At 40.4% G+C, this 144,179-nt stretch overlaps 1 protein-coding gene across 1 annotated transcript; it reads right to left on the reverse strand.

Moving 5' to 3' along the window:
* Nucleotides 1–3,005: 3,005 nt before the first annotated feature.
* On the reverse strand, nt 3,006–98,223 carry LOC148032295 (sorting nexin 2B-like). The gene is made up of 6 exons (XM_087682939.1): nt 97,990–98,223; nt 96,320–97,808; nt 95,969–96,178; nt 5,933–6,193; nt 5,419–5,505; nt 3,006–3,406 (listed from the first exon to the last, which is right to left on the reverse strand). The coding sequence occupies exons 2-6, from the start codon at nt 97,592–97,594 to the stop codon at nt 3,320–3,322; spliced, it is 1,920 nt and encodes a 639-aa protein (XP_087539065.1). The 5' UTR covers nt 97,595–97,808; nt 97,990–98,223; the 3' UTR covers nt 3,006–3,319.
* Between the last annotated feature and the right edge of the window lie 45,956 nt (nt 98,224–144,179).

Here is a 144,179-nt window from a genome sequence, read left to right on the forward strand (position 1 = left end):
AAGCCATCTATAACAATGCATAAGGTTATAGTTTGCTTTCAAGAACACAAGTCTAGCTACTACTGAGAGAGGTTAGCATACTAATGTCTAAGATAACTTTCTTCTAGGATTACATGGTTTTTTGGAGGAGCAATGCTTATATGGCATGATTTGCAACTAGAAACTCCACATAACACTCATCATGATTGATGGGTAGTGATCCAATCTATGTTGTTAAGGGTTTGGGTACCCCTCAACTATAAGGATCAATGGAAGTCTTGATATTCAATTAATACTCACTCATTTTGCATCTAAAATCTTGACATTCAATTAATACTAACTCATTTTCATCTTAAATTCATGAATTTGCAACTTTGTATGCTTCTCCATGCTTTTGCTTGTCATGCACCGTTGGACCCCTTGGAGAATAAGGAAGAAAAGATTAATACATTCCTTATAAGCCCAATCTTTTGATCATGTCTCTAGCCTCTCATTGTCACTATCATTAGCATTTTGCTTGTACAAATATTTCTTTCCTCAATTATATAATACCCATGCATACTTATACATTTCCCCTATAGTGTGGGCTTTTTTGTCCCTCCCTTGCCCAATCAATCCTAATCACCCATCCTCACTATTACATTGATCATACTATAGTATCTTTCTTACAGTTACAAAATTTAAAAATACCAAAAAAAATACTCAATAAATTGAAGGCTAAAAAAAATACCCATAAAGCCTCTTAAAGTCTTAACTCTTTGTATTTTACCCACAATAAGATAGAAAGTATACTCATATAGCCGACTCAAAAAAATATATATATCAACACATGTATGCCACATAAACCTAAACTCTAAATTTTACTAAAAATAAGACCATTTTGAGGTCTAATAGTCCACTAAATTCAAGACCAAAGTGAAAATTATCACATATTGATGCCACATAAAACTTAAGTCTATTATTCGATGGAAAAATAAACCATTTTGAGGTCCCTTTCAAGGGTTTTTGGTTTAGCAAGATATTATGGGCGTATGCATGCATGCATACATATATATGTATATATGTATGCATGTATACATGTGTGTGCACGCACGCGTGCACACACGCGTGCACACACACACAAGCACAACAAACCCAATAGCTAGAAGCAATTTGGGCTGTGGGCTTAGTGGCACAATAGGCCACAATAGGAGGCTAGATACAAGCAAATGGTAGTGAACACAAGCTAGCAACAATTGGCAATGATGGGCAACGGGGCAACAACCAACACAAACAAGTGATGGTAACACCTGGCAATAGTAGGGATGTGCAATAGTTGCCACAACTGAGCAATTCATAGTGGTGATAGTGGTCGAGGCTATACCACCAAGTGGAGAGAGAGAGAAAGAAAGAAAGAAAGAAAGAAAGTGACAATAATGTGCTTTGAGACGTCTCAAAAGCACATTGTACAAAACAATACACTCAAGATTCATACAAAATACACTTCAAGGGGCCATTGGCACGAGTGAAAATAAACTATTAAGGCTAGCATGAACTTACACTTGGCAAGGTGCTTCGTGTTACGAGTATGTTGTCACATTTGAGTACACATAGCCCCTTCCCGCCCAAGAGGATATAGTATCCCCTTGTTTTGCATTCTATGCTTGTGCATATATCTTGATGAAAAAATGACACTAGGTGAAGAAAAAGGTATGTGATACTTAAAATGAATCATGGAGATACGAAGAAGTTATAAAAATTTTAGAATATTGTAGTTAAAAATGTGATGTAAATTCCATTACTTTCAATATACCAAGAATGTTGGCCCTATTTAAATACACATACTTCATGGGGTATTTTTTACATGGCCATTAAAAGTGATAAGAGATCATTATCCTTTAGAACTATGAAGAAACAATAGGATCTTCAAAAAATTTGGCAATGCCATTAAAAGTCATGGAACCTCATTTTCCTTTAGAACTATGAAGAAACATTAACATCATAAATTTTCACTCTTTCAAGAAGGGCTACTTTTGAAAATTGAAAAATCTAGATCAATATGATTTTCAAGTTGTCTTAAGCCATTCAAGTGTCCAAGTATAGAGCTTGTATCGAACGATTTGAATGGTCCAATGAACTCCTTATATCACTTAAACTATACTAGCATTTATTGTGTGCTATCACACATATTCATGTGCATATGTATGCATGTACACACATGTATATATATTTTTATCTTGTGTGTGTGTGTGTGTGTGTGTGTAGCGAGAGAGAGAGAGAGAGAGAGAGAGAGGAGGAGGAGAAGAGAAGAGAAGAGAGACAATAGTAAATAAGAAAGGAGAGAGAATGTGGGAAGAAAAACAATGAGCTTTGAGACCAAACAAATGGACACACATAGATACATACATACATGGCTAGCTTCTTTGTGACTCGAACCATCATTGAACCTTCTTGCCACATGAAACGTGCATTTGTACATGAAGTCCCCAAATTGTTATTAACATCGGTTCTTTGAACCTCCACCAAAAGAACACTGGCATGAAGTGCCTAGTATATATGAAGAGAATGAATGCATACCTTATTGTAGCAACAAGACTTAACATAAATATAGGTACATATAATGTTTACTATGTTTTGCCACAAAGTCTTGTCCGCTAGACTCAATGGGTTATACAATAACTTTAATACTGCATCTACATGTGCATTACACTTTTATTTGTTAGCTTCATCACTATCATTTTGTACTTTCATAGATATTTAAATCCCAATGTTTAGACACCATAATATTAAGCCTATTGAAATTGTGAATATATCATTAATGTCTTTTCGTTTATATCAAGCTTTTGAGAACATTTTCACCTCATATACCCCAGCATTGAGTACAATCCCTTAAACATTGAAGAGACCTTTGTGTATCACCTCATGCAGCAATCAACTATATGGTTGTGGATACCTACCCAATGACATATTGATGATGATTGAAAGAAAGATCAAACTTAGTGACATCCAATTAAGCACATAACCTTCAGTCACTTACTTTCGTTGGCGAATAAATCTAGACCTTGCATAAAAGATTTTATAGTTTGATTGAACCACGGGATGTACTTGAAAAACTCAACCAATTCAAAGAATAATCAACCGACATAAAAGCAATGATCCTACAGCTCTCTTTAGCAGAGAACCAACATAGTGTACACATTTTTTCACGGAATTTTTGAATCACTTTTACAGCTCCACAAATGACCATGTGGAAAATCTGGTGGGTTGAGCTGTACAGAGCATTCCAATGTGCTAAATATGCACAAAACAGAATTATGGTAAGTAATTGTATGGTACAAAGCCTGCAGTGCTATTCTGAAGCTCAGCTAAAAGGGCCTGAATAGTGGGGACTCTGTTGCTTCTCCAGCAGAGAGGACCAAACATTTGCAACTCTTTCTGCATAACCAACCTGTCCAAACCAAGCAAATCAATCTCTCTCTCTCTCTCTCTCTCTCTCTCTCTCTCTCTCAAACGTATACAAGTCTACTCTCTTGTTTATATCTTTAAGCCATGTCCTCCTGTAAACAGAGTCAACTCTCTTCTTGTTTGTTTGTTTTATCCATGACGAGACATACCATGGATAAGTTCTAATCACCACTTCGGTCTGATGGTCATTCGGGCCTTCAATAGAGATTAATATGACCTTTTCTTTCAGCTTCTTCTCTCTTGAATTAAGCATGCAATTTAGCAACTAAAATACCCAAAAGTGTCCGTGTGGGCATAGGCGTGTGTGGGCCTGAATGCCTAAGGACCCAAATGACAAAGATTCGCCACACGATAGAAAAAGAAATCACAGTTGATCGTCACTATTGAAAAACCAACCGTTGCAGGCAATCCCTCACCACACAGCCTCTTGGTCAGCCATACGTGCAGCTGTACTCTACCTATACTGAAGGAGCAATGATCGTTTGCTTCTTGCTGCTCCCAATGATCGTTTGCTTCTTGCTGCTCCTTGAAATAGCCCGTATCCAAGAGCAAACCAAAAACATATGCATCAGCAAGTGTCAACATCACTTGCCCGGTCAAGATCTGTCCATCCTGTCATAGTGATCCCTCTCCATATGCAACCCTATAGGTCAGGTGCCTTACAAATAGCTGCATACCACATGACATGGAGACGTCAGTGGATGAATGTAACATGTATGGCCTCTGGCCAAGGCACATCTGGACATGAATTAGTTAGATGGGGGACCCCACAAATTATCCATAGAACTAACTGTGAGTCTGCGGAGACTCCGGATCCATCATGAACAGATCGGTAGGGTTTCTGATACAAACAGCTGTTGAGATATAGAAATTCCCTGAGGCAACTGAAAGATCTCTCAAAGAAGGAAGATGTGGAATCCCAAATCTGTCATCTGAACTCTTGATGCAGCAGCAACTTGTTCATGTTAGCAATATGCTCAGTATGGCTCCAAACAATAATCAAGTAATCACCAGAGACAATAATGAATGTGACTAACCCAGGCTGAGGTCACAAAATACATAACTTCTAGAAACCATGGTGAAGAAAGAAAATCTCAAACCTCCTGTGACAAGCCTGCTTCAGCCCTTTATATTTTCCACAAGAAAAGATCCTTTGAGCCCTGCACAATGACACCTATGCAAATCTAGATAGATGTGCACAAGTCTGGAGTAGACATCACTCCATGAGCCAATCCACATCAACGGATTAACTTTCCTGACAGACAAGCAGTGCCATAAAGCATGGGATTCCTTCCAACCATGCTTCTTGTTAGATGGTGATTTTTATTCACCCCTTCAACCAACCACTAAGCATTTCAATTGATTGGTAGATTGGAGCATACTTCAAGACTTCAGGCATAAGCTACATGCATTTCATGAGACTATTTTCCAGCCATGTTCATTAGATCAACTGTTTGCGAGCTCCCAGGGATAAACACGCTCACAAAAAGACATTTCCTGGCCATGTTTTACAAGGATATCAGTGTTCTTGTGGGGTGAAATGGTATACCATCCAAGTAGATTCAATCAAGGGCCAAGAGCTAAGAAGTGTGCAAGGAGGACAGCTTGAAATGGTATCTGTGACCTTCAAGGCACTGGTGGACTCATTCATCATCTTGTTCTCTCACTACAACCAGCATTTCAAGTTCCAAAAAGGCCACTATTACACAGTCAAAATAGAAAGAAGCCTGGCTTGAACATTGTCTAACATGAACCAATATCTACATATGTAACATGTCTTTTCCATAAGTGTTGTCCACTCTTCCACACCAGTAAATGCCAACAGAAGAGCTAACACCTACAAGCTGCCATTTCATATATGATAAGCAGTTTTTAAAATGCAAGGATTTTTTAACCAAGATCCCAAAAGGCATGTCCCCATACTTATCTCACTAAGCGGAAAAAAGACAATATACGAAAGGAATTGCAGGAAAGAAGAATGTTCGATTGGGTTACTTGATTATGGACAAATCCTTTCAGCATCTCCAAAAAGTCTCTTTGTCTTTCACGGTCAATGCGTTCTAATTCGATTCCATTGATTCCCTGTGAACAATCACGTGTGTAATCAACACTGAATTCAACATTGCCTACTCAGAGATTCCACAACAACAGCACATGGATCACAAGATCATTTAACATTCTGCTCTAAGGGAGCTTCGAAAGTTTGTTAATATAATTGCTTGAAAGTAACAGTTAATTTAAAAAATCATTGGAACCCATTGACATAAGTATGCCACATCTGTATGTCTTATCCATTCCAGTGGACTTTGAGATCAGGGTTACAATCATACTTGTGATAAATCATAAAGATGCCCAATTTGAAATGATAATATTCCAGGATCAGCTCATTGTTTAGATTTCTAACCTACAAGGTTGTTTCATGATAAGATAAATGCATATGGGCAGCAATTATTCTTTGTATCAGAGCATCAAAGGCCTATCTTGAAAGAAACACAGGGAAAGTGACTACCTTGATGCGTTCATATTCTCTCATGGCACAATCCCGTGCTTCCTCCATAGTTTTCAATACTTCTTTCAGCTCTTCAATTTTGCGGTTTCGTGTTTTGTCACCCCCAAAAATCTTAGAAGACGCAATACTCAACTTCTCAATTCGCGTACTGACGGAAGAGAGTTCTGACATTATTGTTTGCACCGTCAGCAAGGCATTGGATCGGTCACTGAAGGCTGCGTGGGCTGACTGCATGAGGCTAAGATACTCGTGCAACTGGTCCTGTCACATCACCAAAAACATCATTGTGTAAAATCAAAATCATTTTTAGATAGCCTAGTATCTACAAAAGCAAGGTATGCTTCTCCCCCAAGAAAGAAACACTCTATTAGAACATCTTTTCAGAAGAGTTTGGTTAGAATAAACAAAATCAAGCCTTACTAAACAGGAAATCATATTTAAAAAATATCAGAGAAGACATCCCAAGGCTGACCATACTCAAGGGAGAATCTGTCTAACAAACATTTTCGGTGTGTGTATGTGTGCGTGCATGCACGTGAGCACGTTGTCTTATGGTTCAGAAGATGGGACATGAAACTCTTAAGAGCAAGCCTATATGTGCCTGTGCGTGCACATGAGGACGTTGTCTTATGGTTAAGAAGATGGGACATGAAACTCTAAGAGCAAGCATATTTGGAAGATACATAAGGCTCGAATGAAATGGACATTGCTTAATGTACATTGCACTTGACTTTCATGCAAGACTTGAATATGCTTCACACTCATATGCCTTTTAGATGTGTGAATGCATTGGATGCTCAAAGACAATGTTTGAAGCATGGTGCATGAAGGATAGGAAGGAGTTTATTTTGGAGTAAACAAGCAAGACTTTTCGGGACTCATCAAAGTGTGGGTAGAGGAGGAAAAGCATGATTTTGGAGCTGATTAGCGTGGGTTTGGGGCTGTTTTGAAGGCGCAAACAGGGCTGCTCTAGGCAGGGAAAAGCGTGGGCTGAGTAAGCCACAAAAGGCTGGAGATAACAGGGTAAAAGTGTGTACACCAAGCATACATAATAGAGGGCCGATTTATAAGAGGAAGAACAGGCCCGAACTGTCTTCAGACAGAGCTGAACTATCATGAATAAGAGCAGGCCTAAATTGTTCTAACAAACATGTACACTGTTGTCCTGAATCAAGGAAGTAGTGCAGGGCTGATTTGATGCATCATAACAGGGCTGCTTCGAATCTCCATGTTAGGGCTGATTTATGCTGGATACAAAGGGCTGAACTGACATAAAACAAGGCTTAATTGATACAAACGAGAACAAGGTTATTCTCATGTCACAAGGACATGAAATTTTTCAGCTGCTTTAATCTTGCTAGTAACACTTGATTAATTTAATAATCGAATGTGCAAGGTTGTAAGGCACATGTGATACACATGGGAGTTATTTCATGGTTACAGGCCAAGGACCTCAAGGAGTCACTGGATGTCAAAGGCAAAAGTTGTGACAAGTTATGCCAGCTAGGCTTTGGTTGTCAATTGGTATCAGTTTTGACCCTAGGATAGCTATTTGACCAGTAAGTATCAATGATAACACTAGGGACTAGCACTAATTAATTAATTAGTCCCAAGCTAAGGGTAAATTGAGGTTGGGGACCACTCCAAGTTGCAAATGGCCTAGCCAATTTAATTATGGAGGGACACATTTAATTCTAGGCAAGGTCAAAAAGGCTGAAATTAATTTGATGACTAGTGGAAAGCCATTTAGTGTTGGCAGGCCGAGAGAGGGAGAGAAAGGAGACTACTGATCCATTTCTCTGCACAGAAATCAGCATTTGCTACAAATGAAAGCCATTAGAGGGCTCTACGAGGCAAGCAACAGCAGAGGGACTCTCTCCAAGGGCTGGTGACGGTATTGTTGATTAGACGACAGCGAATCTCAGATTTCTCTCTCATCTCAACATTCTCTCACCTTCTCCAGCCTATTCTCTGAAGATCTCAACACCTCTCAACCATTTGGAGTAGATCTCTATTGAATTTGGTGGACAATAGGGAAAATTCTGCTGTAAATCCTAAATTTCTGCAGAAATTAGGGTTTAGCAACCACCTTGGGACCCGTGCCATCCGTCACGGGCATTGTAAATTAAAATCAACACCTAAAATTCAAGAAATTGTCAAGGCTTTCAAATGCTAGCTCATCCATTGTGAATTGGGGCAACATTTGGCTAGTTGGTGGTTCCATTAGAGCAAGCCCTAGTGAAAATCAAGGGGCAATTGGCCCGAATTGCTTGTTGATTGTTTGTACAGCAAGGGGCTCTTGGATCAACAAAGGAGATTGTGAAATCTCCCATTTGGAGCAAATCTCAATCGAATTTGGTAGACAGCGGGGAGAATTCTACAGTAAACCCTAAATTTTTGCAGGATTTAGGGTTTAGCGGCCACCTTGGGACTCATGCCATCCATCATGGGCATTGTAAACTAAAATCAACACCTGAAATTCAAGGAAAGGTCAGGGCTTTCAGATGCAAGCTCATCCATTGTGAACTGGGACAACATTTGGCTAGTTGGTGGTTCCATTAGAGCAAGACCTGGGTGAAAATCAAGGAGCAATTGGCCTAAATTGCTTGCTAATTATTTGTACAAAAAGGGGCTTTTGGATCAACAAAGGAGATTGTGGCATGTCAAGAACATAGATGCAATTCTAAACAAGAGAGCATGTGCGTTGGGTGCATAACAGATCTCCAAAAGCAATAGAGATCCACCAATCTAGAACTAACTCACTATATATGAATAGTGAAGCTCAAGTACGTAACCAAAAATGCATCAAAGCTAACAAACCTCTTTAACAAGAGAAAGTACTAGGTGTACAAACCAAAGCTAAATCAGCCCACAGGCATAAATGTCTATAACAAGGACAATGTATGAATGAATCAATAAGTATATAAGAGTCTCTCACTAACTCAAGAGTCCAAGCTTTGCAAATGAAAATATCAAAGTGCTTCCATGGAAGCAAATCTAGAATGTCCAAGAGCAAAGCAAAGCTCAACACATATCTCATTACATTTAGGTACCCAAAGATGAAGCAATACATCCGGAAGTATATACCAACAATAAGTAGCCAAGCCCCTAAATGGGAACCATGAAACTTATAGCCACTATGAATATGTATCCAACGGAGCTCAAATCCAAAGCTTAGAGCTCAACATACACATATCCGTGCATAATAATCAATACCAAGCATCAATGTATCCATATCACATTCCCAAAGCATCAATAGGCATTCAATACATAAGCTTTCACAGTGAATGCTTGCTACCCACAATGTATAACATCAAAGGACCCTTCAAATGCCAATCTAAACAAGTTCTAATCAGTCCACAAGTCTTTCCCGAGCATCAATACATCATTTGACCATAACCAACAAGCCCCATAAGCAACAATAGAGCATTAAACAAGCAAATACTTGCTATCCAAACAATGAACTATGGGTCAATGGTTGACCTCACACATGCCAAGAATGCTCAAGATCGAAGCCACAAGTTCCGTGGAGGATGCCAAGTAACCAGGACAGCTGGCGCAAATCACACCAGAGATAACTTAGAGAAGACAACCAAGACAGCTGGTGCAAATCACGGGGTACTACTGCTGCCACTAGCCTAAATGCTCACTCGTTGGAGCTCAAACCAATGGTTGGAAGGTCCTAATCAATGTTGGGAAGGGTGGAATCAACCGGGGAAGCAATGGGACTAGTGCATACCTCATTGAGTAGTTGCCATGGAAGCTGCGAATAAAGCTCTTTTCCCGGGCTGAAGTTAATGTCAGTGAAGCAACAAGAGTGAGAGCACAAGAGAAAGCAAGAGAAAGCAAGAGCTATGGAGGTTCAAGCAAGAGAGAGCAAGAGGGTATGTGGGAACTCCAACAATCAAAATGTGCAACATGTCTTCCCTTATTCTAATGTCATAGAAAGAATAAAGAATAAAAGTGATAGCGATGGGTGGCCATCACCTGTAATGTCCAAGTGTGCGAGCACAATGTACAAAGTAAATGTAGGCAACTAGGCACAGTCGGCTTTTAACCCCCAACAGACAAAACTCAAATCCACTCAATCCTAAATAGTGTGAACACAACTGGATACAAACTGACAAGGCTCGAAAATGAAATGCGAGTACTAAAAGGAGTAAGCCTAGAGTGGAAGCACGCGAGCGGAAGCAATAGCTATGGTGGAAGGAGCAAGAGCAAGAGAGAGAGACACACACACAAGATGTGGGAACTCCAACAATCACAATGTGTGACCGGCCTTGCCTTATTCAAATGTCATTGAAAGAATAAAATACGAAGTGACATTAATAAGCGCTTTTATAGCATCCCAATGCCATCTGCCAGGTGTGGCCATATAACATGCCATAACTTCCGTTGCAAATGCTATGTCAGGAGGAGTGGCTATCATGATTCATAGCATACATCAAACTGCCCACTACGGATACATAAGGAATCTTGGTCATCTCGGCCTTCTACTCATCAAAATGCGGACAATTCGCTTGACTAAATCACATGAGAAGAAAGAGGACAGCCAATAGGCTTACCATCCTGCATATAAAACCGCTAAGGACTTTCTGGATATACTTCTTCTGTGATGACAGATAAAAAATTCCCATAGAGGGATTGCACGTGATGCGCATCCCAAGAATATGTAAGGCCTATCCCATGTCGTTCATCTCAAAGCTCATCTTGAGCTGAGTTTTCAAGGCATCCAACTCATCATGAGCGCTTCCAACAATAAGCATATCATCCACATAGAGTACCAAAATGATAAGACTACCATCACGATCCTTCTTCCTATATAAACACGGATCCATACCACTACGACTATATCCCTATGAATGCATAAAAGGATCAAACTTGTGGTACCATTCCCTAGATGCCCTTCTGTGATGACAGATAAAGGAGCCTTGTAGGGCAATCACACATGATGCGCATCCCAAGAATATATGAGACATGTCCCATGTCGTTCATCTCAAAGCTCATCTTGAGCTGAGTTTTCAAGGCATCCAGCTCATCATGAGCGCTTCCAACAATAAGCATATCATCCACATAGAGTATCAAAAATGATAAGGCTGCCATCACAAGCCTTCTTCGTGTATAAACACGGATCCATAGCACTACGGCTATATTCCTGTGAATGCATAAAAGCATCAAACTTGTGGTACCATTCTCTAGGTACCTGCTTAAGGCCATAAAGGCTCTTTCACGACTTGTATACTAGGTGTTTCCTACCTTTTTTCTAAAAGCCTTAGGCTGCTGCATATAAATCTCATCATACAAGCCCCCATGTAGAAAAGTTGTCTTTACATCCATCTAATAAAGGTCCAAATCTAGCTAAGCAACCAATGCTAATACCAAGCGTGGGGTCATCATTTTGACCACGGGAGAAAAGACTTCATCGAATTCAACACTATGTTTCTACTTAAAACCCTTAGCTACCAATTTGACCTTAAAAGCAGACTTGGGGTGTCCAGGGATACTTTTCAACTTGTATACGCACTTGCATGGCAAAGCCTTCTTGCCACTAGGCGAAGGAACCAAATGCCATGTATGGTTTGTCTATAAGGAGTCAAACTCTGACTGCATAGCTCTGTCCCATAAGGGACTATCATCTTTGTGCATGGTCCCATCATAAGAGAGAGGCTCACTTACACCTATCACCACAACATAATCCATGAAGGACGTAAGGCACTTAAGCTAATGTCTAGCTCTGGTAGAGCATCTCAAAACAAATTGATCTTGCACAATAGATAGATCCTCAGCCATTGGAGTACCAATTGTTGCAGACTGTCTAGCTAGTTGTACGGGAGCAAGAGGCTCCTCCTGAAAGATAACCCTACGTACTTCAACTACTTACTTAGGCTACTTATGCATCTTTTCCTCATGGAAAATGACATAATGGTTGCACATAACCCTGCGAGCCTATGGATCCCATAGGCGATAGCCGATTTCACATGCATCCCCATAACCAAGAAAGATCCATTTCACGAACTTAGGATCCAGCTTATTGTGCTTGTCCTTGGAAACATGGCAAAATGCCTCACAACCAAAGACACGTAAATGAGTATAGGATAGAGGTTTCCTAGTCCATACCTACTCTGCAACCTAGTAATCAATAGCAATACAAGGGGACCTATTAATCAAGTATACGACAATAGTAATTGTCTCAGTCTAAAAGTGTTGTGGTAAGCCTACCTGGCTAAGCATACTACCGACTAGAATTGTCATATTCATACATTCGGCAATACCATTCTAGGGAAGGGTCAACTAATGCTTAATATCTCGCTCATCTCAAAACTACTCAAAAGCTTTTGAGACATACTTACCTCCATTATCGCACCTTAGATAATTCAGCCTATATCCAAACTGGTTTTCAACAAGAGCAAGCCAACGTTGAAAGATAGACAAGACATCCAATTTCTTAAAAGGGTAAACCCAGACCTTATGTGAGTAATCATTAATGAAGCTGACAAAGTACTTTGCACCACCTAGCAACTAACGAAGCATGGAATCACATACATCTGAATGAAGAAGAGTCAAAGTCTCACCCATGCGCTTCATACCAGACTTTTTATGCGCACTACGTGTCTACCTACCATATACACAATTATCACAAGACTCAAAACTTTACAGTCTTGGTAAGCATTTTCATCCCCTTCAAAGACATGTGTGAATATAGTCAACTAACCCAACTACAAGCAAGGGTTAGAGGGTGCTAGACTTAGTACCACGTGAAATATCAAGATTCCCACAGATAATGTTTCATGAGGAATCACCAAAAGAGACAATATAACCTACATCATCCAAGGTGGCAACAAAGATAAGGTTCTTCGTAAGAGTTAGTACATGACGTACATCAAAAGTGAACATGTTGTCTAAACCAAACTGCAGTAGGACATCACTAATACCAACTATCTCCAATGCCATGTCATTACCCAAATGCACAGATCTAATCATACAGCGATAGAAGTGAAACCTCTCTATGAGAGGTCACATAAAAGGAAGCCCTTGAATCTATCAACCAACACTGAGTATAGCCTGATACAGCATCAATCAACTATGAAGCATCCAAGGAAGAGGCTACCAATATAATATCATCAAATATATCACGCTACACCACATTAATCTCCTCAATCTTGACGCTAGACTTACTAGGCACAATGATGTGACTATCATTCTTATCCTGCACTTTATCCTTTTCCTTTTCCTTGTGCTCATCTTCGCGCATTTTATAACACTTTTGAATATGACCCACTTTACCACAATGATGGTAAGTAAGACTGGACTTACGGCCATGGGACCTACTGTGTGATTATCCACATGTCCTAGACTTAGACCTGTTAGAGTCTCTACCATGGCCATTTCCATCCTACTAGCCTCTCACGGTCAATGCATGTGACTCATGGGAAGCATCTACATTCTTTCTATTCACCTCTTCTATCAAGAGGGCACTCTCAACATCCTGCAATTTCAGCCCATCCTGAGCACATAGAACCGTATGGAAAGTGTTCCACAATTCAAGTAGAGTACCAAGTAAAAACAAAGGATGCGAAGTATCCTTGAACTTAATCTCTTATGAAGCTGAATGGCTGATGGAGTTAAACTCATTCAAGTGTGCACACATAGAAGTTGCTTCCTTAATGGGAAGGTCCATCAATTGTTTCAACCAATACATTTAAGATGCAGAACTTTGCTTGTCATAAAGATTCTTAATTTGTGTCCATGCAATCTGATTTTCAGTTACAACATTATAGTAAGCCTACTTAGAGAGTGATAAAATGATTATGGACTTGCATAGCTCATCCAATTCATCCCAATCCTCGGCCGCAATGTTTTTGGGTTTGGCAGCCCCATTTTTTAGTGGTCTAACTCGCAATTTCTATACTAAAACTGCCATTTCTGAGTCTTTCAATAGTTGTAGTTGGTCCCATCTAGTTTCTCAATATTAAAGATAGCAATCTCATGAGAACCACCAGCCATAAGGAGACCAAGCAAGTGCACGGAAAGGCAAAACAGGCTGCTGTACTTTCCTACAAATCAACCCCAAAACCACTGCTAAATCACGCCGGAAACAAGAGACACTACCAAAGTAATGAGCAATCCACAAATTGTAAGCAAAAGATTGTCAAGACAAGGTAACTATTCTCATAAACAGTGCAAAGAACTACAATTGCAGCATGCTGTCACGCCGGAAACAAGAGACACTACCAAAGTAATGAGCAATCCACAAATTGTAAGCAAAAGATTGTCAAGACAAGGTAACTATTCTCATAAACAGTGCAAAGAACTACAATTGCAGCATGCTGAAAATAGAGTACAGCAATAAGAAATCAAAGCCAAGTATGAGCTATCACTGCTAAACTGCAAACTGTAACTATCAAGGATATCTTGCACAATGCGGATATGTACAAACAACTAGCAGTCAGTAAATATGTGACCAGTACTCAACGCTATCAACCTCAAAGTGTCAAAGTGAAATACATCTAATGGCATAACAATCATGCATGTAGTAGGTCTCACAGGAAACAGAAGAGACATGCCAAAGGCACAATTGACTGAGCAAGAGTAATAAAAGCTCAATACATAGCCATGTCAGGTGTATGCATCACTGACAACGATCTAATAGAGGTAGGTGCAGGCCCAAAGAAAAATGTCAGAGCAGCCAACTAGGCATCCACTGCGTACATATAGCATGAAGAGAGGATAGACATGAAGGGAACATCCCACTGTCTCATTCTAAAGAGTTCAAGCTCAACTGCAATCCAATATGCTATAGAACATCCAATGTCAAGTAAACAACTCAATACATAAACCCAACTAGCTCCCACTAAAGAAAAAGTCGAAAGCCAACTAAGCAACAAGCTCAATTCATCAAGTGAATAGCATCCAAACATCCAAGATACAAGTAGCAACATCAGGCCTAGTAAAGATCTTCAAGCCCGTAAATGTAGCATCCAAGAAATGAAGACTGTCAATGTTGAAGCATCCAAGCTTCAATCTCAGCTTAAGAGCATGTTAGGAGCATAACCAAGTATGTGGGATCAATGGCATACATCAATGTATCCAATAGATATCCCGAATAGGTAGCAATAGGCATAAGCTTTTCCCAAATAAATGGCATTCAGCCCTGTTATCACAACAGGGAAATCTCTATGAAAACTAAGCCAAAAGTGTACTCAAATTGGCTCAATAGCATCTTATAACATTGGCATAGCATCCCCAAGTAATCCGGCATCAAATAGACATCCTGAGAAGCATAAGTGACCTCCAAAAAATAAGGTAACTGCTGTCTTGAATTGTATTACAATAGGCTGCCCTGTTTGCACAGTCAATAGCTGAAGCTCGATGACTCAAAACCAAATGCTCAATGTCAAATATTAGTGCTAAGGGTGCCAAAGATGATTGCCCGATACGGAAGCTAGAGGAGATACCAAATGGGGCAGGAAGAGAAGCAGGGATAGCAAGTGCAAACTTGCTGCCTGCTGCCCCTCTTACTGTTGCTTATGCTGCCCACAACAGGGCCACAATGATTACTATGGCCAAGGGAAGACTTGGACCAAGCCTCAACAAGCCTTTGATCACTGGGAAGGAGAAGAGCACCAACTCATACCTCTCCAAGTTGAGCCATGGCTACCATGAAACCTTTGAAATGTAGATATTTGAATGCAAGCTGATGGGTCAAGCTCGAGCTCTCAAGGAAGAAGGCTCTAATACCAATTAAAGGGAGTAAGCTCGGTGTGGAAGCACACAAGCAAAAGCAAGAGCTATGGTGGAAGGAGAGAGAGAGAGAGAGAGAGAGAGAGAGAGAGAGAGAGAGAAAAAATATAGGAACTCCAATAGTCACAATGTGTGACCAACCTTCCCTTATTCAAATGACTCTGAAAGAATAAAGAATGCAGTGACAGTGATAGGCACCCACCACTTATAATGTACAAGTGTGTGGGTATTGTCAGTGTAACTAATACACAAGCGGCTAGGTAGAAGCACCTTTACCCCCCAACAAGTACATAACTCACTATAAAAGCTCCTTTAACTCCATCAAATTCGAAGCTCACATCCAAGACATGAACAATATGAAATACATAAAAGACATGAAATATTAACATCTCCTCTCACATCTTGGGAGTAGCTAAAGGCCTAAAATACACATGTAACTAACAAATGCATAAAACCTTTTAAAAGCATCCAATGCCTCGCTTTTCAACTTAAGCAAGTAAACCCATAGCTTTCTAGAATGGTCATCAATAAAAGATAAAATAACGAAAACCACTGTGAGGTTTTATTAGCATGGTACATACATCAGAATGGACTAAATCCAAGATACATGCCTTCCTAGAGGCTCCATGAGAATATGAACTCTTTACATGTTTTCCCAAAACACGATCATCATAAAAGTCAAGCTTTGAGTTTTTCACATCAACTCTTTCAAATGAAAAAAGTGCATGTAAACCCTTTTGGCTCATGTGTCCAAGACACTTGTGCCATAACTCCATGTGTGACTGCACTTCTACACTGCAACAAACTTTCTAAGAAATGCCTTGCAATGGAGATAACATAGGGTTCCCTATTTACCGCCTCTAGTGACTAGCATAGACCCTTTCTGTATCTTTCACGTTCCACCACCAAAGGTAGTGAAGTAACCCCTACAGTCTAGCTGCCCAACAGAAAGCAAGCTCTTCTTAATGCTAGATATATACCTAACATCATGAATGACCAATTCCTGACCATTTTCAAAAGCCAGGTGTATGGTGCCCATTCCTTCAACATCACATGCATGGTTATTGCCTAGGTAGAATTTCCCAAGGTTACCTGCTGCATAAGAAGAAAAACGCTCCAAAGATGGAGTTACATGAAATGAAGCACCACTGTCAACAATCCACAATTGTGACAAATCATCATGAGCAGACAAGGCATCTATCACATCCCTTTTAGTGATATACATCTATTCCACTATCATAGTATGTGAATCTGAAGATCCAACCAACAAATCAACATCTTTATCTTTTTCTATCTCCTCAATAACAACATTAGATACCACATTTGCCTTTTCTGTTTCTTTAGGGGTAGAGCTGCCATCCTTCTCATTCTTTTTGCCTTTTGCATTGGCCTAGTTCTTGTATTCTTGCTCCTTTTTACAGTACTCGCAATCGGGATTTTTATACCAATTGCATCCACACTAATAGTAAGTGACATCTTGCTATTTTTCCTTGCTTCTACTGCGATTTTGGTTCTTATTTGCAGCATTTGTCATCTTTTCAATTTGTCCTCTTTTCAATTCGTCCTCTTACATTATAGGTTGATCCATCCTTTCCCCACTTGCCTTGCGTCTAATCCCCTCATTGAGAATAGAACCATGCACACCATCAAATGTCACAAGTTGGAGTTGTTGCTCAATGATACAACCAATGCTTCCCATGAATCTCACAAAGTCATGAGCAAGAAAATAGTCCTCAGCTTAGGATCAAAAGCTGGCAAGCCTGCATCATGTAACTAACTCAAAATACTAGTGAAAGTATATAAATGCTTTGAGGCAAGCTTAGACTCATCAAGCTTCAAGTTGACTAACTTTCGCATGAGATGTACCTGATTGACAGGAGTTGTATTCTCATACATAGCCTTGAGTTTCTCCCAAACTGCATAAACAATGGTAAGTCCCTTGATATCAACCAAGATATCATCTATGACAACCATTTTAATATAAATAACGGCTTTCTTATTCATTTTAGCCCAATCCTCATCTGACAAAGCAACAGGCTTATGTTCTACCAAAGCATTATCACAATCCTTCAAAAAAAGTATACCCTATATACAATCTTTCCAAAGATCAAAGCCATTGCCATCAAATTTACGAATCTCAAAAAGATTCAGTGTGTCAAATATAGATGCACTGTCAGCCAACTTCAGTAATAAAAGACTGCAATAAAATACCGAATACTTTCAGCCAAGAGCAAGGTTGCTGAATATAACAGCAAGTACACACACTTGCACTTCTGAAGGTGTCCAAGAAGCAAATGTTTTGCTGCAATTTCAGTCCCAAGTGCTGATTACAACATGTACATGAATCAAATTTAATACATTTACATAAAAATGACAGCTCTTGCTTCAATATTACATCACCATAATGCCCAAATGCAATAACCCAAGTGTTGTATGTACCACTATTTCACCGCATAATGAGCATCCAGCGATACATGTACCAAGAGAAGCTGACCTTTTATAACATTTGATACATCCCAAGTCCAAATTTCTCCCATTCAGTAGTGAATCTGCTGTAATTTCACTGTCAAGGCACAAATTGGCTCAAAATGCATCACCAATGCGAAAAGCCCCAAAATTTTTGCAGTAAATCTGCCCCGATTGCATTAATTCATCATCCTGAGTATCAAATAAGGGCAAATGTTGCAGAAATTTCACAAATTCTGCAAACCCCAAATGTCATATTCAATTGTGCACAAACTACAGTGAAATTGGCTCAGCTAAGCAAAAATTCACTTGTGTATGAAAAGGCCCAAATTTTTTGAGGCAAATGCACACAATGTCTGCAATTTCTGGGTCAAATGTCACTATTCTGCATGACCAGCATCAAATCCGAGAAAAGCCCAAAATCTTCAGTCGTAAATCTACACAGATTTGAGTCCTGTGCTTGCACGCACCAATCCCTGTTAATGATAAGGGGGTCTACTTGCTATTAGTATTTTTTAAAAATGTCAAAAAAGACTGAAAATGTGTCGAGGAGCCAAGCCATTGACCTATGACGTGTCGCCTCATGCCTGTTGGCTGCTAGGACTGCGTGTGTCCGTCTGATGTGCCGCCCGCTACTGTTCAACCTGCCTGCAATCGACCCCACCAGCCGGTCTTCTATCCCATCAGCTGCAGTTCACACCTGTCGGCTGCTCCTGACAGCTGACGCCTGCAGAAACCTACCGTACCTGCCTGTCACTTCACACCTGCTATCACGACTGCCACGCCTGCTGTCACCTCACACCTGCTAGTCAAAACTGACCACTTATTGACTATGGCTGCCTGTCACTATCCTTGGGTAACGCACACTCTTGTCAATGCGCTAATACCAGTTTGAAGAGCACGAGAGAAAGCACTCAGGTAGTGTGTGGTCACTCCAGGTGTGTTCAGCTGTGTAGTGCAGTGAGAGAGTGAAGAGTCGAGAGATGGGTGAGTACCAATGTGGTACACACAAAGAATAAAAGAATGTATTTATATTTAGGGTACGGTACACTGATACCCACAAGAGTGTGTTCACATGTGTAAATAAATATATACATGCAAGTAGCATAAGAGTAGCGTAAGGGCCTTTACACCCAACAAAGGGCCTTCCGCAAGCGATACACATGACCCTCCTTATCATACACTTTGAAACCTAGAGGCTGATTAGCATAAATCTCCTCCTGAAGGCCATCATTCCAGAATGCAGACTTCACATCCATCTAATACACAAGCCAATGGTGATGGGCTGCAAGAGCTAGAACAACCCAAACGGTAGACATATAGGGGGTCAGAACAAAGGTCTTTGAGTCGTTTAAACCTAGATTATATCAAAATCCTTGGCAACAAACCTTGCCTTATGCCAAGTATGTTAAACAAAAAAATTGGTACTTCACATTAAACCTTATTTACCTAATTTAAACAACCCAAAACTCAAACTTTAATGCTATAGAGTGTTTTTGTATCCCAAAAGTAAACTCCTACAATTGAGTTCGTTCTGGTTCCTCATCTATGAATATAGGTTGTGTACTTGTTACTTGGCATCCCATTCCATGCTAGCCATTACCCCTCATCAAAACGTGGCTGTCCAGCCTCACTGACGATTGCTGCCACCTTCTTTAGCATCTGGCACCCTGATTTCACCTGCCACCTAGCCTCCTGCAGTCACTCTACTGCTGCATTTACTACCTGGCAGCTGATATCAGCAATCTGCCTTCATCCAGGACATGTCCTACCTGTGTTTTGCAGCTGTGCAGACTGCCCAGCATCGGATCTCGCTCTTCCATCTCTCACCCAGCTCCAAACTACTGCATGTGACCAGCTGCATCATTTTTCCAGGCAATACACTGCTGCATTTACCAGGGTCCAGTTCCGTCCTCAAAGACTGCTGCATTTTTGTTTCCAGCCTGCTACCCTGTCATCTACAGGCTCTTCTCAGGCCCTTGTACTGCTGATTACAACATGTGGGATAGATCTATGGTGGACATCACACTTCAACTACTCCCACAGTCCGCTCCCACGAGAGTCATCATCTGTTGGACAGCTCTGCCTTTGAGCACTTTGTACACACATTCATTCATTTTTAGCATTCCTTCATTCACTTAAAGAGCTATCTTTCTTCTCTATTTGCGTTTTTTCATTTTTGTCTAAGTTATTGTGTTTCAGTTGTGTTTGTACATTCTGCATTTCCTTAGTGCAAACCCTAGCATACCTTCACATGGTATCAAAGCCGGTGCTCTTCTAGACATTATCATGTGGCTATCGTCACCATGGTGGCTTGGTTTGTGGACGATACACGAACAACATGCAGCGGGGATGCTACAATGCCTTTTCAAGCTTCACCATCACTGGAGGTCTTGAGGAGACATTATGACCTCAATGAGGACAACACATCATTTTCTTCACATTCTTTACTAGATATAAGGCAAATGACAGACAAGAAGCTCAGAGAATTCATGCATATCAAATATCGCAGCTACACTCATATTTCCCTAGACCACAAGCATCACAAAAAATTTGATGGTGAGGATGGCCACCTCTCCTTTCATGAAGGACATACCACATTCAAAGCAACTAGCGATCCATCTTCTTTATCACAGCTGAGCCTGATGTCGGGTTTGTATAACCCCTTTGAGTTATATGGAAGAAAACCCTTTTCTATTCCCCTTTTTGGTGTGCAAGATCCAGATTATGACTAGTTTGAATATGTTAATTACACTACTAGAGGAGACTCTAGAAGCAAACATACATTCACATGTATAGCTGACATTGTACCTTCTATTTCATATGAGCATGTTATCGCTGTTAATCATTTGTAATTCCCTTCTATCCTTCCCTTTCCTACTCCTTACTTAGATTCTCTTTCCTTTTCTTCCAAAAGCTTAGGTTTAAATTTAACCTTTCCATCCAGCACAATAGAATTAAGATCTTAAGCTTCCGCTCCTAGCACATTTTCTTTTCCACATGTGAATGCCACTCTATACCCTAGTATATTATTATCCAGATTACCACTCCTAAACATTGTACTTTACACACACAAGTGAGCACATCTATCTATCTTGGGAAGGCTGCATTGGGTATCCCCTTCACTCACCCTAGACATGCACCTCCAGCTCCTCTAACACAAAGATTGTCGTTCTCTACTTATGGGGTGCCACCACACATTCCATCCGCCACTTAAACACAATGATATCCACCCTCTACTTATGGCACGCCATCACACACTCTGTGGCCTGCTCCGAGACACAAATTTCCATCCTCTGCTAGTGTACCTATCCATCTCCGTGGGCTACTCATGCAGCTACCATGTATAAAAAATAATAGGTATAATTTGATACAATGTCAAAATAAGTGTCAATCCAAAGAGATGGTGGGGTTTGCGGGGAGTAACACAGAGTGTATACAACAAACACTGAGAGGGAAGAGAAACGCAGAAACACGAGAAAAGCATGGTGATGATACACTAAATCCTGCTATGAGAAGAAAAACCGATACAACAAAGCCGAAGCTTAGAAGATAAGTGCATTGTCTTGTCTGAATCAGGCAACAGCACCTATGGAAATCTGCACATGAAGGAAGCGAAATGCAGTTCTACAGGCAATGGGCTATCGAAGTAATCACTAGAAGGTGAAAGTGTTGAGAAACCCTTCACCCGCAGTTTGCATTTTTGTGTTTTTGCGTTTTGCGTTTAGGGTTTGCAGCCCCAAAAAGGGGTGCCATCTTAGACTAACTGTGGCTATTTATAGGCCACTCTCTCATTCATTCCTTACGGCTAATTCAATAAGTCCGTCACCTCTTCTCTCCAACCTCTCCACTACCCTCACACCCCTTCAAGAGGACATTGCGGTTCGTGGTTTGTGATTGTCTTCATCATCTTCCTTGTGCTACAGCACCTTTGGTCCCTTGTATCACATTCACTCCATGATTCAGAACTTTATCATTCCATTCATCAGAGTTTCTTCTCTCTTCTCTTCTCTTCTCCATGTTTGCCGAGTTCACTCAGTGTTCCTCTCCCAAACCCTACTGTCTCGCTGGTACATCATCTTTTGACATGGTATCAGAGTTGGATACTGCTCAAATAGTAGCAAAGATCCTCCACTCCAATGAAGGCAAAGACCGGTGGCGGGTTCGGAATCCGCTTCTCTTCTTCTTCCACTGCATCAAAATCTCATTTTTTTAGGTTTCAGGTGTTTTCAGCTTGCTGCCCACACCCCTTTCGCAGAGGACATCGCAGTCTTAGCTGTCCCTTGCTGTCATCTACATTCTGGCGCCTGTTTCTAGCCTTCCACCTGCAGTTTGCAGCTATTTACAGCAAAGCGACTGTTGCTGATCACTCTCCATTTAGAAAACAATCTCGTTTTTGCAAATTTCAAGTATTTCAGCTTGCTACCCACACCCCAAACGTAGAGGACATCGCGGTCCAAGTTGGCCATTGCTGTCTACAACAGTTTGGCGCCTGTTTCTAGCCTATCACACACTGTTCGGAGCTAATTTTAGCATATTGACTGCTGCTGCTGTTTTTTCCTACGTCTTTAGTATTTCTCTCTCCTGCAGTCTATTCTCCCTGCGTTTTTAGTCTTTCTCTCTCCTGCAACCTACGTTTTTAGTCTTTCTCTCACCTACTACCTACGTTTTTAGTCTTTCTCTCTCCTCACCTGCGTTTTTCTACTAGTTGCAACCTCTTACTACTGGTCACATCCTCCTCCCACTAGCAGCTCACTTCCAGCCCTTCCACTATCCTCCCACCCCTTGAGGTGGACATTGCGGTTTGTGCTTCACACTGCCCTCACACCCCTTAAGGCAGACATTGTGGTTCGTGGTTCATGGTGACTGACCTCTTCCTTCTTCAGCAAGGCACACTGTTATCCATGGCTTCTTTACCAATAGATGACCAGGCTACTAGATGCTCCTACTGTGACATCACTGGCCACATCACCGATGCTTGCCAACTTCGACCTTTGCTCCCCACCCCTCCGGAGTATATGCATCTTCCACCAGGCACTCCTTGTGCCACCTCTACTTTCTGGGCCACAGAGATCGTTTTGCATCGGCTATCAGAGTACTATACTCAGGGCAATAAGACGCATCCGATACGCACTAAGTCCTTTCGAGCACATGGAGGATCGATTGGCGCTACGACCTCCTAGAGATTGTCGCAATGCCAGCAACAGTCTTCTCCCACTTATTTTCAGGTATAGGGCTTCACGACCTACGGATCTGCAGTCCACTCCATCGAGAGACAGTGATTGTTTGATACCGTCTCCTTGTCAGTCCGCTCCTTTGAGAGACAGTGGCTGCTCAACTCCTTCCTCTTCTTCGGCTACCCAGTCCACTCCACTGAGAAACAACAATTATTGCCCACCTCTTGCTCATTCTGAGCCCCACCCTTCCCCACCCTTAACTCCTCAGGTTCGAGAGGCTACCTCTGGGAGCTCTTCCACACCCAAGATACCTTCGGCACGATTGCCGGCACTTTCTTCGTCATCAAACATTTCGGAGTCCATGATCCATGAGTTTTTGGATTCCCTATCTATTTCAGAGGGGGATTCAAAGGAGAATGTTATTTCTTTGCCCTCAGAGAGGGTATCTACTTCTACTTTGACTTCAGCGGGGGCCCCTCCACCTCCCACCTCAGAGGGGAAACCTACTCCACATGAAGCTCTTCATCCATTCTCTACTTTCTTGGGGTGGCTGTCTTCGACCAGTCATCTCTTCTACTGCTACCCAAGATCTTTAGGTACCACATAGATCAGGACCTCGAAGATTTAGTCGCGACTTAGTAACGAGGCCTTCGTATTCCTTTCAGCATGGATGCACGGAGCTAGTGGCTTCTCTCCCGAGGTTGAGTTTCGGGTTCTCCAACTCACTCTGTCTACTGTTCTTTACTGCAGATTCCCTTTCTAGTGGAAATCTTGGATCTTAGGGATCCTCTACATCTTCTTCCTCCTCTTCTCTTCTTGCCTTCGTCCCTTAGTCAGCATGGAGACACCTCCCGAGATCGAGTACGAGCATATCCTTATGGTTCTCGGCACCACACAAAGTCTGACATTCCTCCTATGCATTGCATGTTTTCATCATCTTTGTACTAGGACGCTTGGGCAAGTGAACAATTTTCCCACGAGGGACATTGTCCAAGTAGCACCTGCTGCATGAGCATTCTTCAGCATGTAGCATTGCATCTCCACTTCACTCTTCTCTTGTTCCCCTTTTTGGGCCTGAGAGGGGGTGTTGAGAAACCCTTCACCCGCAGTTTGCATTTTTGCGTTTGTGTGTTTTGCGTTTAGGGTTTGCAGCTCCAAAAAGAGGCGCCATCTTAGACTGACCGAGGCTATTTATAGGCCACTCTCTCATTCATTCCTTACGGCTGATTCATTCAATCCGTCACCTCTTCTCTCCAGTCTCTCCACTACCCTCACACTCCTTCAGGAGAACATTGCGGTTCGTGGTTTGTGGTTATCTTCATCATCTTCCTTGTGCTACGACACCCTTGGTCCCTTGTATCGCATTCACTCCATGATTCAGAACTTTATCATCATTCCATTGATCAGAGTCTCTTCTCTCTTCTCTTCTCTTCTCCATGTTTACCGAGTTCACTCCATGTTCCTCCCCGCAAACCCTACTATCGCACTGGTACATCAACTTTTGACAGAAAGACAATTGTCGAGGAAGTGGACCATGATCCTCTAGCGCAATCAAAGATGTGGAAGATGATCATCAGTTGTTGAGGGAGTGAATCACAGTCCTCTGATGCCGAGGAGTAACCTATCTAGCAAAATGCAAATCTCAAAGTGTTGGAGCTATTAAACGCAGGGAGAGCAGCCCAGATGTTGACACCAGGTGGATAATGATGACGCCATATGATGGAAGATGAGCCGGCTAGCAAAACACAAGTCCCAGCAGCCTCTATGACAAACGAGTGACACCAGCTGATGGAGGAGGAGCCAAGCAGAAAAACGTAGGTCCTAGCGCCCCCTAAGCTAGACGAGTGACACTAGGTGATGGAAGAGAAGCCAAGCTAACTTTATCATCATTCCATTAATCAGAGTCTCTTCTCTCTTCTCTTCTCTTCTCCATGTTTACCGAGTTCACTCCGTGTTCCTCCCCGCAAACCCTACTATCGCACTGGTACATCAACTTTTGACAGAAAGACAATTGTTGAAGAAGTGGACCATGATCCTCTAGCGCAATCAAAGATGTGGAAGATGATCATCAGTTGTTGAGGGAGTGAATCACAGTCCTCTGATGCCGAGGAGTAACCTATCTAGCAAAATGCAAATCCCAAAGTGTTGGAGCTATTAAACGCAGGGAGAGCAGCCCAGATGTTGACACCAGGTGGATAATGATGACGCCATATGATGGAAGATGAGCCGGCTAGCAAAACACAAGTCCCAGCAGCCTCTATGACAAACGAGTGACACCAGCTGATGGAGGAGGAGCCAAGCACAAAAACGTAGGTCCTAGCGCCCCCTAAGCTAGACGAGTGACACTAGGTGATGGAAGAGAAGCCAGGCTACAAAAATGTAGATCCCAGAAGCCCCTATGATAGAGGAGTGGTGAAATCACTAACGCTCGGTGATGGAGATTGTCGCTAGAGGCTAGGATATTGATACTAACCTGGAGAAGATGTCGCCAGGCAAGGAGAAGGCCTCCAAACTCAAAAAGGCAAGTGAAGATGGAGCCTGAAGGAAAAGGGTGTTGGCGCCAAGGAGATGATGGTGATACTAGGTAGAGGATGCTCCAAGCGTAAGGCTTTATGATGAAATAGGGCGCCTGAAGCAGAAAAGGAAGGGTAAAGACAGCCACAAACCATGAACTACAATGTCCCCCTGAAGAGGTGTGAGGGCAGTGTCAGTGGGGCTAGTGAGAGAAGGGAAGGGTGTCTGATGACGGAGCAATAGAGGTGAAGAATGATTGAAGAGTGGTGGAGCGATGAAGAATGAATGAAGTGACTACCTATTTATAGACATAAGTTGTCTAGGGTGGCGCACCATTGTATGGGCGCCCATTGAAAAAGTGACCAAAATATAGACACTAGCCCTTTTTTGGCTTGTTAGTGCAAAACCCTAAAATGAAGTATGTAAACTAAAGAAATGGTTTCTCAACCCCATGCCCACGCCCAATGAATCCACGTCCACTTATGGATCCACTACGCACACATCCCATTTGCATGGTGGGGTGGGCACTCTCCAATTAATCCCCCTACTGTACTCTACTCTCCCACCCTAGCCACCCTACTCACTCCACACTAACACTCCAATTACTATTGCTGAGAATGTCTTTATGGATAAGATTCGTTTTAACGGGTCGAATTTCTAATCTAACTATTAGAATTTGCCGATTCTATGGGCATCGCCCAATGTAATTTGTGTGGTCTAGACATTTATTAAAGTATCAATGTAAGGTGTGTACACCTAGTGTCTTAGAAACTTAAAGTAGTGACACTAGGCTCTAGAGTAAAATAAACCTAACTCTAGTTAGTTGGTGGAAAGCTGGTTAGGTCAATCCTTAACCTAAACATAAGTTGTACTTTCACTCTATCTTTCATTCTAGCAAGTATACTCTACTCTTTTTGCTTCAGCTCACTCTCTTGCTATCATTGTCTCTCCTCTCTCTCTCCATAGCTAGCTACCATTTTCCAACATTTGGTATCAGAGTAGCTTGTACGCGCGGATTCCGTTCAGCCACCATCAACCGGTGCCATCGCGCCCAAGGTCCTACTGTTGCCAGCTTGGTTTTCAACTCGAGGAAGAGTTTTCAGCTGCTATGAGGTGCTGCTGAAGTGGAGGAGTTGTAGCTAAGCCATCTCATCTACTCCAAATCTGTCCATCTGCTCTAGATTTGTCTAGTTCAGCCATCAGCTCCAAATCTGTCCAATTGCTCCAGATCTTTCTAGCTCAGTCATCTGCTCCAGATCTGCTGTTTTCAGCCTGCATGCAATCCAACGCGCAGCCTTGCACATAGCCTGAGGAGCTGCTGTTTTGCAAGAGATGCTGCTGTTTTCAGCTCTGCCAATCATTTTCTCAGCTTTGCCCGCCATTTTCTTGGTCTTACCCACCGATTTCTCCAAACCCTAAAAAGTGCAGAAACCCTAATTTTCAGATTTGGAGTTTTCTCAAAATTCCTAGAATTTCCAGTCTATTTCAACCATCTCTTCTCGAATCTCAGCTTGTACTGCCCAAAAATTTGGGGCTTTTGCCCGATTGGAGGCCCTTTGCACAAATTGTTACCAAACTCATAGACACTATGCAATTTCTTCCACATTGGCTTAAGAAAATTTGGGGCTTTTCAGTTTTTTGGATCCAACACGCATCACGAGGCATATTTCAGCTGCTGTTCACTACTTGTGCACATCCCGAGGCGACATTTCTGCAGAAATTCCAGTTGTAAGGTACAAATTTCTTCAATTTCTTTGAAATTTTAGAAAGAAATTTGGTGCTTTTGCCCAACATGCACTCCAAGGCAAGCAACAAGCAATTACAACAACATTTAATTACTGTTACAGTCAGATAGCGTAGAGAATTCTGGGAAAATTCAGTAAATTTTGGTAAGAATCAACACTAAGTTGTTGTATTTTGTACTTTTGTGGGCACACATTTCGAGGCGGGTGTGGTACACAGTACAGCAGTATAGTGCTGTAATTTACTAGCTGAGTGCTGATTTGGGTGGCATTGTGCACACTTTGACATTTGTGTGACAATTTGGTACTTGTTTCTTAATCCCGTGGGGGATTTTGGTACTCTGAGGAGTATACTCTATACTTCAGCATTGAAGTATTTGGCTGCAGATTTTTGTCTATCATTGACAACATGGCACGTCAGGGGAATAATGATTAGAGCAACATCCTTGGTGTCCTCACTTAGGAGGACAAACTTGATGGCTCAAACTACCCATTGTGGAGTTTTATGGTCCGTAACCTTCTTGTGGCGAAGGACTTGTGGGACTATGTTACAAGTGATTTGCAGCGACCAAGAGGTCTTGCACCTCAGACACCTCAACGTAATGCTCGAGGACAGGTTGTTGGTAGTGATATTGGTGCTACTACTGCTACTGATCCTCCTCTCCCTCCTACTGAGGATCAGAGGAAATGGGACTCAAAAGATGCACAGGCACTTGCTTTGATTGCCTTGTCAGTGAAAAGGGCAATTATTCCGCACATTCGGTCTTGTAAGACCTCGAAATCAGCATGGGATGTACTTGAGCGTATGTTTGCAGCACGTAATGAGGTCGGGATATCCTATCTCTGTAGAGAGTTGGCCAATGTGACCATGGATGAAGGTGATAGCATGACAGAGCACCTTACTCACATACAAGATTTACGTGAGCAGCTACTCAATGTTGATGAGGTCATTCAGGATGCTGAATTCACAAACATTACACTAAACTCTCTTCTTAAGTCATATCTTGGTTTCCACACCTCTTTGATGTTGTCTTTGAGGGAGGGGACAGCAACCCCTTGCATTTGTGGAGTTGGAAGGCCTCTTGCTGCAAGAGAAGTAGACTCGGAAGAATATAGCATTGCGTTCAAGGGATGTAGCTATGCTTTCCAAGTTCAAAGGCAAAGGAAAAGTCAAGCAAAATGTAAAAAATCAGCAAAAGGGTGATACTGGGCAACCATCAAATAAGGTTGTCCAAGACACAAAAAAGACTAAAAAGAAGGGGAAATGCCATTATTGCAAGAAGCCCGGTCACTATATCGATAAATGTAGAAAGAGATTGGCCAAAGACAAGAAAAAGAACTCCAATTTGACTGTCCAAGAAACATCAGCCAGCAAATCTACTAATGATGATACTTCAACCAACTTTGTAGAGGAGGACTATGCATTTGTCACATGCAGTTATGATTCTTCAATGGCTGATTCAACATTTAATGCTGTTGAAATGCAGCAAACATGGTATTTTGACAATGGGGCGTCAAAGCACATCACTTCCAGGAAGTATTTATTTACCTCTTTGCATTCAACCCCTGCTGGGAAGCGTGTTACATGTGCGAACAGTAGCAGTTATGATGTATGTAGCATTGGGACAGTCACTATTACTACTGCAGATAGTTGTGATTTTATGCTTCTAGATGTCTTGTTTGTACCTGGCATTACAAAGAACTTATTATCTATCTCTGCTTTTAATAAGCATGGCTTTCAGGTCATCTTTGAGGATGACAAATGCATTGTTAGAGACAAAGAGATGAATTATGCACTTAGGCTATCCGGCACCCTGCATAAGGGTCTATTTTTGTTGAATACATATGACAGACAGTCTCATGATGCTTTAGCAGTCACTACTCTTTCGCCCGCTATGCAAAATGCGGAGCTATGGCATGCCCGCTATGGACACATGAGCTTTGGGAGTTTGATGACCCTTCAGAGGTGTCATATGGTAGATGCATTGCCTCCAGTGGAGACTCCACCTCCTCATGCATGCAAGGGATGTATTTTGGGCAAGATGCATAGGTTTGCCTTCAAAAAGGATGGTGCAATGCATACTGTCCGAAAAATGTAGTTTATTCACTCTGATGTTTGTGGTCCCATGAGGACACGTGCACTTGCAGGTCATTAGTACTTTGTTACATTTATTGATGACTACTCTCAGTATACATGGGTGTATGGGCTGAAGGCAAAATCCGATATGTTCATGCATTTCAAACATCTTGTTGCAAAGCTTGAAGCTGAAACTAACTTAAAAGTGCATACACTTCGCACAGATAGAGGGGTGCTAAAAAGCAAGGGGCTACCTCATAAATTTTGGCTAGAAGGCCTTTAGTATTCAAATCATGTGTTGAATTGTGCACCCACTAAGGCACTGAAGACGATCACACCGTTCGAAGCTTGGCATGGCAAGAAACCCAAAGTAGACTACTTTCAGATGTTTGGTTGCATAGCCTATGCACATGTTCTGAAAGAGCTTCGTGGGAAGCTTGATGACAAGGTTGTTAAATGCATATTTATTGGCTACAATTCAAAGAGCAAGGGCTATTGCTTATATGACCCACGCACGAAGAAAGTATTTGTCAATAGGGATGTCCTATTTGCTGAAAATGCTGCATTTTCACATGATCAGTTTCAAATGCCAGCAGCCCATAACATTGGTGATGTCTTTGAGGGTCTTTTGCCACTTACTTTGGAGTCTGCGCCTGCTGTAAATGGTAGGACAGACTTAATACAGCAAGCTGTTGCTGCACCATATGCTCCCAAACAACAGGGCATCGATAATGGTTTGCCACATGCAGTGGAAAAAGCAGTACAGCATGAAAGGGCTGCTGTAAATGCAGCCAAAACAGTCCCAAGATGGCTGTTACAAACTCTCCAGGAGAGTAAAATGGATGCTCCTATACCTCAATGCACTAGAAGGGCTGCCAGAAATGCAGCAAATGATGCAGGGGGGGGCACATTTGATTGATTTTACGGAAGTAGATGGTTGTGATGAGCATGTGTTTATGAGCTCACTATTGGATGATGATGAGCCTACTTCCTTGGATGAAGCTCAGCAAGATTTACATTGGATGCAAGCCATGCAGGATGAGTTAGACTCTATTGCCACTAACTCTACATGGGATCTTGTGGATTTACCACCTAGCAAAAAGGCCATTGGCACAAAATGGGTTTTTAAACTCAAACGCAAGGCTGATGGTACAATTGACAGGTACAAAGCACGGTTGGTAGCAAAAGGCTATGCACAGAAGAAGGGCATAGATTATGAAGAAACTTTTAATCCTGCATCCCGTATGAGTGCGGTGAGATGTGTAATTGCTATGGCTGCAAATTATAGCTGGAAAGTACATTAGTTGGACATTAAGATAGCATTCTTGAATGGGGATTTGCATGAGGATGTTTATGTGTCACAATCTCCAAGATTTGTGGTTAAAGGGGAAGAGCACATGGTATGTAAGCTGCATAAAGCTCATTATGGTCTCAAACAGGCTCCTCGTGCATGGTACTCCAAAATTGATGCTTATTCGGCTAGCAAAGGGTTCAAAAATAGTCCAACTGCTCCCACTCTATACATTAAGAATGAGGGGGGGGCTTGTTGATTATCATTCTTTATGTAGATAACATGCTACTCACTAGACCTACAGAAGAAAAAATTGGAGATTTTAAGGCTGAATTAAAACATGCATTTGCTATGTCAGATATGGGCTTCCTACACTATTATTTGGGAATTCAATTCACCCAAAATCAGCATGGTATCATCATGTCACAGTCACAATATGTGGATAAGCTGTTACATAGGTTTAGTATACAAGATTACAAACCTATATGCAATCCTATGGAGCCAGGCTTAACACTGTCTATGCATGATGGTGAAGAGATGTCTAATGTTGCAATTTACAGCCAGGTTGTTGGCTGTCTTATTTATCTTTGCAACACACGCCCTGACATTCAGTATGCAGTATCTCAAGTGAGCAGGTATTGCATAGCCCACGGACCATACATTGGCAAGCTGTTAAGCGAATCTTCAAATATTTGCAAGGTACTCAATCACATGCATTATTATTTCTTGGGGGGGAGACTTGCAAATGTCGAGTTAATGCAAGGATTACTTTATGAGTTTCGCTCACAGTTACAACACTTTTTCCTTGAAGTCATCTCATTGACTACTATACAACAAGAGATTACACTGCAAGAGTTTTCAATTAAAAAGGGGATTATTTGAAAGTCAAATTTGCCAAGTACAGGTAGTTACTCACTAATTTCGCCACCATAGCTCTCCAAAGTCAAATGACAATTAGATTAGACTTTCTAAATAAGCTACCACCAAATACTTTCACTTTATGCAACAATCATTTCATTACCCTAACTACCAACCTTCTAAGTTCAAATGTCAATTAAACTCAATCTCAGAAAGATAATGCTCCCATTCAAATTTGCTACAAAAGACATATGCATACAACATATCCTTCGTGGTTTAATTGGTCCTTTAGGTCTATCCATCAATTTTAGGATGTTCTAAGAAAGACATGGACAATCAAGTTTCTAGTTTTTACAAAACTATTTGCTTAAAATGGTCAGTAAACTTAGGATCCTGGTCATTGACTATTTCATCAGGCAAACCATAAAGTCTATAAAGACATTCGACAAAGAGACTAGCCAACTCATGCCTTTTCACAGTCATCTTTATAGGAATGAATCGAGCCATTCTCGTCAATCAATGGACCACAATCCAAATTGCATCATGACCTCCATTCATACAAGACAATCCTACTGCAAAATCCATAGAAATATTCCTCCACTTTCTATCATGAATTTGTAAAGAATGCAACATCTCCACTTGTCTATTCCATTCAGCTCTATTAAGCTAACACTATGGGAACTCACGCACATAAGACTCAACCATAGTCTTAATATGTGGCCAACAAAAGTAGCAGGTAACCAAGGTTGAAGTCCAATATATGTCGGTATATGTATGCCAGTATATGTATGCCGAGATACCCAGCGCTCAACATATCATGACACTCGTATAAATTTTTCTTATGGATATTCAAATCATCAGGCACACACACTTTGCCTTGTTTAAAAAGTAATCCACTACCAATGGAATACTTTTCTACCATCTTTCTCTCAATAGCCAACTTTTCAAAATCTTACCAAAAAGAAGATCATTTTGGCAACACTCCTTGAGACAAAAATAGAAATCAATCAAGATTTCGAATAAGGATAATGCATTAACTTCAAGAATTCAACTAAAAGCATGGTAACTATATTAGTCGTGTCCTTTCTATAGTGAATTTTGAAGTCAAACTCTTGCATAAACTCATCCTATCTCACCTTGCGGCCATAAAGATTAGGCTAATCACAAAGGTATTTAATGAACGGTGATCCATTCAAATACTAAATTGGGTGTCGTACAAATAATGACATCATACATTAAACACATAGATAACCACCAATAATTCCTTCTCTTGGGTGGTATAATGTGGTTGAGCATCGGTGAGCTTATGGCTCTCAAATGCGATAGATCATCCATCCTTATAACAAACAGTACCTAAAGCATAATCACTTGTATCTGTATGCACCTCAAAAGGTTTTATTCCAATCGATAATTTGCAACATCGATACAATGGTAGCTAGCTATTTCAATGTTTCAAAACATAGATTGAGCTCACTAGTCCAAACAACCAATGGACTAACATGCCTCTTTTTGCTTCAGATACCCTTAAGCAAACATATCAAGGGTTCAGCAATATGAGCAGTCTTTATGAGATGAAGGAATCAATTAGGCATGGAGATCGAGACAGACAGTCATAACGCCTAGTGAGAGAGACAAGGAGAGTGCGAGAGAGTAAAGTATAGAGTGAACACGTTTTTCAGTACAATGACGAGTGTACCACTTTAGGTTTTAGATAGATATATGTATGAAAGTACAATGTGCTAAGGGTGTGTTCACACCCATACACATATAAAAGGCACGATGGCCCTTTATTCCCAACAACCTCCCACCTAAAGGCAATGTGCCTTAAGAGAAGAAAAAAATCAGCTAAGTCTAAGTATGTACAAAGCTGAAATAAATATATCTATCCAACTCCCATCATCTGTCGGCAATGAGTAAACCGCTCTTTGGAAGACCCTTCGTGAGAAGGTCTGCAGGATTATCATCTGTATGCACTTTGACAAGCTCCATGCTCTTGCTGTCAAGTACATCTCTAATGAAGTGATACTTCACTTGTATGTGCTTTGTCTTTGTATGAAAGACAGGATTCCATGCTAGCATGATAGCACTCGGACTATCACAATGGAGAACAGGTAACTCTGTGATGCCAAGCTCTCCCACCAGACGTGAAAGCCATAAAGCCTCCTTGCATGCCTCAGTAGCAGCTACATACTCTGCCTCTGTAGTAGACAGTGCAACACACTTTTGTAGCCTGGAGCCACTCCTCCTCTAAAAGTAAACACATACCCAGAAGTGGACTTCCTGCAGTCCGCATGACCAGCATAGTCTGCATCCGTAAAGCCAACAACAGATGCTTTCTGCTTTCTAAAGCAGATGCACAACTCCTTTGTGCCTTTGAGGTATCTCATAATACCTTTCACTGCATCCCAATGCTTCTTGTCAGGGGTTGCCATGTATCTGCTAACCACTCCCACTACAAAAGCAATGTCAGCAGGACATGTAGCAACAATAGAATACATCAATCTGCCAACAGCTGAAGCATATGGTATCTTGACCATTTCAGCCTTCTCATCATCAGATGTAGGGTTGTCCTCTACACTGAGTTTCACATATGGAGGCAATGAAAACCCAATTGTTTTCCCCCCCTCCATATTGAAACGCTGCAAAACTTTGGAGATATACTCCTACTGAGATAGATAGAGTAAACCTTTAGATCTATCTCTGAGTATTCGCACGCCAAGAATGTGATTTGCATCACCCAAATCCTTCATGTCAAAGCTGCCATGAAGACTTTGCTTCAATGAATCCAAGGCATGAGTATCCCTGGCAACAATCAGAATGTCATCAACATACAAAACCAAGATAATCAGGCTGCCATCTGCTGCCTTCTTGGTATACAAGCAGTGATCCACTTGACTTCAATGAAAGCCTTGGGACTGCATGAATGTATCAAACTTATGATACCATTCTCTTGGTGCTTGTTTCAGCCCATACAAACTCCTTTTGTAAGTACTTTAAAGAAAAGGTTTCCCAATTTACAGTTAGACCTTTCAAGTATCGTTTTCGAGGACGAAACCGATTCTTAAGGGAAAGGAAATGTGACACCAATACACTTGAGCATCACAAACTAATACAAATTAAAATACGCCGTCCATTTGGTTAGCTATGAATCAATATTTGTATCATCACATTTCTTTATCTCCCCTTTAAAGGAATTGGGTTAAAACTAAAGAGACTATCCTCATGGTTGCACACACAAATAGAAAATGGGGAGTACGCAACGACCAACTGCCATTGCACTTCCTTGACTTAAGCTTGGAGAATCGCCACAAGTGATGAATCCCCATCAAACTTGAAAGATGAAGCTTCGGGATATTGCCCATGCATGTATTTTGGTTTCAAGAGAAGCCAAACAGGCATTCTCCATGTGTTGAGATTCAATGGAAATGAGTATATCAAAAAGAGATACCCCATGAGAAGTTATGATATCAGTAAGAGAAGGAAGGAATGAGATATATATATGAGCTTAAGGAGTACGAGAGAGGAGAGTAAAACAAAGAAAAATTTATCTTTACATTTAATACAAACATGAACTTTTTTTTTTAAATAAAAGGCAGGAGGCAACTTTAACGGCTTGCTTTAGGAACCTTAGTCCAAATGAGTCAAAAAAATGTTGATACAAAGATAATAAAAGGATCGGAGAGGAAATAGAAAGCACGAGAACATATCACACGATGTCGTGTCGCTATGCAGACATAGTGTGAAAAAACACGGAATGCATCATCATCCAGCTTTCTTATTGATCTAGAGAGTCAATTTCATCTTAGTCATTAGTACTAGTGTTCGTGGTATGGATGGTTCAAAAATACTAGATTTTTGAACAAGTTTAGTCTCTTTTTTATATTTTAGATATTATTTCTTGTAAATATGCTAAAATCTAGAGAGTCAATGTCATCTTAGTCATTAGTGCTAGTGTCCGTGGTATGGATGGTTCAAAAATACAAGATTTTTTTACAAGTTTAGCCTCTTTTTGATCTTTTGAATATTATTTCTTGTAAATATCCTAAAAAGCTATGGAAACTTCTAGAATAGGGTGGCATGCAAAAAGCAAGTTGCTTTTTCAACTAGTTTTGAAGATTTCATGCAAAAAAGGACTTACGAAATCGCACGCACGCGTGATCGCAATTTACAAACAGAAAACAACATTCCAAACTAGGAGAAGAATAAGTGATTTGAAAGAATTCTATCGGAGTGTCCTGGGGTTTTACCCCCCTTTTGGAGCCAACGGAATCATCAGATTCACGGTCTGAGCAACTGAGAATAAGCTAGTGTTTGATGCACGTTTTTTGTCTACAAGGGAACTCCAAGAGATCTAATGCTTAGAGATTGCTTCTGAGTAGTGCCAGACAACAAGGAATTTGTTTATATTCTCAGATTCTATCAATACATAGTGCTTTGATTCATTGTGCTTTGTTTTTATCTTGTGTACCTCTTGTCTATTCTTTTTCTTCTCTTCTATCTCCTATTCTCTACTTCATTCTCTCTCTGATCCCCGGTGGATACGACCTTTCAACTAAAACCCCTCTGACAACGCTGCACTAGTCTTAAAAAGGGCACATATTATCATAACAAAACTTATTGATGCTTATACGAGCTACAAGAGTTCGACCCCTACCATAGCCCTAGAGTGATAGCTCCCTAAACTCCAATTACCACCAAAATTCTTGTGCATAAGCATCATCCCAACACAAAACCTAAGCACAAATATCCATCTTGCCAATGTTTGCACCACTTGTAATACGTGTCCCCTCAAGTAATACCCCTCTGCTAGCAGTGTCCCATACCACCCTTAACAAGATAAAGGCATACTTGTCAAGTGTGAACCACCACAGTTTCATGAGCAAAAGTGATTTTATGCACATCATTGGTTTTCACATCCAACTGACACTGTGATACCAATGAGACGTTCCCCTAGGATCCCCAACTTGCACACGAGACACGACACAAGTTATATCCACAATAAAAGGCATTGGACATCAAACTCACCCCCTAGCCGTAGAGCCAAACACGCTCACCCTTGAGCCTAGGAGCTAGCAACACTTCAGGTTACAACCACATCCCAAGGGTTGGTATCACATATGACCATCCCACACCATCTCAATGTACAGATATGTCAACCAATGAGCCAATAGTCCAAGAGTGGTCACTTTATGACCACTATGACCAATGCTACTAGCATTATCTAGAGATTGTCCATGGACGTAATAGCAAGGCTACATGATCAAGTCCACAAAAATATATCTTCACATCCCCTCCTCCACCTTCAATACCACCTCTCCCTTCCATGATACCTATCAACACCCGTTCTTTCATGACACCCCCACGTCCCCATCCCTTACCTCCCCCTCCCTTATAAGCTACTTCTTATTCCCCTCATTCTTCTTTAAGGGACATTGAGCCAACACACCTTCTTCCATGGCACCCCCACCTCCCTATCCCTTACCTCCCCCCCCCTCCACCAATGTCACATGGACATGAAAGATACCTTGCTCTTACTAGTAACATTTGATTAACTTAATAATCAAATGTGCAAGGTTATAAGATACATGTGATACACATGGCAATTATTTCATTGTAACAAGCCAAGGACCCCCAGGAGGTAGTAGGTGTCAAAGACAAAAGCTGTCACAAGTTATATCGACTAGATTTTCGATGTCAGTTGGTGTCATTTTTTGCCCTAAGAGAGTTAATTGGCCAATAAGTGTCAATGGTGACACTAGGAACTAAGCATTAATTAATTAATTAATGTCAGTCTAAGGGTTAATTAAGGCTAGGAACCACTTGGGATTGCAAATGGCCTAGCCAATTAAATTGTGGACGGGTATATTTAATTTTAGGTAGGATCAAAAGGGTTAAAATTAATTTTCAAAATCAATTAATTAGATGAAAATTGCTGAAAATTGGGATTAAAAGGCTACCGTTTAGCCAAAATTCCTATGCAATGCGGGAGAAGGCTATTTGGGGATTGAGAGAGGCTGATTCAGCGTGTATATTGGCTGGGGGAGAGTAGGAGGTGCTGCTGACCAAGTTCAGAGGCTATAGACACCTACTGGAGGCAGCCAACTGTTGTAGGAGAGCTAGGAGCCACATGCGACAGCATTTATATACCAAGGTCTTCTAACGACAACATTTAATGCAACTAACAGCAAGTTTGAAGACTCCAGGCAGTAAGCGACAACATTAAATGCTGATTAAACAAGGCAATAGGTAGTTCTGAAGACTTTCTCGCAAAAAAAAAAATCTTATTTCTCTCTCATCTTAGCACTCTCTCACCTTCTCCAGCCGATTCTTTGAGAATCTCAACAAATTAAAGGTGTTCTCGATCAAATTTGGTGGATGGCAATGAGAATTCTACGGTAAACTCTAATTTCTGTAGAAGTTAGGGTTTAGCAGCCGCATTGGAAACCATGTCATCAATTAAAGGCATGATATATTAATTAAGAGCCCTTCTTACCCCCTACTTCATCATACCCTCACCCTCTTCTACCCTTGCCCTCATCCTCTCTCATTCTCTATCCCTCCATTATCCCCTTCCTCCCTATTCCACTACTCTTAACTCCCTCCACATAATTATCCTCTCCACTCGCTTCTTTCTTTTCTCTTCCTACATCGTCGCCATCATTATCCCTCCAGTTATGCGTATCTATCTTTCCCGGCTATTTTGGATTAGGATGCATTAGTTATAACTCTGAATATTAACGTCTCCAATTATTTGCTTCATATTGCACCACACATTGTCCTCTCTTTCTCTTTTATATCATCTCTCTACTTATGTGTATAAAAAGTGTCCTAATCTACTTCCAATTCGCTAGGTGATACCCCTTTCACATCCCTTAATATACAAAGATTGATCCCATTTTTATAGTGGCCACAAGTGCTCATTCTCAACCCCATTAATTGGTACCTCCAACTTCAACATACCCTTACATTCTCTTACACTTGCCCTCATCCTTTGTCATTCTATATCCCTCCATTACCCTCTTCTTCCCTGTTCCACTACTCCCAACCCCGCCATCCTCTCCACCCCCTCCTCCTCTTTCCCTTCCTACATCACCGCCATCATTATCCCTTTACTTTTATATGTCTGTCCCCCCCCCACCCTTTTAGATTGGGATGCGTTAGTTATAACTCTGAATATTAGTGTCTTCAAATATTTGCTTCATATTATACATCTTCTCTCTTTCTTTTTTACATCATAACCTCTCTACTCGTGTGTATAAAAAGTGCCCTAATCCACTTCAAATTTCACTAGGTAGTGCCCCTTTCGTATCCCTTAATGTGCGGAGATTCATCTCATTTTTGTAGAGCCCACAGGTACTCATTAATTGGTGACCCTGCTGAGGACATTCTACAAAAAACCTGAAGTTTCTCTTTGAGAAGTGAAAGTTTATATTTACTTTCTAAGTCATTTATCAAAGATAGAAAATTGTGGTACAAGGAATCAACCATTTAGAGAAGAACATGCCATTTGTACCTTCTCGTTTTTAATCAATTCACATTATCTTTAGTACAAAAATCCATTTCCAACAACATATAGCTCTTATGTTTAACTCACAAAGACTAGCTATGATTAATGCTTCAGTGAAGCCATTTATTATTCTCATTGATCCGGGTTTTTTACAAACCGGATTTCTACCACAAAATTTGGCCAAAACCCCTATCAAGGGCCTTACTTATAACTTAAACCCTACATCTTATCACTTTGGGTTTACTCTTCCAACACTAGGTATACTACATTGCTTCTTGGTTATGATAACTCTAGCAAGTGGGAAGACAAGTTCTTCGGAGGGATCTCAATGTAAAGGGTAAAAGGAATGGGTTATCTTAGTGAAGATGGAAATGGATTACACCTAGGGATTGAGGGAGTACATAGATTTTTTTCAAAGAGCTAACCTTCAACTACACTTGGGTTCCAGCTGCATCACCAAGATTTGGGATCTATCACCATCATTCGAGGACACGTCACCCTTGTACACAAGTCAATGTTCACATCATAGTGTCATTTAGATCTTACACAAAAGCTTACAAACATGAATCCCCTATGTCACATACTTATATATTTATAAAGAATTAAATTCAAAAAAGCTTTTGGAAGCCGTTTCTAATAATTCTAATAAATTCCAAGGGAAATCGAATTTCAAGAAATTTCCTCCGTAGCCTTACCGCTTTCGACCTGATCTACAAAGTTGCAGTAGAAACTTTTTCAAATTCTTCACAGATTTAAAGTTACAAATACGCAGACTGCTCGCTGCAAGCAATTTTCTTCTCTCTTTCACCCTTATCACATCAACTTTCCATTTTATCCTTCTTGTAAATATATTATAATAATGTGCTTCGGATACCCACCTCTTGTAATCTAGCTCTGTTTCTCTAGCTTGTCTACCACCACCATTGGCTTCTTACATGATGACCAAGGTGGGGACTTATTCCATCCACTATTCTCCATATTATCAAAGATGCCATACATAATCTAGGATTATGTTAATCAAGAACATTAGCTTAATCTAATCCCTCATGGAGGCTATATAAGGTACCCATATGGATGTAAAGATACACACAATCACAAGAACATGAGAGCACTCTAAATCACGAAACCCAATGGAGAGCCACTAAGAGCACATTATGCAACACCCTTATACTAGTCCATCTCTTTGAGGTAAGCTACAAGCGAGTCTCTTTTTTTATATAGCATTTCATGAATACATAATGGCAAGCTTCCTCTACCTCTTCTCCTCTTGTCTCCCTCTCTTCTCATCTCTCTCCCTCTCTCTCATATTCTAATATGATGTCTAGATCATATGGTGTCCAAATCATATGTACCCTCTTCTAATTCTCCCTCTACATTTATAGTTAAACTTATTAAGTAAAACTTGTCATATGCTCTATTTGTGGGGAATCCTTATTTCCTCATGTTATATATATGTTCATGGGAGAAATTAGGAGCCATCACCTCTCTTAACATTTCATCATCTTCATTTTCCTTATAATGGGCTACAAATTCTCTCTTGTGAAGTTATGTTTTGGTTCTTTCCATTCACTTAGAAAAGGGATGTCCTAGCCCATCCTTCCTTTGGCTAGGTGATGCCTTTTTTTAGCTCTCTTAGTGAGAATTGGAGACTGGGTGGGTAAGAGGCAACCCACTCATCTTTTCAGCTCTCATTTTGGTACCCGTGCTGAGGAACTTCTCAAGCTACGCTCTACAATTTCTATGAATGAAGAAACATCTAAGAAGTTGTCATCTTCTTCAACGAGTGTTTGTCAAGGGACCATTAACAAGGAATCTTTATCAAACCCTATTCAAGGGATTCCTTGCTCAAGAGTACCATTATGGTTTTTTAAAAAAGCTCAAGAGAATAAGAATCTTTATCGGCAAACAGCACGTATGCGGGTAAAGCAAGTTAATTACACATACTCTTCTTTACTTCAAGAGAAATCTTGCTTTCATCAAGTCTCTAGGTCAAAGCATTGTGTTGAGTACTTTGTGTCTAGTGTAAAGATACTCCCTAAGGAGCCTCGTTTTCAAGTGGTGAAGGCGCTTTCAAATTCGGAGATTAACAAGTTTTTGGAATGAGAGTTTCACATCAATGATGTATGGTATTGGCGAGAGGCTACATATGGTGATGCGCTTCAACTACTACTAGTAAGAAGGCTCAAAGTAATTGAGAATGTAGCTATTAAAGCCTATGAACTTTACAAGGCTGATGATGGTCACACCAAAGCTAGGCTAATCACTAGTGAGCAAATCCTTCGCATCTCTCGAGTGATGGGTTCTAAGAGGCCAGAGCTTCAACAACACGTTTCATGAAAGTTTGTAGTGAAATTTTGTAGTTAATGCAAAAATGAATAATCCTATTTTCTATAACTTTCAATCAGTTCAAAACATTAGGATAGATGTTTGCATCAGTAGAAAGATACATTTTTAGTAAAGATTGATCCTCTAGTTTGAAGTTGAGAGGTTGAGAGAGATCTCGTTGTGCCCTGAGTCGATAATATTCTGTATTTTGGATTATAACATCTCCTTTAATGTGCACATATTCATTCTACTGTAATTGCATACCATAAACCATAGGGATTTGTACGGACCTATCCTTCCTCTTGCTAGGTAAACCGTACATATAATAATTCGCACAAAGCTCTGGTTCCAAAATATCATAAGGGACTTATTGCGCTCTCGTCGTCCTCTCGTCGTCTTACTAAATTAATGCATTTGTGAATCCATTTATTCTACCCTTAATAAGATATGACTTGGGCTTAGACGTGTTCATCTTTGTTTTTTATTGAGCTAGATCAACATCTTTCTATCATGGCTTTTCCAAGCTTTTTTTGACACAAAGGAGAGAAAGCTCCAAACTTTCAAGATAACTTAGAAATGGTCTTCCTAGTCACAGGCCGAGATAATAAAGCAATCAAAGTACGAGCCTTCTTTTTAGTTCTAAAGGGTGATGCTCGAGTGTGATATCAAGCTCTCCCGGAGGCTACAAGGGGTAATTGGGAGGATCTCAAGACCGCATTGTTGCATGAGTACCAAGATATAAAACCTCCTAAAGATCTTTGGAGACAACTCTTAGATCTTCGCCAAACCTTATCAGGAGAGTATAAAGCATATGAATGCATGTTTATAAAATTGTGGGACAAATGAACAATCTGCTTAGCTGAGGGAGAGAGAGTATCTGATTGCCTTAAGAAAGATTGTTTTCTGGCCGGACTCTACCCTCTACTAAGAGAGAATATGAAAGGCAAGTTTCCCACATCCTACGAAGATTCAGTCGCTTATGCTAGGAAGAAATATACAAAATTAAAGTATCAAGATCAGTTGAAGGGGGGAGTTGAGCCCATACAGGTTTTACTAACCATGCCAAGGCCTAGAGAAATAGCAAACTTCCCATCCGAACTAGAAATGCCACAGCAAGGGCTCATACAACGCATTACTAATCAACTTGAAAGCCTTTCGTTGAATTTAGTGCAAGGAGTACGGCCCCCTTCCCTCGCAAATGAAGACAAACGAGGTCCAAGGAAAACAAAAAAGAGAGTATGTTTGCTATAATTGTGGAAAAACTGGCCATGATATGTATTTTTGCCCTCATCCAAGGCGTCTGCAATGAAATGGGTTCCAACCAAGGAGAAGGAAACAAGTTACACCACCTAAGGAGAGGCTTATTCTACCAAATCCAGGGCCTCCACCGCAGGTTCAGGTTCTCCAACATCCTCGACCACTTGTAGATGTGCTGCCCTTGCCTGTCCAGCCGCCAGAGAATCGTAACGTCAGGATGATCAGTTTGGATGAGAGTAATGTCAAAGGGAAGGCCAAAGTAGCAGAGGTTGAAGCAATGCTAGTTAAGAAAGCCCGTAGAATTGAGATAATGGAGCCTATACCACCATAGGAGGTTGAAAATATGAAAGAAGAGACAAAGTTTGCTAAGGCTTCAAAGACACGAGGCAATAAAAAGAGGAGGGCTCGCTCACGCCAACGCATTGAGCTAGATGATTTTTCCCTGGGTAAAGGTACTAGAGCTTATGATTTGATTGCTAATGTGTAGGATCAAGGGCCAAAAATTTCATGGCCACAATTACTGCATCTATCTCCTATAGTGTGGCAACAATGGTCAAAAAGATGGTAAGCATTAGACCCATGAATAATAGACACGTGAATGCAATCAAGTCTAGAATGACGAAAGATATTGTGCCTCTAGTGGAAGCCGAAACCAATGGACAGAGAGTATCAAAGACATATGCGGATGGAGATGCATCAACTTTTCCATCATGACACAAATTTTTGCACCTCCATCCACATATGTCTTTGATACTCTCTGCCCATTGATTTCGGCTTCCACTAGATGAACAATATCTTTGGTCTTTCTAACCTTGATTACACTCACGTGTCTATTTTTCGTGGGTCTAATACTTACCATCTTTGACAATTGTCGCCGCACTATTGGAGATAGATGCAGTAATTATAGCCACAAATTTTTTGGCCTTTCATCCCTCACATCAGCAAGCAAATCATAAGCTCTAGTACCTTTACCCAGGAAAAAATCATCTAGCTCAATGCGTCGGCGTGAGCGAGTCCTCTTTTTACTGCCGCGTCTCTTTGAAGATTCTTCTTCCATATTTTCAACCTCCTATGGTGGTATAGACTCCATCCTCTCAATTCTATGGGCTTTCTTAACCGGCATTGCTTCAACCTCTGCTACTTTGACCTTCCCTTTGACATCACTCTCATCCAAACTGATTTCCTGACATCACGATTCTCTGGCAGCTGGACAGGCAAAGGTAGCATATCTACAAGTGATCGAAAGTGCTGGAGAACCTAAACCGGCGGTGGAGGCCCTGGATTCAATGGAACAAGCCTCTCCCTAGGTGGTGTCACTTGTTTCTTTCTCCTTGGTTGAAACCCATTTCATTGCAGACGCCTTGGATGAGGGCAAAAATACATACCATGGCCAGTCTCCCCACAATTATAGCAAACTTACTCTCTTTCTTGTCTCCTTGGGCCCCGATTGCCTTCATTTGCGAGGGAAGGGGGCCGTACTCCTTGCACTAAATTCAACAAAAGGTTTTCAAGTTGATTAGTAATGCGTTGTACGAGCCCTTGCTATGGCATTTCTAGTTCGAATGGAAAGTCTGCTATTTCTCTAGGCCTTGACATGGTTAGTAAAACCTGTATGGGCTCAACTCCCCCCTTTAACTAGTCTTGATACTTCAATTTCGTATCTTTCTTCCTAGCATACGCAACTGATTCTTCATAGGATGTGAGAAACTTGCCTTTCACCTTCTTTCTTAGTAGAGGATAGAGTCCGGCCAAAAAACAATCTTTCTTAAGGCAATCAACTACTCTCTCTCCCTCAGCTAAGCAGACTGTCCATTTATCCCACAATTTTATAAGCATACCTTCATATGCTTTGCACTCTCCTGGTAAGGTTTGGCGAAGATCTAGGAGTTGTCTCCAAAGACCTTCAAGAGGCTTTGTATCTTGGTACTCATGCAACAATGCAGTCTTGAGATCCTCCCAGTTACCCCTTGTAGCCTTTAGAACTAAAGAGAATTCCCATACTTTGGTTACTTCATCATCTCGGCCTGTGACTAGGAAGAGCATTTTTAAGTCATCTAGAAAGTTTAGAGCTTTCTCCTCTTTGTGCCCCAAAAAGCTTCGAAAAGCCATGATAGAAAGATATTCAACTAGCTCAATAAAAAACAAAGACGAACACGTCTAGGCCCAAGTCATATCTTACTAAGGGTAGAATAAATATATTCACAGATGCATTAATCTCAGCAAGACGACGAGAGCGCAATAAGTCCCTTATAATATTTTGGAACCTTAGCTTTGTGCTAACTATTATGTGCACGTTTTGCCTAGCAAGAGGACGAATAGGTCCGAACAAATCCCTATGGTTCATGGGATGCAATTAGAATAGAATGAATATGTGTGCATTAAAGGAGATGTTATAATCCAAAATACAGAATAGTATGGAGTGAGGGGACAACGAGATCTCTCTCAACCTCTCAGCTTCAAAATAGACAATCAACCTTTGCTGAAAATATACCTTTCAATGCAAACGTCCACCCTAATATTTTGAACCAATTGAAAATTGTAAAAAATATGATTTTTCATTTTTGCATTAACTACAAATTTTCATTACAAACTTTCATGAAGCGTATTGCTGAAGCTCTGGTCTCTTAGAACCCACCACTCGAGAAGCGCAAAGGATTTACTCACCAGTGATTAGTCTAGCTTTGGTGTGACCATCATCAACCTTGTAAAGTTCATAGGGTTTGATAGCTACATTCTCAATTACTTTGATCATTTTTGCTAGTAGTAGTTGAAGTGCATTACCATATGTAACCTCTCGCCAACACCGCACACCATTGATGTGTAACTCTCATTCCAAAAACTTGTTAATCTCTGAATTTAAAAGCGCCTTCACCACTTGAAGACGAGGCTCCTTATTAGGGAATGTCTTTACACTAGACACAAAGCACTCAACACAATGCCTTGACCTAGAGACTTTATGAAAGCAAGATTTCTCTTGAAGTAAAGAAGAGTGTATATAATTAACTTGCTTTACCCGCATACGTGCTGTTTACTGATAAAGATTTTTTTTCTCTTGAGTTTTTTTTTAATACCATAATGGTACTCTTGAGCAGAATCCCTTAAATAGGGTTTGATGAAGATTTCTCCTTAGTGATCAATTGATAAATACTCATTGAAAAATAAGACAACTCCTTAGATGTTTCTTCCTTTATAAAAATTGTAGAGCGTAGCATTAGAAGTCCTCAGCGGGGGGCACCAAAATGAGAGCTGAAAAGATGAGTGGGTTGTCTCTTACCGACCGAGTCTCTAATCCTTACTAAGAGAACTAAAGAAGTGTACCATCTAGCAAAAGGGAAGATGCGCTAGAGCATCGCTTTCCTAAGTAAATGAAAAGAACCAAAACACAACTTCATAAGACAGAATTTGTAGCCCATCTTAAAGAAAACGAAGATGATGAAAGGTTAAGAGAAATGATAGCTCCTAATTTCTCCCATGAACATAAATATAACATGTGAAAATAAAGATTTCTCACCAATAGAGCATATGGCAAGTCTTACTTAATAAGTTTAACTATGAATGTGGAGAAAGAATTAGAAATGAGTACATATGATCTAAACACCATATAATCTAGATGTCATATTAAAATATGAGAGAGACAGAGAGATGAGAAGAGAGGGAGATAAGAGGAGAAGAGGTAGAGGAAGCTTGTCATTATGTATTCATGGAATGCTATATAAAAAAAGAGACTCGCTCATAGCTTACCTCAAAGACATGGACTAGCATAACGGTGTTGTATAATGTGCTCTTAGTGGCTCTCCACTGGGCTTGGTGATCTAGAGTGCTTTCATGTACTTGTGATTGTGTGTATCTTTACATCTCCATGGGCACCTTATATAGCCTCCATGAGGTATTAGATTAAGCTAATATTCTTGATTAACATAATCTTAGATTATGTATGGCATCTTTAATAATATGGAGAATAGTAGATAGAACAAGTCTCCACCTTGGTCATCATGCAATAAGCCAAAGGTGGTGGTAGACAAGCTAGAGAAAGGGAGCTAGATTCCAAGATGTGGATATCCGAAGCACATTATTATAATATATTTACAAGAATGATAAAATGGAAAGTTGATATAATAAAGGTGAAAGAGAGAAGAAATTTAACTGCAGCCAACAGTCGACGCCTTTGTAACTTCAAATCGATGAAGAATCTGAAAAAAGTTTCCAATGCAACTTTATAGACCAAGGCGAAGCCAGTCAGATAACACATGAATTTTCTTGAAATTCGATTTATCCTCGGATTTATTAAAATTATTAAAGACGGTTTTTAAAAGCTACTTTTACTTTAATTCCTTATATATATATATATAAATACATATAAGTATATGACAGAGGGGATCCATACTTGTAAGCTTTTGTGTAAGATCTAAATGACACTATGATGTGGACATTGACTTGTGTATAAGGGTGACGTGTCCTCTAATGATAGTGATAGATCCCAAATCTTGGTGAAACAAGTGGAACCCAAGTGTAGTTGAAGGTTAGCTCTTTGAAAAAATCTATACACTCACTCAACCCCTAGGTGTAATCCATTTCCATCTTCTATAAATAACCCATCCCTTTTACCCTTTACATTGGCATCCCTCCTAAGAACTTGCTTCTCCACTTGCTAGAGTTATCATAACCAAGAAGCAATGTAGCATACCTAGTGCTTCAAGAGTAAACCCAAAGTAATAAGATGTAGGATTTAAGCTATGGATAAGGCTCTTAATAGGGATTTTGGCTAGATTTTGTGGTAGAAATCCGGTTTGTAAAAAACCCAGATCATTAGCCCTCCCCTTAGGCTAGAAACATTCATGCCTCTAGCTTGCTAATGATGGTCCAATAGAGCAGGGCGGACTGTACCTCCTCATTGGTGGCTCTTTGTCAAATGATTGCTCTAAAGTGTCCCTAATTCTTTGAAAATAAGGCTTGAGTCGCCATCCATTTATGCTTACCTTGTGAACCCTCCCATCCATGTCACCTAGCTTATAGCTGTCGTTTGGATATCTCCTTATAACCATAAATGGCCCTTCCCACTTGAGCACAAGTTTAGCATCCTTTCTGTTATCAATGCGGTTATCATAGCGTAGCACAAGTGATCCTTCCCTTATGTACTTGCTAGCCAGCTTCTTATTAAATGTCTTCCTCCTCTCTTCAGTCTGTATAGAATAGTGTTGGACTACTGCTTCTCTGTCTAACTCCAACCTCTCTAGATCCAAGATCCTTTCCTCTAACTTCTTATCTTGATTCTTCTCTCGACTAGCTACTAAAACACGTAAGCTGACCAGTTCTATCTCTATAGGAAGCAAAGCCTCTTGGCCAGAAACGAGATGAAATGGAGGGTATAGCCAAGTGAGGTTCTGAATAAAGTCCTGTAGGCCCAAAGAGCTACACTCAATTTTTTATCACAGTGCTTGGGACGCATGTGTACTTGCTTGGTAATTATCTTACAAATCAGCCCATTCACCTTTTCGACCAAACCATTACACTGGATAGTAGAAAGTAGAATGTCTGCGCTTGATTTTTAGCCTTTCCATTAGCTCCCCCACTAGATTAGCCCTAAAACCAGGACCCCGATCAATGATAATTTCTAAAGGTGTGTCAAATCTGCAACAAATGTTTTCAAACACAAATTTCCCCACTTCTTAGGCTATGATCCTACTAGTTATTGAAGCCTCAACCCATCTCGTCATGTAGTCCATACCCATTATGATGTATTCCTTGCCAGACTGAGTTCGTGGGAGTGGTTCTATTGCATCAATCTCCCATTTCTCAAATGGGCCATATGTAGTTATGGGATTTTATTCCTCGTGTACTAGCTTCCTTGGTCCGACCTTTTGGCAATTATCACAAGTGCGGTACCAATGTCGCATATCTCGATACAGACTAGGCCACACAAAATCGGCTTGGAGAATCTTTCTACTGGTTATTTCTTGAGCAAAATGTCCGCCACAAACCCCCTCATGGCAGCTCTTAATCACATCCATAATCTCCTTTGTTGTTGGCACCCTTATAAGCACTACATCCTTTCCTTTGCAATACAACACATCATTTATCAAGTGGTATTTAGTGGCCTTAGTAGCCAACCACCTTTTCTCACTCTTATTCATATGTGTAGATGCCTCACCATGCTTAAGAAAATAAAGCACATCTTGTAGTTGAAACTTACCCTGAAACAAGGGGAGCTTTACTGCAATGATGCCAACCATTACCTCTTTCAATTTTTCAGCTGCTAGAGCATCTGCATCACCGTTTGTGCGCCTTGGCACAAAATAGATTTGGGCTTTCTGTAGCTTCCTCATGAGAGTTTTAGCTTCTCTCATTTTCACAGCTAAGTTATCATTTTTACAAGCCCACATTTGCTTAATAATTAGCATAGAATCCCCAAAAACATTAAGTCAAGTGACACCATGTGAGAGACACCACCTCAAACCTAAAAGCAAGGTTTGATATTCTGCCACATTGTTAGAATGGACTTCCTCTAGGCTTATACCTTCTCTATAAAGTTTGTCACCTTCAGGACTGAACACCACTATTCTTGCTGTTAATACGCTTGTAGGTCCCATCGAAGTAGAGGGCATGGGCATTCTCCACCCGTGGCAGGTCCTCAAGAGGAGATGTCTCCTCTTTTACCTTTCCCTTCTCTTTTTCTTTCTTTTGATGGCATCTATGAGTCAACAAATCAGCTAGGTAGGCCTGAGTAGAGTCCTCCACCTTGAAGGTGTAGTCAAACTCTTGGAATTGTATCACCCACTTAGCAATTCTGGTTGAAACATCCATGTGCTGTAAGGCATAGCGAAAATGCTCTTTTGTCGTGATCACTGTGAACGACCTAGGGAGAAGATAAGGACGAAACTTACTTACAGCAAACATTAGAGACAAAACCATCACCTCCACTATTTTGTACCCTCGTTCTGATGCTATCATTACTCTGCTAGAAAAGTAAACCGGCCTCATTAGGCCACTTTTAGCATCCTTTTCTATTAGTGCTTCTCCTACAGCATCTTTTCCAAAACTCGAGTTGACAAAAAACTCTTCACCTCGTGAAAACACCTTTCGCTTTTGTCACTCCATAGGAGCTCCTCAGAGTGGGTCAACTGTTGCAGTGGAAATACTAATTGGGAGAGGAGATGAATGCACCGCCCCATATATCGCACCTTCTGAATGAAAGAGATTAGTTGCTTCACAGAAGATGGTGACGGCACCGCCAATAGGGCCTTGATTTTGTTTGGATCCGCTTCAATGCCCCTCTCACTTACGACATGCCCTAACAAAGTTACACTACTTTCGCCAATACAACACTTCTCATGGTTAAGTTGCCCCCCCATTTGTGCGAGGCGGTTGAAACCTTCATCTACCTTCCCTAGATGTAGAGTCTTAGAACTATAAATACAAAAATCATCAATAAAAACCCTAATGACTTACCAAAATATGGCTGGAAGACATAATTCGTAAATCGTTGAAAGTTAGCTGGGGCATTTGTTAATCTAAATGGCATTACTTTGTAAGTAAAACATCCCCAAGGCGTGATAAAGGTAGTCTTTTGTTCATTCTCCTCAGCTATTCGGATCTAGAAATAATCTAAATACCCATCACAAACAGAGTGTCTCTCATGCCCGGCCACCTCGTTGAGTATTTCATCCTGAAAGGGAAGAGAAAAGTAATTTCTCTTTGTTGCAGCATTTAGCAGCTTGTAGTCCACACAAATCCGCTATTTGCCGTTCTTGGATGTCACCACTACAGGTGAAATTTACTCTGAGTCCCCTACTGGATAGATGAAGTCTGCCTTCAAAAGTCGCTGCACCTCAATGAGTAGAGCGTTTTGTTGAACTACTCCCAACCGTCGTAGCCGCTGCACCACTGGCCTTGCTCCATCTTTTAGATTAATGTGATGTTGTACTGCTGTCATACCTATGATGTGTTCATGATCAGAAATAAAAAGTGCAGAGTGTTTTATCACCACTTCCATGTAGGCTGCCTTCTCCTCAGCTGATAGATCCTTAGCCAACATTTTTTCTAAACCCTCATTCTTGACCTTTGGAAGTTGTTGCGGAATTTCACTACTAAAGGCTCTTTCAATGTAATCCCCATCACTTCTAGAGAGCTTTCTTCCTTCTTATTAGAAAACTCGCCTCGCCCTCTGTCATGGATGACCAATCCTCGCTGGAACTCCATTTATCAACGGTGGTCTCTAACGCAAGATCCTCCTATCGGCCCTCCTTTATGTTATATAGTGTTCTTTCATTTTTTCTACAGCCCCTTCTGAGGCCTTAGCTCTAAAGCCCCTGTCTCCCAATCTTATCTAGCTTTCATTCCCGTTAGCTATGGTCGCCCAAGAATAAGTGGATAGCCGTTCCCCTTCACTCACATCACATATATCTCAAGCTCCAATTACACTCCACACACATTTACCTTGACTTTCTTTATAACTTCCAAACAATTTACTACTACATTGTTAGCCATTTTGACCCCAAATTCAATAGTTTCACTTACCTCTAATCCCAAACGATACATCAACTTTTCCGTCATGACACAAATTTATGCGCCTTCATCCACATATGTCTTTGATACTCTCTACCCATTGATTTCGGCTTCCACTAGAGACGCAATATCTTTCGTATTTCTAGCCTTGATTGCATTCACATGTCTATTCTTCATGGATCTAATACTTACCATCTTTGACCATTGTCATTGCACTATTGGAGATAGATGCAGTAATTATGACCATTAAATTTTTTGCCCTTGATCTCTCACATCAACAAAGAAATCATAAGCTCTAGTACATTTACCCAAGGAAAAATCATCTAGCTCAATGCGTCGGCGTGAGCAAGCCCTCCTCTTTTTACTACCGTGTGTCTTTGAAGCCTTAAAACACTCTACCTCTTCTTCCATATTTTCAACCTCCTCTGGTAGTATAGGCTCCATCCTCTCAATTCTACAAGCTTTCTTCACCGGCATTGCTTCAATCTCTGCTACTTTGGCATTCCCTTTGAGCGAGGGGAGGGGAACGTACTCCTTGCACTAAATTCAATGAAAGGCTTTCAAGTTGATTAGTAATGCGTTGTAGAAGCTCTTACTGTGGCATTTCTAGTTGGATGGAAAATCTGCTATTTCTCTAGGCCTTGGCATAGTTAGTAAAACCTATATGGGCTCAAGTCCCCCCTTCAACTGGTCTTGATACTTCAATTTCGTATCTTTTTTCCTAGCATAAGCGACTGATTCTTCATAGGATGTGGAAAACTTACCTTTTACCGTGTCTCTTAGTAGAGGTTAGAGTCTGGCCAGAAAACAATCTTTCTTAAGGCAATCAGGTACTCTCTCTCCCTCAGCTAAGCAAACTGTCCATTTATCCACAATTTTATAAACATACCTTCATATGCTTTGTATTCCCTTAGTAAGATTTGGCGAAGATCTAAGAGTTAGTCTCCAAAGATCTTCAAGAATCTCTGTATCTTGGTACTGGTGCAACAATGCGGTCTTGAGATCCTCCCAGTTACCTCTTATAGTCTCCAGGAGAGCTTGATACCACACTCGAGCATCACCCTTTAGAACTAAAGAGAAGGCCCATACTTTGGTTACTTCATCATCTCAGCCTGTGACTAGAAAAACCATTTCTAAGTCATCTAGAAAGTTTAGAGCTTTCTCTCGTTTGTGCCCAAAAAAACTTTGAAAAGCCATGATAGGAAGATGTTGATCTAGCTCAATAAAAAACAAAGATAAACACGTCTAGATCCAAGTCATATCTTATTAAGGGTAGAATAAATGGATTCACAGATATATTAATCTCAGCAAGACGATGAGAGCGCAATAAGTCCCTTATGATATTTTGGAACCTAAGCTTTGTGCTAATTATTATGTGCACAGTTTGCCTAACAAGAGGATGGATAGGTCCGTAGAAATCCCTATGGTTCATGGGATGCACTTAGAGTAGAATGAATATGTGCACATTAAAGGAGATGTTATAATTCAAAATACAAAATATTATCGGATCAAGGAACAACAAGATCTCTCTCAACCTTTGCTGAAAATGTATCTTTCTACTAATGCAAACATCCACCCTGATGTTTTAAACCAATTGAAAGTTGTAGAAAATATGATTTTTTATTTATGCATTAACTACAAAAATTCACTACAAACTTTCATGAAGTGTATTAATAAAGCTCTGGCCTCTTAGCTCCCACCACTCGAGAAATGCGAAGAATTTGCTCACCAGTGATTAGCCTAGCTTTGGTGTGACCATCATCAGTCTTGTAAAGTTCATAGGGTTTGATAGCTATCTTCTCAATTACTTTGAGCCTTCTTGCTAGTAGTAGTTGAAGCGCATTACCATATGTAGCCTCTCGTCAATACCACATACCATTAATGTGTAACTTCTTCTCCAAAAACTTATTAATCTCCGAATTTGAAAGCGCCTTCACTACTTGAAGACGAGGCTCCTTAGGGAGTGTCTTTACACCGGACACAAAGCACTCAACACAATGCCTTGACCTAGAGACTTGATGAGAGAAAGATTTCTCTTGAAGTAAAGAAGGATGTATGTAATTAACTTACTTTACCCGCATATGTGCCGTTTGCCAATAAAGATTCTTCTTCTCTTGAACTTTTTTTAAAACCATATTGGTACTCTTGAGAAGTGAATCTCTTGAATAGGGTTCGATAAAGATTTCTCCTTAATAATCCCTTGACAAACACCCCTTGAAAAAGAGGACAACTTCTTAGATGTTTCTTCCTTTATAGAAATTGTAGAGCGTAGCTTGAGAAGTTTCTTAGCGGGGGCACAAAAATGAGAGCTGAAAAGATGAGCGGATTGCCTCTTATCCACCGAGCCTGCAATCCTCACTAAGAGAGCTAAAGAAGTATACCACCTAGCCAAAGGAAGGATGCACTAGGATATCCCTTTCCTAAGTGAATGAAAACCAAAACACAAATTTACAAGAGAGAATTTGCAGTCCATTTTAAAAAAAATAAAGATGACAGAAGATTAAGAGAGGTGATGGCTCCTAATTTCTCCCATGAACATATATATAACATGAGGAAATAAGGATTCTCCACCAATAGAGCATATGGCAAGTCTTACTTAAGTTTAACTATGAACATAAAGGAAGAATTAAAAGAGAGTATATATGATCTGGACACCATATGATCTAGACATCATATTAGAATATGAGAGAGAGGCAGAGAGATAAGAAGAAAGGAAGACAAGAAGAGAAGAGGTAGAGAAAGCTTGTAATTATGTATTCATGGAATGCTATTTAAAAAAAGAAACTCGCTCATAGCTTACCTCAAAGAGATGGACTAGTATAAGAGTGTTGCATAATGTGCTCTTAGTGACTCTTCATTGGGCTTAGTGATCTAGAGTGCTCTCATGTGCTTGTGATTGTGTATTTATTTATATCTCCATGGGCACCTTATATAGCCTCCATGAGGTATTAGATTAAGCTAATGTTCTTGATTAACATAATCCTAGATTATATATGTCATCTTTGATAATATAAAGAATAGTGAATAGAACAAGTCCCCACCTTGATCATCATGCAAGAAGCCAAGGTTGGTAGTAGACAAGCTAGACAAAGGAAGCTAGATTACAAGAGGTGGATGCCTGAAGCATATCTTCAAGGATTTGGTTAACCCTTTCAGTTTGCCCATCTGTTTGCGGGTGATCTGCGGTACTCGTGCTAAGTTTAGTATCCAATTCCCTAAATACCGAACGCCAAAATCGACTATCAAATTTTCTATCCCGATCAGAAACTATATTTGCCGGAAGGCTATACAATCGGTATATGTTTTCTACGAACAATCTAGCCAATTCTGGTGTTTTAACATCAATTGAAGTTGGAATGAACCTAGCCATTTTGGTTAACCTATCCACAATCACCCACATAGAGTCGTGCCCCCTCTGTGTTCTCGGTAAAGCAACAATAAAGTCTATGAAGATACTCTCCCATTTTCCCGAAGGAATCTCTAGTGGATGGAAAAGTCCTCCCATTTTCAATCTTTCAGCTTTATTAACCTGGCATTTATTACATTTGACTTATTAACTCCTGGATGTCCCGCGCTAGGGGTATCATGACACTCAAAGAGTATCTGGCGTCTTATTTTTGTATCTTTCGGGACACATACCCTACCCTTGTAGAGTAAATAACCATTATCAATGGTAAATTCTTCCACTTGAATCCGGTTTGAGCAACCCCTGATGCTCCATTTCCTTATTGAACATCCTCAGATATTCCTTCCTCAGTAGAAGCACTTTCATTTAGATCCCCATTTTTTATTGCTTCCCATATGTTGGAATATGCCGGATCAACCTGTCATTTCTCTTTTAAAGATTCAAGCAAGTTGGAAGTGAACTGAGTAAAACTCAATTCATTAATGATGGGCATTCTGCTGAGTGCATCAGCTACTATATTATACTTTCCTTTTCTATATATTATCTCATAGTCGAACTCTTGGAGGAGTTCGGCCCATCTGGCTTTACGCCCGTGTAAATCCGGTTGATCATTAAGCCACTTAATGCTTTCATGATCCAATAAAATCAAAAGTTTAGCACCGTACAAATAGTGCCTCCATTTCTTCATTGCATGTACTATTGCATATAGCTCCCTCTCATAAACAGAATAATTCTGTTTTGCACGGTCTAATTTCTTGCTTTCAAAAGCAACTGGTCGACCTTCTTGTAATAACACCGCGCCTATCGCCTTATCGTTGGCATCAGCTTCAACCACAAATGGTTTATTGGGATCCACAATTAATAATACTGGAGCTGTAGCAATAGCTACCTTAAGTTTTTGAAAACTTTCATTTTGGTCTATTCCCCAATTAAAGCTCTTTCCTTTCCCTTTAAGTTGGTTTGTCATTGGAACAGCTATTTTGGCATAATCTCGAATGAATCTACGATAAAATCCAGATAAACCTAGGAAGATCTGCAGCTCTTCCAGGTTCCTTGGAGATGGCCATTCAATAATTGCCCTTACTTTTTCTGGATCCATGTTGATTCCCTCTTTCGAGATAATATGCCCCAACTATTTGACCTCTTGTGCAAAGAATTCACATTTAGTTTTCTTCGCATAAAGGGAATGTGTTCTTAACAGTTGGAATACTAATTGTAAGTGTTCCAAATGTTCTTCTTTTGATTTACTAAAGATCAAGATATCATCCAAGAAGACTACCACAAAATGTCCTAGATAGGGCCGTAAAATACTATTCATCAGCTTCATAAAGGTTGCTAGTGCATTAGTGAGGCCAAAAGGCATCACCAAAAAATCATAATGCCCGTATCTAGTACGAAATGCTGTCTTAGGAACATCTTGTGCCTTAATTCTTACTTAGTGATAACCTGATCTTAAATCTATCTTTGTGAAGAATTTTGCCCCTTGTAATTGATCAAAAAGATCTTCCATTCTGGGAATAGGAAATTTATTTTTCACCGTTATTTTATTAAGTCCTCTATAGTCAACACAAAGTCGCATAGAACCATCTTTTTTCTTTACTAATAAAATTGGTGAAGCCCAAGGTGAATTACTGGGTTGTATAAACCCTTTATCAAGATAATCCTTAATTTGTCTTTCAACTTCTTGTTGCTGTGTTTCACTTAACCTATACGGTGGTTTAGAAATAGGGTGTGTATCCTTATTTGTGTCAATTGGGTGATTTATATCACCCCTATCTAGTGGAAGGCCACTTGGTAAATCAGAAGGAAACACATCTTTAAAATCATCTAACAAACTACTTAACTCATTATTTACATTCAACTCACAAACATAAGAAAATTGTTGCTTTATATTACAAAAAGTAAAAGTGTTTTGTATAGGAAGAGACCATAACATGTATACCTCACAAACTTCCTTCTTTATCAGCTTCTGAACTTCAGTAGAACACAGCAAAGGATTATCAGATACTTCATGTTCACCTTGAATGACAAAAGTCTTACCATCCCTTTCAAATTCCAGTGTATTATGATGGTAACTACGTTTTAAGAATGGTTCCAATCCCCATAGCCACTCCCTCCCTAGAGCAATATCAGCTCTTTCCATATTCATAATTTGAAAATCAAGTTTATCTTTATATACTTGAATCTCAATTTCCAAATTGGATACCATTGTATCCCATATTTTATTATCTTGACCTTGCATCATACGAACAACATATTGATGCCCACTCTTTTGTTGGGGAAGTTTCAATTTTTTGACAAGTGCATAATTTATAAAATTATGTGTAGCAGAGTCATCAATCATGACTCTAACCCTTTTTCCAGCTATCAATCCATGTACTCTAACTAAATCATGTGGCCCAAATGTAGGCTGCCACATAGAAGTTGACATACAACACTTGTGTTGTACATCCATATGCAAGACCTCTAAAGATTTATACCTTCCATGCCCCTTTAATTCTAAGGTCTGCACTACATGGATTTGTTTTTCTTTTCCCTTGCCCTTGTCCTTATCCTTTCCTTTGTCTTCCCCCTTTTTCTTTTGAGGGTAATTCCAAGCAGCATGGTTAGGGGATAGGCAATTGAAACACAACTTTTCTTTTTTAGCCTTATCAAAGTCATCAGGACTTAACTTTGGCCTTACATATTGTTTCTTTTCAAAAGGTTGTTTTTTACCCTTTAAAATTTGCATTTTTCTTTTAAATTTGCCCACAAATTTTGAGGTTTCCAATTCCTTAGACTTGGGCTCCGTATCAGTGAGACTAGTGAGAGTACTTGGACGCATACTATCTTCATTAATTAATGCAAATTTAATTGCCTCTTCCAGCGTCTTAGGTGAACTTCTTTTTACTTCCTTTTTAAGGCTTTATCTAGTCCCCTAATGAATCCTCTTGTCTTTTGAAATTCATCTATTCCTTCCAATTTGAGGATTATCTCACGATATTCCTCCAGATATGTCAGCAGGGGTCTTCCCTTTTGTCTGACATAATCCCAATCTTCCCAATTTCTTTCCATTTCATTTTCAGGAAGGAATTCTTTTAAAAAGACGGATTCAAATTGAGCCCAAGTTTCAAGTAATTTATTTGCCTCCTTTAAAGTTCGCCACCATTTATATGCTTTGGGCCCCAAAGTTAAACTAGCCTCCAGTGCTTGAAGATGTGCTGGGTATTTTTAAGTTTATGTAAATCTTCCCATTTTTGGGGGAAATTAAAGATTGTGTCTTTATTTCTATCGTTTTCCTCCCCGTGAAACTGAGGGGGTTTCATATCTTTTAGAACTGGATTATCCCTCAACTTGTGGTAGGGTTCCTTAGGATCTCGCATAGTCACATCTAAATCTTTCGATGAAGATGGGACATCCGAGGTTTCTATCTTATTTTTTTCTCTTTCTAACAATAAAGTTAATTGAGATTTTATTTCAGTGAGTGTTTGAGTTAAAAATTCCATTTGAACCCCCTGAGCTTGTACACGAGCAGTAAGATCATCAAATTGTTTTCGTGTAGCAAAAAATTCTTCCCACTGTTCTTCTTGCATCTCTGATTCATGGGGATCTACCATAGGGTGGTCTCCAGAACTAGAATCTTCCATTACTCTCTCTTTCCCTTTTTCTACCATTAATACACTGGAATTGGAAAGCAAAGATAAGAAATTTGCATACAAAGTAAAGTACTTCCCTGGTTTTAATGGCAGGCAACTGTTGCTGGTTTCGTAAATAAACCCGAACAGTAAGGAACAAATTTTGCCTTCCCGAACTAGACCAATCACGCTGGAAATGAAGTTCTTCGGCAGAAAACGGGACTATCACGTGAACCACCAATATGTCTTTTATTTGTAGGACGAGTGTGACTAATTTCAGTCAGCTGGTGGCGAACTGTTGAATGATTGCTCTTCCCAGACGATTGGTGTAACGTAAGTTACATGAAACTGCTCTCTTCCAAAACGATTTGTATGACGTGAGGCACGTGAACTCTGTCTTCACGCATTAATCTCCCTGCGACGTCTCACGTAAAGAGATATCCCGTTACGGCGTCTCACGCCCCTTGTGACATCTCATGGTCCGTGGCACGTCTCACGCCTTTCACTTTCCCTTACGGCCTGTCACGCTTTTACAGCGTCTCCTTCCTGTGACGTCTCACTTTTCGGCCAGTAATGACATATGACGGATAACGTATCCGTCATTTCGCCTAGCCTCAGACGTATCCGTCAATTCGCCTGGCCTCGCTTGAAAGGAACTTCACGAATGGCTCTGATACCAATGTCACGCACGGACAACCTTGACAGGAGACTCTGGAGAAGACGATCCAAAACAGAGAAAAAGTCATTCGATTCTAATGAGCACGAGCCCTCATTTCACCTCCCAGCCTTGCCTAGTTCATTGCTGGCCAGACCCATCGTGATTCGATTGCCAACCGCCGTCAAACCTTGGTGAGTCCTACTATTCTTGGACTCTCTTTGGCTCTAGGCTCCCCTAAACCCCGTTCGGGCGCCCAAGACCCCGGACGGTCATCCTTGTGCATATTTCCCTTGATTTACCTTAATATCACGTTTAATGTCACATTTATGTCACATTAATGTCACAGCCAGCAAGGGAATCTTTTTGCTACAATTGTAGTGAAGAGAGGGCATGGTATGTATTTTTACGCTTATACAAGAAAAACCGCAGGAGATGCCTGACTTAGATCACACTAGCAACAAGTTATATCTCCTCAAGATAGGACTCTCACTCCCACTCTACTCCTTTTATAAACCCCAATAAAGCCACAAATTCTAAGACCTCCAATAACACCCCAACCACCAACTAAAATTTCTCCCCTACCAGAAGATTGTACTGTGTGATTGATTTGGAGAAAACAAAACAAGGGAAAGAAAAAATAGTGGAACGGATACCATACCAATCAAGAAAGCTCGGATTGATGAATCTCAAAATCTATATCATGGCAAGACTAGGACTGGAAATAGGGAAGGCACTTCAAAAGAGTGCAAGAAAAGAAAAAGGAGATTAGATCACCCTCAACACAAGATAGGAATCAAAGTTTACCCATTAGGAGAGGAATGTGAGCCTTTTAGTCTAATAGGATGTGAGTTTAGAATAATCAAGTCTCACATGGCCACAACTATTACATCCATAACCATAATTGCGATAACAATGGACCCGTATGGAAAGTACAAGAAAAGTAGTAAAGAAGGTGGCCTTAATTAAAGCCCAAGGCATTGAGAATACATTACCAATAGTAGAGGCTTATATCACAAGACAAAGAGTATTCAAGGTATATGTTGATGGGGGTGCACAAATGTGTATAATGAGTGATAAGCTAATGCATTGTTTGGGTTTAGAGGTAAATGGATCCTTTGCTTTTAAAGCAAAAATGACAAATAATGTTTCTATTAACTGTATTGGTGTGATAAAAGGTGTGACGATTAAGGTATGTGGTATTCAAATAGAAGTGGATATGTATGTGTTGTCATCCAAAGGAAAGGGCTATCCCATTATACTAGGAAGACCTTAGCTCATTGCTGTAACGACAAGAAAAGATTGGAAGTCTGATACACTCATGTTAAGACCGCAATGAAGGGCTGGAAGAGAAGGAAAATTGTGTACAATCTTAGAGAAATAAGACAAGAAAGTACAAAGTTGGAGACTTCAGAAGATGAATGGAGCTCAGAGAAATGCTTCCCATCCAATGAAAAGATGTCTGAAGAAGAAGATAGTAGTTCATTAGAAGTTATGGGATTTTTTCTAAAGAAACCAGCTAATAAAGGCAAGTCAAGCATTTGAGTGGGATCAAGTGAAAAGGAGCTAGAAAATATGTTAGCCGAGGATCTTAGTATAAAAGAGAAGAATGATTACATGGTGATATTGAGAAAACATATCACTTTGTTTATCTCTAATTATGATCATATTACAGGAGTGATCGTTGTGGAGCATCACATCAACTTAAAGCCAACCCAATAATACAAAATTTGCGACAATTGAGTATCATACAACAAAATGCTCTCCTAGTGGAGGTAAAAAGACTCTTAGAGATAAGTTTTATCTATCCTGTGGAGAATTCTGAAAGGGTTTCACTGATTGTGCTAACACCTAAGAAAAATGAAAAGTGGAGAGTTTGTGTGGACTTCAAGCCACTTAATGCAGCAACAAAGAGGGATCATTTTTCTCTTCCATTTCAAGATGAGATTCTCAATGAGATAGTTGATCATGAAAAATACACCATTTGTGATACATACTCGTACTATTTTCAAATTTGAATTGCTAAAGAAGATCAAAAAAAGATAACATCCATTACTCCTTGGGAATGTTTTGCATATAGGGTCATGCCCTTTGGCCTTAACCAAAGCTCTTGCTACCTTTCAACGTTTCATGAACTTTCTCTTCCAACCTTTCTTTCGCAAGTCAATCAAGGTGTTTATTGATGACTTTTGTATCTACAGTTCTCGTGATCTCCACTTAGCTAGAGTGAATAAAGGGCTAAGTAGATTAGCAAAAATGGATGGACAACTCAACATAGATAAATATCGTATTGGGAAAAGAAATGTGGCCTTACTAGGCCATGTGGTGTTAGAAAATTGAATTGAAGCTGACCTGGGTGGAGAAAATTCGTGCTCTCTTGACACTACGGGCTCCTGCCTCAATTAAGAAGCTAACTTCTTTTATCCAGAAGATCATGTACCTAAGTTGATTTATTCGTCTATTAGCACAATTAATCTTGCTCTAGCAACGACTCGCTAATATAGAAATACTTGCTTGGAATCAAGAGAGTGAACAGTTTTGAAAAATAAAAGAGATCCTCGCATCTCTTCCCATTATCCTACCACCATATTGGAACCAAGTTTTTCATACAAATCCTAGTATAGAATCAAAGTCTCTAGGAGTAGTACTATTACAAAAGAATCCAAAGACCTTACTCATAAGGCTCGTCTACTTTGCTAGTAGAGTAATTAAACCAACACAGAAGAACTATACTCTTGCTAAGCACATGATTTTAGCTCTTGTATTTGATTTAAATAAGCTTCGATCCTATCTTTTACCAAGGTACTTCATTGTTATGTTTTCCCTATGTCCTACAATGTATGGATACTTTAACTAGGATTTCTAAGTGGATGATCTAGTTGCAAGAATTTGACTTTACAGTAATAGTGGAAGATTTAACCCAAGCATGTCTTGCTAATGTGCTAACTCAAAGATACCATGAGAAGAATGTGAAACCCAATAATAAGCTCATGCTACAACCACAAATGAAACCAACCAATGTACTAGATGAAGCATTTGCACTCTACTTTGATGAAGCATGTAAAAGGCAAAAAGAAAAAGCAACAGTAGGTATAGTGGTCTTTAACCCTATAGGAGACAAGGTAATGGAAAGAGGTGTTTCCTTATAAGGGATGAGATTAAACAATGAAGCACAATATGTAACTCTTTTTAAGGTGCTAGAATGGAGTCTAGATAATGGAATTCATAGATTAAATATTTTTTGTTATTCCATGCTATTAATCCAACAAATTCAAAGCACTTAAACTTGTAAGAGTAAAAATTTTGCCACTAGATTAAGAAATGCGAAAAGTCTTATGAAGAAATTTAAAGATATACAAATACACTTTGTTCCATGATACAAGAATAAAATTGCAGATACCTTCGCTAATGAAAAACTACAAGATTAGATCATTGGAGTTGCAAAGCTATAAGATCCTAAGTTTCAAGGTAGTACACATCTACAAGACATTATTTGTTTTTTAGAGACGAGAGCATCCAAATCACTTAACTAAGATTTTTTAGAGATAGGAGAGCATTCAGATCACGTAACTAAAAAGCAATGAAGATAGCTAACTCGAAAGGCAGTTAGATATCAACTCATCAATAATCAGCTCTATTGTCAAAAAAAAAATCGAGTTCTTCGCAATTCTCATCTTACAATGAAATTAGTAACATGTTGGAAACCTTCCATGATGGAGTTAGATATGGTCATTTTGCCCATGACATCACTAGTAGAAAAATACTCCAAGAAAGATACCATTGCATTGGGAATAATAAGGAGTAGAATGCCTATATTTAATGCCAAATCTCCCCATGAGATCCTTTACAAGGTCTTCACAAAAGCCTACTCCCCTATCTGAAATAATTTCTAGTGGAGTTTTAAATCTACAACAAATGGATTTAAAAATAAATTTTTTCACTTCTTTGACAGTGATCCTACTTGCAACAATAGCTTCTGTTTATCCAGTCGTATAGTCTACTCTCACTATGATCTATTTCTTTCGACATTAGTATATGAAAGAGAGTCAATTGCATCAATCCCCCACTTTCAAATGGCCCGTATGATTTAATAAGGGTTTGAGATTCTTGAGTGAGCTTCCTTGGTCCTGTTCTTTGGTACTAATCACAAGTCTTGCACCAGAATTACACATCCCTATGTAAACTTAGCCAAAGTAAAAAAGATTAACGAAGTGATTTGTAAAATCATCACTAAACAAGTTTATAATAAGCCTAAGACTTGGAATAAGCATTTGAATACAACGTATGAACCAAATACACCTCATTTAAAGATGTCCAAATACACCTCATTTAAAACATCTTTGGAATTCGCTCCATTTTATTTTGTCTCATTTAAAACATCTTTGGGATTCACTCCATTTTATTTTGTCATGGCCAAAAGACACTCTTGTTCATTAAGATAGAATTAGCTAGCTTGCAGGTGCTAGAGAAAAACAATATTAGACCTAAGGAGAACATCAAACAACGCATTCTAGACCTTGAAATATTGCAATTAAATAGGAAAAAAACAATCCAACATTATCCTACCCAAACAAAGAAAAAAATAAAGAAGTTCGATAATAAGCTTTTAAATAAGGAGATTATAAAAGGGTCTATTTTGCTTAGCTATAATAATAAGTTTGACAACATTAGTTATGGTAAATTTGGAGCCAAATACAAATGACATTTTATTAAAGTAGAGAGAGACTCCAATGGCAGCTACAGTTACAAGATATCTCAAGAAATATACATAAAACGTGAGGGAATGGGTAGAGATTGAAACCGTATCATTATAGGGTCTTCCACCATTGTGTGTCCTCACGGGAAAGAGACCCTGTAAACCTATCAATATCACCAAAAACATAAAGATTATTCTAGAGGCATGAATGCCTTTGGCTTAAGTAGAGGGGATGCATTTCACCAAAAAAAATTCCCATATAGATCTCTGAGAATCACACAAGATGTACATAGGTTTTAAGTACGTAGTTTAAACCTTATATAAGAACCAATCTTTATAAAGGCTTGTACATTTCTACCAAATAAGAGTGATTTACTTTTCCCTTAAGAAATTTCTTTCTAGAAGTAATCCTCTTTAAAAATATTTATCTACAATAATCCTAGCATTAGACTTGGATACATTTAAAAGTAAGCCACATAACACTAAAAAAAAAACTACATACAAAAAAGTCACCATAATAACAAGGGGATATGAAAATACCAATATAAAAATATTCAAAGTTACCAATTACTTAAAGCCAAGATTTTAAAAAATGAAATGAGAAGGTGAAACCAAGCTTCACTACACATATATTTGATTATTTTAAAAAATACTACAATAACTCTTTCATATGGTACATACATCAAATTATCTTTTTTTTCTCTTATATTTTTTTCATTTTATGTATCTCATTTTTCTTAGTTTATTAACTATGATATTCTTCCTTTCAATATTTAAAGCTTCATAAATAGTACATCCATGAAAAAGCTTTGGTTATCCATATATATATATATATATATATATATATATATATATATATATATATATATATATATATATATATATAACACTAAAAAAAAACCTACATACAAAAAAGTCAACATAATAACAAAGGGATATAAAGATACCTCCTATAAAAATATTCAAAGTTACCAATTACTTAAAGCCAAGATCTTTAAAAATGAAATGAGAATGTGAAACCAAGCTTCGCTACACATATATTTGATTATTTTAAAAAATACTACAATAACTCTTTCATATGGTACATACATCCGATTATCTTTTTTTTTCTTATATTTTTTTCATTTCATGTATCTCATTTTTCTTAGTTTATTAACTATGATATTCTTCCTTTCAATATTTAAAGCTTCATAAATAGTACATCCATAAAAAAGCTTTGGTTATCCAAATACATACATACATACATACATACATACATACATACATACATATATATATATATATATATATATATATATATATATATATGTACACGAAAAAATTCATAACAAAAGCCACATCTATAATGGTGAAGATTTTAGACTCTTTCGAATTATTATTCAAAATATTTTTCTCAATCAATCTCTCTCAAAAGCATGCTTGCTCTCCTTTTAAAGAATGAAACATATTATAATAAATATATATACATTTTCATATTCTCTCTACTCAAAGCCTTGTAAAACTATCTCATATTGTAACACATCACATTATACTAGTAATATATATGTACAACTCTCACTCACATTTTCCAACCTTTGTAGTTTGCATTCTCTTTTATTATTATTTTAGAAAGTTTAACTATGAAAATGTGTACACACAAGATAACAGAATGCATTATGAAATAAAACTCTATACACTCTCTTACATCACTTAATACATCATCCAATTTGAGACTTAATCAAGATAACACTTGATTAATTGGGTTTAGAAAATAATATAATCCAATCAAGTGTCCATAAAAGGAGGTCCCTTTAAACATTTAAAAAAGAGAGGCAATACTCCACTCTACCACTATTCTCAACACCTCTAGTATCTTTCTCTCATTCATCATTTCTCTATTCCTCTCAACACTATCACCCTTCTTCTTCACTTCATTACATATATCATCTCCCTTTTTCTTAACCCCCATCAATCTTCTAACTCCGTCACTTTCCTTGCCCTCCATCTCATCATACTTTCACCTCTCCTATCATTGTATTTATACTCTCTCATTCTCTATCTCCATTTCACTACTCCCAATCCCCTCCACATAATTATCCTTTTCTTTTTCTCTTCCTACATCATCGCCACCATTATCCCTCCATTTATGTATCTCTATCCCCCCCACCATTTTGGGTTAGATCGTATTAGTTGCAAATCTAAATATTAGCATCTTCAATTATTTGCTTCATATTGTACCACACATTCTCATGTCTTTCTTTTTTATATCATCTTCCTATATTACATGTAAAAAGTATCCTAACTCACTTCCAATTTAATTAGATAATGTCAATTTCGTATTCATTATTGTATGGAGATTAATTCCATATGAGAAAAAGAATAAACACTTGTGACCTTTATATTAAGATATGTGAAAGAGACAACACCTAGCCAAATTGAAAATGAACTACATCACCTTTTAAATAATGAAACATATTATAATAAATATATATACATTCTCATATTCTCTCTACTCAAAGCCTTGTAAAACTATCTCATATTGTAACACATCACATTATACTAGTAATATATATGCACAACTCTCACTCACATTTTCTAACCTTTGTAGTTTGTATTCTCTTTTATTATTATTTTAGAAAGTTTAACTATGAAAACGTGTACACACAAGATAACAAAATGCATTATGAAACAAAACTCTATACACTCTCTTACATCACTTGATACATCATCCAATTTGGGACTCTAATTAATCAAGATAATACTTGATTAATTGGGTTTAGAAAATAATATAATCAAATCAAGTGTCCATAAAAAGAGGTCCCTTTAAACCTTTAAAAAAGAGAGACACATACTTCACTCTACCACTATTCTCGGCACCTCTATTATCTTTCTCTCATTCATCATTCCCCTATCCCTCTCCACACTAACACCCTTCTTCTTCACTTCATTACATATACCATCTCCCTCTTCCTTAACTCTCATCTATCTTCTAACTCCATCACCTTCCCTACCCTCCATCTCATCATACTTTCACCTCTCCTATCATTGTATTTATCCTCTCTCATTCTCTATCCCCATTTCACTACTCCCAATCCCCTCCACATAATTATCCTCTTCTTTTTCTCTTCCTACATTGTCACCAGCATTATTCCTCCATTTATATATGTCTATCCCCCCACCATTTTGGGTTAGATTATATTAGTTGCAACTTTAAATATTAGCGTCTTCAATTATTTGCTTCATATCGTACCACACATTCTCATGTCTTTCTTTTTTATATCATCTTCCTATATTGCATGTAAAAAGTGTCCTAGCTCACTTTCAATTTAGCTAGGTAATGTCCATTTCGAATCCCTTATTGTACAGAGATTAATTTCATATGAAAAAAGAATGAGCACTTGTGACATTTATATTAAGATATGTGAAATGGACAACACCTAGCCAAATTGAAAATAAACTACATCACTTTTTATACACATTCTAAAAAGATGATAATGTAAAAGAGAAAGAAAAGAGAATGTATAATGCAATATAAAGCAAATAATTGAAAACGCTAATATTCAAAGTTACAACTAATACAACCTAACCAAAAATAAAATGGAAAATACAAATACATAAGTGGAGAGAGAATTGTGGTGACGATATAGAAAGGAAAAGAAAAGAGAGTGGAGATGATAATTATGTAGAGCGGCTTAGAAACAGTAAAATAGAGAGGTAGAGGATGGAGAGATGAAAAATAAGAAAGCATGAGGATAAGGATAAGAAAGGGTAAGGGTATGATGAAGTAGGGGAGAAGAAAGGTAATAGAGTCAGAAAATGGATAAGGAGTGAACAAGAGAAATTGTATATATATAATGCAATCGAAAAAAAGAGTGATGGAATAGAGAGTATTGAAAAATTTGTAAAAGAGAGAAAGATAATAGTAATAGAGTGAAGTATGTGTATTCCTTCCTTGAAGGCTCAAAGAAGTACCATTTTATCAGCACATAGCTAGAATATATTATCTGCTAAGTCTAATCAATCAAGTATAATCTTGATTAATTGGGGCTCCAAATTGGATAATGCACTCGTGATTTAAGACAATGCATGGAGTTTCTCTTTATGATGTATTTTGTTGTCATATGTATATAAATCTTCATAGCTAAGATTCCCAAAGAAAATAATAAGAAAATGAAAGATAAACTACAAAGATTGAAAAATGTGAGAGAGAGCTGTGCATGTATATTACTAGTATAATGTAAAGTTTTACAATATGAGATAGATAGTTTTAAAAGAGTTTAAGTAGAGAGAATATAAAAACGTATACAACTACTTACAATATATTCTATTCTTCAAAATGAGGCAAAGCTTGCTTTGTAGAGAAATCTATTGAGAAAAAGGTTTTCAAAAATAATTGAAAATAGTCTCAGATCTCCACCATTGTAGATATGGCATTTGTTACAAATCTCTTTATACACCAATATATTATTAATTTATCTTCTTTTAATAACATACATATACTATTTATGAAGTTTCAAATACTAAAAAATGAGGAGTATCATAGTTAATTCAATAATAGGCTAGAAAAATTGAGATATATGAAATGAAAATTTAAGAGAGAAAAAAATTTGAATATATACACCATATAAAAGAGCCATTAAAGCATTTTTTTTAAATCTCTAATACATGTGTGTCAAAGCTCGATCTCACCTCCTTTCATTTTCAAAAAATTTAACTGCAAGTAATTAATAGCTTTAAATTTTTATAGAATGTATCCTCATATTCCCTTGTCCTCATATTGACTTTCTTATATGCTTCGCATCATTTCCTTAAATGTAATGAGATTTTTATCCACCACGTCAAAGTTTTTTAAATGTCATATAGCTCACCTCCGAATCCATCCAAGCTCAATGCTAAAATTATTATAGAAAATATTTTCAAAGAAATTTACTTTTAGAAAATATGTTTCTAAAAGAAAAGTAAACCACTCTTATTTGGTAGAAATATGCAAGCCTTTATAAACATTGGTTCAAATATAAGACTTAAACTACATACGCAAAAGCTATATATACCTTGCGTGATTCTAAAATAGAATTCATATGAAAAAATAAAAGGTTGTAAAATACACCCATCATATTTAGCTCTCCCCTCAAGCTAGAAATATTTGTATCTCTAGTATCATCTTCATATTTTTATCAATGTCAATAGGTTCGTGGAATCCTCTTTCGGTGAAAACACACCATGGTGAAAGACCCTACAATAGTATGGTTTTAATCTCCGGCTATTCACTCGGGCTTTATATATCTTGCTCGAGATATCTTGTAACTCAGTTTTCATCTACTATAACAAAATATCATTCCCATTTGACTTCAAACTTACCATCCTTCCTATAGTCAAACTTGTTATCATACCTAAGCACAATAGACCATTTCATAATCTCCTTATTTAAGAGCTTGTCATTGAATTTCTTTCTTCATTTCTTTACTTGGATAGCATAATGTTGGATTGCATTTTCTCTATCTAATTGCAATCTTTCAAGATCTAAAATGTGTTGTTCGATCTTCTCCTTAGATCTAAGATTGTTTCTCTCTAGTATCCGCAAGCTAGCTAGCTCTATCTCAATGAGCAAGAATGTCTCTTGGCTATAAACCAAATAAAATGAAATAAATCCTAAAGATATCTTGAATGAGGTACAATAGGCCCATAAGGCTACATTCAAATAGTTATCCCAAGCCTTAGACTTATCATAAACATGTTTAGTGATGATTTTATCAATCATTCTATTAACATTCTCTACCGAACCATTGCATTGGAGATAATGAGAAGTAGAGTGCCTATGTTCGATGCTCAACTTCCCCATGAAATCCTTTACAAGGTCTCCATGAAAGCCTGTTCCCCTATCTGAAATAACTCCTAGTGGAGTTCCAAATCTACAATAATAGATTTCAAAATAAATTGTTCCACTTTTTTGGTAGTGATCCTACTTGCGACAATAGCTTATGTCCATCTAGTCATATAATCTACTCCTAGTATGATATATTCCTTTCGAGTATTAGTACATGGAAGAGTTAATTGTATTAATCTCCCACTTTCGAGTATTAGTACATGGAAGAGTTAATTGTATTAATCTACTCCTAGTATGATATATTCCTTTCGAGTATTAGTACATGGAAGAGTTAATTGTAACAATCTCCCACTTTTTAAATGGCATATATGATTTATTTATTTTTTTTGCAAATAAAATGTGGCTGATTATATTACTCAAAATAAAACTGATTACAACGAAATGCTCATGCTCAATAGACTAGCTAGAGCTGATGAAAGTCACAACTACATCATGTGTACAAGCCTCTTAAGGCGGTCTGGGCGGAATGGAGGCAAAAAGCAATGGAGGGGGGGTGTATCGCCATCTAGGACTGCTTGCCTACATCACGAAAAATAAGTCTTGGCCGCCCGAAGTGCGCATGAAATGATATCAAAGCTCCTAACGAGCCCTGGACTCGCCTTGCACATGATCCCATCGGCCGCGGAGGGAGTGGATGATGGAGGTCCAGAGCTCTGCTAAGGTCGCCTGTACTGAAAGTCTCTCTCTACCGAAGACCTCCCGTCACCGCGCCTTCCAAATATGCCAACCAGTAAGACTCCCTATGATCTCCCATACCTCAGAGCGGTCTACTATGGACTTCAGTACCTAGCGGATGGGTAGAGCCTCCAAACCGACCACTGCGCACGACTCTACCTCGATAATGAATATCGTGTTCTACATTCCGGCGTCATACAAAAGGTGACGGCCCTAGCTAACCACCTGCCAACAGAAAACTCCCCATGAGATACATCCAAGACTAGGTGCAATACGGCGAAGGATGCAGCATGCTCCTCTCCACATGTTGCGCCGCCTCATACGACCAAAGGCAGTGTGCTTTGGGTTTCCAGAGGCTGCTATGTGCACCGCTTACAACCTCCCTCCTGCATCTAGGCAAGCCAGCTTTCCACTGCCAAGCCTCCATGTGCCACTAGCCATAAAAAATACGACTCTCCTTGGCCTCTAGCTATCCCATAGGCGGTGTCAGAAGGTCTATCGAAAAGGCTCCGTGATACTGTGTTCCACCCAGTGCCTGCTTCGTGACGACGCCCAATCCATATCCTCCTGCATCAGTACGTGTCTGTTAATCCTGGCGGTATATTCCAAGAACCTCGATGGCTTCTTGGTGACCGCTATGGCCGGCCATAGCCACTATCCCAAATCCCACTCCAGGTCATCAAGTGGCCTACCCTCCCTGATCCAAAGGCGCCACTCCCTGAGCTCTTGCTAGAAGACAAAAGGGTCCAGCCGCCATGTCTTCCCCTAAAGGCCAATCACCCAGATTCTCTTTCATCCAAGGACTCCCCCTTATTGTAAGGTGACAAAAGTCCCAGGTGGAGCGCCGCCCACTCTACCTACCACCTATAGGGGGATACCTACTGGTGAAAACCTAGCAGCCCATACTTCCCGGGCTTTATCGGCTCTCGTATCAGGGAAGCAAGCCACTCCTGAGGTATTGCAACATCTATTTCCCTTCTCCTTATCTCCACTCCTCTCAGGCAACCTGATGCTCGCTGAAGCACCTCCTCGTCCACCATCCTGTACACCTCCCGCTATGTCCTGATTGTACGAGCCGGGCCAACCTCCCAATCAACCCACTGAATGTGGGGCCGCTCGTCAATCTGTGTGTCCCTTCCTGATCTTTGACCTGGGGGTTCCAAATCACCGGCTGACGGTCTATCTCCTCCTAGCAGCCTCGGGGGCTCTGGATTAGGGCCTTACATAGGCCCTGCCACACACAAAGCAAGCTACATAGGAAAGGTGATCTGGGGGGATAATCTAGGCTGACGTGAAGATCCATCTCAGGGACGGGCCTTCACTCACAGCCAAGCCTCGGTCTACAATCCTGAAGACCCTCCTGCAATAGGACCTTCCAGGTCTGCCCTCCTAGTGTGAGGTCGCGGACAACTAGCTTGCCCAAGAAAGTCATACTCTAATACTCTAGATCTATGATCCCAAGCCCTCCCTCTGACCGATGTTGTATGATAGTCTTCCTCAAATGGAACCAGAGAATCTAGACCTATCTGGTAGCAACTCCCTAAGAAAAACCGATTTTGCACACATTGCCAGAGAGCAAGCCATGTGGACGAGGAGTGTCGCTCCAAAGCCCAAGGTCTTTCCCCTAAAAAGCCTCTGCAGACCACTGCGATTGCCCAATCTAGTGAAGCTATGCCTTCCGCTCTTGCTTCATCTGCTCCTTCAGCACCCGCCGTTGCTGCTGGATATGTGGCTCAAGTACATTTACTCATACATCCACATTCATTGCATTTATTTTGAGTTAGATTCCCTTTCTTTTATGTTTTGCTTTGGAGCATCTCACCACTAACCTCTGTGTTTGCAGATTCTCATCTCTTTTGCAATGTTTTGTCTTTCAGTGTAGGGCTAACTTGCAGATTGCTTTGGTCCTACCTAGGCTAGAGACGTGGGGATGCGCACCGGTCCTTTCATAGTTTCATCATCCTAGGGGTGCTTGCTCTTCTTCCAGCATGGCGGTTTCTCCTCCCAAGGCGGATCGTGTAGCATCTCTCTCATTGCTATCATGGCAATGACTTCTACCTTGCTCTTCTAGCAAGGTGCTTTATCCACTTTATCTTCTTTCATTCCTTATGGTTCTCGGCATCATTCAAAGTACCCTTTGCATTGCATGATTTTATCATCTTTATACTAGGGCGCTTGGGCAAGTGAACAACTTTCCCATGAGAGACACTGTCCAAGTGGTACCTGCTACATGAGCATTCTTCAGCATGTAGCATACTTTACATCTCATTGTGCAAAGCACCACTTGAGCGGATCCTAAGTTGTTTTCACCGGCGGCTGTTGTTCCCACACCACCATCCTTTTTCATCACATGGATACCTCATCACCTATTTTTCCTCGTCATCAACATCGTGAGTGGATGGGTTAGCTTGTATTGTTTTGTGATGTGTTGGGTGTACCCTCTCTACTCCCATCTTCTGGGTCACTATTACTCAATCGGCCGCATCCCATAAAATTTACCTTCTTTTTTTTTTTTTAAAGTTCCATGTGGTTTCATCCGCCTTTGTAGGGCTTGGTAGGCCACTGGACAGCTGTCGTGCACCCTTTGTCCGATGCCCTGTCCTCTCTAGGGTGACTGCTTGGATTCCCTTGGTAAGATAACCATCACCTCTGTAGTCTTGATAGGCCACTGGGCAGCCGATATGCACCCTTTGTCTGATGCCCTGGTTGCTTTGGGATGGGATGCCTTGGGGTCAATAAACATCACAGTGGTTGGCATAACCTTTCGGCTCAGTTTTGGGCCTAAGAGGGGTATTGAGCTAAAACATGCATTACTTGATGATTAGCCTCTTAAACAGCCCCAAAACACACTTAAAAATGCTCTTTTAGAGTAAAAATCCTAAAACGGAGAGCGATTCGAGAGAGTTCAGTGGAAACCCTAAAACGAGAAGCGGTTCGAGAGAGTTTAGTGGAAACCCTAATTTTTTGGGCACCCTTCCACATCTATAAATAAACAGGCTGCCTCCATTCAGCCTCATTCCACCTGTGCAAGTTTCTCACTCCACATCCAGATTTCAGCCATCAGCCTCCTCCCACGTGGTTGTCCAGCCCTCAAGAATGCTACCACTCCATCCGTGTTTGCTCCTGCTACTGGCGCCTTCATCCATGCTGACGTCAACTGCTGGCGACATCATCATCTGCTGCGATCTGATCATCCAATCATCGCCAACCACATCAAACACTGTTGCAGCCTGCTGTTTACAGCGGACTGTGCACGGTTTCCAGCCTCCGATCGATGGTACACTGCTGCGTTTACCAGTTTCCAGCCTCCAAACTACTGCTTTTTGGTGACCAGCCTGCTGCCATTCAGTATTCAGCACTCCTACACTCCGACTGGTGGTCACAGACTTGGGATCCGTCTCCGGTGGACTTCACACTCCGACATTGCTCTGCCCTTGAGCACACTGTACACTCTTACATTCATTTACAGCATTCATTCACTTCAGAGTTGTGTTCTCTCTCTCCCTTCTTCTGTTTGTGTTTGAGTTTCTGTGTTTTGAGTTTTTGAGTTTTGCGTTTAGGGTTTGAGTTTTGAGTTTTGCATTTAGGGTTTGAGTTTTGCCCTCTGTGTCTGTGTTTGTCTCTTTGTGTTTCTGTCGTGGTCGTACACTCTGTGTGTCCTCAGTGCAAACCCTAGCAATTTTCTTCACAACCTCTCCCTCCTGTGGAAGGTAGGGTCTCTTCAAGCATCGCGTGCTCCTACTGCCAGTAGAAAGACCTCCCATGCCTCCTACTCCCCAACCATGCCTTGGTAGTTTCTACCTCTGCCCAGCTTATCCTCCAAAGCCCCCAGGTTGTTCAAGTCTCCACCAACGATCCAAGAATCCACCTCTGGGAGTCCATCCACGATCTCCACTCAGAATCTGCTGCATGCCCTAACCTCCGTAGGGGCATAGACATTGAGGACTCCAAGGCACAAGTCCCCAATATCCAATCTGATCCATAGAACCCTCCCTGCCACTATCGTCCCGTGGTCTTGTACACAAGTAGTGAGACTCGGGCCAAAAGAGGTACATACGCTTCCACTCCTGCTGTAGGCACCTATAGCGTGCTCCCAATAAGTGTGCGAGTTGCTCGGGAGTACCTTCCCTACCCGCTAGGCCTGGGTGGAAGTGAGCTTGTGCTCATATAGAAGTAAGATGTCGATCCGTCCGACAAGGGCAAGTTGCAGCTCCTGCCGAACAATCAACTTCTTGGAACCACGTGCCCCACTGTAGTGGAGGCCATTCACATTCTAGGATGCAAGGTGTAAGCTCATGGGGAAACTTGTGACTAACCGAACAAACATTTGTTCAATCTGGAGGCTACTAATGAGAAGGAGAAACTATGGGGCATGCAAGTACACTTTGCCGCGGGTCTAGACGGCGAACTCCAGTCCCCCACCGCCCTCGGCCGGACCATAGGGGTGATAGATGCTCCAAGTGATACTATCAATGCATCTATCAGCCATGCTCAGAGTCGTGACTCTGTATACTGATACAAACGGGCCGCCTGCACCAGGGGCCACTCAATCACATCCCTCGGAGCTCTCCACTATGGAGGGGCTCGAAAGATAATGCTCAAATGTGGGATCTCGACACCAGCCCACCAGTTAATGTCCATCATGCAACCAGGCCACTGCTGTGCAAACAGTGCTAGTCCTTCTTCTCCCATCCACTGGGAGATGTGGTCCGCCACCTAACTCTTCAACTCCTCTATCTGTGTCATCGTCCAATCCCCTGAGTGAGAGGACTAAAGGAAAAAAGCGTAGTTTGGTCCATCCGGTGCAGTGCTAGCAAATGGACCTTGCCCCTCCTTGACTTACGAACCACGAAGATCCCCACCTCTAGAGGTAGTGGAAACTCTCCGCGCTCCGCGACTTTCAGGTAGGACCAAGGGCCACTGTGGAAAAACTCCTATGGCAACAGCTGTGTCTGTCTCAGAAAAGTGTGACGGGCAGTAGGGGCAGATGAGCTGGTGGCTGTGCAGGAGAAGAAAAACTAGTGGTCCGAGGAGAATGTCGGCGTGTGTGGCTCATCACCTCCTATGGAATGAGGGGAGATGGGTCTAGAGGGATCACCTAAATCGGATGTGGATCAGGGGAGGTGGTGGGGGGGAAGAGGATCAAGGGATGGTGGGATGGTCGGAGGTACGTGGCGGGTGGTGGTTGGGGGGGGGGGGGGGGGGGGGGGGACTGGTGGCCCTCGAGGGAGAGGGCTGTAGGCCAGGGTCAATATGGGGGGGAGGGGTAAGTGTGGGGGCTATGGGATCTCAGGTGAGGTAGTATATGGCACGGGTGGTGGATGTGGGAAACTGCGGTCATGCCAGGTGCGGCGGGCAGAGGGGGCTGCAGGGTGCTCTACCAAGGGGGCATCGCTCACCCTACTGCTCCCTACTGTCAAGACTGTGTCTGAGGAGTTGGTTGCAGCCCCCCCTGCCGTCTCCCTCTCTGTCATCTCTGGACCCATGTAAAGCCGTCAACATCCACCTGCGGGCCTGTCAACAGAGCCGCCTTGGCTCAAAAACGCATACAATCTGCTGCCCGATGCCCAAAGTCGTGGCAGCGCAGGCACTGTCCTAGTTGCCCAGTCACAATGACCTGCTGCCTAAAGGAGTGGCCTCCTGCCTCAATCTCCAAGAACTTTGGTATATTCTTTGTCTTTCACGACCACTCCTACCTTTGGGACTCCTACAGTTGTCACTGCATCCACGAAGGAGGCAGGAAGAACTGTGCCGAAGGGCCATCCAAAGTCCTCCACTAACTGGTGGTACTCTACCACCAATCCGGGGAAAAGTAAGGTGACTGGGTGTCTGAGAAATCTGTTGTGGAGCGCAAAAGTCTCCATTGTGAAGCCGCTATACCAGGGAACCACGTAAATGACCCCTTCGTGGAGACATAGAGTAAGCTCTCCACTAACTCCCGAGCTGCATCCACACAGGTGAGTCAAACCATGAAGATCACTCGGCCCATGAGGATTGCCTCCAAGATCTGCAATGTACCAATGCGCAACGTGGAGTGGAGTCAATCTCGTAGCTCGGGCCTCGCTGGAGAGTGTTCAACTACCTAACCAAATATCGTTGTTTCTTTAAGCTCCAACTCTGTAGCCCGGACAACTAAGAGTTGTTCCTCAGAAAGGATGTGCAAGGTGTTTGACTGGGAGGCACTCGCAGAGTGCTCCGGCGTCTGACCAAAGGTTTCCATTGCGTGTCCCTGCTGAGAACCTACCTATCACGCTGTTGTGCTACCGGAGGGGGGAGTTGCTGAAGGGGGAGGGAGCAATTGGGGGAGGGGGGGGGGGGGAGGGGGGGCGCGGGGAGGGGAGGGAAGAAAGGAAGTTGTTTTCGATGTGGTGGTGTGTCTATCTGACAAGGGGCCGAGCCTCAAGGCGAAGGCAGTGTGTGGAAGAGGGGGGAAAACAGGTGGCGGCCAGGGGAGAAGAAAATGGAGCTGGGGCGGGCGGGACAAGCGCGGGGAGGAAGGGGAAGCGCACGTAGGGGGGCAGGGCGGGCGTAGGGGCAAGGTGGGCATAGGGGCAGGGCAGGCCGGGTACAAGCAGAGAGAAAGCGCACGTGCAGGCAGAGGAGGAACGAGCAAGCGCTGAACGGAGCAATGGCAACGTGCCACAATCAAGAGGGGGCTCTGGCGATGGCAACGGGGAGGGAATGGCGAGGCAAGCACGATGAATCCAGCGAGGGGTGGCGCAACGATCAGTCAAGGGCGGGGGCAGCGACAAGGAGGGAACGGTGAGGCAAACGCAATGAATCCGGCGGGGGGTGGCGTGACGATCAGTCGGGTGCGAGGATAGCATACGTGATGTGACGAGCTGGAGCAAATGGCCTATATAATTTAATAACGGTTTTTATGAGTGAGCTTCCTTGGCCCTATTCTTTGACACGCATCAGAAGCCTTACACCAAAATTACACATCTTGATATAGACTTAACCAAACATATCCTGCTTGGAGTATTTTCCTACTAGTGATATAATGGGCAAAATGACCATCGCATATTCCATCATGGCAAGCTTCCAAAATGTCACTTATTTCATTGTAAGATGGGACATTGCAAAGAACTTAATCTTTTGGTTGATAATAGAGCTCATTGTTGATGAGTTAATATATAACTGTCTTTCGAGTTAGCCACCTTCATTGCTCCTTAGTTAAATGATCTAGATACTCTCCTATCTCTAAAAAACAAATAATGTTTTATAGATGTTTACTACTTTAAAACTTCAAATCTTGTAGCTCTATAACTCCCATCATTTGATCTCTCATTTTAACACTAGACAAGATATTTATAATCTGATTCTTGTTTAAGTGTATCTATATATCTTTAAATTTCTTCATAAACTTTTTACCTCCCTTAATCTAGTAGCCAAATTTTCACTCTTACAAGTCCAAATGCCTTAAATTTGTTTGATCAATAGTATAGAATCACCAAAAACATTCCATTTATGAATCCCATTATCTAGACACCATTCTAGCCTCTTAAAAAGTGCTGCATACTTTGCCTCGTTGTTTGATCTCACCCCTTGCAGGGAAACTCCTCTCCCCATTACCTTCTCTCCCAATAGAACAAAAAACCACTATACCTATTGTTTTTTTGCCTTCATTCCTCTTATATGTTCCATCAAAGTAAAGTGCAAAGGCTTCATCTAGCACCTTAGATGGCTCTATTTGTGATTGTAGCTTGAGCTTATTTTTTGTTTTACCTTCTTCTCATGGTATCTTCAAAATAGCACATTGGCAAGGCACGCTCGAATTTAATCTTCCACCATTACTGCAAAGTCAAATTCTTGCAACTAGATTACCCACTTAGAAATCCTAGCTGAAACATCCATGTATTGTAGGACATAGAGAAAGGTTTACTCTATAATGATAACAACGAAGCGCCTTGGTAAAAGATAGAAGTGAAACTTCTTCACACCAAACATAAGAGCTAAAACCATATACTCAGCAAGAGTATAATTCTTTTATGTTGATTCCATCACTCTACTAGCAACGTAAGTAGACCTTAAGAGTAAGCTCCTTGGATCCTTTTGTAGTAGTAGTACTCCTACAGACTCTGATCCCACATTAGGATTTACATAAAAATATTGGTCCCAACACGGTGGTATGATACAAGCGCAAGACCAATTGTGCTAATAGATGAATAAATTAAGTACCTGACCTCCTAGAGGTAAAAGCCCGTAGTATCAAGAGACCACAAACCTTCTCCAAATCAACTTCAATTCCATCTTCTAATACTACATGGCTCAGCAAAACCACATTTCTTTCCTCAACGCGACATTTATCTATATTGAGTTGTCCACCCATTTATGCTAATCTACTTAGCACTTCATCCACTCTAGCCAAGTGGAGATTACGAGAACTGTAGATACAGAAATCATCAATAAACACCCTGATTGACTTACCAAAGAAAGGCTGGAAGACAAAGTTCATTAAAACTTTGAAAGGTAGCACGGGCATTGGTTAGGCCAAAGGGCATGACATCTCCAAGGAGTAATAGATATTATATTTCTTTTATCTCAATTTTCAATCATTAGCTCTTACCACTTCCATTGCCTCTTCAAATATACCGGGAAATTTGCTTTTAACCTCGTACAAAAAAGAAAAAAAAATTCACCATAAATCTTTTTTCCTTGAGAAAATTAGAAACTCTCTCTCCATTGGGTAGGATAGTAGACCATCTTGCCCAAATGCTCACAAACTTAGACTCATAATTAGTATAATCTTCTAGAGAACATTGGCATAAAAAGGATGTAAAATTTAGATAAATCATATATTTTCACAAAGTGACCTATTGCAAGACAAAGATCATGACATCAAGCGAACTTTGATAGTTGATGATGGGAAAATAAATGGCTCCACACCGAAGTATTAATCACAGCTAGTCTTTGTGGCCCAAACATGAGAGCTATATGTTATTGAAAATGATTTTTTTTACTAAAGATAATGTAAACTAATTGAAAACAAAAAGGCACAAATAGCATGTTCTCTCTAAATGGTTGATTTTTTGTACCAATATTTTTCATCTTTAACAAAGGACTTAGAAAGCAAATATAAACTTTCACTTCTCAAAGAAAATTTTTAAGGTTTCTTGTGAAATATCCTCAACGAGGGCACCAATTAATGAGGGAGAGCATGAGTACTTATGGCCTCTATAGAAAGGGGATCAATCTCCTTATATTAAGAGATGTGAAAATGACACCACCTAGCCAAATTGGAAATAGACTATGGCACTCTTTATACACAATGTAGAAACATGATGATGTTAAAGAGAAAGAGATAAGAATGTATAGTACAATATAAAGCAAGTGATTGAAGATGCTAATATTCAAAGTTATAACTAATGCAATCCAATCCAAAATGGAGAGGGGAACAAACACACATAAGTGTAAGAACAATTGTGGCGATAATATAGGAAGGTAAAGTGGAGGAAGGAGTCAAGAGAATGATTATGTGGAGGAGATTGGGGATAGTGGGATAGAAAGATAGGGGATAATGGAATGATAGAGAATAAGAGAGCATGAGGACAAGGGTAAGAGAGGGTGAGAGTATGATAAAGTGGGAAATGAGGAAAGTAATGGAGTTGAAAAATGGATGGAGAGATAAGGGAGAGAGAAATGGTATGTGTGATGAAGTCGGAAAGAATAGTGATAAGTAGAGAGAGCAATGGAAAAATGGTGAAGGAGAGAAAGATAATAGAGGTGGTGAGAATAGTAATGCAATGGAACATGTGTATTCCTTCCTTGAATGCTCAAAGATATCCCTTATATAGACACTTGGTTGGATTATATTGCTAAGTTCAATTAATTAAATATAATAATGATTAATTAGAGCTCTAAATTGACTAATGCACCACGTGATGTAAGGCAATGCATGGAGTCTCCTTTCATAATGCATTTTGTTGGCTTGTGTATATAAATCTACATAGTCAAGCTTCCTAGAAGAAAATAAAAATAAAAAAGAAAAACTACAAAAGTTGAAAAATGTAAGAGAGATTTATACACATATATTACTAGTATAATGTGAGGTTTTACAACATGGGATTGATAGTTTTAAAAGGGTTTAAGTAGAGAAAATATAAAAAGGTATATAAACTACTTACAATATATTATATCCTCCAAAAGGAGATGAAGCTTGCTTTGAAGAAAGATTTATGGAAAAAATATTTTAAAAAATAATTGAAAAAAATCTCAAATCTTCACCATTGTCGATGTGACCTTTGTTACAAATCCCTTCATACACCAATATATTATTATCTTGTCTTCTTTTGGTGGCCCAAAGTTTTTTCTATACATACATCATTTATGAAGCTTCAAATATTTAAAAAAAATAGTGTCAGTTAATTCAATAATAGGCTAGGAAAAGTGACATATATATATGAAAAATTTATAAGAGAAAAAAAAAGAATCGAATATATATACCACATGGAAAAGTCATTGAAGTATTTCTTTAAAATACTCAAATTCATATGTGTCCAAGCTTAGCTCCACCTTCTCCTTTCATTTTCAAAGATCTTGACTCCAAGTAACTAACAACTTTCAATTTTTTACAAAAGGTATCCGCATATCCCCTTATCCTTGTGTTGACTTTATTGTATATGCTTAGTATCACTTTCTTAAATATGAAGAGACTTATACATCACTCCAAGGTTTTTTAAATGTCATGTGGATCACCTTTGAATCTATCCAAGCCCAATGCTACAATTATTATAGATAAGTATTCCCAAAGATGATTACTTCTAGAAAAGATTTTTCTAAGAGAAAAATAGATCACTCTTATTTGGTAGACATGTGCAAGCCTTTATAAACATCGGTTCCTATATGAGGCTTAAACTAGGCATCCAAAAGTTATATATACATTGCATGATTTTTAGAGAAGTTTCACATGGAAAAATGAAAGATTGTGAAATATACCCTTCAGCATCAATTCAACATAAACCATGACTGAAACTATCAATGGTATTTTACTAGCATGCTATTGTCCATGGAACCAGCTGTAACCCACTACAAACAGAGCAGAATTTGATCATAAACTGATCACTTATTTATCTGAGAACTGATCACAAATTCAGTGCAAAAATTGACCAACAATCAACTGCTGTAAAACTTATCCCGAAAGTGACTATAAACGGTTCTCAAACTGCAAAAACTGAGCTAAAACTTATTAGAATTTTTCTCTAAAAATTAAGGCAAAATTCATGCCAAATTGATCATAAGTTAATTCAAAAGTATAGTGTCAATGCCCAAGTAAAACTCATACTCATCTGCATACACCTCACAATGACTAGTACACCATTTTGGGATCGATTGCGAGGAGCGGTGAGCTCTCTTTTAATCCCTTTGTTGTCACAAAAGTCCTAAAAAGCTTTGGACACATATTCCCCACCATTGTTAAAGCAAAGACACTTTAATATCTTACTAGTTTAATTTTCAGCAAGGGGCAAGAATTTTTAAATTTATCCAAGGCCTCGTCTTTACAACGGCTTGGATAAACCCATACTTTGCGTGTGGCATCATCAACAAAAGTAATGAAATACTTCTTTCCCCCTAGAGATAACCCTAGCATCTGGCATACATCTGAATGTACCAACTCTAAGAATGAAGACTTTAGAGAAAGATTTTTTATGTGACATTTGAGCATGTTTACCATAAATACAATGATCATACTGTTCAAAATCAGCATACCTCAAAGATAGCAAATAACCCAAGCGAGAAAGCACTTTCATTCTAGTTTGACTTATGTGTCCCAACCGGCTATGCCACAAAGCAACACTTGGCTACTCGGTTATGGCGACTACATGGTCACGCATGCTAGATACATACAAAGGATACAAAGTATCACTTTTGGAGCCCTTGGCAACAATGCAAGAGCCCTTTCAAATTTTCCATTTACTATCCCCAAAGGTAGTGTGATAGACTTCATCATCTAGCTGTCTTGTACTTATCAAGCTCTTCTTAAGCTGAGGTACATACCTTACATTATACAAAACAAACACGGAGCCATACTAAAATTCCAATTTCACACTGCCCATGCCTGCAATTTTACATGCATAGTTATCCCCCAAGTAGACAATACCACGTACACCACCATTGTAGTCCAAAAACTACTCATGATGTGGTGTAACATGAAATGACGCACCTAAATCAAGTATCCAAGTGTACATGTCATCCTCAGAATCTGCAATCAAAGCATGTGCACACAAAAAAGAAACAAATACATCACTATCACTATCATTCTCATGAGTGACTACACTTACCTCTTCTATCTTCACACTGCTATTCTTTGTAGACTGGCTGTCCTTTTTCTCAACCTTGTTATCTTAAGTGTTTTTGTTTTTGTCTTTCTTTTTCTTCAATTGAAAATAGTCCCATTTATAGTGCCCTTTCTTGCCACAATGATGTCACTCCACATTTTTTCCACAAGACTTGCTGCGTGCTCTATTTTCAAAACTGCCCTTTTGCTGAAATCTACCCCTGGTGTGCAATGCATTAGAAGACTTGTTTGCTGAATTATTTTGCCTATTGAGCTCTTCCATCAGCGAACTCTCCACATCAGAATACAATAGCTGAGCATTTGAGTTACTCAAGGATGTCCTGAAAGTATCCCAACTTTTAGGTAGGGTGCATGGCAAGAAAGTACCTTTGAACTTATCATCAATATGGAAATCTAAAGAAATCAGCTGACTGAAAATGGAGTTGAACGAACTCATTCAAATGTACAAACATGGTTGTACCTTCCTCCATGCGAAAGTCCATTAACTTTTTCAGCCAATAAACCTTGCTAGTTGCACTTTTCTGAGCATACAATTCTTGAAGTCTTAGCTACATTGCATATACTGAATTCAGCTTCTCAATGTTAAAGAGCAAGTTGTCTGACACAGAGCTCAATGGTAGAGCGTGCAAGCTCATCCAAATCATCCCACTCTTCTTGTTCCATACCTGCTAGTTTTATTCCCTTAGCCTTGATGGGCTTCACCTGTTTCTTCTGCACCAAGACATTGTAGCACTGTTTTTGCCATATTGCAAAATTATGTGCACCCTCAATCTTCCTGATGTGCAAAAGATTGCTGCTGTCACTGTTTCCAGCCATAATTTGCAACACTAAATTGACTCAAAAGTCACCAAATGCAAGGCCAAATGTCACACAAGTGACCACGGTACGCTGCAAGTACCAACCAGCAATGAAAATCAAAAATTTGCAGAAATTTCAGATCTGCAAATTGATTTTCAGAATCAGGGAGTGTCTGCTACTGCACTCCAAACAATTACAGCCACATTTAGAGGCCAAGGTACCAATTACATGTGAAATCCCCAAAATTTGACAGCAATTTCTACTCCAAAAGCATTCACAAGCACACATTGGACAATTTCAGTCAAAAGCCCCAAATTTTCAAAAGGAAATCCATCCAGATTACATCAATACATGTATCCAAGTGCATATTTCAAGAAATTCTTGCACAAATTGATGAAATTCTACAAAAGCCCCAATTTTCTCACGTCCGGTGTGCACAAATTTTCTCGGTTTCAGTGTGCACAAATTTCAATGAAATTGAAGAAATTTCACTAAAATGTGAAAAGCCCCAAATTTTCCCGGGCAAATGTGCACCGATTTTGCAATTTCTGAGTCAGATTGTCCCGTTCTGTATCACAATCCCCAAATCTAGAAAAAGCACCAACTTTTCAGGCCAAGATTACACTCTCTGCTTGTGCACGCAAACACCCGGTAGAGTGGGAGAGTAAAAATTGCAAGAAATTAGAGAAAAAAAAATGATAACAAATCTATCAACTCATGGCGTAGCGTTGACCTGCAGTGCATCACCTTGTTAGCCCGTCGCAGTCTGGTCGTCATAGCCTTTCGTCTGCCTCGCCACGTGTTGCTTGGTCCCCGCTTGCTGCGCTTGTCCACCTAACTGCCGCAACGTTGATCAATCGTAGCTATTGCAAGTCCTGTCGTTTGTCGCCTACCCTGGTCACCTATAGAATCCGTGCCCGTTGGTTCAACTACCTCCATCAGGCAATTGACTATTGACTTTGACCTGCGCCTGCTGAGCCTACACACACTTGTCAATTGTCTTGAGACACGTGCACACCTGAGCTATCTCTTGTCCACTCTGATACCAATTTGATGGCAGATGTGCAAGGATCAAGATAGAGTGCAGATTAGATTTAGTGCAAAGTTCAAAGTAGAGAGAGGAGCAGAAAGAGTGAGAGCACGACACTCAAAGTTTTTTCGTACAATAACAAGATGTACCACTTTAGGTTTTGATAATATATATAAAGTACAAGTGTAAGGGTGTGTGCATACCTGAACACCGTAAAAGGCACAATGAGCCTTTATTCCAAACACTCCAACCTATTGATATGATCCTTCATGGAAGGAGAGTCATCAACAACAAGCATCCATAGCTTTTGCTTGAGAGTAATCCAGTGGGTAAATGTATTCTGATGGTATAAAGAAGCAAGCTTTGTCTATACTTCCGTTGCTTTGCGTAACCTACGCACATGCACTAGGACAAAATCCTGTAAGCTCATTGAGAGGAAAGATCATGCTCTAGAGTTGAGTCAATCCCATAAGGCCACATGATCCATCGATGATCCAATGGTGGGATCCTCCACTAGACGAGGAATAGGGTGGGTAATAAGCTCCCAAAGATCGAAGATATCAAGGATACACTTTACTTTACACAATCAAAGCGAGTAATTGGAACCATCAAGCTGATCTTCTTTGGGCAAAGAAGAAAGTACGGGCTATCACGGGGACGTAAAATTTTGAGATGCTTTAATCTTGCTAATAACATTTGATTACATTACTAATCAAATGTGCAAGGTTATTTAGCACATGTGATGCACATGATAGTTATTTCATGGTAACAAGTCAAGGACCTTGACGAGGATGCAGTGGGTGTTAAAGGCAAAAGTTGTGATAAGTTATGCTGATTGGGTTTTGTTGGTCAATTGGTGTTAGTTTTGACCTTGGGATAGTTATTTGGTCAATAAGTGTCGATGGTGACACTAGGGACTAGCATTAATTAATTAATTAATGCTAGTCTAAGAGTCAACAAAGGTTGGGGACCACTCCAAGTTGCAAATGGCCTAGCCAATTTAATTATGAATGGATACAATTAATTTTGGGCAGGGTTTGAAGGGCTGAAATAAATTTTTAGGATTATTTAATTCTAAAAATTAATTAAATAGATGGATAATGCTGAAAAATGGGTATAGAAGGCTGCCACTTGGCAAAAATACCGACGCAACCTGAGAAAACGTTTTTAGGGGCTGGGTTTCAACCATTCAGTTAGTTTACAGCTTGGGAGGGAGAGAGAGAGAGAGAGAGAGAGAGAGAGAGCTGCTGGTTTATTTCCTGATCAAAGAACAACAATTTACTGCAGAAGACAACCATCTAGGGGCCTCAGCAGCAGGCAGGGGACAACCAGGAGTCACTTTCCAAGGGCTGGAAATAACATTGCTGATCAAGTGACAGCATTTTGGAGGTGTATGCCAATAGGTGACTGCGTTAAATGCAGACTGGAGCAGACAGCAAGTAGAATTTAGGGTTTTCTCACAAAGAAAATCAATTTTCTCTCTCATCTCAGCTTTCTCTCACCTTCTCCAACCCATTCTTAGGAGATCTCAGTATTTCTCAACCATTTTGAGCAGATCTTAGCCAAATTTGGTGGATAGCATAGAGATCTCTGCTGTAAACCCTAAATTTTTGCAGAAATTAGGATTTGGCAACCACCTCCGGACCCGTGCCAGTTGATGAAGGCATTGTACATTGAATTCAGCACCTAAAATTTGTGTAATTGTCAAGGAATTCAAATGCCAACCCATTCATTGTAATTTGGGGCAGCATTTGACCAGTAGGAGGTTCCATTTGTGTAATTCTTGGGTAAAAATCAAGGGGCAACCGGCCCAAATTGATTGTTGATTCTTGAGCAAAAGGGGCTTTTGGAACAACAAAGGAGATTGTAAATCTCAACTTGTACTCATTCGATTAGCAATCAAGTTGAAGAAATGCCAAAAGGGGTGCCAATTTTGGAGCCAAGAAGGTGTCCAATGTCCGAGATTATTAATAATTTGTACATTTCAAGTTATGTGTATTTGCTAATTGTTGTAATTAAGTGCTTAATCAGGGAATTACCACCCTTTTCAAGGAGGAAGGTTGGTTTCATAGGCACCTATATAGAGGGTGCCATGAAAGAAATATGAAGGCCAGCAGAACGAGCCTTCTATGAAACATGAAGAGAACAAGGAAGAGAGGGATCCCGTACAAATAGGATAGGTGACCTCCAGTCGTCGTGTGAGCTTGCACGAAAATCTCTCGGTCTCTCAAAGAAAGGAACATAGACCTCATCCTCTGAGTCAACAAAGAACTGGTGATCAGACATCTTCGATATTCTGCAAGGAATCCACAATAAATCTACATTTTGACAGTAGACAACCCCAAAAGAGGAGGAAACGCCTACAAGATCACAAGGAAATCAATGTAGAGGGTTCGCGTGGGGGAGATAGACTATCGTCTACACAAGGACTATATGCATCTGCTGAGGAGAGTTGTCGCCTAACCAAGGAACGCTGCGTTTGCAACAGAAGACTATCACCTGACTAAGGAAGCTTGTCGCCTCTAGCAAGAGAGGAAGTAGGCAGCAAAATGAGTATTTTGCACAAGAAAAGCGGACACCTCCAAGCAGAAAGCTGCATTTTCAGCATAAACCTGATGTGGCAAGGCTGTTTGGCAGTCTGAGGTGGTCTTCTCTGCAAGAAGTCAACTCTGTGTCTCTCTTAGACAATGATACCATGCTTTGATACCATGTGAGAGTGTGCAACGGAAGAAGGAACTCAAACATAGAGGAAGAGAGAGAGGCAATCTACAAGAGAAAAGAAGAGAAACCTGCACTGAACAAGGAATAAGTGTTGAATACAGGACTGATCGATCCTTGCACGCAGCCCATAGCATCAGTGAGGACACTAGATCAAAGGCTGATGATGACGACAACACTGAAGACGGCGGAAGATGGAGTTGGAGAGTGCACCTGCCAAGGAGGGAAGATGATGATATATATGACTGCCAAGTGGGAAATGGCTATAAATAGCCAAATATCCCAAAAACTAGCCAACCTAAAATCTAGGGCCAAAAATATAGTCGACCAGCATTCAATGCTAGTCCGCAACCAACATTTAATGCTAGTAAAAATGCCATAAATGCTCAGAAAAATCCTGAAAAGGGTGGACAATGTCTAGTAGGTGAGGCAAGCTAAAGAATGTAAAAACTGCCCCAGGAAATGCATATAAAATCCCGACTAGAGGAGAAAATGAACTGAAATGCAATAAATTGAGTCCTCTAGAATGAGCTACCTCCTCCGTCAAAACAAGTGATAGACAGATCAAAGCTCCTAAAGTCCTCCTCTGACTTAGACTAAGGTTCATAGGCAAGAAATGACAAGGCATAACAAACATGACTGGTAACATTGATACCCACTACATCCTCGAGGTCCTTGGCCTGTTACTATGGAATATATACCATGTGCATCACATGTGCTTAAACAACCTTGCACATGATGCCTACTGCCCTTTTATTTCTAGCATCGGCTTGATTTGCATTTGCATCTACAACATGTCATTTTTGTCTTTCCAATACTTTTCTTCATCAACCTCTGCTCCAACTAGTGCTTATTGCACTCAAAATCCATCTTCGGTGGACAACATATATTGACCCCTTCCTTTGCCCACTCCCACAAGCATGAGTTGTTAGACAACTTTGTCGTTGAGCATTATGTATGTGCATTCTCTCATTCATTTACAGCATTGATTCATTCACTTCAAAGTTCTCTTTCTTCTCTATTTGTGTTTGTCTTTTTGCATTTTGTGTTTTGCATCTAGGATTTGAGTTTACTACCTTACCCTCTAAGTTATTGTGTCTCAGCTATGTTTGTACATTCTACGTCTTCCTTGTGCAAACCCTAGCATATCTCCACATCTATTAGTGGTGTTAGCACTTCGTCATTATTGCCTAGTTGTCCATCGAGCTCCATTTCAAAAGTCCTATATGTTTTAGACTTTAACTTCCCACTTTTCTCTATTCATGGCCTTACTAGACTCAGTATCTCGGATTGCCTTCACTAAGCAAGTCATCTTTACTAAGGATCTTCTTCAAGAGCCATTTTAGTGATAGGTTGGCAGGAGAGAGAGCTCCTTCACGGTAGTCTTCCATAGCCACATCCAATTGTGCACCATCTATCCCACGTGTTCCATCCCATCTCCTCTAGTGGCTCCCTCATATCTCCCATCCCTCTCAAAGGGGGATGATATCGGTGATGAGGTTGTGGCTATCCTGGTCCCTTGTGTTTCAAAAGGAGATTTCCACGATAGCAAGGAGCTTCTTCACCGTCAGACTACATTAATAGGCTTCTACAACATTGGCATTTCTTCTCCAACCCTCAAATCCATTCTATCTTCTTTGGCCTTCAACCACATCTAGGATTTGAGAAGGGTTATTGGTTATCATGAAGACATGTATCTTTGAAACCTCACTTAACATGCGAATTAATTTTTAATCAAATGGCTAAAGTAAATGTTGCACATGTGAGATGTAACTAGGATTAGAGTAAATTTACGAGCCCGAGATCCGAGAAAATCACAAGATGTCAAAGGCAAAAGTTGTCATAAGTTATGCCGCACAGGTACTTGGTGGTATCCGGTGCCAATTGTTAACCTAGGTCATTCATTTGGCTATAAGTGTTAGTTGGCTGGTGACACTAGAGAAGTGGCATTTAATGGTACCTAACGTCAATCTAATGTTCAAAGATGATGTAGAGACACTTGAGAATGGAAGTTGCCTAGCCAATTTAATTATTGGCCAGTCTAATTATTTTTTCTCGGTACTAAAATAATTATTAGTTTAATTTTCAGTATTTAAAAACTAAAATTAATATTTAATTATGAATAATGCTAAAAAAACCATTTGAAAAAGTTGTCACTTGTCAAAAATACCCATGCAAGATTGAAAAACTTCTTTAGAGACTCGAGAGAGGCATTTTAGGGCATTCAACCTACAAGAAAGAGAGAGAGAGGAGATGGTGGTGGTCTAATTTGCAGCCATTAGAGGACCTTCTGAGACAACCAAGGGCAGAAGAAAACCAATCAACAACAGGTGACAGCATCTACACGCTATTGAGACAAGGTAGCAACAACAAGCAGCAACAATAAATGACTGATTTTCTTTAGTTCTTTGCATCTACAAGCTGTTAAGACAGGGTAGCAACAATAAATGACTGATTTTCTTTAGTTCTTCGCAAACAAACTCTGAATTTTCTCTCTCCTCAACATTATCTCTCATCTTTCAATCTTTCAATAGTCTTGCTCTGAAGATTACAGCATTGAGAACACCAGAGGCTGTGAAATTTCAGATTTATCTGTTGTAAATCCTAATCTGCTAGGGTTTAGCAGTAGTCTTAAGAAGCACACCAGAAATTGGAAGCTCCATGACTTGGATTCAACAAGGCTGAAGCTGTTTTTAGTCAAATTTAGGTGGGGACACCAGCAAATCAATGAATTTGGGGCATTTTCAATCTTCATCAAAGCGAGTGAAGACCAATTGACTCCCCAAATCAAGGGACAAATCAGATTGAAGACGACTTGGCCATTTTGGACAGCAAGGGGAGTTGAAATATCGAAAGAGATCGGGAGACTCCCATTGTATATCAACTTCTTCAATTAAGTTAAAGAAATACCAAAAGGGACGCCAATTTTGGGGCCAACAAGGTATCCATTGTCAAAGATTGTAAGTTAATTTGCATTTCTCAATTTTGTCATAAATGTTGCTGCTGTAACTAAGTTGTAATCAAGGAATTACCACCCATCCACGAAAGGAAGGCTGGTTTTATTAGTATCGTGTTGTCATGGACAATCATCTCCTACTTGTGAGCCTCAATCTACGTCAAACAGAGACATTAGGAGCACTGACACTCACTCTGACATGTGTTTTGATGGAGGAGCCACCTTTGCTAAGAGCATGCATTTCCTTTTTAGTCCGTTTTAGGTATATTGACATTGGTTGGTTACTTGTGCTTTTCTTTTTCAATGGATCTAGACTACATTCACACTGGCTAGATTGGGACAACTAGCATTTATGATGGCAACATCATTTTCTTGATTATTTTATCAGGTGGGCTAGTTTATCGAGCATATTCTGGCAGCAATCAGCCAGCTTTCAGCCCAGGGCCTATCTACACCTCGCCTTCCCTCCCCCCATGGCAAGTCATTCTACTTTTCAAGTTTCACCACACTTTTACATTTGGGGACTTTACTTTGTCTTTCGATACTACCTTCTATCATCAACTTGATCCGAAGCCCTCATTGACACAGTCCACAAGCAATCCTCTTCCCCATTTTCATACCCAAAGGGGGCTCTGGTAACCAATCCTTCAAAGGGGGGATTCCAAAGGTAGCAAGAGTTCTCAAGATGGGAAGGCAACCCAAAACAAGGGTGACAACTCTTCTTCAAATGAAACCAAAGAAACCGAAGATGAGAAGTGTCGTACTAAGGCCTAGGGTCTTCTAGCTAAGAAACCACAACAAGCCACAATTGCAACCAAAAACGGTACTCCCACTAGATGTTTTTTTAACTACTACACCTGTTAAGCTAAAAGTACATTACTTCTTTAAAATTGTCCCAAATCATGCTTAATGAATTAAACCTCCTTCATAAAAAGAAATGTGTTCCCAAAGAGTGTTTGTGTCCCATAAGCACAAACCCTATTGGGAGGACCCAAACTTTCTACAAATAGGCATGTTGCCCTGTATCTAGCCTCAATCTCATTTTTGCATCTTGCAAGTGCCTTCTTATTGCTATCTATATTCCGTGTGTAGATATACAATGGGTCCCTTTCGATATTCCAACTTCCCTTGCTATCCAAAATGACCAACAAGTTTTCAATCTGATTTGCCCTTTGATTCGGGCACTCAATTGGCCTTCAACCGCTTTGATAGACATGGAAAATGCCCCAAATTCATTGATTTGCTGGTCCCTCCACCTAAATTTGAATAAAAACAGCTTCAGCCCTGTTGAATCCAAGTCTTGGAGCTTCCAATTTTTGGTACACTTCCCAAGGCTACTGCTAAACCCTAATTTCTGCCAGATCAGGGTTTACAGCAGAGAAATCTGAAATTTCTCAGCCTCTAGTGATCTCAATACTGTAATCTTCAGAGCAAGACTATAGAAAGGCTGGGAGATGAGAGAGAATGCTAAGGAGAGAGAAATTTCAGACTTTCTTCACAAGAACTGAAGAAAATCTGTCATTTACTGCTGTTACCCTGCCTCAATAACTTGTAGATGCAAAGAACTTTAAAAAATCAGTCATTTACTGTTGTTGCCTTGTCTCAATAGCCTGTAGATGTTGTCACCTGCTGTTGATTGGTCTTCTCCTGCCCTTACCTGCCTCAAGAGGTCCTCCAATGGCTGCAAATCAGACCAGTAGCATCTCCTCCCTCTCTCTTACAAGCTGAATACACTAAAAATGCCTCTCTCCAACCTCTAAAGACATTTTTCAATCTTGCATGGGCATTTTTGACAAGTGGCAACCTTTCTAAATAGTTTTTTCAACATTATTTATAATTAAATATTAATTTTTAATCTTTAAATACTGAAAATTAATCTGATAATTATTTTAATGCCTTGAAAAATAATCTGATTGGCTAATAATTAAATTGGCTAGGCAACTTCCATTTTCAAGTGTCTCTGCGCCATCTTTGACCATCAAATTGGCGTTAGGTACCATTAAATGCCACTTCTCTAGTGTCACCAACTGACACTTATAGCCAAATGAATGACCTAGGCCAACAACTAGCACCAGATACCACCAAGTACTTGTGCGGCATAACTTATAGCAACTTTTGCCTTTGACATCCTGTCATTTCCTCGAGTCCCGGGCTCATAAATTTACTCTAACCCCAATTATACCTCACATGTGCAACATTTACTTAACCATGTGATTAAAAATTAATCCATATGTTAAGTGAGGTTTCAAAAATACATTGCTCATGACACTTAAACTAGCATTAATTATTTAATTAATGCTAGTCCCTAGCATCACCACTAAAACTTATTGGCCAAACCACTATCCTAGGGTCAAATCTAGTTTCAATTGACCAACAAAACCCAGTCAGCATAACTTATCACAACTTTTGCCTTTGACATCCACTACATCCTCAGGATCCTTGGCCCATTACTATGGAATATCTACCATGTGCATCACATGTGCTTTAACAACCTTAAACATTTGATTAATAACTTAACCAAATGTTATCAATAAGATTAAAGCATCTCAAAATTTCACATCCCCATGACAACCACGGTTGTCTACCATTTAGCGCCTACTATCCAACCTTCTGCTCTACTATTCAAGACTTTACCACCCTTCCAACCTGCTATCGAGCCACGCCATTGCTGCCAAAGACTATCATAGCTTGCCTTTGCTATCTACTAAACATCCGGAGCTGCCATACAATATTGTCTACTACCACCCTATGTTGATGTTACCAAAACTACTACATTTTTGCAAGCTCTACCTGCCGCCCAGTCCCCAGACTACCTAAAAATCTATATTTTGCTGATCATCCCATCCGTACAACTGCCACATTATCAAGATTTGTATTTGCAGATTCTCCTCACCCTACTACCCATCTACGTTTACACCAATCCGGCCTTCACAAGCTGCGTTTACACCATTGGGATGCCAACGAGCACCTTGCTCTGATACCTTGGTCTCTCTTGCATAACCACATCCACCTTTACAAGTCTTAGTAGGCCATTGAACCACCAATGAGCACCCTTTGTCCAATGCCTTGGCCTCTCTTGGGTGATCACTTGGAGCTCCCTTGGTAACTTAACCATCGCCTCTATAGTCTTGGTAGATCACTAGGCAGGTGATGTATACCCTTTGCCCGATACCTTGGCTACTTTGGGGCAAGGGGCCTTGGAAAAAAGAAATAAAAATACAGGCTTTGGCTAGTACAATCCCTTTCTAATTCTAATTTTGGGCTCAAGAGGGGATATTGAGCTAAAAATACATTAGCTTCTTTAAAACAGTCCTAAAACATGCTTAATTAATAAATTAAACCTCTTTATTAAAAAGATATACATTCCTAGAAAAAGTTTGTGTCCCATAAGCACAAACCCTATTGGGAGGACCCGAACTTTCCATAAATAGGGATGCTTCCCTCCATCCAACCTCAATCTCATTTTTGCAACTTGCAGGTTCCTTCTCATTGCTGTCCACACCCCATATGCAGAGGATATATCAGTTGGAGCTGTCTACCATTTGGCATCTACTGTCCAGCCTTCTGCTGTTGTTTGGGACTGTTTACCAGCCTTCCAGCCTGCTGTCCAGCCAGGCAACTAGTGCCAGAGACTATCACAACCTGCGTTTGCTGTCTACTAATCATCCAAAACTGCCATACAATATTCCCTGCTGCCGCTCTATGTTGAAGTCAACAAAACTGCTGCATTTTGCAGTCCCTGCTGCCACCCAACCCCCAGACCACACCAAAAAAGCTGTGTTGTGTTGATCAGCCCATCCATACAGCTGCCACATTATCAGTCTGGTTTGCATTTGCATATTGTAATCACTCTACTGCCTGCCTATCACACTGATCCGGCCTTTACAAGCTGCGTTCTGCTGCCAGACACGTTCAGAGGCTGGCTGCTACCATCTGGGTTCCATCAAAGTATGAGACACTCTTCTACTCATACTCTCTACCTCACTCCTTGAAACACGGGAGTTCGGGGGTCAGTTTTTCACCTTGCATAGTGTATTAGTTGCAATGAGCATTGTATCTATTCATTCATTATTCAAATTTCATTATCTTCTGTGTTCATTGTCTCTTTGTTCATCCTAGCCCTAACTAATTTTCTTTATTAGTCAGTGCATTTATTGTACAATTGTGTTTTGTATTCCGTAGATGAGCATTTCTTTACAACACCACATGCTCTTGCTCCTTCTAGCATACTATCCAAGCCTCAAGGGTGGTGCTCCCCCTTGATAGTCCACAGGTGATACTCCCCCTCAATAGCCCTTCAGTTGATTGCTGCCACACCAAATGCTCCTACTCCTGGCACACAACCACCTCATTGGCACGCCGTTGGACATGTGGCATATAGACAGCCCCCTCCTCCCCAACCTTACAGGACTACCGAAGGTTTAGGTGAGTGGTCTACTAACCACACCGCATTAGATTTTTCACCCCATCCACTTCTAGCCATCATTCTGGGGTCTCTTCATATACCCTTGCCTCAAGACATTTCCCCACCTCACCATGAGTTTTGTTGGCAAATAGCTACTGATGGATGTGCACAATGATGGCCACACACTTAGGCTAGCACCCTTAGGATACTCAAGAATAATCTAGCTTTTCCTCACTATTAGTTCCCTAGGCTAATGAGTCACCCATAGGACAATCTGTCCTTAGGCAACTTAAGCTTTAGGATTTCCTTCATTTGTCTTTCACTACATTCATATACTTCCTTACTTCTACTCTTCAATCATTTTAGCTTTATTTTTATTTTGCATTAGGGCATCTCACTTTGAACTTCTATTTTGCAGATTCTAATCTAGAAAGCTCATCATTTCTTTGTGGTTTTATCTTCCATGGAAACTTGCCCTTCTACCAATATGGAGGCTTCCCCTCCCAAGGTGGATCTTATGACCTCTCTTGATGCTACTGCGGCAGCTACTTCTCCCTAGTTCCTCCAACTAGGGTGCTTCATCTACATCCTTCATCGTGGTTCTCAACACCACACCAAGACCAACATTAGGTTCCTCTTTGCCCTTCAACATCGACATCCATAGTTGAGAAGAGGTTTCTACCCTTCACTTGGTATCTACAAGTTTTAGCATTTGTCTTCGATATCGGCCTCCCTTCCTTGTTGTACCTATCATTTGCATTGTGATCATCATGATCTTTGTAAAAGGGAACTTGGGCAAGTGAACAATTTTCCTACAAGGGACACTATCCAAGTGGCACCTTGCTACATGCGCATTCTCATCATGTGGCATCCATCTAGGCATCTCATTGTAGAGCATCATTGAGCGGATCCTAAGCTATCTTTTTTTAACCACTGTCCCTCCATACCTCTTCACCACTTTCTTACTTCCTCACCAATGCCCTAGTGGACCAATTACTCCATCATATCCTCCCTCCCCCGCCCCAAAAAAAAAAAAAGAAATTCAAAGCAGTTTAACATTGCCTTTGTTGGTCTTGGTGGGCCATTCGGCAGCCCAGAAGTACCCTTTGTCCGATGCCTTGGCCTCTCTAAGGTGGCCCTTTGGACTCTCAAGATAAGAAAACAATCCCCTCTATAGTCGGTAGGTTCTTGGATAGCTGACGTGCATCCATTGACCAATGCTCTATGGCTGCTTTGGGATGAGGCATCTTCAAGCAAACTGTGGGGTGAGCTATCCTTGCAATCCCTTTGTAGTTTCGCCAAAAATATGGCATCAATTATAAGGAAACTTTGCTCCACTACACACTTGACATCTTAAATTGAATTAAAGAGACCTGTAGTGACTTGCTGAAATTCCCCATATAACAGGAAGGAAGCTTTTTAGCATAAGACTTTCCAACTAAATCTCAAGAAAGAGAGTACTGACCAAATGCTTAACAGATTGAGTGTTTGCCTCCCTATGAAAGCGGCTTGCTTTGACGGCTGCTGTAGCCAGCTGTCTCATATCTGTTCCATGTGTTTTTTGAGAATTTTGCATGGCTTCCTCAGTTTCAAACTTGGCAAACTTAATGAAAGCTAAGCCAAGATCCCCCATTGCTTCACCAACTTCCTCTTGTGCATTAACTAATGCCTCTGCCTGCACAGATTTGCCATTTCATTATTATAACTCAGACTGTTCTGACCAGGTTCAACAGCACAGAATCTCCATAGAAAATAAAGGAATGAAACAAGCCGCTATTGCTTCACAAATAAAGAAAACCATTTAAGGACAGGTTACCTGCTGCGATGCCTCGCGCAAATGATGCTCAAACTCCTCTAATGTCTTCTTTCTTTCCAGAAATCCTTTATCTTCCTCATTCACTGCAGGCTTCACTCCACCCCATTCGATTGTGACAGATTGCTTCAGTTCTTTAAACAAACGCACAAGCTCTCTTCCTCCCTTTGCAGGTTGGGCAACCTCTTGAGGTGTCACAATAACACTACCCTCTCCAAAAAACTGGCGTGAAAAACTTAGTGCTCCATCTAGCATTGTTGACGTTCCGTCCATTGAAGGGACAAAGGGCCAGTTCCCCTCAGATTGTAAAAACGAGCGTAGTTCATCACTTAATCTGATCACAGGATGGTTGGCTAATCGGCAAAGGTATTTCTCAAGAGCAATCCTACGCTGCTCAATGAACTCCTGTTTTTGCATGACCTGACTCTCCAAAATATTTTTCTCTGGTCTAGCAGGTACAAAGTATCCCCTATAAGATTCTGCCAGCCGGTCAGCCAGAGTAACCACATCTCGAAACCGTCTCCGTACCGAAAAATCATGACTGCCATAGTGTGGTATGTTTGTGTGCGTAATTATAAGATAAGTAACATAAGTGTTACTCCCCGGTACTAGGGATGAGCTTGTACCTTCCTGTACCTTTTGTGGCTGTGTAACTGAAATTGTTAGATACTCCGAAAGAACTGCCCGTGATGAAGATGAAAGGGGAAATTTTGTCTCAAGATCTTTTGAGCTCCCATTGCTGCCAGCATCTCCAGCATATGGACTAAAAACAACATCTGCGTAAGATGGAGGCTCAAGAAATACATCATCCCTCATATTACTATTATTGGTATTCTTTCTGAAACTGCTTCTGTGATTCTCTTCAGCAACCTCTTGTTGAGGCAATGACAGTGGATGAGAAACCTGACCTGGGAAGCTATCAGAAACAGTATCCTTGTGATCATCCGTAGGCATGTCAAAAATAACACTCTCCATTGTATCATCAAACAAAAATAGATGATCGCTTTGTTCTACACTAGATGGTGGCTCAGGATTTCTGTCCTCCCTCATATAGCTGTTATTGGTACTCTTACTGAAACTCCTCTTTGAATTCTCTTCAATGACCTCTTGTTGGGGTAATGCCAGTGGATGGGAGACCTGAACAATGAAGCTCTCAGGAATGGCATGCTTGTTATCATGCAGAGGTGTATCAACAATAACGTTGTCCATGGTAGCATCAGACAACAAAAGGTGATCATTTTGTTCAGCAGTATCTTCATGTTTTATCGCCATGGCCATCTCTAATTCACAGTAAACTGATAGGACATGTGCTTCTTATTTAATTCGAGAAAAGTCACACGAGACTAGAAAGAATACGCAAACTGATACTTTTGTCTGCAATGTCAGGCACATGAAGGACAATCGTATCGTTCAGCTACATCGGTTTTTATATCGTTGTGCACCAGGCTTGTACCCACAACTTATGATGAGCATACAGAGCTGGAACCGGAAACTGCAAATACAAGAGGATCGATCTCTCTCTCTCTCTCTCTCTCTCTCTCTCTCTCTCTCTCTCTCTCTCTCTCTCTCTCTCTCTGTTCAAACGTAAAAACTCCAATTGCAATTCTGGCTCCCATCAGATTAACCACCCCTCACTATGCCAGAAGAAGGCTTGAATTCAATCAGAATCATACCTCAAAGGTGAGCCGATCGCGTGTAAAACTCAGAAGATGGCATAAACCTCTCTGAATTTCTTTCTTTTGGAGCTCTGACCAGCTATGGTGTGCTTCCTTTGTGGCGTGACGCGCGTGCCGTGCGCATCTAACCTCACGTGTGCATTGCCTCGTCCCCCTCTTGCAGTACTGAAAGACTGCTCGATTCGGCACAAAGCAGCAGCCTTTTAACGGAGACAGACAGCTTACACTGCACATTACGTAGTATAGAGAAAAACCTCTCTCTTTTGCGCTTGTTTTTCTTTTAATAATTCGATGTTTGTTCGCATTATCCTTTAAGGCATATGCTTAGAATGGTGCAATGATAAGGTGGTCAAGTCTTAAAAAAATTACCCATTGTTAATTCTAGTTAAGTGATTCACTTAATTTTGAAATGTATAGATATTTTTCTTTTTGAGTTTATTTTAAAATATTAAAGACATAGATATATATATATATATATATATATATCTCTCTCAAAAAAGAGCAATGCTCTAGTTGGTCAATCATGCACACTTAGTAATTTATATGTCATTTCACTATCCCAATTCCCATCCTAGATCCAATTGCCAACTAGCCTTTGATTGTCAATTTTCCCAATGTGGAGCCCCAAGAGAAACACCAAGGAAAAAGGGATTCTATTGCAAGAAAATCTATCTTGTAACATCAACAAGCTTTTATTTCATTCTTTAGATGATCAAAACAAAGAAAACAACAATTTTTCACGTAGCATCATAGTAGACTAGCGTTCCTGGCTCGCTTCGCGCGTAAGGAACGCTATCCCACTTCACGGTAGCTTCGAAGCGAGGTGTGAGGGAAGTGAAGCTGCCGTGCTATCGCACAGTGGGTAATGCTATCACAAAAACATCACATGATTTACTCTCCTCTACTCACAACCCCTCTATCTCTCATCCCATTTACACCTCCCCCCTCTGTATCCACACTCACTCGCTCACTCAATCACACACATACACACACACACACTCTCTCTCTCTCTCTCCAATTCTCTCTAAGCACCCTCTCTGTCTCACACACACACACCAAACTTAAAACTAAAAGTAGTTTAAAACCAATGTAACACAAAATGCCAGACATAAAAACAATCTCTTCCATGCACCATACTTACAAACATTCCTCTCGACATCAATGTAAGTAATCATATGCTTGCACATACAATAATTAGAAACAACAACGTAATACTGAAAACGAAGCCACAAAGGCCAAGTATAAGGTACGCAAGTGTTTTTAGGCACCATAGGCAAATGGCCAATGCCAACAAAAAAAGACAATATCTCGAAGATGCCTAATAGAAACAAAGCTTTTTGAGCAATCATTAACAAAATCTTCCTTGTTGAGAAAAATATGAGAAGGCGAAGCCAAGAATGATCCCATAGTTTCCATTGGTAATCGCATAGGCAATGCAACTGTCCTACCACCTACATTGGAACAAAAATCACAATATAAGTACGTGGAACAACAACGTTACACTAAAGCGGGTCATAATTGAGACAAAGCCCAAGCACCACAAAAAGAATTTCTATAAGAGACCTAGTCAAAATGAAGCCACAAAGGCCAAGCATAAGGCACCGACGTGTTTCCAACTATCATAGGCAAATGGCTGATGCCAACAAAAAAAGATAATGTCTCGAAGACGCCTAATGGAAAGAAATCTTCATTTTCTTCGAGGAATCATTAACAAAATCCTCTTCCTTAAGCAAAATATGTGAAGATAAAGCAGGGAACGATCCCACAGTTTCCATTGGTAATCGCATGGGCAATGCAACGGTCCTACCTCTCTCTTTACCACCTACATTAGAACAAAAATTACATATAAGTACATGGAACAACTAACAAAGATCATTCCATCCCAACAATAATAATACATGGTCGAACATTTGTGAACCACTCCGTAGGTACTGACAAACGTTGATGCAGCGTCACAAAACAACCCAAATCTTTGAATCCATACTTGAACCAATGCCTCGGTATCTTACCAGTATGAGAGCGTTGAAATCTTTTCTTATGGTCAACCTCGTACATATGCACCCGAAAACATTGCGTGTATCCACAATGTACAACTTCAATAAAAACTGGGAGCTTGATGTCGATATTAACATCATCATATAAATGCTTGATGACCCTTGCAAGTATCATTCTTATGATATCATCAAGAGCTATAGTGAGTAATGTGCACTGTAGCTCCTTTTGATAGTCAGAAGCTGGGTAATAGTGCCACTCTAGGGTAGGCATCTGCAAAAGTTAAATGCATAGTGAAATATGAAAAATTTATACTTCCAAGAGAGTATATGCCAACCAAGCAGGGCATAGAGAGCAATTCACACATATGCAAAACCAACGTCCCTACATGGTCATCAAAAACTGTATCTCCACAAAGAAAGCAACAGAGAGTAATTCACATATATGCAAAACCAATGTCCCTATATGGTCATCAATAACTACATCTCTGCAAAGAAAGTAATGCACGTTACCACACCTTTCGAAGAACATTCTTGTATACAATGTTTGTGGTCATATCCCCATCCTCTTCACCCAATAGCACTTTCACATCATGCAAAGATTTTACCCTTGAAAATGCAACATACAGCTGACCATGTGTCAATACTGGTGCCTTTAGATAAAGCCCAACAATGAACAAAGTTTGCCCCTGTGACTTGTTGATTGTCATAGCGAATGCCAACCGGATGGGAAACTATCTCCGCTTCATAGTAAATGGCAATTGTGTAGCATTCGAAACAAAAGTAATTCGAGGAATAAAAACTCGTTCGCCCACATTTGCCCCTGTTATTATCTGAGCATCTATCACTTTCCTATTGAAAGCTCTATATATCAATCGCATACCATTACACATAACCCTTCCTGGATTGAGGTTTCTAAGAAGAATAATAGGTGCATTTATCTTCAGCAGAGCAATAAATGAGGAGGAAATCCACCTCCAAGGTCCAATGTATTTAAATACTCAACAGAGTACAAAAATGAGTCGTCGGTCTCTGCAATTGAATCTGCACTGTAATACTACCTGACCTCCCCTGGCATTAGTTGCAATGCACGATCATTCAAAGTAGCCTCCTCTATATTCCGCGAGGCAAGTATAGCCCGCTCACTAAAATATGATGTGTAGTCACCCACATTGGACACGTCACTGTAGACACTATCAATCAATGTCTCAATAGAGTGCCATTTTAATATCATGCCAGGTGGGACACACAACTTATTACAACTTTCGGTAGCACCCACTCCATTCCCTATTCCTTGAATCGAACAGATGAACCTATTGTCCACCACACTACCAGTTGTCGACACTCGTATATTGCCAGATAGCCTTAGCACCCTTATGTAACGCCACAAATCAGAGTAACACAATGCAGCATTAACAATATCCTCACGTGTTCCCTTCACCACAACCGGCAAGACCTGTCTAAAATCCCCCCCAAACAAAACAACTTTTCCACCAAATGGCTTATCACAGCTCATAACATCTCTTAGAGTTCTATCAATCGCTTCGAAGGCATATCGATGGGTCATAGGAGCCTCATCCCACAAAATAAGGCTTGTTTGTCTCAATAACCGAGCAAGGTCACTTTAAACAGGAATATTGCAAGTGGATCGATTATTTAATTCTATTGGGATTTTAAACCACGAGTGAGCTGTACGACCACCTGGCAAAAGCAAGGTAGCAATGCCACATGATGCTTTTGCCAACGCTATGCGACCACCACTGTGCACCTTCGCAAGTATACAATTATATAGGAAAGTCTTCCCAAACCCACCAGGATCATCCAAAAAGAATACATCCCTAGTATCTGTATCAACAGCATCCATGACTGCACCAAAGGCAATTCTTTGTCCTTCATTCAACATTCCCTCCATGGATTCAGAAACCCTATGTTGTTCTGATATGTTGTATGCATATTCATCTTGCAAAAGAGCATTAGCATACAATTGTGATTTTGGTTGATGAGATTCAGGCAACCCATCAAAATCACAGAGTCTTCACCCTACATGACGTAAAAGGTCTTGCAGATGCAACAAAGCCATGTTAGATGCCTCATGCTGCAGAACACCAAGAGAGACGTGCACGTGCTGTAGTTGCAATCTATACATGATATCCTCTACCACTGGCACCAAAAATCTTTCCCATAGATGGCCAGGCCGAGCTGGCTCACAAAAGACCAAAATTGCAACAAATAAAGTTCGGAGTTGAGCACCAGTTTGCACAGAGGTAGCTTCTTCTAAGCACACAACATATTCATCATCGCTCTCCAATATGCCCCTTGCAATGCAAGCATCCCTAAAAGTATCACAGATCACACTATCAACAGTACATAAATCTTCAAAAGAAGTACATCCTCGACACTTTGTGAAAAGCATCCGCAAATAGTAGAGCTCACCATAGGTAGGCGCCATAAAATACATTCGACCACATGTATTCCCACGCTTTCTTCTAGTCCACGTCTTATGTCATGCATTCCACACCCAATACACTGGAAAGTCCTGATAGCGAATAGTCCTAGCCTCTAGATAAATGCAGTTGCACACAAACCATTTAGTAAGAGTAGTTTTTTGGAGGTCGTCATTCTGCACAACATCTGGTATACTATTTGTATCCCGAAACACCACATAGTTCTCACCAGGTAAGTGTACCTGCAAACGTTATATATCAAGCTTTTCATCGTGCAATGCATAATCATAGATCTGCCAACACGTCTCAGAGGTAGAAACATATCATGCATCCAAATTACTTTCTATCTCATCCACCTCATGAGCATCGCCACCATTCCGGATTGAATCAACCCCAATAGAAAATTTGACGGTTGCACGATCATGCCCCTTGTACACATACTTATACAAATACTTAACAGCCGCAATTGTCGAGCGCACCTCCACATTTATGTGTGCATTGTATTTCTTACTCAAGAATGGATTATATGGAACAATCCATCGATTATCAATAACATTACCATTTATGATCACAGAGTTTCCATCATCTCGTCTTCGATAAATGGGATAGCCAGAACTATCAACCGTTGTCATGCCCACTAATTTTCGCGGGTAATCTTTAGTACATCTACCCTTGTCCATATAGGGACTCTTGGGGTTCAATCCTCCGCAAGGGCCATGAATGTTGCACTTTGGAATTGTCTCAAATAAGGCTGGAAACTTAACTCTATTGGGTAACTCAGCACAAACCAGTCTATCGTAGTGACATGCTTCAGAAGGTTTGAAAGACGGCTCTAAAATTAGCAAAGTATGAGAATGTGGTAGCCCCCTCTTTTGGAATTCAATCACTGTAACATAGCCTGCAACCTTTCCAAAGAGATCCTTCCGCAACAACGTATGCATTAAATCAGCATGCTTTTTATGAAACACGCGAGCAGTCAAATCCGGACTGTCATAAGCACTTTGCCCAGGCAATAAAGCATTAGTTATCTCCAACCACTTTGGATTGCATGTCATTGCTATAAAAAGGTCAGGTTTTCCCTTACATCGTACTATAGCCATGGCATCCTGATATAATTGATACATGTGCCTTGGTCCACTTGTGAATGACGACGGTAAAACTATCCACTTGCCAACAGAGGCACCAACAATCGGCATTGTCCCATTATCGTTTGCCCTCACCATGTCTGCCAAGCCTTTGTAGGCCTCCGATCGTAACACTGATTGATTTTGGCGACACCAAGTTAACCTACACTGCTCTATACTACAATAAGCATCAACAATAAATTGCTGCAATAGTCGACCAGCACGCAATATGCACACCTTAGTATCTTCGCGCACTTGAAGACGAAATACATAAAACTACATCTAGGTAACACAATTTTTATTAGACAATTCATATATGTTAACAGAAACACTAACATTACTATAGGGAACCTTTACATGCCAACCATCATCCCCCATAGGAAAAAGGAGGACATATAGCATTAGCATATATGCCCTATGCAAGTTTGAAATAGCAACACATCGACCACCCCAAGTGTAAACATGAATATCCCGACGATCAAGAGTACCCTCGTCACCCTGCCCTGGCATGATAGCTGCAACCTAAGTTGCTGCAAGAGCAGAGTATTGTTTATTGGTTTTTTGAATACAAAAAATACTCATTCTTAGTTCTTGCACGGGATTATTTTGCAATTGCAAACCCACTGACCTAAAAGTACGTGCATATATGTTGTGTCGATGCATCATACATTAAAGCTCCCCTAGCAAGTTTGGTAATAAATCATGCATAACCCCCAGCCTATTAAGCAACTCATGCTCGGTATCATAAACATACAGTTGTGCAAATCTTGGCCTTTCTTGACGCTGCACATCAAGAAGCAAAGTACCTATACGGTGATAAACAGAGCCATGCACTCTAAAGGTGTAACCATTCCTGTTAACAGGTAGCTCGTCAACATTAGCTCCGAGTAATACAAATGTAAGAGCGTTGTTGTATGCTCGTATGTTGTTTTTAAATATCCTACTCTAAGGGTGCATACCATGCAACAAATCATGCAATGGCTGTGGTGGATGTTGTAATGGTGGCAACATTACTTTTCCATTTCCAACAGTGTCTTCCAAACAAAATCGCCCCTTGAACTCGAGTCTCGCATCTCCACAACTTAGCTGAACACCTTTCACACATCACACAAAGACTCCCCATGGAATGCACATCCGGCTCTTGAAATAGTAGTATTGACATTGCCGGGTGAACATCCGTTGCAGGCAAAGCATTTAAAATGGAGCACAACCCACCACTTTGGGGATCAAAAACAGCAATATTATGAACACGTGACTCATTAGCCACGGAATTTTCCACATTGTGGTGATTTCCAAAATCTAAACCAACATGTTGTTCAACTAGCTCATTATCCCCATTTACAAATTCAATACGGTGAGACACACTCTCACAAATCACTCCACTAAGATTTCCCCCATGTTGGCACTTAGACATTGAAACATTATTAACATGTGACTCGAAAGTCACATGATTAAGACCATTGCAACCACCCACTGATGACAAAGCGTTCGTCAAATCCACACCAAACTGTCGCAGGGCTTGAAATCCCCTAATGGTTCTATCTGATGATGGCAAAACATTAGCCACATCTATACCAAACTGTGGTTGGCCTAGTTCACAATGACCATTTAGAATCTCCTTATGGAACATCAGGTTTTCAATGTCTCTTTGAATGGATCTACCACGATCTAAAATCCCTTTCTGAGCCTTGAGTCTAGTAACCTGTCGTCGCTCATACCTTGTGGAAGCAAGCATATCCCTACGAACACACAACACATAGTCTCTGCCAGTTGCTTGATGCGAACACCCCATATTGATCAGTTGGCCACAAAACCTATTATCAACGTATAGACACATTTAATATTTAAGTATCTAAATATTACGATTAAATATAAAGACACAAAACCACTGCAACCCAATCAATGCATCTGTCTACAAAGACGTTGCGCCTGCCATTAGAGAGAGAGAGAGAGAGAGAGAGAGAGCCTGATTGCTAAGATAGAAGTAACCTTGGTAATAAACACGTGCACAATTAATCCATTTTAATTAATTAACAAAAGAAAGTAAACATGCAACCGCAGAAACGACTATCAATACACTTTATCAAAGGCATGGTTTGATTTCTAAACTAAATGTATTGTGCATTCGATGTACACAATATATCAAATCTAAATATATCAACCATCATTGGACTATCAAATCTACTCCATGTAAATATCAAGAAAGAGACATCACGTCATACACACTCAATACATTTTACTCAAATACGCTTTGTTATATCAAAAGTGTTACACATCTTAGCACTTTCCATGTAGGCTTTACAAAAAAAGAAGCAAATATTATCATAAAAAGTGCTAGCCCATGCACTTTAAAATATGCAAGACAATTTGAACCTATAAGTTCCAACCTAAGCAATTGTTGCATTATACAAAGAGATCCTTCCACAACACATACACATAGTCTCCTTAGATGCGACCGTTCATCTGACGGCTTAATTGTTGCAACAAAGCATTAAACCTACTAACATTCATTTGAAACTGCAAGAACGGCAATCGACAACCCCTCTAGTAGATCACAGGTTCGTGGTCATCTCCAAACCCCCAAACCGAAGCCCACATATCATTCACCAGCAGATTCATTAATTTGCTTTGTCTCAGAAATAATTGTTGAAAGTGCCCTTACTTCACCACCCAGATTAGTCGACACTTGCTGGAGAACACCCTGTGTGTGCTTTATCTCGCACACAATACCATACAGACCTTTAGCCCATTCATGTAACTCCATTGAGTACATGGCAAGCGCACTATCAACATGCGTACATAAACTCGTCTGCATTTCCATTAACTCATTCATCTTGGCCTCAAGTTTTTTAAAGTCCAAAGCACCCGAAGTAGCCCTTGTGTTTCTTCGAATCTTTGTAGCTCTTATACATTTAGCAACATGCATCTCTTGTCCCCTTGCCACCTCTTTCATTTTTCGCACATTCATTCTATTAGAGCCTAGACATTGGCTACAATGAAACATATAAACAATCATCTCCAAAAATATAAATAGTAGCACTTTGATGCAATCACAATTAACAAAACTATCTTCCATACCCATGCGAATAGCTCCAAGGTGGCAAGCGTTGAAGAGATGATGTCGTTGCCATTTTGTTTAATTCAACTGAATCCACTACATTCAATGGAGTCGAAAGCACTACGTTGGGAATATCTCCTATGGCTTCGCTTTGTTCCATGGCTACACCAAACTGTAAAGAGCACATAAGAGTTGCACAACAAATAAATCTCAAAGCTATTTGCACACCAAACATCAAGACATAAGTGATAGACACATTCACAACTACAAAACCTAAATGCACGAAACAATATATGTACACTATGCAGGAGTGCTATCATGCACACATGGCACTCACCAAGTACCAGCCACGCATTGCCTAAAGGCCCTGTGAATGGATCTTCATTCATGTACATCCGCACAATCTTCTTGAGAGAAAAGAACATGCCCTATACATGAAGGTATCCCCAGTCTCGAAATACTTATTGGTGCCAATCCCACAGGACACACAATAACTTACCAACTCACATTCGTAACCACAAACCCTAAATGCACAAAAGAATATATGTATGCTACACATGAGTACTATCATGCACACATGGCACTCACCAAGTTCCAACCATGCATTGCTTAAAGGCTGAGGCCAATGAATCTTCATTCATGTACATCTGCACAATCTTGAGAGAAAAGAACATGTCCTATACAAGAAGATGTCCCCAGTCTCGAAATACTTATTGGTGTCAATCCCATAGGACACACAATAACTTACCAACTCACATTCGCAACCACAAACCCTAAATGCACGAAAGAATATATGTACGCTACACATGAGTACTATCATGCACACATGGCACTCACTAAGTTCCAACCATGCATTGCCTAAAGGCTATAGCCAATGAATCTTCATTCATGTACATCTACACAATCTTGAGAGAAAAGAACATGTCCTATACAGGAAGATGTCCCCAGTCTCGAAATACTTATTGGTGTCAATCCCATAGGACACACAATAACTTACCAACTCACATTCGCAACCACAAACCCTAAATGCATGAAAGAATATATATACGCTATACATGAGTGCTATCATGCACACATGGCACTCACCAAGTACCAACCATGCATTACCTAAAGGCCATGCCATGTCGATCTTCATTCACGTACATCAGCACAATCTTGAGAGAAAAGAACATCTCCTATATAGAAAGGTGTCCCCAATCTTGAAATACTTATTGGTGTCAATCCCATAGGACACACAATAACTTACCAACTCACATTCGCAACCACAAACCCTTAATGCATGAAAGAACACATGAGCCACCTAAGTATGAGAGAGAGAGAGAGAGAGAGAGAGAGGAGGGAGGGAGGCAAACTATACAAAATGTCCCAACATATCAAAGCTGCAATCATGCTATGTATCTAATCCAATCTAAGTTACAAAAGTACATTAGCAAAATTGCTTAGTAATCGAGAGAGAAACATAGAGAAACAGTGAGAAAGAGGGACTATTAAAATGGTTTAAAAGTAGTTTTATAATTTGCCAGACACATACGATGTATTTCAAAATGAATATTTTCATCAAACAATTCATTTAAGAAGTCTTGTAGGAATTACATATACCAAGCAAACCACGACAAAGAAGCACTGGTTAACATTGCCAAAAACCTATTATGAACCACTATTCAAAGATGCAACATTCTCTAGTGCATATCAAGGGCAATGATCTCCAGTGCCAGAAGATGAGCCTACACGGCAATTCATCTGCGTTAACATAGTTGAAAATCTATTCAGATAAACTTTCAAAGAAGTAAGTTGCACATCAAGAGCAATGTTCTCCAGTGCAACTAAGCTCTCGTTCTTGTGTGCAATTAGCTCACATACTCCATCCTCTATACGACCTGCACTGTCAAGAATATCTTTCAATTTCTCTTCTTGATCGTTCGAAGATCCAGCACGTAGCCACCAATTTTTCTGGATATGTTCATAAATGTCACCTATATAACCCTTAATCTCTTCTAACTCGCCCTGTATCGTTACTGCATCAGCAAGGTGCCCTTCATATTTCTCTTCCAACATTCTCTCAATCCTCTGTAGACGGTCACCAATGTTCTCAGAAATTGAAATCGAAGCTTTTTGACGCCGAAATAGTGTGTTCACTTGCTTTTCAATCCCATCCAAGCGATGAATAAACCTTAAGGAACCAACGGAACTATCATGCCCTGCAACATGCTTAAGTGCACGACGAACGGCCTTTTTCCTTGTGGCCTCCTTTATTTTGCGTGCATTCATTTGCACGTTAGAAGTGCACTGTATAATATCTTCTACAGACATATTCTTGTTGGCTGTAGAAGCCTCCATACTAGACAAAAAGCACGCATTAGCCTCGAGGGATATATAAAATATTCTCAAAATTTAAAAACAACAAAAACTCCCATGTCTAATACTGCCACAAAAAAACAAACCAACCCTAAACTATATCTAAAGTAACTAACACACAATCTAAAGTAACACTAACTAAATAACTAAATCCATATGTAACATGCAAAAATAATTCAAACTAACTTATCTAATCAACTAACTAAATAAACTAACTAAACTAAATAACTAACTAAATAACCAAATAAAACAACTAAATAAACTAAATAGCTAACTAAATAAACTAATGAAACTAACTAACCACAAATCTAACCAAACTAACAAACAACCTATTTAACTAACTAACTTACTATTTAAACCATATAAACTAAAACAAAAAAACAAACTAACCCTAAACTAACACAACTAACTAAACTAACCAAACTAAATAACTAACTAAATAACTAAATAAAATAACTAAATAAAACAAACCAACCCTAAACTATATCTAAAGTAACTAACACATAATCTAAAGTAACTACTAACTAAATAACTAAATCCATATGTAACACACAAAAATAATTTAAACTAACTTATCTAATCAACTAACTAAATAAACTAACTAAACTAAATAATTAACTAAACCAAATAAAATAACTAAATAAACCAAATAACTAACTAAATAAACTAACTAAACTAACTAACCGCAAATCTAACCAAACTAACTAACAACCTATTTAACTAACTAACTTACTATTTAAACCATATAAACTAAAACAAAAAAACAAACTAAACCTAAACTAACACAACTAAATAAACTAACTAAACTAAATAACTAAATATAATAACTAAATAAACTAAATAAAACAAACTAACCCTAAACTATATCTAAAGTAACTAACACACAATCTAAAGTAACTACTAACTAAATAACTAAATCCATATGTAACACACAAAAATAATTCAAACTAACTTATCTAATCAACTAACTAAATAAACCAACTAAACTAAATAACTAAAAAAATAACTAAATAAACTAAATAACTAGCCAAATAAACTAACTAAACTAACTAACCACAAATCTAACCAAACTAACTAACAACTTATTTAACTAACTAACTTACTATATTTAAGTAAGTAACTAACTAAAATAAATAAACTAAATAACTAACTAAATAAACTAACTAAACTAAATAAACAACCAAAACTAACTAAACTAACTAACCACAAATCTAACCAAACTAACTAACAACCTCTTTAACTAACTAACTTACTATATTTAACTAACTAAACTAACTAATTAAACTAACCTTAGACACTACAAGATATAGGCCTTATACCGACGTTTAAAGTGACAAAAATGCAAATAATAAAATTTACCCCCGTCGTCGCAAAAAGCGTCGTTATTGGCGACGCCATAGAACAGTCGGTATCACCGTCGCTACTAGCGTCGGTATTTGCGACGCTGATACCGATGGTTTGCGATGTAAATAACGACACCAATAACGACACGAGCAGTAAAATTTACGACGCTAATAGCGACGGTAACAGGGGGAAAAAAATTTATGGCAGGGCAGCAATGTGCTTGCAAACAAAAACAATGTATACTGAAATCATAAAACTGATACATGAAATAAATACATGATCGCATAGTAAGCGATTGGTACAATCATGACAGGATATCACTAATACATAGAAAATGTCTACATAGATCAGGCGACTTAAAAATAAAGGTGTGTGAGCTCTAGGGATCCAAGGGCGAGCTACATATCCTCGTCCCCCGAAAGCTCGTTTCGCCGCAAAGGAGCATCGAACGAACTCTGTAGAAAAAGAAACAACACATCGATCCACCATACAATAGTGCATTCAAATATCTCATAGTAACTACGAACAAGAAAGATGAGTGACTTACAGGGCCGCCGCGTCTATAAAATCGGTCGATCAATGCAGTGAGACTGTGCCTCTCTGTATATCGAGTCTCAAGGCCAGTCGGATTGTGATTTGTAATGGAGTGCTGCAAAGAAAACAAAACGCTAACTGTTAGAAACACGATTGTCAGTACAAAGAATATTTCAAAAAAATAAACAAGCAAAACAAAATAAAAACTTACAAAGTCCTCCAAATATGTCATGTGGCCGCCACTCCCAAGATGATGGACCACTTCGGCCTCGAGTCGTGCCCTCGCCGCCTCGCGTTGTTGACTCCAACGTCTTGGAGAATCTGTAGCCTCCTCCCTCAGTCGGCGCCAGTCGTCTACATCTAACCACTTGGGCTTTGCTGCCCCACTCTTGATTGCCTTACGTGCGTCGGACAATATGCAAATAGAGGGGTCGATATTGCAAGGGGTGGAGGCCATCGAAAGCTTGGAGCATGTAGAGGAGCCAGCATCGGCTAATAATGATGGAAATACAGGAGTCCAAGAATTCTTTGAGAACGAGGTTGATTCATTCTTTTGTGGTGACATGTCTATCGACCTTCCAGTGTATGCGGAGTTGTGTCAGGAGATTGACATGGGACCATAGGATACTTCATACTTGGAGCAACCACTTACTCAATTCGTTGACTAATCGCTTATAAGGATACATAAGATATGCATTTTAAGTGAGATCATTTTTAAAGGATTTATATTACCATGCTTTGTATGATTTAAATTGATTATGCTAACATCATTTTTTGTCTATGCAGGTGACATTTTCAGGATGAGTTGAGGAATGAGCGATGAGGAGTTGTAGGATATCTTCACGTGCATGTCTTCAGATTAGATGGCAAGATTCAGAGACATGGCGGACCAAGAGCTGTCTCGGACATCATCAAGCCGCTCTACTAGATCTACTTCGGTGCATTAGATGCTTCAGCTTCAAGCAGTCGAGGTCGACGCTCCAGACTTGGGTCAAAGGGAGGGAGTGCTTCAGGGTTAGGGGGATGCTGTAGAGATACGGAGGCAGTGAGTCCGCGGTCGGCATGGGATACAGGTGCGACTCCTCGCTCTCGTGGCGGTTCGAGGGAGCGTGGCTTAGGTGGTTGCTGTGGAGACATGGACGCGGTGTCTCCGTCTTGTCATTCTGCTGGAGTTGTGTCACCTCCAGGATTTGTCACACCTGTGGAGACATCTACTCTAGTTACTCTGAGTTTTGCTCAGCCGTCTGCAGGTGGCACCCCTATGGATGCTACACTGATAGATACTACCCCGGTCGGTACACCGGATATACAGGGGTCTCATGGATATGCCCATGAGCGTGGACGCAGGTGGGAGAGGACCTATCTTAGGTATACCCCAGAGGGATATGCCTATCTTGTCAATGGTAGGTCAAGAGCCATCATCATGAATGATGAGGGGAGGAGGGTGATGGCTTGCATGAGAGAGTTGTGCCAATAATTTTTTTGGCACAACGTCTTAGATCATTGGAAAAATATACCGGAGGGGGGCAAGGACTACATAGTAGCATCCTTGCATAAGGAGTTGCCGGTTCCAGCCATAGCAGATAGATTTTCTATGGGCTGGATGATGGATTGCATGCGTGCATATATGTCACACAGACGATCGGACGCACGCAAGGCACTCAAGAGTGGGGCTGCAAAGCCTGAGTGGCTAGATGCGGACGATTGATGTCGACTGAGGGAGGAGGCTACAGATTCTCTAAGACGTTGGAGTCAACATCGCGAGGCGATGAGGGCACGACTAGAGGCCAGAGTGGTCCATCATCTTGGGAGTGGTAGCCATAGGACATATTTGGAGGACTTTGTAAGTTTTTCTTTTGTTTTGCTTGCTTATTTTTTTGCAATATCCTTTGTACTGACAATCATGTTTCTAATAGTTAGTATTTTGTTTTCTTTGCAGCACTCCATTACAAATCGCGATCCGATCAGCCTTGAGACTCGATATGTAGAGAGGCACGGTCTCACTGCATTGATCAATCAATTGTATAGACGCGGCGGCCTTGTAAGTTACTCATCTTTCTTGTTCGTAGTTACCATGTTTAATTAGAATGCATTATTGTATGGTTGACTAATGTGTAGTTGTTTCTTTTTTTGCAGAGTCCGTTCGATGCTCCTTTGCGGCGAGATGAGCTTTCGGATGGTGAGGATATGTAGCTCCCCCTTGGATCCCTGGAGCTCACACACCCTTGTTTTTTGGTCGCTTGATCTGTGTAGACATTTTCCATGTAGTAGTGATATCTTATCATGATTGTACCAGTCGCTTTCATTATGCGATAATGTATTTATTTCATGTATCAGTGTTATGATTTAAGTACACTTTGTTTTTGTTTACACGAGCATTGTACACAGTGCAGAAACTATTTTGTATGACCCAAATAAAGCACACAGTGCTATCTTTCCTGCCACAAATTTTTTTTCCTTGTTATCGTTGTTATTAGCATCGTAAATTCACCTGCACGCGTCGTTATTTGCATCGTTATTAGTGTCGCGGAGCGTGTTCTATGGCGTCGCCAATAACGACGTTTTTTGCGACGACGGGGAAAAATTTGGTTATTTACATTTTTGTCGCTTTTAACGTCGGTATAAGGCCTATATCTTGTAGTGATGCTGGAGGGGGAGGAGGCGAGCGCGATGGAAGAGAAGAGGAGGGAATGAACATGTAAGTTGTTTTTGTGTTTTTTTTTTTGTTGAGAATTTGTGGTTTTTATTTTTGTTGTTGTTTGTTTGTAATTTTTAATTTCTGTCTTTTTTTGGTTTGTCTCTTTTTTTTGTCTCTCTCTGTTTTTTTCTTTATTTTTTTCTTTTTTGTTGCTTTTTTTGTTTTTTTGTTGTTTGTTTTTTTTTTCTATTTTTGTTAAGATTTTATTTTTATTTGTGTGTGTTTATTGTTTGTTGTGTTGTGTGTTGTTTGTGTTTTTTATTTTTGTTTGTTTGTTTTTTCTTCTTAATTATTTGTGGTGGTGTCGGTTTTGGGTGTTTTTCTTTTAGTCGTGTTTTTTTTTGTGTTTTCTTGATTTTCTGTTGTTGCTAGTTGTTGTTGTGGTGTGTGTGTGTTTTTTTTGTTGTTTTATTTTTTTCTTAATTTTTTTTTGTATTTCGATTTTGAAATCCATGAAAAAGTGAGCGCACCCCCGACCCGCGTGTAGGCGCGGGGCAGGAGTAAAAAAATTTTCATTGGCAGGATCAGATGGGGCGAGGACGATGACACGTGAGGCATAGAGGCCATGAGTGCGTCCCAAGGCGCTTAAAACAAAAAATAGGCGCGTTCATGTGTGACACGAGAGACGGGGGCACACGTCAAGAGGAAGGAAAATTAATAAAACCCAAACCATACACCGGATCGAAAGACCATAAAAGAGAAATGTGCCACAAGACGAGGGGAAGATGATAAAAAAATGTGACACGGGGTTCGGGAAAAAATCAGGGTGTCCATATGGAAAAAACACGAAAAATGACTCCAAAAATACAATCGAGGATTAATATGGAAAAATCCGCTCCTGGAACGCAGAGCGAAAAGAAGAAAAAATGTGCCCGACAAACTTATCACATCATCACACGGGTTTGATCGAGAGAGGACACGTTCATATGGAAAAAACCCAAAAATCGTACTTGAAAAGGGATGTAGAAATTAATACGAAAGGATGCGTGCACCGGAATAGAGGACAATAAAAAGGAAAAAGGTCGAAAGGAAGGGAATTCACAAGACTATTACGTCAAAATGCACTGCTGGTGGAGTGAGGAGGGGTTCACATGCAAAAAACACAAAAAAGACACTCGAAAACACATGGAAAAATTAATAACTAAAAATCTGACAGTTGAAAGAGGGGGGAGGAAAAAGGAAAAAGTGGGGGAAAGGCTGGCAAGACACGATTGACAAATTAAACGGGACGTCGGGTGCAAATAGGGCAAGTACACATGGGAAAATGTGAAAATTACGCATGAAAAGGTCCCAAAAACTCGCAAAAATTAATAGCGGACCAATCGTGCATCAAAAGGACATGGAGTAAAAATGAAAAATATCAAGGAGAAGGTGATTGTTAGGACGGTCACGTTGAATCACAATTCCAAAGCAATAAAGGCGCATTCACATGGAAAATCGTCCAATTTACGAAAAATGCTTCAAAAATTAATAACTCAAGAACCATCGGTTGGAACAGGGGTTGGTAAAAAGGAAAAATGAGCAGTTCAAAGGGAGGAATAGGGTTGTATGGTTGGATTTGGAGTCTGGTGAACGTAGGATACGTTCACTGTTAACTCTCAAACGAACGAAGGTGGAAAATCCGAAAAAGCTAAAGCAGAAGACACAGACAAAGGCCAAGGCAAAGAGAAACGGAAGACAAAGATGCACAAGGAGAAGAGTCCTAAATAAGGGAGAAAGGCGCACAAGGAAAAGCGCAAGTCGAAACTTTTGTAAAAGAGCGCAAGTGCATCATGGTTTAATTCAATGAGCGCTGGGCTTTCACCCGTGCAATTTGTAAATGTAGACAGGCGGTGGAAAGGAAGCTAGGAAGATAGAAGGACAATGGGAAAAAGGACCTAGGCTACGGCCGGCCATGTAAAAAAGGGGACGACTGCCCAAAAGGGATTTAGGGTTTTGTATATAAAGTTGAAAAGTGAATGAGAAGCTCATTCTTGTGTGTGGCCAAAAGTAGCTCTCCTCTTCTTCTTCTTGCTTGCTTGAGCGTGTGCTTGAGAGAAGGAGTGTGAGAGTGTGAGGGAGTGAGTGTGTGAGGATGAGGGACCGAGGAGGAGAAGCTCTCCATATTCTCCTCTCTTCTTCTCTCCTCTTCTCTTCTCTTGTCTTGCTTGTGGCAATGGATCTTGGAGCGTAGAGCTTGAGGATGGTGCTTGAAGCTTGCACTTGGATCGTGGAGCTACCGGAGTGCGCGGGAGAGGAGGTAACTCAAACGGCACGGAGGTAAGCTCACTACACCCATAGATATGGATTGTGCGTCGGTTATGTGAGAGGTAGCCATTAGTGCTCGGCTTGGAACGCTTGAAACAATAAGCGGTCCGTGGGTCTTGGCGGTTGAGTGAAAGCTCCCACATTCACATACAAAATGTCAAAACAAGGGAGAAAGGGAAATAAGGAAGGAACGGCCCAAAGGAAAGTTAGACGGGTGGGTGGGAAAGGGACCCCATGAGGGCAGAAAGAGATCATGGTATACATACATGATCAACTTGAGGCATATGCAGGGGGTATGCACATCAGACACGTAGGTACATGTCTCCAGACTTAAAACCTTAACGGATAGAGTAGATTGATCAACACGGCCACAGACTTGTCAATCGACTAGATGCTGGCGTCCCCACACTTAAGACATCTCATACACTTGCAAACAAAAAAGTAGGATTAGGAACACTTAGCCCGTTTCGCGGATGGTCAAAGGAATTGTCACTGCTACAGAAGGGTTGGAGTTGGCTGCACGAGGTACCACGGCTCGCTCCAGCGTTTAGCCAGCATGGAAAGAACCATGCAGCAGCACCCAGGGAGGTAGCTGGTTGATAAAGCCTGTCGGGGGAGGTGTCATTGACGAAGAAGAGTCATGCAACTCATGGGCACTCAAGAGGAATAAAAGAACAGTCACTCGCCCTATAACTTACATCACTCAAGGTAATATTGATGGGAACCCAGATCTCACACCTGATTTAGGAATCGACAAGGGGGTGGTGTAGAGGGAGTATGCCAAGGTGCACAATTGATAGTGCATCAGTGTGTCCAACCTATCTAGCATAGGTGCAACCAGGAAGGCCAGGGAGCCTTGCATTACCGTGTACAGAATAGAGTGACATGTCTTGTGCTGATGGTAGAGAGCCATCCCGTGGGTGCATAGGGAAGCAGAAATGTACCTGACTCCAATGGTCGTAATGTCCCTCAAGCCTCACCTCTCAATACTTGATTGAGGAACCATCCGTCACACTCATCCCACCCTCTGTCTCACGCTGTGTTGAAAGATATAGAGGGTAGCCCATTCCTGAAACCCATTAATGTAATCCTCACTGTCACTTGTGCATAGCTTGTATGCCTTTTGTGCACTTTTGATGGTGCAACAATGCATCCCCCCCTGTGCTGGTATACAGTGCAAGAAGGAAGGCCAGGGAGCCTTATGGTGCAGTGCACAAGAACAGATCGTGCATTGTGCATTGAGAGGCCCATCCCATGCGTGCAACACTCCATTCACACATCTCACCTCTCATTTGATTTGAAGGAAAAAACTAGTCACTCACCCTACCCTCTGTCTCACTCGCTGATAGATACAGAGGGCAACCCATACTCACGTCCCCTTCCTATTAGGATGAAAGCTGACATCACTCAAGGGGTTAGTGATGAAGATCATGTTAGCTGTTGTTGTCATCAGGATATTGAAGACGAGGCATACCCAGGGAGGCAGCCAACAAGCCTGATACTTCAATGATTTGTAAGAAAGGTCGTCTGTTAAGAAGAGTAGACGGATTGATATTGTAGAGATAGCGCACCAAGGGAGGTGGCTTCAAATTACTTGTTGAAAAGGTTCTGTTGGTGAGTCAGCTATCTTGAACTGCAGGGTGTTACCACCTTTTCCATAGTCAGCTTCCCGCCCAAGGGTGTTTCCTTATTTTCTTGGAACGAGGCCTGTTATGACAGGGAATTTCTTCATTTTCTCCCATAATAGTTTTGTTCATTTTTTATTTTTATTTTTATTTTTATTTTTTTCTTTCATTAAGAAAGAGAATGGTAGAAACACCATGGGTCAGGACTAACCTCACCACCGTTGTTGGATTAGACGAGAAGAGAACAAGGTTGGGTTGAGAGGTATCTGTGAGGGGCTAACAGAGTAAGACCGCCTCATGAGGAGAATCATAAGGGCTATAAGAAGCACAAAAAGAAGGATAGTGCGATGCCCAAAAGGGGAAGGGTAGGTCGACTGTGATTGTCAAGATCCCCAGGGAGAGAAGTACTTCTTCAGACGATAGCCATTGATCAGGAAAGGATCGTCAGAGGCATCAACGGTCTGTACCTGAACAGAGCCATTAGGATTGACAGCAAGTACCTTGTGCGGGCCCATCCACCATTGTTGAAGCTTATTACGAAACTTGTCAAATCTCGAATCATAGGCTAGGACAAGATCAGCTTCTTTAAACTCCTTATGCTTGATGAAACTGTCATGATAGGCCTTGCGTCGCGTTTGAGTGGTTTCCATACACTATAGGGCCATTCGTCGTATCTCATCCAAACATTCCAAGCGCAGGAGGTGGCATTGCAGTGACTCATCATCTCCCAAGCGTTCTTTAACTGCCATTGGCAAAGAGGGCAATTCCAGTTCAACAGGGAAGGTGGCTTCAGTACCATACACTACCTGGAAAGGGGTCTATCCTGTAGCTCCCTTATGGGAGGTTCTGCATGCCTAGAGGGCCTTTGTAAGTCGATCGTCCCAATTGTGACGATGTGCGGCAATTGTTCTTGTTAGGATCAAGCAGAGGATGCGATTGGTGACTTCAACTTGGCCATTGGCTCTAGGGTAATAGGGAGTGGACTTGTGATGGCGGATCTTATACAGCTCTGTCAGCTCCTCCATGATTTTGTTAAGGAAATGAGTATCTCTGTCACTTACCAGCTCGAGGAGACTGCCAAAATGGGTTTTCCCATTCGCTGACAAGCATCACATCTCTTGCAGTAGTTATATGCAACCTTGTGGAGGGTCGACCACCATTATCCTGCTACTAACAGAGCCTTTTTGGCTGTCGCTTCTCCTACGAAGTGTCCACTACATGGTTTGTCATGGCATGCTTTCAATACTATGGACCGAAATTAGGACCAAACTCCCTAGGCTTTGGTCCAATATCCTGTGTTTTCATTTTGAATTCTAGCAAGTTGAATCTTGCGTTTTCATCCTTCTGTCTTCGTTCATGCATCTCTTTTAGAGAGCAAATATCCTCTGTATGGTTCCTCCGCAAACAGTAGGAATAGAAGGCTCCAGGAATGGTTGGTTTTCGAGTACATTCAGTGGCTAAATGTCCCACCTAATGGCACTTTTCGTGCCATGTATTAGAACGCATCACATCTCTTCCCGCTCCCGTAGGGGTGGATATATTGGCGGTATTCACCTTCAGTGTCTGTAGTTGCTTTGTAATCACATCCGTAAGCTCTTTCTTGATACTTGCAACTGAGTTGGATAAGTAGTTCTCCAAATTTTCACCTCTTGAAGTACTTGTAGTAGGGTTTTGGGAAGCTTCTGTAATTATTGCATACATTGGTTGGGTCGATCCAGAGGGTCCTCTGTTCTGGTTCTAATTCAGAGCTCCTGTTGAGACTTGGGGTTATTGATTCCAGTTGGTAGGGTTCCACTGTTGTTGAGTCACCATTGGAGGAACTGTTTGAGAGCATTGTTGTTGTGGTTGATCCATCATTTGAGGCACTGTCGTCTCTGGTGACCACAGTGGATTAGGTGTATTATACTACGGTACTCTTTGCATCTGGGGATAGGGGTAGGGAAATATCCTTGGGACTACATTTGGTGGGTATACCATTCCTGGAATGGGAGGAGGTAAGACTCCTCTTCCTGGAGTCATTGACAGCCTTGCTTCAACTTCATCATACAATCTTGCACTTTCCATTGCAACTTGCAGATTGACTGGTCTTCTCAATTTCATGAACTTGCGAACTTCTGGTTGTAGGCCTCTAAGGAACACGACTTCGTCCAAATGATGGTTAGTCCATCTCTTTAGGATAGATTCCATTCGTGAGACATAAGCTTCTACTCTTTCTCCAGAGGACTGACTTAGGTTCATGAACTCCTCTTGCATCTGCTCTTCAAAACCTTCACGCCTAAATTTAGTGAGGAAGGTCAACTTCAGGTCGTTCTAAGTGCCAAAAGTTCTTGCTGCTTGTCTCTCATACCACTGAAATGCCGCGCCCTTGAAAGTGGCTGGGAATATTGCTAATCAATGCTCAGGGGTTCTGGCATTGTTAGCCACACATGCCACCATAAATTCTGCTACATGAAGATCAGGGTCTTCATTGTACTCTCCCTTAAAAATTGGCAATGGGACTACATTTGTTGGCGTGTCATCAATATTTCCAGGACGAATTTGACTAGAAAGGGGACCTTGAGTTGCCATGGGAACTTCTGTAAAGAGTGCTTTTAGGGCGTCAAAGGAAGCTTCTGCTGCGAGCTCGTTCGCAGCTTTGATTTTTGCCTTCTCTCTTCTCACGTACCTCTGGACTCTCTTTTCTCTCTTCTCACGTACCTTTGGACTCGTTTTAACGCTTGTCTCTTAATTGTGTCATTCATCAGGGGCTTGGCTCCAACCAGTTGTTCAGTACTCAACATAATAGAATCAGAGAGGTCTTCAGTCTCTGGGGGATTCTTTGGCCAATATTTCTTCTACTTCCTTCTTTTCAACATCTCTGAATTTGGCTTTCAAACCACTACAGAGGGGGAGATATTCTATTTTGAAAATATCAAAACTCATTCTTCTTAGGATCATTGTTGTGCCATTATAATAATGCCAGCTTCTAAGGGTTTCAACATTGTATGTTGTGAAAAACACTATGTCTACCAACTTCTAGTGGATTGCTAATTGGACAAACAGAAGACTATTAGTGCACCAAGCATCCCACGTATCTTACTGTTGAGCATCCACGAACAAATTCCAACTCTTTTTCTTCTTGTTTTCGTGAACCTCCATAGACCATGACTCTTGAAGCTTCTTCACGATCTCCCACTTGATGATGTCTGAAAACTTCTCAATGAATGCCAAATCTTCCATAGATTATCATTCTCTCTGCTTTTGCTCTTCAGTTTGTTCCCAAACAAATTTTCACCAAGATGCAAGTTTTTGCTGCTTCAACAGGAAGAGAAAACAGTCCACCGCATAGATCTTGCATCATGATGGTAACATATTTCCACCATTGTGAGATGAAATTCTTCTTGTAAAAAGTGGCTTTGGCAATGAGAATCTCCAACTCTTCAGTGGAAGAAGGAACTTTGCAAACATCCATTGAATTCTTTTCTTCTTGGCAATGCCATTTCCTTCATTTTCAGCCTCTTCTGATGCTTGTTGATGGCTAGTTTCCTTGGCTGCACACCAAAAACATGGAGCCCCAAGAGGAACACTAAGGAAAAAGGGATTCTACTACAAGAAAATCTATATTGTAATATCAACAAGCTTTTATTTCATTCTTTTGATGATCAAAACAAAGAAAACAACAATTCTTCACGTAGCATCATAGTAGATATCTCCCACGGATATGCTAGAATCAACCATAATCTTCAACAACTTTACAAAATCCTTCAATTGAACAAGGAATATAAAATAATACACCCTTTTTGAATGGAAATCAATCACATAGCATTCATCTTCAATGTCTTCATAGTTTTCTCTCTCAATCTCTCATATACAGATACACTGTTTTGATAGAAATGGCTATCTCTGGCTCTCTCTGGCTCTCTCTCTCTCTCTCTTAATAGTACATCATCTCCTCACTAAAATACTCAATAATGACTCTCAATAGTACTTCTTAGGTCGTGGATACACCTCCCAAGAGGTATGTCTGATGCGAAGAGGCACCGAGCCACTACAGTGTCTCTTCATATCTCACTACTGTCTTTGTCACTTCAGTCTTCAGCAGCTGCTTCTTCCATTTGTTTTAGCTCTTTTGAACTTAGATTCATCCTTTCCAAAATTTAAAAAACTTTCCTAAAGTCACACATACATTCTATAGAACACTTACAGAAGATCTATAGAACAGAACATAACAGGAACAGAGCAGAGACAGAGGCTCTACAGAAGGTTTACAGAGGGTTACAAAAGGTCATCAGAGAATAGCAAATCCTCATAACCCATATTAAAACCATTCCAAACTATAAAAAACTATTCAATAATCTTTCAAAAGATTTCAACCTTCATCAATCATCAATCCATGCTTCATACAGAAGAAAATCAGAACAAAACAGAAGCTATCAAAACCAATCAGAACCTCAATAGAACCTATCAGAATATCACAAAGCCTCATATTTCTACTAAGAATCATCAGGAACTTCCAAAAAATAATCAATATAATCCAAAACGCTATCAAACACTTCCATTAACAACCATATATCACTCTAAATCCATCAAAAACCAACCATTCAGACCTCAAAAATAACAAAAATTAGTCAAAAATTCAGTCTTTTTTCACTCTCAACACTATGATTGATGAAGCAAGCATCACATGGCTTGTGATGAGTCAATTATCGCTTTCCTCTTCCACATGCTTTGAGCAAGTCTATATGGCCTACACTATTATGCTAAAGATCGCCCTAGTTTTCACATTACAATGGTCCATTTTTAAATGGTTAAGCACCTCACGGTTTTTTAATTAGTCTTGCATTTTTTTAATTAAGCTTGGCGAGACTTGATGATATATAGACTAAGCTTGAGAGGCCTTATGAGCAATTTGAATTGACATGGTATTTCATCAATATATCAGTAATGATGAATCTTTTTAGAGACATCAATAATGCATGTCATGTATTTAATATGGATAACATGCATTAAATACATATATACTCCATGCATTTGGTGGTGATATGCATGATATGCTTTGTAGCAATTATGTGCCTACGGGACTTCGATATCGAGGTTGTTAACCTTTCATCTATTAAAAAAGACAAGTAACATAAGCTTCCACAATTCTACAAAAGTAAGCTTTAGGCAAACAATCTATAAATAGTGGTACTATTAAAGATGGAGAGGTGCCTCATGATTTACATGTGGTGTTGATTCTGACCAATTATAATCTCGGTAGCTATGATTTCGCTTGAAACAACATGTTTTCTTATTTAGGTAATGTCAAGAATCGCGTGGTGGGGGGACTTGCTTGAGCTGCTATACCAAACACACACTGTATACACAAGAGGAAGCGCACTCAAGAACACAAGAAGACAGGTGGAGGCCAAAACATTTTATTGTTGATTTCTTCTTCTTCTTCCACACACTATATAATGTATACAAAGTATAGATAAGATACAACATAAAGGAAAGTGGCCTACTAAGTCAAACAGTGCATAACAAACTACACTAATCAATTGGTGCTATATCTTTGCCAGTTGTAGGTAGGTGTAACAACCTAAATATAATAAGTGATAAGTCAGTGGCCATGTGAGTATCATAATGACCATGAACGTGCTAAGTGAAGATGTGCAGACTCATCTGGTCAGGCGGTCCATCATCAATGTCCACATGTGTTGAGCTTGCCATCTCAACACTCTGTAAATTCTAATACAAACAAGGTGCCAACCTAGAGAAATGACATGACCCTAACCCTAATCTTGGTTTATATAAGGGTAGGAAATCTAAGTTATATTTAAGATTTTGGTGCATCCATGCTGTAGAAGCTCTATTCTATAACCTTATCTCCATTGTTGAGAGTGAGGGTGTGGGAGCTTTCACTCAACCGCCAAGACCCACGTACCGCTTATTGTTCAAGCGTTCCAAGCCGAGCATTAATGGCTACCTCTCATATAACCGACGCGCCATCCATATCTACGGGTGTAGTGAGCTTACCTCCGTGCTGTTCGAGTTACCTCCTCTCCCGTGCACTCCGGTAGCTCCACAATCCAAGTGTAAGCTTCAAGCGAGCTCGATCCTCCCGCTCCAAGCTCCAAGCTCCATTGCTGCGAGTAAGACAAGAGAAGAGAAGAGAAGAGAAGAAGAGAGGAGAAGATGGAGAGCTTCTCCACCCCACGGTCCCTCACTCTCACATACTCACTTCCTCACACTCCCTCTCTCAAGCACAAGCTCAAGCAAACAAGAAGAAGAAGAAGAAGAAGAAGAAGAAGAAGAAGAAGAAGAGAGCTACTTTTGGCCACACACAAGAATGAGCTTCTCATTCACTTTTCAACTTTATATACAAAACCCTAAATCCCTTTTGGGCGGTCATCCCCTTTTTCCCTTTTTTACATGGTCGGCCATAGCCTAGGTCCCTTTTTCCATTGTCCTTCTATCTTCCTAGATTCCTTTCCACCGCCCGTCTACATTTACAAATTGCACAGGTGAGAGCCCGGTGCTCCTTGAATTAAACCATGATGCGCTTGTGCTCTTTTACAAAAGTTTTGACTTGCGCTTTTCCTTATGCGCCTTTCTCCCTTATTTAGGACTCTTCTCCTTGTGCATCTTTGTCTTCCGTTTCTCTTTGCCTTGGTCTTTGTCTTTGTCTTCTGCTTTAGCTTTTCCGTATTTTCCACCTTTGTTCATTTGAGGGTTAACATTACCCCCCTTCTAGATGAGTGCCAGTCCCATGGCACTCACCGTCATAGGTAGTAGGCTGTAGCATGCACTGAAGACGTGGGTGACAAGGACGCCTGTGGTTTCCGTGGAGGAGTGTTGGTGGTGGTGTGGCAGAAGATCCTGGGGGCCTGTTGGTGGCCAAGGTGGCTAGTGGAAGGCTGTTGGAGTTGGTGGTAGGGCTATTCTGTGTTGGGGATTGCATTGATGGAGTACAAGTGGTGGTTTGTTGGGGATTTTGTACATGCTGATTCTTAGCAGGCTTACAGGGTGATAAGGATAGGAATTTAGAGTTGAGTGTTGATGAAGAGCGAATGACACCTTCGTTGGAGTCTTCAATACTTGCAATTGAAAACCTCTCATGTGGTTTCTCCCTAAGGGGTAGTGCTAGTCTTTTTATCGTGCACAAGACATATTTTGATTAGTTTGGGAGACAGGTCGAACTCTAAGCAAGCTGAGAGTACTGTCCTGCACTTGAGGACCCAAACTGTGTATATACTTCGGTGCGGATATTATGTGAGTGCTCGTGCATACTTAGATATTACATAGTTAGAAGACCGCAGGCTAGTTTCTCGTAAGAATGTGTTGATGAAGCAAAGTTGTCCATGTTGAGAAGAAGTACACGTGAAGGTATATGAGACATCATTTGCATTGTGACTGCACGACATAGCATAATTGAATACAGGGGCACCGCACTTTTGGTAGCTGGAAGCTATTGGACTCGCTTGATGAGGACGGTGTACTTTTCATGGCCAATCGTGTGGTACTCACCACAATTGATTGCAATGGTATTAAGGTAGAGTGCAAGAGGGAATTGTGCAAGTGGGTCAGGGTGACAGGTCTAACCATAGGCGAGACAAGTTCCCTAGGTGTTTCATGCCCTTGATGTGCCCTGAACAATTGTGGGTGATGGTAAAGGGCTAGGGGACTAGGGACGGAGCCAATCGATCAAGGTCACTGGACGTACCTAATTTGAGGACCCCTAGGTGCTGTGCTGTGATTGTGGGTGCTTCTTTTCGTTCATTTCTTTTCTCTTTTTTTTTTCTTTCTTTCTTTTTCTTTTGCCTTTTTTTTTTTGACTTGCTTGAGTACAACCATTGCAATATGTTGAGGCAAACGGCCTTTCAGTGGGTCGGAGAATGTCAAGCTTCGAAGGCTCAAGAAATGGATATTACAGCGATGATTGTGCCCTAGCCTCGTTGTTAGAGAAGCACTTGTTGAGATGGGGAGATACACTTGAGATATTGCAACCCTCCTTGCGACACACGCGATGTTGGTACGATTGAGAGAACGACTATCGTCTAATCTTGTGTACTGACATATACCAAGTCAATCTCTTCTACAAGTACCTTCTCTCTCACAAAGTGGTAGTGTCCCTCAATGTGTTTTGTCATAGCATGGAATACTAGATTCCTAGCTAACTGTATGCTGCTCATGTTGTCACAATGGATGATAACTAGACCATCTCCCTACACATCCAAATCACCTAATAACTTTTGCAGCCATACCACCTCACATGCTGCCATAGCAACACCTCTATACTTAGCCTCTATACTTGATAAAGCAACTATAGATTGCTTTTTGCTACTCTATGTAGCTGCTGCACCAACAAGGGAAAACATGAATCCACTAGTAGATCTTTTGTCTGACATGCTACCAGCCCAATATGCATCTATGTATCCAAAGACTTGTATATCCTTACTTGCCTCATAAAAAGGTCCATAATGTAAAGTAGACTTCACATATCTTAATATACATCTAACTGCATCCAAATGAGGCTTTCTAGGCATCTGCATAAACTAACTAACAAGACCAACAACATAGCTCAAGTCAAGCCTTGCGATAGTCATGTAAATCAAACTCCCTACTATCCTCCCGAACATAATAGGGTCTTTTATCTCATCCCCAACATCAACACTTAAATTCACATTTTGCTCCAATGGTAGTTAGAGAGGCTTACATGTTGTCATACCATACTTGGATAACATATCCAAACCATACTGCCTTTGGGATAGCCATATACCATCATCACATCTGATCACCTCAATACCAAGAAAGTATCTTAGCTCACCCAAATTCTTCATCTCAAACTTCTTCTTCAAGAAGTTCTTAACTTCAGCAATCCCATTGTCATTATCACCTATAATAATCAAGTTATCCACATAAATGACTATGATGAGCAAACTTGTATCTCCCCTTCTCACATAAAGTGAGTGATCAATATAAGAAATATAAAATCCAATATTGACAAGATACTCTCCAATCTTTTCAGACCATGCTCTAGGTGCTTGCTTCATCCCATATAGAGCGCCTTCTTTAACCTGCACACATATGTGGGATGCTCTAAATCCTCACAACCTATTGGCTACTCCATATATACTTCTTCTTGCAATTCACCATGCAAGAAAGCATTCTTAACATCCATTTGCTACAAACTCCAACCTTTGGCTGTTGCCAAGGCAATCACACATCTAATAGTTGCCATCCTAGCAATTGGACTGAATGTCTCTTCATAATCTATGCCATATGTTTGAGCATTGCTTTCTGCAAAACTGGCCTAGCCTTATACCTGCTAACAGAACTATCTGCATCATGCTTGACTTTGTAAACCCACTTACAGCCAATAGCTTTCTTACCCTTAGGCAAGGGTACTAAATCCCAAGTCTTATTGGCTTCTAATGCAGCCATCTCCTCATCCATTGTTGTATCCCAATGAGCATAACCAACAGGATCCTCAAAACAAGTAGGCTCAACATCCTTAACTACCTTCACCACATAAGCATAATGGTGAGCTGCATAACCTTCAAAACCAAATCTTTTAATAGGGTATCTGACCTTGCTAGACCTGCGTACCATTGGATCACTCAATGTAGCCTTTACATTACTATGAGCTCTCTATATACCTAGTGTCCTGACTGAAGGAATATCAAGCTCATCATCCAAACTCTCTAAACCACTAGAATCTCCATCAAATTCCAAATGACTAGTAGATATAGCACTTTCTTCTTTCCTTTGTCTTTGCCTACAACACTTATAGATCCACCTGAAGATGTGGGGCTACTCCTTAGTCTCCCAAACCAAGGGCTCACTGATAGGTGTAGTACCTCATGATGTTTCTGGTCCACTAAGACTCCACGATTCTTGCTTTTCTTTCTGCATATAGCTATCATGATCATTATCATCATCTAATACATCACCAGCAGGTGCATACCAACTGCTCATCTCATAAAAAATATCATCCCTACTCACTCTAAACTCACATGCCACAGGGATATAACAACGATACCCTTTCTGCTCTAAAGAGTATCCAATAAAAATACATTTTTTAGCCTTTAGATCAAGCTTCTTCCATAGCTTATCTGGCACATAAACATATGTAACACAGCCAAATACCTTCAAGTGTGATACATCGAGCTTCTTTCTAGTAAAGCATTCTTCAGGAGTCATCCCATGAACTACAGGTGTGGGAGTTCTGTTCATAATATAGATAGCAATATGGATAGCTTCAGACCAAAAATGTTTTGGCATATTCTTTTCAGCCATTAATGCCCGTGCAACTTCTGCAATATGCCTATTTTTTCTTTCTACAACCCCATTTTGCTGTGGGGTATACCTGCAAGTAAATTACCTCTTTATCCCATGAGTCCTCAAGAAGCCACTAAACTCATTAGAGAGGTACTCTCCCCCTCCATTTGATCTCAAGCACATCACTTTCAAGCATGTTTATGTTTCAACATCTGCCTTGAAAGATTGGAAGTGCTCAAATACATCACTCTTTTCCTTCATGAAATATACCCATAGCTTCCTTGAACAGTCATCAATAAATGTGACAAAGTATTTGATGCCACCAAGAGATATATTCTATGTAGGCCCACAAAAAATTGTATGCACTACATCAAGTATATTTCTACTCACTTCTCTATCATGCGAGAATGATCGTCTTGCTTGCTTACTAAACTAGCATGCTTCACAGACTTTATGAAATTCTACAATTCTAAAGGAAGGCAACCCTGTGACCAATCCTCTAAACTACATTAATTTTAGCCTTTGCACATTTGCATGTCCAATACATTTATGACATATTTCAATGTCTGCAACCACTCCTTTTCATTTAGCATACATAACAGCATTCATTGCAGGAATTCCAACATCTAAAGTGAACATGTAGCCAACTCTACTTCCTTTAGCAACCAACTTGCACTTATCATTAAAGTCTTCTATAAAATAACCTTTTGCATTGAATCGAACATGCAACCCTTGCTCTACCATTTGGCCAATAGACAGTAGATTCTTTGTGATTGAAAGCACATGTAATACATCTGTCAGACTCTTTGTCTGGCCATCATGCAAGGACAAGGGAACCTTTCCAAAGTGTAAAATTGGGTGGCATGAATCATCACCCATCTGCACATAACCTGGATTCAATAGCAGAATTTCGAGAACCTCTGTTCTACCATCCACCTCTTCCTTTAGAGCTCCCCCTGCCTCTAAAGTTTTCTTGGCCTCCTGAAATCTGCATTTCACCAAATTGCTGATTGAACCTGTTTTGTTGGTTATCGCCAGCACGTTCTGTACCACGGCCTCTCAAAGAGGATCTATCATGCCCCCTTCCTAAACTTGAGTAAAATGCTTAGACTTGCTCACCATTTCTTTCAGACGATTCACATTGCATATCGATCTCTTCGGTAATCATGAGAGAGACCGACTCATCAAAATCTAGAAATGGCTTCTATACGTATATTGAAGTAACAAATGATTTCCATGCCTTCTCATTATTAAGGCCACTCAAAGTGGATGAAACCAAATCATTGTCATTAGGCATTGCATCAATCACTACTAAAGCATCTACACTACTCCTCACCTTTAAAACATACTCATTGACAGACATTTTCCCTTTCTTCAAGATATTCAACTCTTGCTTGAGTTGAATCCACTAATGAGATAAAATAACTAATGTTTCAATTGCCACTATTCTCGAGCTCAATACTAGTGTTATAGTTTTAAGTAAATAGATCCGCATCACAAAAATGAATGGATTAGGGCTATGTTTGAAATTTGAGGTGCATTTTTGAAATTTCTACAAAATTTTGGGGTGTTTTAAAACTTTTTCTTGCATTCTTCTTTGTTGAATGTCATTTGCAATCTTTAGTGGGGATTGTAATTTTTTCCAAAAGAGAAATTAGGGCTTTCAAATTACGTTGAGAGTGGAGTTTTGATGCTCATACATACATACATACATACATACATATATATAATCTATGTACATGTGTGAGCATGCACGCACAGACATGTGCACATGCTCACATGCATGCATGTAGATTTGTTGTTTTTAACATTTTATGAAGAATATATATTATTTTTTCTCTTCTTTGTCTTTCTTATATTGCACTAAAGGCAGTCCCTTGTGATTTTATAATTTCTACTATAGGGTTTTAAAGAAGACCATTATATCAAATTAAGCAAATCCTCCCAAGTACAAAAGATCAAAGAATCATAAGGGCTTACTAAAGCAAGGGTAGACAAGGTGGAAATATTCAAGAGAAGAGATGGCTATTGATGTAATGATCTTACCAAGGGTGAAATGAGGCAAAGAATGGTCTTATAATTGTTCAAATGGCATACATTTAACTTTTAGCATAAATAATCTCCATTGTTGAGAGCCTCTAAAGTCAATAAATTCATCTTTCCAAGTAAATAAGTTGAAGGAACTACAATGGCCTACCAAAAATAAGGGTACATAAGGTGGAAAGACTTAAGACAAGAGAAGACTAATAATGCAATAATATGATGGGTGAGTTGAATTAGTTTGCCAATATACAATTGATGAATATGTCTTAGGTGGTACTATTTTGTTGATTCTTCTTTTGTCATGTAGAAAGCCATATAATGCAAGGTATGTGCATTACCAAGAGTTTGTTCAATTGTTGAGCATTATTTATTGAATGTTGTTTAAGGCCTATGGAAGGTATGTATATATTAGGGTCAAAAAGTATATTGGTATTTGTAATGAGTCCTTGGAAACTCAAACTTTCTTTGCAAAATCTTAACAGTGACAATGCATGCATGGAGCATATTAAGAGCCATATAGTGCTTTTAATGTTGGTTCAATAATCTAACATGTGAAAGAATATGTATTTTGGAAGCATGTTGGAGTCCTATAATTGTCAATGGTTCCCATTTGGGAAAAAGAAGGGAGTGTGTATCAATTGAGTCGATGTTTATGCTACTTGCAATGAAAACAGATCGGCATCCGTTATGTATAATGAGCAAGCATGTCCAAATAGAGTGGATATAGACACCTAGTAATTTCACATGCAATGGCCAATATGCCGCAATGTGGTTGCCCCACAAAGCATCTTGCTTGCAAGCAATGATTCATTGTGCAAGTGAAGTGAAGCTACCATTCTATTGGGTTGTCCATTGTGTAAACTCCTCTAAAGACTCTTATTGTTAGTGAAGTGAATGGTAGCATGCAGTCATGATCATTATGTGGACTATTGTTGAGTGGGAGTGGAGATTATAGAATAACACACCATCAACATGAACTTCATACATTAAAAATAGGAACACTCAAGGGGATCTAAATACCAATCACACTAATATGAGCATGCCTACCAACAACAAACCATGTCTAAGAAGCTAATCATATAATAATAGGCATCTTTCATGCAAACTAATCAAGCTACAATCTCTCCAAGAAGCTCTTTAACACAAATTTTCTTTGGATTTCATCTATGTTGGGTACATGAAATTCTCATAGAATTACAAGAATGGTCCTTTCATGGTCTCCAACAATAATTAGTCCTTTCATGGTATCCCTACCCCACAATACCACAACTAGCCTCTCAATAAGAGGCTCATATAGTAGCCTCTTCACTAATAGGTCTATTGCCTAAAATCTCTTAATGATATGAAATAGAGTCTATTCATTGCCTATGGTAATTACTTCTTACCCAACACCTCTATAGAAGCTCGCAATTATCTTTGTTCTTATCTCTTAAGCCATCACCATCTCCTAAAAACCCTACAATCCCTCCTCTCTCTACTAGTTCCAACAGATTAGCCTCTTCCTTCACTATCTTCTCCTCCACATGACTCCCACCAACCCCAAGAAGAATAGAATTAAAAAAAAAAAGAAAAGAAAGCTTTGATCTACACTACACTCACTTTATTGCATCTAGGGGTTCTCAAGTTAGTAGTGCCTAGTGGCTTCACTTGACTAGCTCTATCTCTAACCCTCTAGCCCTCCACCACCCTAACTTGACATCGATCCATCATTTTCTTGAAATACCCTTTCACACCATCACAAAATGCCATGGAAATGGCACAATCTAGGAAGGGGGCAATGACAATAAATTATGCCAACTATAATGGGAGCTAGAATGTAAAATTTTAAGTTGATGGTTAAAGCAATCAAAGTCAAGGACAAAGGGATAGACTCAAAGGTTAAAAGATAAAGTAGAAGCAACTAGGAAGATCAATAGAGCCGATTGCTAAAAATAATAGCTACCAAAAGTAAAAATGTCTAAAAATAGCAGGTTGTTGGGACCAAAAGGTTAAAAATAGCCAAAGAAGACCAAAGCACAATCCTTTTAGAAAATTATCAAATTAATTATTGGAGTTATTGAAGGCTCTAACATTATTAAATTAGTACATTAGAGTTTATTTCTATGTTGTGGGAAATTTCAAGGTTGGTTCAAAATTCTCGTAGCATATAGAGGCTATCAGATGTAAAATTTGAGTATTGAGCTCCCTTCCAATAGAAATAAGATTTATTTAGAAGTAAAAGTTACAAACTATCATCACACGTGTAAATTTGATAATCTATGTTTCAACACCTGATGATCATGCATTTTAGTTAGAAATCGCATGAGAAAGCCATAAAGGCCTACAAGAATTGTAATCAGTTAGATTTTAGAGAAAAGGGTCATAAGTGCCTATGCATGCATCCTGAGGTACTTAAAGCTTCAAAATCAATGAAGAAGCTCACTATTGTGTGTGAAAATAGAACACTAGTGTCTCATATTCTTCTCCTTCTTCCTCCATAACTTGAGAGTGAGAGATATTGAGTGTGTGTGTGTGTGTGTGTGTGTGAGCTTGAGAGAGCGAGTGGAAGAGGCTTCCCCTTGTCTCTCTAATGCCCTTCTCCTTCCTTGTCTAGTTCTTTTCTCCTCTTCTTTCAATGGAGTAGACAAAGCAAGGAGGCTAATGATTGAGAGGAGTGTTCTTGAGTGCACAACAAGGATCATTGCATCATTAGTACTTTGCTTTCAAGGCTAGACTACGACAAGTGAGCTTAAGGCCACAATGATTTCTCCTATTCACATTTGGGAATTTTTTACTTTATTCATACTATAGGATTTTAGAAAGTAGGGTGTAGAAAGTTTAGGGCAAGATTACAAACATTTATGTGAGAGATAGATGAGTTTCTTGAGCATAGAGAAACAATATGCATCCGTCTTAGGATTGAACAGATCCAAAACTAAGGCAGCATAGGGAAATAGGTGAAGTAACTAAAATATGCCCCCCCCACACGCACATGCACATGCACACGCACATGCACACACACATGCAAATGGTTGCTAACCTATAAGGACTATCCATAAAAGAAATATCTTAGAGCAAGTCACATTGTACTCAACCATGCTCTCAAATCAACAAGAGCAGTTCTTCTAGGAAATTTACAAAATACCATAAGGTCATACATTTGGAAAGGTGAAGATGAGAAAGCCCTTAAAAACAAGGCTATAGTTTTCAATGAGAGCCTTAAAGTTCAATTTTGAGAATTTCCCTCCCTGGCTAATCATTTATGAGCAAGCTAGAGAGGGTCTAATCTTCTATCTTTGTTGGGAAGGTAGTTATGGTTTAAGGGAATTGTGTGAGATAGGTTTCATGGTCAAACCCTAATATGCACTCCCATATTTTATAAGCATGTCATTGCTTCTCCACCCCCTAAGGAGGATTGCAGTCCATAGATATATAAGAACCAACATCCACTATGGAAAGGCTCATTGACACAAAAGGCCCAACCGAGTACCTCTAAAGTTTACGCTACCACCCCAAATATGAAATTAAAATGATGTTTTGTGGAATAACCCAATGTGTCCCTGAGTTCAACCTCCCACTTACTTTTATATTGAAAATAAAGACATCCATGCAAATTATGAAAATTTTGATGTCTTATAAACTCCAAGTAGCATCCCCATTTTATGTAAATTTATGATCCTATTGAATACTGAAATGACTTGGATTTTTGGTAGATTTTTATTGTTTTTGAGGTCTGAATTGTTGATTTTTGATGGATTTTGAATGATGTTTAGTTATTTTGGAAGTGTTTGAGGGTGTTTTGGATGAGGTTGATTATGTTTTGGAAGCTCATGATGTTTTTTAGTAGAGATATGAGGCTCTGTGATGTTCTAATAGGTTATGTTGAGTTCTGATTGGTTCTAATAGCTTCTGTTTTGTTCTGTTTTTCTTCTGTATGGAAGCATGGAGTAATTATTGATGAAGGTTGAGGTTGTTTGAAATATCATTGAATGGTTTTTGATAGTTTGGAATGATTTTAGTATGCGTTATGTGGTTCTGATGCTTTCTGTTGACCTTCTGTAACCCTTTGTTGAGCTTTTGTAGAGCCTTTGTTCTTATTCTATTCTATTTTGTATGCCTCTGTAAGTGTTTTGTAGAATGTATGTGTGACTTTGAGAAAATTTTCTAGCCTTGGAAAGAGGTGAATGTAAGAGCTCAAGGAAGTGGAAGAAGTAGTTGTTGAAGACTCAAGAGAAGACTAGAGTGAAGTGACAGTGATGAGTTATGAAGAGTCATTGTAGTGGCTTTGGTGTCCTTTCATATGAGACACATCTCTTGGAAGGGGCATCCATGACCAAAGAGAGATTATTATGAGTGATTATTGAGTATTGTAGTGAGGAGATGATGTACTATTGATTGAGAGAGAGAGAGAGAGAGAGAGAGAGAGAGAGAGAGAGAGAGAGAGAGAGAGAGAGAGAGAGAGAGAGAGAGAGAGAGAGAGAGAGAGAGAGAGAGAGAGAGAGAGAGAGAGAGAGAGAGAGAGCCAATTCTATGCCAAATAATGTATCTATTTATGAGAGATTGTGAGATAAAACAATGTAATCGTTGAAGATGAATCATACGTAATATTTTTTTCATTCAAAGTGGAGTATTCTTTTATGTTTTAAATATCTATCAATGAATTCTATGAAGAATATGAAGAGAATGATGGATTTTGTCAAAGTTAAAGCCGTGGGTGTAACATGCCCGCTCCTCAAATCGCGGGACATGTCTTAGCAGTCCATTGAGAGATATATCTAGAAGATGCCGCCTGGTACTCGCAAGGAATGACACGGGGTTTGCCAACTAGGGTCTCTCGAGTCTGCCCCCGCAATGGAACTTATCTGGCCGTTCCCACCAGGATTGACCTGAAGTCCGGGTTCCTAGCCAACATTGTCTAAGGTCATAAACAGACTTTTTCCTAACATTTCTCGTTAACATTTCCTTTGAGGAAAGCTCTTGGCTAACCGAGACCACCCTTCCATAGGATAGACCCATTGGTCACATCCACCACGCTTCCCTCGGGGGTTGATTTAGCTATCTAATACCCTACCACGAAAAAAAATCCTTCTGTCTCCCGGCAACAAAACCCGTAGGTTTATCCTCCCAAGATTCCGCCTTGTAACTAGTATCAAGGCCTCGAGATCCCATCTCGAGTCACGTAGAACACTTGTGTAGGGTCTAGAGGCATTTGGATTTACGGCCAGAGCCCTCACTGGCACCCCAGCATCCTCCTACACCAAGTAATTTCCACGGAGAGACCTCTCGCAGTGGGTTCGGTCCACATTCCCAACGTAGATTCACAACCCCCTTGGTTAGGGTTTAGCGGTTCGTAGGGGGTAGCTAGCACCATCCTTCCTTAATTATTCCTTTAGGAAATCAACCAAGCTGAAGCACCCAGCTTAAAAGCAATCACTAGGAAAAACATCCCTTTTGTTTCCATGGCAATCAGTCATCTCAGACCCGGCCATACAATCATCAAACACATCCCACTTGGAAAACCACATTAACAAATAGTTAAATGCACAATCTCTTGCTTCAATGCATCGCAATCCCATTGCATGCACAATCAGAATTTAACTTGGATGTATCAAAATACTTGCTCAAGGGATTTACAACCTTTTCAAACAACCAAGCATAACTTGGGTCAACAATCCATTTAGGGTTAGGTCACCAACTTCAATTAAGCTAGGAGCATATCCATTTGCGATAGTCCACATCAAGATCAATAAAACAATTCACAGGCATTTATACTTATTCCTAATGCACCGGATCTCATGAAGGTCTAGGTTTTTATCCATTGAAATCTATCATTTCATGTGTTTCTTTTAGTCATCATCGCGAAGCATGATTTCTAAATGACTGTTCATACATTGAACTGGTTTAAAAGTTATTATTTTATGTGAAATAATGCAAAAACCTTATCATTTTATGTGTGTAAAAGCTATTATTTCATGCATATAAACTTATGTGAACTCCATACCCTATCATTTCGCGCATACAACCTAGCGCCTAAGACTCGTCCGTGTTCCCTGCACGTAGCTAACCCCTTCGTTTCTTTCACGAGAAATAAAATGTAATTAATTACAAAGCTTAAGGAATCTAGGTTTGATTCGTGATCATAGGGGCATTTATTGCGTTGGCCGCTCCGCTCGCCTCTCCCGCATTACCGGTACCAATGGTAGCTTTGGCACCTACATTTTTCGGGATTTTCTTCTTGGGAGCCATTCGCCTCGCGGAGATTGGACAATTTGGACCTTGACGGTTTTCAAGACGACAGGTTTGGGTAGGAAGATCGCTGGGTGGGGGTCCTTCACCGAGGGGGAGCTTTGAGTGTGGCTCCTTGAAGTTACTCACTAACTCCCACTCCCTCTCTTCCTTTCTCTCTCTCTCTCTCTCTCTCTCTCTCCTCCTTCTACTTCTTTCTCTCTTCTTCTCCTTCTTCTCTTCTTCTTCTCTCTCTCCTTCTCTCCTTCTCCTCTTTCCCTTCTCTCTCTCCTTCCCTTTTTCTCTCCCTCCTCTCTTCTCTCTCCCACTCCTTTTTCTCTCCTTCTCCTTCTCTCCCTCTTCTTCTCTTCTCTCTCCCTTGTCTCTCTCCTTCTCTTCTTCTCTCTCACTTCTTCACTTCTTCTCTCCCTCTCCTCTTCCTCTTCTTCTTCTTTTCTCTTTTTCTCCTAATCTCTCTCTCTCTCCTCCTCTTACTACCTCTTCTTCTTCTTCTTCTTCTTCTTCTTCTTCTTCTTCTTCCACTACTTCTCTCTTCTCTCCTTCTACCCCTTCTTCTTCCTCTTCTGCTTCTCTCTCCTTTCCCTTCTCTCCCTCTTCTTCACTTCTTCTCTTCTCTCTCCCTCTCCTCTTCCTTCTTCTCTTCTTCTCCTTCTCTTCTCCCTCTTCTCCTTCTTTTCTTCTCCTTCTCTTCTCCCTCTTCTTCCCCCTTCTCTTCTCCTTCTTTTCTTCTCCTTCTCTTCTTCTCCTTCTCTTCTCCCTCTTCTTCCTCCTCCCCTTCCCCTTCTCTCTCTCTCCCTCTTCTTCACTTCTTCTCTTCTCTCTCCCTCTCCTCTTCCTTCTTCTCTTCTTCTCCTTCTCTTCTCCCTCTTCTCCTTCTCTTGTCCCTCTTCTTCCTCCTTCTCTTCTCCTTCTTTTCTTCTCCTTCTCTTCTCCCTCTTCTTCCCCCTCCCCCTCCCCCTCCCCCTCCCCCTCCCCCTCCCCTTCCCCTTCTCTCTCTTTCCCTCTTTCTTCCCTTCCCTCTCTCTCTCTCTCTCTCTCTCCTTGTCTTCTTCCCTCTCTCTCCCTTGTTCCCTTTCTCTCCTTCTCCTTCTTCACACTGTCCACGGAGGGCCGTAGCCATCAACCGAACGAGGAGGGGGGGACTTGTGGATGCTGGAGGGGGGCCGCTGGACAGGATAACGGGCAGGGGGTGGCTCCTGCAGCAAACAGGGGGGGGGGGGCCTGTGCCTGACGAGGAGGGGTGGTCTTATAAAGGGGGGGCGCAGCTGTCCGCCACCACCTGGGCTGCATGCCCCCCCTTTCCCCACTTCACTCCCTCTCTCTCTCTCCCCAACGTATTGTCGAGGGGGGAGGGAGAGGGAAAAATTTTTGAAAAAAAATAAAAAAGGGGGGGAGTTTCTATGGGGGGAGGCATGGGGCACACGGGGGGGAAATGTTATAGTGGGAGAAATGTTTCTATGAAGCTGTGTGAAGATTTTTTGTTCATGGTATTTATTTCTTTATTGAGATCATATAGAAGATGAAAAAGATGTTTTTCGATGTTACAAGATATATTTTCTTGCAGTAGAAACCCCATTTCCTTGGTGTCTCTTTTGGGGCATCATGTTTTTGGTGCGCAGTAGGGGAAAACTGCCATCAACAAGCATTAGAAGAAGCTGAAAATGAAGGAAATGGCATCACCAAGAGAAGAAGAATTCAATGGATGCTTGAAAAGTTCCTTCAACCACTGAAGAATGAGAGATTTTTATTGCCAAAGCGACTTTCCACAAGAAGTTCATCCCACAATAGCGGAGACATATTACCATCATGATGCAGGCTCTATGTGGTGGACTATTTCCTCTTCTAGTTGAAGCTATAGAGACGTGCATCTTGGTGGCAAATTATTTGGTAACAAATTAAAGTGCAAAAAAAGAGAAAGAATGGTCATCCATGGGAGATTTGGCATTCATCGAGAAGTTTCCAGACATCATCAAGTGGGAGATCATGAAGAAGATTTAGGAGTCATGGGGTCAGTGGAGGTTCATGAAAACAAGAAAGAAAAGAGTTCGCATTTGTTCGTGGATGCTCAAAAGTAGGACATGTGGGATGCATGGTGTATTGACAATCTCCTATTTGTCCAATTGGCAACCTAGTGGAAGTTGATGGATAGAGTATTCTTCACAACATACACTGTTGAAACAATCAAAAGCCTACATTACTATGATGATGGCACAACAACAATCCTCTGAAGAATGAGTTTTGATACCTTCAAAATGGAATATCTTCCCCTTTATAGTGGATTGAAATTCGAATTCAGAGATGCAAAAAAGCAAGAAGTAGAAGAGATGTTGGCCAAAGAGTCCTCCGGAGACTGAAGCCCCCTCTAATTCTGTTTTGTTGAGTATAGACTAACTGGGTGGAGCCAACCCCCTGATGAATGACACAATCAAGAGGCAAGCACTAGAACGAGTCCACAGGTATGTAAGAAGAGAGAAGGCAAAAATCAAGGCCGAGAACAAACTTGTAGTAGTAGAAGCCTCCTTTGACGCCCTAAAAGCACTCTTTATATAAGTCCCTATGGTGACTCAAGGTCCCCTTCCTAGTCAAATCCATCTTGGAAATATTGATGATAAGCCAGCAAATGTAGTCCCATTGTCCATTTTTAAGGGAGAGTACAATGAAGATCATGATCTTCATGTAGCAGAGTTTATGGTAGCATGTGTGGCTAACAATGCCAGAATCCTCGAGCATTGGTGGTTAGAAATATTCCTTGCCACATTCAAAGGCGAACCATTCTCATCCTGTTGCATAAGCACACTGCCTATTGCTATATCTGAGACATCTACAAAAATATGAAATGGCTCTATCTAGTCCGACAAGATTAGGACCTTGGACAAAAGTAGTCCATTGCCTTTTTGCGTTCCATACAACTTTAGCACTACCTTGTTGGGTTCTCTGCCTAGGTTTAGGATTCCTTTGAACCAATCCATCCTTGCTCTTGCTTCAAAAAGCCAAGGCCTTCCCAATAGCAGAGGGTATGAGGTCCCATAGAAATTTGGTTTGACCACCAAATATGTCAGTCAATAATCCCTTCTTGCAAGGGTTGTCTTTACTTACAAGAGAATGTCCAATGGTTTGATTATGCTTTGGTTTGCCAATCTGATAAGCCATTGTGTAAGTTGCATTCCTTGAAAGTCTATATAGATCCTTCATTGTCACATCCATCATTATATTTACTGATGAGCCTCCATCAACCAATGCATCTACTATAAAGCATCCTTCAATCCATATGCCAATCTCTGGGGTTCCCGGATCCAAGAAAGAGTTAGCCACATCCACTTCCTTCACAGGCTCTGAGGCTTTATTGGACTTGGTTGCTGCAGAGGGAGCAATTCTTAGGCCTCTTCTTCTTGTCAGTATACTTTTCAATTTCTTTCGATAGATGGGAGACAACATTAGCAACTGTTGGAATGTTAGGTTGGGTTTAAAAGTGTCTAGGTCTTTGACCAAATCATATTCTTTGATAAGATCCACAGGCTTTTCCAATCCGTTGGTAGGGAATGCGGTTACACCCACTTTTATCTTCCCTTTTTCTTCTAAGAGTGGAAACATATGCACTTCTTCTCCATGAGGAGGTACTTCAGCATCCTTTATCTCTCAGACCTCTATCCCTACCTTTACAACTGTCTCTATGGCTCTGTGTGGCTTTGTAGTGCTCTATACTACATTGTCCTATACTGCACCATTTTGTTTTTCCCATGGAAGGTTGTTGAACTTCACGGTCTTGGTAGAAGGAACGTTCTCTTTTGGAATGACATGTTCTCCTTTCTTTGCACACTTTATTGTAGCAACTTCCAAATCCACCAAATTGGAAGCAGATTCTTGGGTCTTCTATTGGGTGTTAGGAATAGCTTTCACAGGAGCTGGACTTAGATAATCTTTTGCAGTGTGGCCTTCTCCTTTGCATCGACTGCATAAGGGCTTGTAATCCATAGACCTTCCAGGGTTTGGACAATTCAATGAGATATGACCCTTTTCTCCACATCTGTAACACTCGACCTCCAACTCTAAGAGGAAATCTCCTTGGACCAAAATAAGGACCAAACTCCCTAGGCCTTGGTCCAATATCTTGCGTTGTCATTTTGGATTCCAGCAAGTTGAATCTTGCATCTTTATCTTTCTTTCTTCGTTTGTGCATCTCTTTCAAAGAGCAGATATCCTCTGTATGGTTCTTCCTCAAATAATATGAACAAAAGACCCCAGGAATGGTTGGTTTTTGGGTATACCATTCTTGGCATGGGAGAAGGTAAGACTCCTCTTCTTGAGGTCATTGACAACCTAGCTTCAACTTCGTCATACAATCTTGCACCTTCCACTGCAGCTTGCAAATTGACTGGTCTTCTCAATTCCACAGACTTACAAACTTCTGGTTGTAGGTCTTTGAGGAAAACTCCCTTTTGGATGCCTTTGTCCAAATGATGGTTGGTCCATCTCTTCTCAGTATGGATTCCATTCACAAGACATAAGCTTCTACTCTTTCTCTAGAGGATTGTTAACTTAGATTCATGAACTCCTCTCGTATCCACTCTTCAAAACCTTCACACCTGAATTTAGTGAGAGGAAAGCCAACTTCAGGTTGTTCCATGTGCCAAAAGTTCTTGCTGCTTGTCTCTTATACCATTGAAATGCTGGTTGGTTTCGGCCAATTTTCTATGTCAACAGATACCTCTCTATTGTTGAGAAAAATTATTCTGTCACACAGAAAGGGAATGCCTATGAATGATATATTTCATAAAGAAATTCCACTACTATTTACTTGGCCATTCTTTTGTCTTTCATGTGGATCACTCTACTCTAGTCTATTTGGTCAAACAATAGAGTGTCAAACAAAGATTGACCTGAGGGATTCTTATACTTCTAGAATTGGACTTCAAGCTCATACACATGCTTGGAGTCTAGCATGTGATGTTGCTAACTTCTTGTCTTGGCTTACTTCTAGAGAAGCTCCCATTAGAGTAGATGATGACTTTCTAGATGCCCAACTATTTCATGCAACAATTGAGAATCCAAAACCTGACCCACCCAATTCTCCCTAGACACGGTATAAGGAATTATTGGTCTTTCCGGACTCATCTCAGGGATTCCTTTTTGGCTCTTTCCAGATCTTCTTTTTCCTTTTTCCTGCCCGCCTTCTGTTTATTCTTTTGAGTTGCGTTCCCAGTGAACTCCTTTGTTTTTCTTCATCCAAATTGAGCCGCCTGCTCCTCCTTCTCTTTCTCAATTTCTATCCAGTCGCTCGATTGCTCCTCTTTTTGATGGGTTAGCGACCTGTCTGGGGTCTCATCTACTCCTTTACTTCCTTGTTGGGCCTCTTTCACAGCCTCCTAGATGATGGCCGTCAGTATGCTTCCATACCTGATGAAGGAGGCTTTCGAGGAAGGTTTCTTCCTCTCCATAATCTTAGATGCGGGGGATTCTCCACCTACCTGTTTGTTGCCCAATGCTAGTGCTTTGGTTGCTTGGTCTATTGTTTTGCACACATAGCCATTCCCATCCACCTCATCCAGGGTGCGGCTGCCACATTCTCCATCATAGGTACATTGATTCGGTGCATGAGGGAATTGTAGTGTTGGCTGGAGAAAAGGGCATGCACCAACTTTGTCTGTAGGTGAATCTCAGCATCGGGGATGTCTTGTAAGCTAATGCCGTTGTTTGTCAAGACTTCTTCCCTATTCATCTTCAGCAGGGCATACACATCCCTTTTACGTTTTTTCTCCACCCTAGGTTCTAGTCCTAGTGCTTTCTCCACTAAGGCCTGGGTTACTGGTACCTGCACTTGCCGGGCATTGTCCCCCCTTCCCACTGTCACCATTCCGCACTCTCGGTCAGGGTTGTACATTCTCAAGAATTCCACACACTTTGTGTGGTCAGGTTCCTGTGCAAACTTCTCTAGGTACTTATGAAGGTGGCACTGTTCCACTATCCTCCTTGTGGCCTGCTTCTTGGCCACCATCTTCTCAGGGTTGTGAATGCTGCAGAATTTTAGTTGACTGTAAGCTCGATTTTCTAGGCTGATGCCGTACTTTGCTCTCTCTTCCTCCGTGAAGGGGAGTTGGTGGGCATGGTCTTGTTGCGACATCTCTCATTCCTGTCATGAATCATACTTCCCATTAGTACTACAATTAATATACATACAAGAATTTGCTGAAAAGAAAGATTTTATGTTTATTGAATGACAACATTAAGCTCCAATACAAATTCTTCCCTTCAAACTTGTTTTGTGACTCTCTCCTACATCACCCATTTCTTAGGTGTTTATTGTGTTTACTGATCTTGATTGGTTTTAATTTGATTCACCTTCACCCTATTCACCTTCACACTACCCTTGTACCCTCTCCCCTTCCAGATTGAGAAAAATCCTTCCTAGGATCGAAGGTTAGGAGATCCAGGGCATTCAATGTTCGGGTATAAGGTTTACTTGCGCATGAGCCAAGTATAGAATTCTGGGTTATATTCCAACTAAGCCTTGGGGTACAGAGCGAAGGGTCAGATACTTACGTGTGTGATGTAAGTGAGGACGTCGGTTAGGAAATCATCGGAATCAATGCGGCTAGTGATGTGGAGCTCTTGCTTGGTTAAGAGGCGATCAAGACATGGGTGTCCCTTGACGTGCCCTTCCATGATAAACTGAAGTGGAGGGAGTTCGTGAGATAGATCAGATCAGATCAGAGGTCAGGAGCTTCATGTTATCTTCACCTCCATTATTCTTCTTCCCTTCTCTAAGTCAACTACAACAAGTGGTATCCTCAAAAGATAGATACCCCCAACTTAAGGACACTTTACATATGCTTCTATTTTAGATACATACATCCATAGGATATGACTTAGGATATGTCGTATTTATCAACACTCCCCCTCAAGCTCAAAGCTCAGAATGAGCTTGCACACATAAGACTCCAAGTGCACTCTTGAAGTACTCAAACTTATCTTTACCTAATGCTTTGGTAAAGATATCAGCATGAATCAATATCCGCACTTAAATTGAGTGAAGGGGAGTCTCAAGAGGAGAAGGAGCTGTCTTTCCGATGGAGACTACTCATGTTGTGGGACTAATGAAGGCTTAAGCAAAGCAAAAGGATCTATTCAAGGGCACAAGGCTACATGAGGACATTTGCAATCGGGGGTTAGTTGAAAGAAGACCTTATGTTGCAAGCATGTATGTATGGCTTGTGCCTCTTCCAATCATCTTTCTCTCCTTGAAACGGGTAGGTGCGAGTAATTTTCATGCACGAACATATATCATGTACTTTAGCTTGGAGCACACTATTTGAATGGTCTCCACACAACTTTTTGATCATGAATAAGAACTTGTGAGAGTGAGCCTATATCTAGTCCTATAAAATGAAGTAAGAAATGAAAAAACTACTTAATCACTCCATTTAACATGTATATATCGAAAAAAAGATGCAACTCAGTGGCTTACAAAAAAATCTCTAAACCATGACTGTGTCAAAAGTGGTTGCCATGTGTGTCAACACCTTAGTCATGTATTCCAAGGAAAGCATGATAATTTATTCTCTTATAATTTATTCTATTGTTCACTTACTTCACTTTGTTGTATATTATAATCTAAGCCCTACTCTAATCTATGGATGTTGCAACATTGGGTCGTCTTAGGGTTCTTTATTTACACAAAGATATGGTGTTATTTATTTGCTTGAAGTCATGCATCTTGCTAAGGAGGCCTTAACAAGAGTGCACCAAAGGAAGAGTACACCAAAAATGTCGAATGGCAATCCTATACTAAAGGCAACAATAACAATATGGTTTTTTCTTTTGTTGCTTCCTATTTTCCAAACCTAGAAAAAAACTGTGTTTTGGCGGGTTAAAGGTTGCTAACTATGGATACACACATGCGCGCAAAGAGAGAGAGAGAGAGAGAGAGAGAGAGAGAGAGAGAGAGAGAGAGAGAGAGAGAGAGAGAGAGAGAGAGAGAGAGAGAGAGAGAGAGAGAGAGAGAGAGAGAGAGAGAGAGAGAGAGAGAGAGAGAGAGAGAGAGAGAGAGAGAGAGATGGTGACCAATGCAAGTCCCTCTAACATGAGCAGCGTGTGAGTGGTTGTGGTAGAGGAAATGCAGGCACCGGCAAGTCAAGTCTCATCGTTGCTGTTGCGACAAAGAATTTCAACACCATGGTGCCTGCCTCCTATCGTTTCGCTCACCCACCTTTCTCTCGAATACTATCCTGATAGGGTCCCTCTCATAATCATTGATACCTCA

Source organism: Lygodium microphyllum, chromosome 8, assembly GCF_053477565.2.
Source record: "Lygodium microphyllum isolate KBCC chromosome 8, Lygodium_microphyllum_v1.1.10, whole genome shotgun sequence".
Taxonomy (NCBI): Eukaryota; Viridiplantae; Streptophyta; class Polypodiopsida; order Schizaeales; family Lygodiaceae; genus Lygodium; species Lygodium microphyllum.

Coding starts and splice junctions, on each gene's coding strand:
- LOC148032295 (XM_087682939.1), bottom strand. CDS start 97,594: ATGGCCATGGCGATAAAACATGAAGATACTGCTGAACAAAATGATCAC. Junction 96,179..96,319: donor TGCGCGAGGCATCGCAGCAG/GTAACCTGTCCT, acceptor AAATCTGTGCAG/GCAGAGGCATTAGTTAATGC. Junction 5,506..5,932: donor GAGAATATGAACGCATCAAG/GTAGTCACTTTC, acceptor GATTGTTCACAG/GGAATCAATGGAATCGAATT.